Genomic DNA, 100,977 nt, shown 5'->3' on the forward strand with positions numbered 1-100,977 from the left:
ACTCGTTATTAGTGGGCTGAAACTAATTATAGGTCCAATTCCTCAGAGCTTTTCCAATTTCATCCACCTCACCTGACTCTCCCACCGAGGTTCCCCTTCCTGCAAACGGTGCCATGTTGATCTTGGGGTTTCATGGATGGAGGAATAGCACAAGCTTTTCTTGCTTAGATTGCAAAAAGCAGGAAAATGAGATTGGAGAGGGATCTCAAGAAACTTCGTGAAAACTCATCCCCATTCACCTTCACCACCGACCTCTGTTCCCGCACCAGCTCCGAGTACTTGTACTCTTACCCCTGCTGCTTCCCCAGCTACCTCACAGCCCTTGAGAATAATGAAGAAAGGGCTTTTCTGAAAAAAGCCATGAAAAAGCAACAAAAAAGATAAGTTTTCTTCGAAATTCATATCTTGTTACTGGAAACCACATCATCACATCATCACATGCATCATGTGATATTTTATTTTATGAGGTTTATTATGGGGGAGGCCATAGTCCACTACTATCAAGTCTGCCACACTGAATCATCCATTCACACTCATGGAAAACAACCACAAAGATAAGACTCTTATCTTTACAGCCCATACGCACTGTCATTGATGAATATTTTATTAAGTTGTCTTCTGCAAATTGGAGTAATTATTATATAGTTATACTGATGGGTAAAGCTGGGGTATGACACCAACATTTGGCACAGTGCTAATAATGATGACAGCTTATAGGACCTAGGGGGCTCACTCAAGTCAAAAATATGCGTTTGTGGTGGGGGACTACCTCCTCAAGGTTGGTCCTTGCTTCAGGAAATCGATTGATCGGCCACAAGAAATGGATTACTGGAATATCTTGGGAACCAGTCCACCTTAGCTCTCCGTGTCGACGCTTTGTTTCCTCCAACAACTGGACCGCTGAGGTTGATGTAAAGGGATAAATCTCGATGTTGCCAAGTCCTAGCAGCTTTTTTGAATGATGTGATTTACTTTTCTTATGTTTTGGAGACATATGTATAACCACACCAGAGGGTAATCATAAATAAAGAAAGAAGACAACATGCTAAAAAAATGGCAAAATGTCGGCAAGCCCAAAATAGTGGGCTGGAATGTTATGTGGAGGGCGAAGGCCCATAAGCCCAAAAGAGCCAGGCCCTATGACTTCAAACTCCAACCTCCATCCCTCCACTTAAGGTTCACCCTCTATTATCACCAACCAGGTGATCAAAAGTACGTCCAGTGCTCTAAAATTATTCGGCAGCCTGCCGCTATTATCACCAACTAGGTGATCAAAAGTACGTCCAGTACTCCAAAATTATTCGGCAGCCTGCCACCATTATCACGGACTAGGTGATCAAAAGTACGTCTAGTACTCCAAAATTATTCAGCAGCCTGTCGTTATTATCACCAACCAGGTGATCAAAAGTACAACCCGTCATCCAAAAAATCATACATGAGCATCACTCATGACAATCACCATTATACATGAGCATCATTCATGTCAATCATACATAAACATTCATGAGCATCACTCATGTCAATCATACATAAACATTCATGAGCATCACTCATGTCAACATCCATGAGCATCACTCATATCAGTCAACATAAACATTCATGAGCATCACTCATGTCAATCAGCTTCGAAAGCTTCATTTACAAAGCTCCAGCTTCGAAAGCTTTATTTACAGAGCTCCAGATTCGAAAGCTTCATTTACAGAGCTCCAACTTCGAAAGCTTTATTTACAGAGCTCCAACTTCGAAAGCTTCATTTACAAAGCTCCGACTTCAAAGCTTCATTTACAAAAGCTCCAGCTTCAAAGCTTCACTTTCAAAGCCTCACCTATAAAACTTCACTTTCAAAGCTTCACATACAAAGCTTCAATGCATGGTATACAAAGACCGCCTCCGAACAACCGCCACTTCGACCCATACATGGATTGAATTCCAAGTCTCCAGCCAACAGACTTTATTGATCGAAAACTTGGGGGACTACACTATGTACCATATATTGGGCTTCCGCAACTGGGCCTCATGAAAAATACTTAGGGGACTTAGCCCATTATTTATGTACTGAGGAGCAAACCCTTATTCTATAAAAGGGACTCCCTCACTTTCATTAAAGAGCACCCATTATTCATGTATTGAGGAGCGAACCCTTATTTTATAAAAGGGACCCCCTCACCTTCATTAGAAAGAGACTCTTAGCTCATCACTTATGTATTGAGGAGCGAACCCTTATTTTATAAAAGGGACTCCCTCACCTTCATTAGAGAGCATCGCCGCCTGCTGAGCAACCGCCTCGCCGCGAGCATCACTCCTGACTCATCACTTATGTATTAAGGAACGAGCCCTTATTCTATAAAAGGGACTCCCTCACCATCATTAGAGAGCATCGCCGCCTGCTGAGTAACCGCCTCACTGCGAGCATCACTCATAACCCATCACTTATATATTGAGGAGCGAACCTTTATTCTATAAAAGGGACTCCCTCACCATCATTAGATAGTATCGCCGCCTGCTGAGCAACCGTCTCACCGCGACTCTAGCCCATCATTTATGTATTGAGGAGCGAGCCCTTATTTTATAAAAGGGACTCCCTCACCTTCAACGCCACAAGCCGAGCCAACCAAGGCAACATAAGCCACAAACCGAGCAGCCTCACAACATGTGCTACTTCTAGTTGAACATCTTCTCACATTGAGCACCGTCTCATATCAAGTATCAGTTCTAGACGACATTTAGTTACTTTGGCCCACACATGGACTGAATTTCAAGTCTCCAGCCAAAAGACTCTTTTGACTGAAGACTTGGGGGACTACTGTTGGTACCATATTATATTGGGCCTCGTTACTTGGGCTTCCAGACATTAAGCCCATGATTTATGTAAAAGGGGAGAAGCCCTTAGTCCATAAAATGGACTCCTTACCCTCACAATCTTAAGGCCTTACATCCTCAAACAGAGGCTCTCATATTCAGAGCAACCCTCTCACAAACAGAGAAACTCTCTCAAACTTTCTCTTTCTCTGGGGGACTCCCCCTCACACTGGTAATTCATACATTCATACACAGAAATACAATCAACATCAGTGTGGACGTAGCCCAAACATTGGGGTGAACCACGATACATTTTGTGTTCTTTACTTTCTTGCAGATTCACAGTCGGATTTATGTTGTTCCAAGACCCCTCCGGTTTTGTGCATCAACAAAATTTATTATTTTTAAAGTGGCACAGACAATGGCAATCTCTAGCATTCGCCTCCCTAATTCTCCGAGTGACCTTCAGCCACCACCCCATGAGTAGTTAGTTTAAGATATTTTACATATATACATTTGTACAAATATTTATGTTCTAATATTAAATAATTCTTTTAGTATTGTGAATTCTTTTGAGTTTATATATTTAATTTATATAAATTACAAATTAAAAAAAATTAATAAGTTTGGCCGACGATTATGTTGGTCAGCATGAATTATGTATGTTTTATTTATATATTTTTTTCTTTAATTTCCTGTCTAATGGCTATTTGTTTGGCAATATATATTTTTATTTCCGAAAACTCAACGAAATACTGTTGTCAAGCAAGCTAGATTCGTTGGGCTAAGTTGGTCAATGCACTTTGTTCAACAAATATTTGCTAGAAAGATTTCTACAATTCAACAGACAAAAGTTTCGGCTACAACTTTTGCCCGATAAAATTATTTCGGACAAAACTTTTGGTGACAAAATCATTTTGTCTGAAAATGGTGTTCTTTTGTAGTGTTTCCATATTAAAAATCATGTTTGCTAGAGAAGGTAATAATGATGATTGCAATTTGTATCGTCAATTTTATGACACGAGATGTTCAATTCAAGTATAGATAATATTCTCATCCACCCTATGTGTGGTTGCACATATCCAACCTGTGTGGATGAGTAAGATATTTCCATACAAATTTTCATAATTACAATTATTTAATTTCTTAATCATCATTTAACAATAACTTGGTTTGTACAATAATAAATAATAATACATTATTGACAAGAGGTGAATATAAACATTAACGTTGGGCGCATTCATAACCTTGTAATAATTTATAGAATCCATCATAATGTATTTATTTTGGAGTGCATGGAATGTACTGGCCTATCAATCAACAGTATATAAGAGTGAGAGCTCCCGTAACTTCTCAACCATCTTCCCGGCCATGGCAAGGCCGATCATCTCACTCTTCTCCTTTCTCTTTATCCTTTCTCTCAACACAGTCTCAGCCCTCCCACTCTACACCTACTCGCGGTGGATCGCCGACGAGAATGGGACGCGTGTGAAGCTGGCCTGCGTGAACTGGCCGTCGCATCTGGACACCTCTTTCGCCGAAGGTCTCAGTAAGCAGCCGGTGGACGCAATCTCCAAGCTCATCACATCAATGGGATTCAACTGCGTCAGGCTGACGTGGCCCCTTTTCTTGGCCACCAATTGGATGCTGGCAGCTGTCACTGTTCGGCAGTCGTTTCAGAGCCTCGGACTGGACGATTACATTTCCGGTATCCAGGACAACAATCCTGGCCTCGTCAATCTCTCCCTTATAAGAGCTCTGCAGGTACGAGTCTAATTTTCACAGGAAACAAACAGAAAAAAAAATACATTATTTCTTTAGGGTTTTAACCAAACTCAATCCTTCAAGCAAGTTTAAGGTCAAACCGAATTTTGACTACCATGCATGCCATCGAGGATAACCTGGCATTAATAGAAATAAACGTTTTTCTTTGCATTCCCTATTTGTCCCTAAAGTTAAAAATGGTTAGAAACACAATAGAAACAAATGATATAAAATTTTCTACTAGAAAAGTAAGTTATAAAGTTTATCTTGTTATAGGTTTTTCTAAAAAATGATTTTAACTTGATTTTTATGAATTTTTAACCGTCAGGGTTCGGCTTCATAACATTGTGCATTTTTATTTTTATTAACATATTCACAGTCAATTCTCATGATGAAAATAGTAGGGTGGGATTGACCTTACAGTTTACAAAATAAAAATAAAAAATTCTTCGGCCATCACTTTCTGGATAATTTTAAAGGAAAACTAACGAAAAGTCTTCAAAAACTTTTGTTTTAATGCAAATGATAAAATAAAAGTGTAAGTGAATAGTAACATGAGTGACTTTTCAAGGTAAAAATATCATTTTCGTTAAAAGTGAACAGTACTGATAGTGTTTCTTTAAGATTCCCTAATTTTAATGGACCAAAAAAAAATTGTTCCCTTTTGAAACAATTGGATATATATGTACTACAACTACACAAATTCAAAATCAATTTTGGAGAAAAAACACATAATTATGAAGAAACATTGTATTCTTTCCATTATTACTAAAAGGGTAAACTTGACATAGAAAGTAATAAGAGAATTGTTATTAGTACTCCAAAATTCAAATTTGACACTCCAAACTTTCTAAGAAAAATACACTTATGATGAGTGTGGAATTAAATTTTTAAAGTGCTAATAATAGTTTCCAATAATAAATGCAAATGTCTAAATTGAAACCGCAAGGTACATTGATTTAATTAAAAGATTGTTGTGTTGATTGGGCTAAAATCTAAATTCCCTACAAAATTAATAAATTATTGTGCACCAACCTTTAACACTGCAACTTGGTATTACTAATCAACTTATTGTAACATTGATGAACCATATGTTATGGGAAATGTTATTGGTATTCCAAAAACTTCATTCTACATTCCTCACAAATATGTTTTGCTTTCCTAATATATAAAGTTTGGAGTGTAGAATGAAATTTTTAGAATGCTAATAACAATTCCCTATGTTATTAGAAATCAATATTACTAATCAATTTATTTTTATAGGTTTATTATTTTAAGCATCGTTAATAACTGATTATTATGTTCATATGTGTAGGCAGTGGTTTCTACCCTTGGGGAAAACAATGTGATGGTTATACTGGACAATCACTTAAGCAAGCCTGGATGGTGTTGCAGCGAAATTGACGGCAATGGTTTCTTTGGCGACGAGTATTTCGACCCTGAGTATTGGATCGTTGGCCTAACTAGAATGGCCACGTTGTTCCGTGGCGTGCGCAATGTGGTGGGCATGAGCTTGAGGAATGAGCTTCGAGGTCCCAGACAGAATGTTGAGGATTGGTACATGTAAGTGCGGCATTTCATTTCAAGCAAACTCACGTGTTATAATATAAGTGAATTTGTTATCCCAAGTGGCGATATCCAAGTACATCACAATGATTTCTCTGTTCTATGCATATACCATTGACTAAATGAATTAATGGTAATTAACTATAATCCTATGAACTATGCATGGTATAGGTACATGCAGAGGGGAGCTGAGGAAGTGCACAAGGCAAACCCAGATGTGCTTGTCATTCTCTCTGGCCTGAATTTTGACACAGACTTGTCTTTCCTTGCGGATCGACCAGTGAACCTCACATTTTATGGCAAAACGGTATATGAGATGCACTGGTATGGATTTACAGATGGGCATGCGTGGGAGATCGGCAACCTCAACCAAGTGTGTGGCCAAGTGTACAATAACGTGAAGGGAAGGTCAGGTTTTTTGCTTGACAGAGGACTTCCATTGTTTGTGAGCGAGTTTGGTGTGGACCTGAGGGGCACCAATGTAAATGACAACAGGTACTTAAACTGCTTCATGGCTGCTGCTTTTGAACTTGATGTGGATTTTGCTCTGTGGAGCCTGGCTGGGAGTTATTATATCAAGGAAGGGGTGAAGGATGTGGAAGAGTATTTTGGAATGTTGAACTCGGATTGGAGTAGTTTCAGGAACCCAAGCCTAACTGAAAGAATATCTATCCTCCAAACTTCTATCAAAGGTATAGTGTATGTTCGATTTCTTGGTTCGATTGTTCAAGGTCAGCCGCCCAGACATGAATATGCTAGTGATGTTTTACTCAAAAATCCCCATGCACGCACTCATTGGCGACTGACACAAGCTATAAGTTATTTTAAACTAAAATAAATTGTAGGGATGGAAATTCGAACTCGGGTTCATAGGGGGACCACATCCGGTCTAGCCACACCCATGTCTGTTCAAATTTGCAGACTTAAGATTAATGTACTTGTGCTGTTTGCAGGGTCAGGTTTATATATACCCACGTTGCATAAAATCATATTCCATCCAGCCACAGGCCAGTGCCTCCTAAATTCTGGAACCGTTGGCCCTCTGTCGTTAGGTCCATGCTCTGAGACTCAAGGCTGGATCTATTCATCCACGAAGGTCCTAATGCTGAGAGGAATTATTTTGTGCATACAAGCTGATCAACTTAATAAGCCAGCAGTATTGGGATCGTGCACAGAACCGAATTTGCAATGGGATACGATTTCGGATTCCCAGATGCACCTCCAATCTAAGACCACGGATGGTACTGAAGTTTGCCTGGATGTAGGCGACCAGAGTATCATTGTCACAAATGCCTGCAAATGCTTAAGCGGAGATAGTTCGTGCGACCCCTCAAGCCAGTGGTTCAAAATCGTGGACAGCTTGATAAATTCGAGCCCATCTAAGGAGTCTGGTAAGCGAAGGAAAGAAAACATTAGGCAACTAATGACTGAAGCTACCGAAGGAGGGTCTTGAAGCTACCCTGACGCAAATATACGTTTGTAAAATAAATATTCGGTCAGGGCAGTTTAAGAAATTAATTCCAAGCTAGGGTTTGATCATGTAAGGCTGCTTTATAACATTAAGCATGCAATTCCTTAGTTGATGTAAAATTGGTGATTGAAAAATAATCCAGGGTTCGCTTTGCATTTTAAAGAATTGGTTGCTAAAGAGTAGAATATTCCAACTGTAATTCATGTCTCTGAGTACGAGCAGTAATTAAGAATGAAAATCCTAATTAGCATGCTTTATTTTGTCTTCACATTTTTTCGAACAATCGTGCTCTGATATGTAAGAAATGTAGAATCAGAATTACATATAACCAGTATAATTTGTAATCACATATCGTTATCTCCTCGTTATCTGTCTATTATGCTCAAATAAAGTGGATCCAATATTGAGAGATCCTGATTTTTGTGAGTATGACTGGACAGGTGAGTCCACCCCCAAATCCAATAACTGCCAGTCTATCACATTATTCTAATTTCTAAATTCAGTGCTGCTAGGACAACAGATAAACCTTGTACTGCATGTGGTTTTACCATATCAAGTCTATTCCCTCAAACAGTTGCCCCATAAAGCATGTGCTTCGGCATGGGTTGTCTAGCACAAAATTTTTAGTAGGTCTTTAAGAATATTTAGTTGACCGGTGCTCATTAGTTTTGGAATTGGGAAAGCATGGTACAAATAGTACTCCCTCAAGTTCTTGAGTGAGAAAAGCTTTTCGGTTGGTAACTTGTAAAATACAAGTCACTAAGTAATCACTAAGCTTTTGAGTGCCTAATTGTAGAAGCATATAATGGGAGTCTCCAAAGTTTTCAATCGAGAAGGGTTGCCGAAGTGGATGTCATAATCTTCCTGAGTTGCTGAAGGATAATTCTTAAAGCTACAAGCTTTTTATTGACGCTTGTGGTTGAAGCTTTTTCATTTGCATATATACCTTGAGTGACCCAAAATGTAGGAGAAACCATATAAATAGGTTTTGTCCTGCATAGCCTGAGCCCCAATGCATCAGGCTTTATTGAGCTTAGTAATTGGCGAAGGTGTGCGAAGCTTTGAGACCCTCGTAATGTTTGAAGGTCCCAACCTTAATAAATGTGTGAAGTTTCAAGCCTTATAAGGCTATCTCCAACCGAAGGGTCTAGAGGTTCAGAGGGCCGAAAATAGCCCTAAAATCGTCTTCAACCGAGGGCTAGGCCAGAGGGCTAGAGAATCTGGGAGGGCCCTACAGAATTTCAAAGGGCCAAAGGGCCAAAGGGCTGGTTGGCTGGCTATTTTTTTTTTATAGTTTTGACCGACAGGAATAATGAAACGGCTACTAGCCGTTGCATTTGATTTGATTTTTTTTTACATTATTATTATTATTATTTTTATTATTTTTATTTACAAAAATTTTCATATAACTTCTATTTTTTCCTATAACTTCTATTTCACAAAATTTGGTTCATATTTTTTTTTTTAAATTCCATTTTTTTTCCTATAACTTCTATTTCACAAAATTTGTTTCATATTTTTTTTAAATTCCATTTTTCCCTATAACTTCTATTTCACAAAATTTGTTTCATATTTTTTGTTCCTATAACTTTTATTTCACAAAATTTATTTCATATTTTTTTTAAATTCCATTTTTTTTCCTATAACTTCTATTTGACAAAATTTATTTCATATTGTTTTTTAAATTCCATTTTTTTCCTATAACTTCTATTTCACAAAATTTGTTTCATATTTTTTTTAAATTCCATTTTTTTTCCGATAACTTCTATTTGACAAAATTTGTTTCATATTTTTTTTAAATTCTATTTTTTTCATATAACTTCCTAAGTCATTATACAACATTAAATTAAATTAAGTAACATGAAACAACATTAAACAATATGAAACAACATTAAATAACATTAACCAACATAAAAATTATACAACATGAAACTTAAACAACATTTTAGTTGTAGTTTTTAAATAATAAATTATGTTTGGCCCTATGGCCCTTTGGCCCTCGGTTGGAGACGGAGGCAAATATGGTCATGTACTGTTTATTAAAATATTAATATCTTGGAGAATCTTGGAGGGCCAGAGGGCTAAAACGAGCCATCTGGCCAGCCCTCGGTTAGAGATGGACTAAGTGTGTGAAGCTTCCATCCTTAATAAATAAAGAAAGCTAATGAAAATGACTTAAGAATTTTGAGTTTTAACGAAAATGACATAAAGGTGTTGTAAGTGAATAGTACCAAGATTGACTTTTTATAGTAAAAATATGGTTTTTCGTTAAAATAAATAATATTAGGAGTTTTTCGTTAAAGTTCCCTAATAAATTTATGGAAACCTTCAAGCTTTTATAGGTGTGTGTGTGAAGCTTCCTCTTCTAAGCCCAAGGAGAGATCCTCCTCACCAAGACACATGAACCGTTGAATTTTCATCCAATAACTATAATTATTATAAATTTAAAAGGATTTCCTGTTTGTAACCGTTAAATGAAAATTCAATAGTCCACGTGTCTTGGTTAGAAGGATCCTCTTCTTAAGCTCAAGAGAGATCCAAATCCCTTAATCTCATCCACTAAAAAAAACATAAAAAATTGAAACGTTATTATCCGCTCACTACTATTACTAAAACAACCATTAATCTACAGACCTTTAAAGCAAAGTAACTCCCATTTTATATAAAAAAAATTAAATTAAATTAAAAAAAAAAACACATGCAGTAGTTGGATCTCTTTTATGAGATTGTGCGGCTATCAGTTAACCATTTACTTTTTTATTTCTTTACCTCTCGAAGGAGGTGCTCACTGAACCAAACTCAAAGCTTCAATCGAACCTCAGTGTTGTCCTTGATTCATTAAAGGTCTTTTGTGAGCAATCTAGAAGTAGTTTCAATGATATGAGATTTTGCTCCTTTTAACTTTCTTGGTTTCCAGACAATTGGTTCAAGGATTCGGGAGTGTCTTTTTTTTTTTTTTTTTTTCCTTTTTCTCAAGTTCTATTTTCTGAAAGATGGATGAAGCGGTTTGGTGCTTCTCCTGCTTGATTCAGATTATAACTTCGCATCGATCAATTTCTTCCAACTCAGTTTCAAATGCAAACAAATAGCTTCTTGAAAAACCAAAAATCCCCAAATTATTCAACCCATATCTCCAGAAAACTAGAAAGTCTTTTTCTAGATGGGTAAGTACGTCGTTAAAATTCCAATAAAAGTGAATGGAAAATAATCTCCAACCCTTGGGCTAAAAGCCAAATTTTTTAGCCCGAAAAATTTGGTTTTTAGCCCAAAAATATATTTTCTGCTCCAACCCTTCTAGCCTAAAATTTTAGCCCGGAATTATTAAAAAATGAACTTAGGCAAATTTTTTTTCTGAAATCAAAATTTAAAAAAAAAAAAAATATGTAGATTATTGTAAATTAATTTTATGAACATTTTAATCTAAAAAAATTTAAATTCCGATAAATATTGAAAAATCATTAAATTTTTCACAAAGCAAGCTACTTTCACCAACCTTTAAACTTTCACCAACCGTTCAACTCCAAACTTTCAACTTTCACCAACCGTTTAACAGCAAACTTTCAACTTTCACTAACCGTTCAACACAAATTTTTCAACTTTCACCAACCGTTCATCAATCATCATCTATATAATCATAGGTCCAATATTAGTTGATCACACAATCTTTCAACCTTCAATCATTCTCTATATTCACCAATCTTTCAACTTTCAAAGAGTTTTTGTTTCCTAAAAATTCTCAATATCTCATCAATGGGTGATAGAAGCAGGTGTAGCAGGGCAATGGAGATGTCACAATACCAAGCAAGGCTTGACATTGAGGATTTAGAATTAATCAACGCCGAAGCTGAAATTGTAAACTCGTTTATGCAATATGAACGTGTTAAATAAATTTATTTAATTATTTTAGCCGTTGGATTTAAATTTGGGCCGTTAGATCTTTTTTTTACCGTTAGATTTGAGTATATTCAATCTCAACCGTTGGATTCAATGTATTTTAGAATAACATATTTTTAAAAAATAAAGTTTGAATCTGGACCGTTGGATCAACCAACGGTCCTTAAATGCTGCCCGTCTGATTTTGAAAAGAGTCGTTGGGCTCGGATGAGTGGCCGACAAGGCCTGAAACTGGGCCCCTTCCTGTCGGGCTTCGGTTGCAAGTTGGGGGCGTGGGGCACGTGCGCGAGTCCACGGGCCGAGAGTGGCCCAAAACTGGGCGAGTCCACGCGGCTGGGGGGGGGAATTTGGCCCAATTTTAGCATTCCCCTTTTAGCCCAATATTTTAGCTTGGGTTGGGGGGTGTTGTTGGAAATGTGCCCTAAAGCCAATCATATGATGATACTTTACGGACATTTCACATGTTAAACTAATCTAGTTTTACATATAAAGGGCAAAGATTATTGTTTGAGCCGTCTCATATAAATGTTATATGCTTAAACGATAAAGTCCAAGGAATATGTGATTGGGAGAATGTAATCTAATGAAGTTAGATTCATGAGACCATTCTTTCGTAGACACATCCTAAATGTTCCTGATCATAGGATTGTCAATTGGGCATTGACAGTCCGTAAAGATCGGTACGTACTATGTCTTCTCTCAGGGAGAGTGATTAGTCTCAAGTCATTGGTGTGTGTGACATCAAGACAAGTACGTAGGTGCTCAATAGAGAATGAGTACACTGAACGTGATCAACGAAGAGTTCTCATATTCCATGTCACATAAGAACTCATGGTTGGGATAATGCAAAGTAGTCCTTTGACCTGAGGCATCACAGTTGTCTTGTGGTTAAGTCCTTGATCTTTGATTATGTCAAAGTCACCCCCTCGGGGTGTCCACGGCATCGTTGGGGTTAAGCCACTTAGCTATGGAGACAAGTGAATGCGCAACAAGGGATCTCTAACCTTCAAACAGTTGAGGGAGAATACTCTATGATATGATTTGGAATCTCTGGCCAGAGTATGAATGAGATTAGGGAATGCGTTCCAAATCACATTCAAGGAAATCATATAAGCAAACGATTTACATTGGATAGTAGACATGAGTAAATAAACTATCATACCAAACAATGTGGTCAAGAGTATTAGATTAGAGAATGACCGTATTGCATTTGTAATCCCGAACTGAATAGGTTCTCCACCTCTTCTGATTAGCTTGGGTAACCATGATATGCTGCTAGGTGTCACTCATGGTTTGTGGAAGCCCTAAACGTGTGTAATCACTAAAGGGAGAATTGAAAATAGTTTCAATTCACAATCGATGTAAAATGGTTTTAATCGCCCACTACCTCGCTAAAAGGAACCTAATGGATCGCACACCGTAAAAGGTAGAGATTGGAGATTAAACGGAAATGAGTAAGAATGATTAAATGGTTTAATCATTTATTTATGGCAAGGATTAATTAATATGTTAATTAATCAAACGAATAAGTTCGTTAAAGACTTCGGGATAGTTTTGGACCTTAAGGCCCAATGGGCTTCGAACGTCAAGCCCATTAACTTAAGTTGTATGACAATTTAATGAATGAAGATTCATTAAAGCCCAAAAGCCCAAAATCCCCTAAATGGCCGGCCATGATGAAATGAATTAGGGTTTTGGTTGTTTAGGTCACTTAAAGAAGTGACTATATAAATGATTTTATAGCCAAATATTCATTAAGTGATTAAGGGTTTATTTTGGGGGAAAATTGGTGAGAATTGTCTCTCCATTTTCTCTCTAAAGAGGCCAACACCTTGGAGGGTACATCTAGCAATCCTACTACTCCAAGGTCACTCATTTCTTCTACAATCAAACCTTGGTGAAGAGACTTAGAGGTTCCCTATTTTGGGAACTTGGAGAAACCTAATTTTCCATCCAAATCCATGGATCTAAGAAGCAAGGAATGAATGCCCTATCTCTTTGGGTGATTAGCATTTGCTTATGCAAAGAGGAATCTACAAAGGTAATAATTTCAACTCACTTTGTTTTGAGTTGATTATTGGTTCACCAATCTACTAGGCTTTGAATTTCATGGTAATGTTTTGTTTTTGAGTACATGCAAGCATGATTCCGCCTTTAATTGTTAATTGCATGCCATATGATGTTGCTCAAATGAACATGTTTTTCAAAATAAATCCTTCAAGTGGTATCAGAGCCTAGGTCTAGTAGTTGGTGAATCCTTTTGGGTTTTGTAGTTCATAAGTTTATGATTTAAAAGTTGTAATTGTTACAAGCTTTATTCTTGCTTCTTTGAATGTAAATTTTGTTTGAAAATTTGCCATCTCAAATGTTGTAGATGTAGTTCATATGAGGATGAATATTGGAGCTAAAATTTGGTGCCATGATTTTAGGGATTTTCGGCCAAATCCAAAGGGTGATTTTTTGGGTTCATGTTTGTCTTGTTAAAAATGTTTTAAGGTGACTTTTGGAACCCCTAAGTACCCTAGGATGTTAGCCTCATTTTGAATGATAAAAATTTGAGTTTTATTGCATGAAAACATTCATGGAGCTCTTATGGGTTTTCATGGATGTTCTTCATATGTTCTTGATGTTCTTGCCAAGAACACAAAGGTTTGTGTTTTGATTCAAAGTTTTGATTTATTTCATAAAGTTTATGATATATGTTTTTCAAATGATTTATCATGTATTTAAAGTGTTAAATATTTGTATAAATGATGATGGAAACATCAATCATCAAAACATATATTATTTTTTATGAAAGTATTTAAAGTGTTAAATATTTGTATAAATGATGAAAGAAATATCAATCATCAAAACATATATTATTTTTATGAAAGGTGAAAGCACTACTTGATTGTTTTTTGACAAAACTAATAAATCAAAACACCCACCACTCCTTTTTATCCCTAAAAACCGGCCACCCTAATAAAATAGGGTATTTTTGGGGCTTTTATGCAGTTACATAAAGTTTTGATACTTTTGTGTATTTGTACTTTGACCCGAAAGTTTACGTTTTGACGTTAAGGCCTAAAAACGCTAAAGGACAAATTGTTTTGCTCCTTTAATGAAGTTTTGAATTTATTTAAATTTTGGGTTCTAGTTGTATTTACATGAAGTAGTGACTTTTGTGTTTTTACAAAGTGACCCCAAAAGTTTATGTTTTCGCAATATGGCCCAAAAAGTTGTGGTTATTGCATGATGGCCCAAATAGGATGAGAACAAAATTGTTTTGTCTCTTTAAATGAGAATTGGATTTTCATTTTGTTTAGCTCCACTTAAATCAATTTTATGGATACAAAAACCAAATGAAAATGTTGCATTCAATTAATTAGTTAAAGCGTTAATTAATTAAAGGAAGATTATGAACCTAAGCCTAATATAATTGAGCTATGTGAAAGGCGTTTCAAATTTGTTTGAACCATGGGAATGTGTAGATTAGATTTTGGTTGTAATTTGATTTGATCAAATGTTGTAAAAGGGCATAAGTCCTTCTTTACTTTAAGGTAATTTGTTTTATGCAAATGTTGTAATGAGCATAAGCTCATCCTTTACTTTGAAGTATTTCTTTCTTGCTTTATATGATATGCATGAAAATGAAGTAATTGGGTCCAACGCCCCTAAGACAACACGCCTTAATGTGATTAAACGCGTAACTAAAATCAATCTCCATCCCTAGACCGAGATTCAACACAAGGCTCGTGTTGAATCTAAACAAAGGTTCATAGTCATCCTAAGGCCCTAAGGCAACTATATAGTCCATCAAATGAATGCAAACCTTATGTTAGTAGTAACATATACTCTTGCTTTAAAAACCGTTTTAAAGGCATAATGGGAGTATTATGTACAACTAAAACAATCATATGGACCAATAGTTGTAATAGGACCAAAATTGTTTTAATAGAGATTAAAATGTATATTGATATGTGATGAGACCTAAAACCCTCAACCAAACCATTATTAAGTTGATAAGCGGAGAGTGCTTTGAACACTCTTTCGTGGCCTTCCACCGTGGTAGGCTTCAATCGTTTGTGACTCATACACCGTATTCGTCCAGTTCTGGGGTTGCAAAGTATGTGCTTACATTCAGGATAAGCCTATAAACATATGATGAAGTGAAAGGTAGGCAACGAGTGTGGCCAATATGGAGTTCTTCTGAGGCCATTCTTGAACCCCTACTTGAACTAGCATGGTGGGAATGACTTAACTAAGTGCAATGGTGCCAATATGGAGTTCTTCTGAGGCATCATTCTCTAGAGGCCAAACGAGATGGGTACTTGCATAGGTTGCAAATGAGTAAGCGTACTCTCTCATTATTATTGTTGCTAGCCAATATGGAGTTCTTCTGAGGTGGGCTTGGTAATAGTGAGCCTCCCATAACCTACTAAGAGTTTCATCCAAAACTCTCGAATTCCAATGAGGGATATGGAATTTGCCAAAAATAGTGGGTGGTGCTATTTGATTTAAAGACCCGAATCAAATGGCTTAAAATCAATCAATTTATATTCGTTATGTATTTGTTTACCAATATATTTGCAAACGCTATCCAACACTTGACAAAACCGAATGTTTTAGTTTCAGGACTTAGGTACCACAATCCCAAAGAATGTCTTAAAAGGATTGCATATGTATCTAAGTAGTCTCATCCTCACAATCTTACTATTGATAATGTATCATTAGAAGAATATGTTAGAAAAGGTCTATCATGAAGAGGACAACACAAACAACCAATGCTTAATCCTTTGTTAAATGAACAAAGGAACTTACGAAGATTAGCAAAATGACAAGGACACTTTTAGTGTTATTATTTTTTCACTTACAAATCGTTGTATGAAGAAATAATAGTTGCTTTGAACAACCCTTAGTCAATGCAAACACTAGTGCTTGTTTCTTTGTTAAATGAACAAAGAACTTGAGAAGAAAGCACAAAGGCATGAACACTTTATGTGCCATGTTTCTTCACTTACAATTTGTTGTGTGAAGAAATAAGAGTTGCCTTGTACAACTCTTTAAGGTTTGTAATTATGTTTAGAACATAATGGTTGGTTGACAAAAATAGTCCATTAACATGGACTTATGATGATTTTGAATCATAGAATGTTGAAGTGATAAACCACTTAACGAGACGGAAACTAGGCAAGGACTTCACCTTTGTGTCCCTATCCTAATGGTTCACTAAGTTTATTGTAAACTATGTAGTGAACAATAAACCACATGCTCTCCAAAATTGTTTGATGTGTATAACACAATTGAAAAAGGTTTCAAGAGAGATAGTGGGAGTTTAGGGACCATGACTAATGTAGTCAAAGGTGAAAGTCAAATAAAGAAGATAAATAACTCCAAGGGAACAAACTTTCTTTATGAAAGGATGGACATTGGAAGGGGTATTTGCAAGAAATGTCTTGCAAGTGTCAAGAACACACCTTTCGAAGGTGTTGAAAAATGTTCTTGAAAAGTTCAAAACAGTTGGTTCTTCTACTTGAATGCTTGATTCTGTATTAGTAACTATGTTTTACAATCGTTGTAAAAGAGTGACTAATAAGAAGTAGAAGATATATGAGTGAAGAAAAGGTGCTTCACATTCGGAAACGTGAATCAAATGTAGATCTCTGCGAAAGTAGATGGTACTTACTTCCTCATATGAACTACCAAAGAAATTGGAAAAACATAGATTGTCTTTATATTCCAATTTTAAGGAACTAAATTCCGTCACTATGTGAAATGGATAAATGTTTTGTTTGACAAAACAATGTTCTTTATTAATCAATGATTGGATTATGGTAATCTAATTAATTGTCTCTATAGTAGAGATAATATGGTAGTGTTAACTGTTTAGAAAATAATGATGCTTAAAACCCAAAAGGTTGCAAGGTAGTGACTAATCCCAACTAAAGTTGTGATACCTCTAAAAACATAAATTACGAGTTGGTCATAGATGGACGCTTTGGATCGTTAGATCCGGATCCTATACCCTCTTGTTAAAATTGTATGGAGGCGAAATGTTCGAATCTTTATTCTTTTGGAAAGAAGAAAGAATCACAAAGTTGTTGAGATTAATTCACTTAAATGTTAGTGGCACTTGTCCACAAACATAATATTACTCATGTTGAATAACATTCACCGAAGATCACTCTCGGTTGGACTATAGTTTATTTTGAATAAACACAAGTACGAATACTTTGTAAAATGTTTCAAAGAATTCAAGTAATGTAAGTTGATGAGTAAGACATCTAAAGTATTTACCTCCTTAGATTTGATCCAAGGAAAGGTAACACTTTAGATAAGTTTCCTTGAAAGATATCAAGGAAAATAGCATCATAAGATAATGTATTTCTCCATTAGGAGAAGAACGAACTTGAATAAGATTTAGTTCGTTAAATGTTATCTATTACCCATATATAGGATATATACTTCTAAAACAATATGATTGTCAATGAGAAGATCTTCCAATATTTTCATGACTCCATAAGATGTAGTTGGAAAAGAAAGACAAATCTTAAGCATGTTAAAGATTTGGGGTTGTGTGCTAATAAGCAATATTTGTTTGATAACAATCTTGTAGGATATCCTTAAAATAACTTTTGGATATCGCTTCTATAAACCAACTAACAAATGTTGTTTTGTTGGGTAGTTCATTGTAATTCTACAATGTGATTTGCCTAAAAGCAAATGAACGAGAGATAGAACTCAAAGAATGGGTTCTTTGAGAGACAAGATAGTAATCAACAAATATAACAACCTAGTTCCTATACCACAAGCTCCAAGGTAGTCGATAAGAATGAAAATCCTTATGACTACATTGAGTGCATATACGATATATACTCAAGGAAATGGTAAAGTACCATTTGACTCGAAATAATGAAACCTTCATAGCTAATTGGTAGCTTAAGGTAACTACAATCAAAGAGAATGGTTGACTTTGAAGAAACCATCTTTGAGATAGGCTTGGTTTCAATTAATTCGAAGATTGCTAGCTACAACTAAAATGGTGATTCAATGTTTTGACATAATATGGGTTTCCGAAACCATTATTAAGATAGTCTTGATAATATATGTCCAAAACTATAAATCACAAGACATGTAAGTTGTAGAGATCCATCCATCATGGATCTTAGCAAGTTAGTGGGAGCTATTTGCATTTTATGAGGAAAAAGGATCAAATCGTTTGATTTCTCATCAAGATGTAAATGAATCTTTTGTTTACGAGTTTTACAAAAGATTAGTGGGAGTTAATCATGTTCCTAAAATTTAAGTATATATGATATATTAATTTTGGAAATGAAAAGAATACTTCTTCGTTAAAGTTATGACTTTAATACATTATATGAAGATAGAATGTATATGGGAGATATAGTCTAAATACATGGGATGGAAATCTATAATGATATATTTCATGATATAATTGGATTATATCAATCCCTAATAATAGACAATGGATGCTAGGAAGTTTCTCATATGATGATAAACTTCAATAAGAAGGACGATTCTAGTGAGACTAGCAAGTTGCCCTTCTCAAAGGGAATGTACCCTTTGACTCCCAAAGAAATAATGTGTAAATTGAATCCTTTATGCATACGCAGAAAGGTGATTTATGTATTTCATATTGTATGAAAAACATTGATATGAGTTGTACCTAGAACGGTACAAGACGATATCAGTGCAAGCCCAGGATCAGAACCATGGCAACTGTCAAGTGAGTCCTTAAGAAATACTAAAGGATAAATTCCTCAAAGGTCGAGGAAGAATTAGAGTAACGTAATGGAAGCGTAAATGTATTAGATTATGAATCTAATCCATCATTAGATGTTTTTTCATTGTGAATGAAGAGATAAACAGATATCTCTTTATTATGACTAAAGAGATATTTGGATGGAAACATTAAAGTAATGACTTTAGTGTGTTCCATTATGAATGCAAGATATATTGCCATATAGAAGTTTACAACAATGTTGTTTGGATAGGAAAGTTCATTTATGAACTCTCTATTCGGTTCCAACCAGAAAGTGTATGACACTAATGGGGCGATAGCTCAAGCCTGGGAATCAAGGTCTCATCAAGGTCCAAACACAAATGAGAGACTGAACCACATGATTGAGAATCATGTATAATGGTGACGTCGTTATTCTCAAGGTTGCTTCTATGGATAACATATAGATATCCATTGTCTAGGCCTACTACTCAGCCATTTATGAAATGACTACATAAGAGGTATCATCACTGATGATCAAGCTGATTGGCTCTAGTGCAAGTGGGAGATTGTTGGAAATGTGCCCTAAAGCCAATCATATGATGATACTTTACGGACATTTCACATGTTAAACTAATCTAGTTTTACATATAAAGGGCAAAGATTATTGTTTGAGCCGTCTCATATAAATGTTATATGCTTAAACGATAAAGTCCAAGGAATATGTGATTGGGAGAATGTAATCTAATGAAGTTAGATTCATGAGACCATTCTTTCGTAGACACATCCTAAATGTTCCTGATCATAGGATTGTCAATTGGGCATTGACAGTCCGTAAAGATCGGTACGTACTATGTCTTCTCTCAGGGAGAGTGATTAGTCTCAAGTCATTGGTGTGTGTGACATCAAGACAAGTACGTAGGTGCTCAATAGAGAATGAGTACACTGAACGTGATCAACGAAGAGTTCTCATATTCCATGTCACATAAGAACTCATGGTTGGGATAATGCAAAGTAGTCCTTTGACCTGAGGCATCACAGTTGTCTTGTGGTTAAGTCCTTGATCTTTGATTATGTCAAAGTCACCCCCTCGGGGTGTCCACGGCATCGTTGGGGTTAAGCCACTTAGCTATGGAGACAAGTGAATGCGCAACAAGGGATCTCTAACCTTCAAACAGTTGAGGGAGAATACTCTATGATATGATTTGGAATCTCTGGCCAGAGTATGAATGAGATTAGGGAATGCGTTCCAAATCACATTCAAGGAAATCATATAAGCAAACGATTTACATTGGATAGTAGACATGAGTAAATAAACTATCATACCAAACAATGTGGTCAAGAGTATTAGATTAGAGAAGGACCGTATTGCATTTGTAATCCCGAACTGAATAGGTTCTCCACCTCTTCTGATTAGCTTGGGTAACCATGATATGCTGCTAGGTGTCACTCATGGTTTGTGGAAGCCCTAAACGTGTGTAATCACTAAAGGGAGAATTGAAAATAGTTTCAATTCACAATCGATGTAAAATGGTTTTAATCGCCCACTACCTCGCTAAAAGGAACCTAATGGATCGCACACCGTAAAAGGTAGAGATTGGAGATTAAACGGAAATGAGTAAGAATGATTAAATGGTTTAATCATTTATTTATGGCAAGGATTAATTAATATGTTAATTAATCAAACGAATAAGTTCGTTAAAGACTTCGGGATAGTTTTGGACCTTAAGGCCCAATGGGCTTCGAACGTCAAGCCCATTAACTTAAGTTGTATGACAATTTAATGAATGAAGATTCATTAAAGCCCAAAAGCCCAAAATCCCCTAAATGGCCGGCCATGATGAAATGAATTAGGGTTTTGGTTGTTTAGGTCACTTAAAGAAGTGACTATATAAATGATTTTATAGCCAAATATTCATTAAGTGATTAAGGGTTTATTTTGGGGGAAAATTGGTGAGAATTGTCTCTCCATTTTCTCTCTAAAGAGGCCAACACCTTGGAGGGTACATCTAGCAATCCTACTACTCCAAGGTCACTCATTTCTTCTACAATCAAACCTTGGTGAAGAGACTTAGAGGTTCCCTATTTTGGGAACTTGGAGAAACCTAATTTTCCATCCAAATCCATGGATCTAAGAAGCAAGGAATGAAGGCCCTATCTCTTTGGGTGATTAGCCTTTGCTTATGCAAAGAGGAATCTACAAAGGTAATAATTTCAACTCACTTTGTTTTGAGTTGATTATTGGTTCACCAATCTACTAGGCTTTGAATTTCATGGTAATGTTTTGTTTTGAGTACATGCAAGCATGATTCCGCCTTTAATTGTTAATTGCATGTCATATGATGTTGCTCAAATGAACATGTTTTTCAAAATAAATCATTCAGGTGTTTGGGGGCAATTTTGGGCTAAAATTTTAGCTTTTAGCCCAGGGTTGGAGTTAGTCTAAAACTCCATTTTGATTTTTGATATCACTTTGTTCACTGTAACTCAACATTCGTCTTATTTCCTGAAACTCAAAATTCGTCCACTTTGACATGTTGATTCTCTCTTTTCTCTAAAACTTGTAAGTTGCATCCGAAAACATATATGAGACCCAACGCCCAATAAGACTATGCCATAAATGCAATAGATTTGATTATAAAATATTTATTATGTGTTAACATTTAACAATCAGCGATTATTAAATTTATAAGAAATTGAAGAGAAGAAAAAAAAATTGATTAGTCTGGCACACCCAAATCAAATCACATAAGAAATTAATAGAGCTAAGGCAATGTGTGGTGAATTTTGAGTTTTAAAAGATGGATTTCAAGTTTCAGAGACCAAAATGGGATCAAAATCAGGAATTCAAATGACACCTCCCCTCACTAGTCCAATTCCTCTAAAATCAAGAATTCCTCGTGTGGACCCACTCATCCAATTATCAATAACCACATCATTTTGTTTAAAAATTTGCAAACTAAATGATGTGTTACTAATAACAAATAAGCATGTTAATCAACCGCAATAATCCAATTATCAATAACCGCATCATTTGATTTACAAAATTTAATTTCCCTAACATTACTCTTTTAGTAAACACGAATAACCCGTAATCGAAATCACACTTCGACTTTTTATTTTGTTTTCGAACACGGAAACACGTCATCAATGATAAAGGTGGGTAGAGTTAGGACCAGATTATATACCTATACTAAAAGTCGGTGGGAAAAACATTGTTCATTAACAGTGCCCTGCTGGTTATGCCCCTAATCTAACGCACAGTTTTTTGGCTTCTTCAAGATGCTACATGAATTGGCGATTTTACCCATGCCACATGCGTTTTGGGGTTTTCCGCACGTGCTCTCCCCGTGTGCGTCGTTTTTGGTGGGGAAGATGCTCGAAGGCTTTTCCATTTTCTTCCGTTGCTTTTCCTTTTTCTTCCTCTCTGTTTATGTAACAACCCGTACCGATTTTATCATAATGAAGGGGGCATTTTCGTGAAATTTCACCTTGGGCTAGATCTTTTTCTTTTAAAATTGGTTTTTAGGTCTTAATTGGTAAGCCTAAGGGCTGGTTTGGTATTACTGTGCTTTGAAAAAAAACTGATTCTGCTGTACTATGAGAATAAGCTCATTTTTTCTACTTCATATTTTCAGTTTTTTTTTTCCATCCAAAACTGTGAAAATAAGCTGTTTTTAAGCGTTTACCAAACACCTTTTTGAGCTCAGCTTTTTTTATACCCACTTTTTATAAAAGCACCTCAGTACCAAACCAGTACTAAAGGGCCCATCCCCTGATTTGTGTCCCTCGGTCTCTCTCTTTCTTCTCCATCACTCTCCCTTATCTCTCCCTCTTGACTCCCTGTAACTCTCTCCTTCCCTCTTCCCCGAAAACACACATACGCACACAACAACCATCACCATCACACCTGGACAGTGATCTTGAAAACCCAAAGCTAAGGGAATGCTCTACCGTGGCAGTCACGATGCTTAATCCCCCGACGAACTCCTATGACTTTCGAGGAGTTTTCGATGTAGGTAAGCTTCGAGACTCTTTTGATCTTCCTTCCTCATAGTCTACATTACTTGCTTAGTGATTAAAATGGCTTTGGTGAAGGTTTTAGCACGAAAAACAACTCGAGGGGCATTTTCCAAAAATCTAGAAATTCCAGGCCGTGGTCATTTGGGCATTTTTCAAGCCATTTTTTAGCCAACTTCAGCCACCCCTCAGTCTCCACTTGGTATGAATCTCTTCTCCACATTCCTAACTACATTTTTGCTTTTGAATCACTCAATTTGGTTAAGTAACGAAGAAGTTACGAAGTTTTGAAAATTCCCCAAACTTTCAGCCAAAAACCCCGTTTTCCAACAACCACCGCCCCCTTTCAAGGCGTTTTCCGGCCAAACCATGGTTAGTTAGCTGGCCTGCAGAGTATCAATCTCTTCACCTCGTCGAGTACTACAACTTTCATGTTTAGATCACTTGATTTGGATGAGTAACCAAGAAGTTATGAGCATTTAAAATGATACCCAGAAACCGACCAATTTATAAGCCTGAAAACGGGTCAACCTGACCCAAGTCCTTTGAAACTAGCCCAAAACCCACGGGTCTCCAGCCCAACTCGTGACCTTTTTAAGCCCAAACCCAACTATTTACCCTAGGCCATTTTATCAACCCAATTCCCTAACACATTAACCTAGAAACCCAAAACCCTTTAAGCCTTAACCTAGCCCAACCCTTTTAAAAACCTAACCCAAACCCTTTTAACCTAGGGCCTTAACCACTAAACTCTTTAATCTTTCAAACCCTAAACCTTAACCGGCTCAAACCCTTTTATGGGGAATATTCCGTTGGAGAATATTCCATTAAGGAATATTCTGTTAGGAAATATTCTCTAGAATATTCTTTCTGTTGACTTTTACGAAATTTACCGGGGACCTTTCTTAGGGTAATTCGACGTCTTGAATCTGTTTTTGACGTCTGTTTTCCCAAATGCAATTGTTATAATATAATTTTATTAATTAGACCCTTTATGTGCTTAAGGGCAATTATTTATGGTGATTCCGTGTTCACTAGTTTGCTTGGCTCTTTGGCGGCTAAATATCTGTGAGCGGACCCCTTCTAAAAATGCATGTTTTAACAGTAGAAATGCACACACGATTTAATGATTACGTTTTATGAGATAACATGCTTATTGAGGCTAGTTTGAATTATTACTATTTTTCTTATAACCCATGTTCTTTATAGGATATTTGATGGATGATGATATAATATTTAGAACATATTTCGAACACTTCTTTATAGTATAGATGATGGATGACTTTATACTATGAAGTTTCCTTTCAAATAAATGTATGTTCAATGGTTTTGTACTTACCTAGTGGTCCCTATTCTGCTACTGGGCGAGGGATAGATTCCGTCCCGGGCGACGGTTATGGTGTTGGCATAGGGCCTGAAGGGTTTTTCCTTTGTCAATTAGCCCCGGGACGGGGAGTTGACACGGAGCCTGGGGGTGATCTTCCCCTGACAATTTGGGAAATATCGAGATCGGGACGTGTCTGTTTTTCCCTTGATTTTTTATATTTTTTTTAGTGTTTGCTGTGCCACAAACCATGTGGCCTAATATAACTCCCATTTTTTAAATAATTTGTTTGTCCCGTCATTAATTTTTTAATTATTATTTTTTCCCTCTCTGTCCCAAATGTTGTTGCTTGGCCTTTGATTGTTTTAATTTTCGGTTATACTCTGCTTGTTGGACCTTTGTCTTCCACGTGTTGATCATCGTAGGGGGTTCTGTTTAGAGGCTGGTTGTTTTTTTTTGGTTTTGCTATGATTTTTCAGCTTCTGTTGATCATCGGGAACTATTTTATTCAGAGGCCTTAATGCTTTTTCTTTTGTTTTATCGCTTTCTCTCCTCAATTTTTCCTTTTGTTTTTCCGCTTCTTTCTTTCGCGCTTTTCTCTTTCGTTTTCAGTTTGTTGTGTTCGTCTTCTCACCTTTGCTCCTGCGCTTCGCACGCCGATTTCTTCACGTCTGAAGTCTTGCCGTTTTGAGGTTAATTCTGTGTTTTTTCGTGTACCAGTTTTTGCTGCATTTGTGTTTAGAATTAGGTCTTCTTTTTTTTAAATTTGGGTTTAACGATTTTGAGGGTTTAGAGTTTATTGTTTCCTCTGAATTTTGTAGGGGTGAGAGTTATAAAATACTGAGTTCTGTTTTTGTGTTGGGATTCTATCGAAGGGGATGAAAACACAATCTCCCAAGAAGGAACCTACTAGCCTCAGATTGGATGATAAACGTGAAGGAATCACGCTGACCAAACCGTGAGCATCAAAGATTGATTATTTTTTTTGTTCTTCAGTATGAAAAATAAAAATAAAAATAAAAAACTTTCAATATTTTAAATTTTTTCTAATTTTCTGTTCATGGGTTTTTTTTTTTCCAGGAATTCAACAATCCCAGAGGTTGATAACCACCGAGAAGAAAAGTTCTAGATAGATCTGATGGTGAGCTTCCTCAAATTCATTTTTTTTCCTTCATATTTTTCCCTTTTTAAAGGATAAATTAGTAATATTGGAATTTTTTGGCTGTTGATGCCTATATAAAGGAATTTTGATCTGCAGCTTGATTTGGAGAAGATTGATTTTATGAATTTTTACTGTTTGTTTTGTTAATTGCAGATTTATAGTGTTTGATTGATTTCGGTGAGGGTGAGTTGTTAAGTTTTCCTTTATTTGTGCATGATATTTTATGAATGATTGCATGCTCTATATCTAATTTCACTAACTCTTTGGGTGTATTTTTCATAGTGGTTGTTCATCTGTTTTTTCTGTTATCAGTGCTTACCACCTGTTTGAGAAAAGGTATTAAATTGGCCTTTTTTTAGATTATTGATATGTTTGAATGTTTTTTGGTTTGTCATGTGTGTAAGAATGTGAAATAAACTATCTAAGGTAGTCAATTTCAATATAGCAGTAGCAGCTACAGGAACTACAACAGTAGCAGCTGCAGGGATTCTAGATGGATGAAGAGGAGTGGGGTTATATTGAAGCCAGACCCGTAAGCAATTTACTCATATATACTGTATATATTGTATGGAATAAGAGATGTTAATTTTCATAGAATTTTTGTTCATTTTTTGTTTTGGTATTGTATTTACACAAAAGCGCATATGTTCTGCTGTTCAAGCCATATGGCCAACCACTCTCTAGCATCAAAGTGGACCAGTGAGTATTACCAAACTATATCAAATCAAATAATATGAACAACTCATCTTCTTTTCAACGTATTTTTTCGACATTTTTTTCATGTATCAATGATTATTGTTCCAAAATTTGCACCCAAGAAGCTAAATATGTTACAAAAACAGATCTTTTATGTGTTGTAAGTTCAGCAAATACTTCAAACTCAGTTTTCTCTTTTGGGGTTTTATTAATTTTTATGAATTTAAATTTCTTTTGATCTTTTATTTGCAGTCGCTCTCAAACTTTCAACCCTAAAAGCCATTAAATAAGGAAAGCTAAAACTAGGACTTAAGAGGTAATTAGAATTAAACTACCCAATTTTTAATCAATAACTAATTTTTCTAATGAAAAATACCATCATGCATATATTGGTTATAGAGGCTCTTTTCTATTTATTTTTTATTTCGTGGATTGTAAACACTAGAAAGCTAAGCCTCTGACAAAAGCTTCCCTGAGACACATTTTTGAGAAGGTAAAAAGAGAGGGATACTTTAAGTTCTGTTTCTTTTGTGAGTTCTTTTAAAATTTAAGGTTGTGTGAATTGCAAATGTCAATAATCATGCGGAATCATGAAGCAGTGCTCATCTAATTGTGGAATTTAGAATCTAATCTTGAGGTTGTAATTATGACAGTTAAAGTGAAACAAATGTGGTCCAACATTGATCCAAAACATGACTTGCTGGTTTACCACTTTTGTAATTTCGATACTCTTGCAAAGAATTTCTCTGAGATTTTTATAGTGCTTTCTTTGATTTGGTGGGTAAGATAAAGGAAGAGTATTTTCCTTGTTACCAACAGTTCAACATAGTAACTAATACTATGCATATATTCGCCAGCGAAAATACTTTCCATTTTTAACTTATCCTTGGGTAGGAAATTTTGATGAATTTATGTTCAGGCGATTGGAGCTGAATATGGAGAAGGTTTTAAGAGTTTTGGACATGCTGGACCTCTCAAGGTTGATGTGGTGTAATTTGTGGAGTTATATGTATGGTAGTGATTGTTTTATATGCTCTGTCGAAATTAATTTACTGATTATACTATGACTAACTACTGTTAATTTTTACTGTGAGTAGGATTTTTTGGAAGACAAACTGCAATAAGATTTTCTTAAACGAATACGATATGTCGTCAAACTGGATGAAGCTTATGGTCTTATATTCTCTTTTGACAATGTTGTGGTAAGTTTCTATACCACTCATTAGTTATGTGTTTCAGGTTCTCATGGCTAGAAATGAAAATGTAATGAACTGTGGAACATTGTATTTATGACATCTTACCGATCAAGAAAAAGATTTAAACGTGCAATTAGTAAAAGAGATCTAATTGCGTAACAGTTACTTTCTGGCAAGGGTTTTCTATTTTTCCGACGACTATTCTCATTTTTTTTTTAGAGTTGCATGTAATAATTTATGGTCAATGTGATCCCATATCTATTTAATTAATTATATTCTTAAATCATGTAGGAAGACTAGCAAGTAGCAATGATACTGCTTTCTAAATAGTTACTCTTCTTATCGCAAACTAAACCATTGAGATAATAACACTCCATGTAACATTCTTTCGAAGAAATCCATATGTCGATATTGGTAAGTATCGTTTTTCTATTTGTTCTTTATGATATATTTGTTCACATTGTGGTATTTTGACTAACATTTTGTTATTATAAAGGAATTAGGTTCATTTTTCAGAACTTGATATTTCCAATTTGGTGGATGTACTTTATTAAGACATTTGAACACAATTGACCATCTATGCATAGTTTTCAAATTATAGTTTCTGTTTTGGGATTTTTTTTATCAAACCTCTTGGGACTTCGTGGTAAAATTTAGTGTTCCTCTCTTTTGGCTGATAGAATTAGGCTCAAGCTTTATTGCCTTCAGATTATATGTAATCATGTTAGAAGTTAAATTGCAAAGACATATGATAAACTGTAATTAATATTGTGTTTGTTTTCTTTGGTTTAGATTTGAACTAAAAGAAACTAAGAAATGAATGATGCACATTCGCAGTGATATAGAACGCTTACATTGCAACTTCAGCTATACAACTTTTGCCATCCCAATTGATCGACGGGTATATAAGTTTCTGTTTACACCCTACCAAACAGTGTGTTCTCCTATTTTTCATCCAGCTTTTATTTAATATACATTTGAAATTGTTGAAAAAGGTAACCATACTATATTCTTATTTTCTTTATAGTATAATTCCATTGTCATATAAATTTATTTCTTGTGTTACAATTTTTTCTTTCCTTGCCTAGAGTGCTTTCTTATCAATCAACAGTATTGGAGAAAAACTTTGATGCTTTCTTATCAATCAACAGTATTGGAGAAAAACTTTGAGCCTTGCAGTAAACAACATTTGTCGTATTTTGTCATTCTAAATTAAGTAATAATACTTCTGCAATTTTTGGTGTCTGTTGCATAGATTTTCATATGTAAATGGTTTAAATCTTTCATGGCATAGACTTTACATCTTTGAAACATAAGCCTTCTTACCATTTTATTAATCCCGCAACAACGCACGGGTAGAACTTTCTAGTTGGTGTCTAAAATATGGTGCCGTGGATCTTTCCCACAGTAACGATACTAAATTTTCTATCTAACTCTACCATACTGCCATTTAAATTTGAATCTCCAAACTAATTTGTATTTCGCCAAAGAGCTACGATGCGTCATTTTGGCTGGTAATTTAAAGTTGTAACGACATCTAAAATTAGAATTGCCACATATTATTATGGTCTAATGATATTTTTCTCTTCTGGTAAGTAAGTGGTCTTATGTTCGATTTTTGCTAAATGTGAATTTGAACTATATTGCTAGTCTAGTGAGGTTTAACCCGCTTCATTTCCTTCTTGGTACAGATAATATCGTTTGTAAAAAAATAAAAAATAAAAAAATTCAGAATTTCGGCTGTAAATTAAGTATGCTTGGGCCACTTATTAGTGGGCAGATAACCCTATAATGTTTATTGGGCCCAATATCAAAGATATTTTTGTATGAAAATGTGTTACTAATCCAAATGTGTTGTGGTTGGCATTCAAGACTAAAATTTAACAATCACTTAGTACTATGGTCTAGTGTATTTCTCTTCATTTGTAAGTGAGGGGTTTTAAGTTCGATTCACGCCAAAGATGAATTTGAATCATTAGTGTTAATATCGTTTGTTCAACAAAAAAAAAATATTTAACAATAAGTCAGATTACTAAAGTTCAGTGGTAGACATGAATTCATTAATGTTAATATTCGTTTGTTCAACAAAAAAAATATTTATATATATATAACAAGAAGTCAGATTACTAAAGTTTAGTGGTAGACGTGAATAAATCGCTGTATACTCTCCCTTGTACTAAAAAAAACTGACGCTCCCTATGCTTGTTGACTAAAAGAAGAAAAAAGGGCGAGAATCTCTCATCTTTTGTAAGACGATACAAGTGAGCCATACCAAAGAGTTTTTATGTCAAAGACAGAACAAAGTCTCCTTATTAGATTTGTAATTTGTTTGTGATGGGTAAAACGGCCTCCAGCATTGAACATCAGGATATGGACGAGTTTCGGTCCCTGGTTTAAGATGAAAATCACTACTAATCTGCCAGAGTATATGATCGAAGCTCCGAGGTAATGAGAATCGGATTGTTGTATAATGTGGTTAACTTGATATGTGGTCGATTTTATTGACATTATTGATATTTTGATTTAATTATTGATATGATTGCCAATATCTCGTCAATAAAAAGTACAGTTGATTAACTGCACTAAAAAATGACGTAATAAAAGCACAGCCTTTTCACTGCAGAAATAATTGTTCAGAATTCGTAGTGTCAATATTGTTTGATTGACAAATCACAAATTTCAATAAGATGGGAGTTAAAATACACCGAACCTTTTCTAAGTGATCGGCACAATCCACCGCAGACTTGCGAGGCAGTTCGGCAGACAAGAGCCGGATATAATTCTGATTGTTCTGCTGAGTTATATCACAACTACCTTTTAGTTGTAAAGGTCCTTATTACCAAGCTCGAATGTTCCCTTGTTGAAAAAAAGAAAAGAAAAGACGAGAGAGATCTCTCATCTTTTGTAAGAAGATACAGATGAACCCCACCACATAGTTTTATCTAAAAGGCTAGAAAATCAAACAAAATCTCATCTTTGGATTTCTTAGTGATGGGGTTTGCTCGATTTTTAGGTCCCCAGTCCCAAAATTACAAGAAGTTTTCTTTTACGCTACGGTTAACTATATTTTTTTAAATATAGATATGTCGTTGATATTTTCGATATTTTTATTACTTTCTACCTTACCATTGCTGATACGCAGTCGATATTATTTTTGATACATCATCGATAATGTGGTTTTCTACTCCACAAGTAATTGATCAGAAGAGTCCATATTGTTACATTTACAAGTCACAAATTGCAACAAGGTGTTTCGTTTCTAAGAGCCTTAAGATTATTATTACATTTTTTGGTATCAGATGGTTCTGTTCTACTTTTCCCTTTGAGTGTGCTTGTTTCTCACTCCCTCAGTACCAAAAAACTAAAAGAGACGGATGGCTGAAGACCCTTTTAACTGTGCTTTCTAAGATGCTACTTCCATACAGCCAGTACTTTACTAATAGACACATTTCTTACTGTTCTGATGATCCACTTTGCGTCATATTCCATATTAATCGCCTCTTCGAGATTACTAATTAAGAACAAAGTGCAAAAGGAGAAGGCTTTGAATTTGATTCTGGTGTACTCAAAATATCGTAAACAGCAACCTTTTTAAAAAGCACTCTCTACAAACAAACAGTGTGAGAAACTGAATTGTTTTTGTCCTGCAAAATTAAGTTGGTGCATTCCCTGGTTTTATGTGTTTGCATAAATCAGATGAGCTCACAGTAGTTTACTCATGCACTGCTGGTCCGTTGGTTCACTACCACTTTCACCATGGACTCGCTCGGAAGTGACTCTGTGTCATCTTTGTCAGAAGAAGTCCTGATCAAGAAGCTACTTCTTAGCCATGATCCTGACGGTTGCCATTTTGATTCTGAGCTCTTGCTTTGTGCAGTGGAGAAAATCATGATTTGCACGGCTGCATCCGAAGTAATTGCTCATTTCTAACACATGTCACTTTAGCATATTTTTTTCCCTTTTTCAACGCAAAATATAAATGGTATAGGAAATGCTGCTTATCTACGTAAGATTGTTCTTATACATTTGAATTTGTTTTTGTGTTTCTTTGTAATTCTAAAACTTATGAACTCTCGAGCACTTGTGATTAACATCATGATCTTCTATTCCAAGCTTTTCATATCATCAAACACTTACTTTCAGGTTCTTGATGAAGACCTTGATGCCAATGAAAAAATTATTGTAAGCGACATAGAAGAACTCGAAACACTAGAAGCTCTCGGAATATTTAAATCAGAAACCTTTTGTAAGATTTCTCATGAGGTAATTCACCTTCTCTCTCTCTCTCTCTCTCTCTCTCTCTCATTGATCTTCGTGCAGATGCATTAATTCGATCAATTTGTTAAAATGGCAGATACTTTGCAAGTGCTCTGATGAAGAAAACCTACACAGAAGGACAATGATTTTGTTTGATTTGCTGGGAAAATATAGATGGGGTGAAAAAGTGGTATTAGTGCTCACATCTTTTGTAGCAAGTTATGGCGAATTCAGGCTCCTAATGCAGCTAAACTCTAGTATTCCCTTGGCAATATCAGTTGCAATGCTTAAGCAATTGCCGACTGACGTGAGCCCTTTGAAGCCTCAATTTAACGCCTTGAGTTTGTTAGTTGATGCAATGGTGGATGTAACCAAGTGTATCATCAAGTTTGAAAAACTTCCACTTTCGCGTGTGGAGTTGGACGATGAGACAAAGGCTGTTGCAAAGTCCCAAATCTATATCGCTGTTTACTGGATCATTCGAGGCATCTTGAAATGCTCTTCTCAAATCACAGATTCAACAGCCTTGAAATCTGACCAGGTTCATATTCCTTCCCTTTGATTAGCGTATTAAAATATGATGAACTTCTGTTGAGTATTGTTCATAAGAATTTTTGTTAAACTGCCTTAATTTGTGTTCCAAATTACCTTCAAGTAACCTGAAATACTGATTTGTAATTAAGCACCAATGAATTTTCCATAAATTGATTTAATGGTGAAGGAATTGTTTCTAATTGAAGATTTCAGATTCAACCATAATTGCAACATGGGAGCTCGTAAGTTTGGCGTATCAGCTGCGCAGCATTTACGATCACCTCAGACAGCAGGTTGAAGTGTGCCATCACCAAACAGGTTACAAGTCGACGTTTAGAGGATGAATTTGAAAACTTTTTATTTTGTTTATGATATGCATTGAGCATAATATTGAAGCAATTGGTATGTATTCTTGACACTTTCGGCATAACTTGCAGAGACAAAGCTGTATCATAAGCTGCTGAATATCTTCAAGGAGACCCAAGTGGACAACCAAGAGGTGCTTAGCTTGCTTTTTGCCTTTACAGATGACTTTCCACTCAAGCAATGCCCCTCACAAGCAAAGGCAGGTTTAAAATCCCATGCTGATCAGTGTCACAAAGTATCTTCTAAATACTCCAATTACAAAGATTCCATCACACATAAAAACATTAATATTGTGCTAATTTTACACTTAATCTTTGGTACTTATTTACTGTTAGCGCCTATTACCTGATCGCCTTCATTTCGACAAAACTGCAAACCTAGGGTGCCAGAGTGTAAACTAAATTTAAACTTTTTACAGAGATAAGTTGCTACTGTTTTACCAACTCACTAGGGTTTGTTCACAGCTTGGTGTCTCTGATCTGAAGAGCAAGGTAGTCATACTCTTGATCTCAAGGCCAGAGCTTCTTTCGATAGAGGAGTCACTCTTTCTGGTTCAGCAAACACATAATCATCCTCACAACAAAGATGCAGAGGCCAGTTATGCAATTGTATGGGTTCCCATTCCAGTTTCCAGTACTTGGACCAATGCCGAAAAGGAAAATTTTGAATACTTATCAAATTCTTTGCCTTGGTACTCTATAAGGCAACCCTGGCTTCTTAACTCAGCAGTGGTGACATTCATAAAAGAAGCATGGTGCTGCAAAAGTGAGCCGGTTTTGGTTGTGTTGAATTCGCAGGGAACAGTCACAAACCCTAATGCAATTGACATGCTGTTTATCTGGGGTGCTAGAGCGTATCCTTTTTCAGCATCAAGAGAGAAAGAACTTTGGCAAGAGCAGAATTGGACATTGCATTTTTTGATTGATGAAATTGACCCCCTGCTGACTAAGCGGGTATGAGTATTTACTTTGTAAAATGAATCCTCTCTTGTACTTCAGTAATCATTATTTTCTTTTCGGGTGCTTAAGGTCGTGAGTTTGCATTGTTTTCAGGTGGAAGAAGGCAGAAATATTTGCATCTATGGAAGTAACAGCATAGATTGGATTGTAGAATTCACTGCTAAGATGGAGATTATTAAAAGCGCAGGAGTGCAGCTTGAGATGGTGTATGTTGGCAAGAGGAACTCAACCCCGCTTGTGAAGGACATTTTAGCTAATGTAAGATATAAAAAATTGAGCAGCGCATTGCCTTCCATGAAAACGCATTTCTTCTGGCTTCGGTTGGAAAGTATAAGAAGATCAAAACTCCGGCTAGGCAAGCCGGAGAACTACACTGACAATGTTTTAGATGAGGTGTCAGCATTGCTAGATATCGATAACAATGACAAAAATTGGGCAGTCATAGGGAGAGGATCGAATTCGATTGATATAATAAGACTTGAAGGACCAAAGATCATGGAATGCTTAGACTTGTTTCCTAGTTGGGGAGGAAATTTGGCTGAGTTAGGATTTTTTGGTGCATTTAGACATGCCCTTGCACCACCTATTCTTCCTAGGCCTTGTGGTCATGATTTTACTCACCCTAGTAAAGAACAAGGTGAAGGAGTGATAGTTTGTGGCAAGTGTAAGCACCCCATGAAGAAGTTTGTTATGTATAAATGATGTGATTGCTCAAATTGAAATAGTACTATTTGCCTTTATCTGAAAAATCCTGGAGCTATTAAAAACTTCAAATGAAATTTGAAAAAGAAATGATTACGCAAACCCATTTTCTCATTTGCATACTCTCGTTATTTTATTTTCATCTCCTAATTTTTTTTATTTGTTCAATTCAAGTATGTGTAAAAATAGGGGAAAAAGGGGAGCATTTTTGCTCTTCACCATAAACTATGGTGTATGCTTACCACCCTATTTATCACAGTTATATGAGTTTGAATTTTGAGATTCATGTAGTGGATAGACACAAATCTCAAAATTCAAATACATCTAACGGTGATAAATAGGATGGTGAGTATTAACATCACTTGGGCAGGTTGAAAGGTTAATTCGATCTTAACCCAACCATCATAACTCGGATTTGGATTCGAGTTTGATTCCAAATCCGAGTTTGATTTCACTCAGGTTCATCGAATTTGAATTTAATTGGATTCGAGTTTATATGTGTTGAGTTCGAGTCGTCAAACTTTAGAATTGGAAAAATTGTGTGAAGAAATGAAAAGTATGATCACCAGACGCCATGGCATTGGCAGCACCAAGAAGCAACCGTGGCAATACCCTTATTCCATCATCCATTTTGACCATAAATATTGGAACCCTGAGCGGTTTCAATCCTCACAGGTTGTACTTATTCTTTAGCAACCATCTTATTTCTTGAATTTACAATATTGATTGTGGCTGAAATAACGATTATAATTAAAAATAAGAATAAAGTTAGTGACGCATAAGGCTTGAGACTACAAATTTGGACCGACTCATAAAAATCCTTAATTCATATATAGCTTAAATAATAATAGGAAGGCTGCTGGCTGTTGGTTGTTGGATATTGGACTTGGTGTAATATGTGCATAAGTTTGATTTGAGCTACAATCAGGTAGATTGATCAATTAGGTTGGGTTAGGTATGGGTAGATAAAAAGATCAACCCAACTCAACTCAATAAATGACCAGGTTGGGTTGGGACGGATTATATGACTAAGAAAAATTCACCCAATCATGTTTAAAGTCTGGTTGGATATACGCGAGTTCCGGGTTGGCCCAACTCAAGTTGCACCCATCACCACCACTATTGCCTACCATTGTTATTGCCGCCACCACAACCCATATTCATCATCGTTGCCACGGTCGCCATCACACACTGTCATCGCCACCACCGCTTACCATCATGATCACCTTCTCCACTGCAATCACCCATGATCATCACCTCCGCCACCATCATCAATGTCGTCATCACCACCATCACCACTGTTGCCATCACCATCTACCATCATTACCACCACCGCCACACCACCTATCATCACTATTGCCATCGTTGTCGACACTACCCCCAACCACCATCATCACCATTGCCGCCACTACAACCCACCACTGCCACCAACCACCATCATCTCTGTCATCGTCACCACCACCACATATTATCATCACCGCCACTACCATCACGACAACCACCACCACCCACCATCATCACCGCCACCACCAACCACCTCCACTAGTATATTTCCTAATTATTATCTTTCACATATATATTGTTGACTTTAAATACACATTAAATTTAGTATTTGAATTTTCTTTTTCTTTTAGGTTAGTCAACAAAAAAATTACAAATTTTCAAATATAAATTTCTTAAATTTTTTCATCCAACATAGTGTTAAAGCATTCAAGTTCTGGATATTCAATGTGTTTTCGATGAACCAAAAAAGTGAAGAAAGACGAGGCCTATGGCTTACTTTTCTTTCTGTACCGAAAAAAGGAAAATTCTATTGACTACTATCCCACAAAATTGATCTTCACAACCAGACCCACATTTAAAAAATGAAACTCACTCAAGGAATATAATAAAAAAAATTATCAAAACTTGAGTTTGAAGATCAATTTATCAATTTTGTAGGAGGACTTACATGATTTGAATACACTGTTATAGTGACGTTCTATGCTAATAAAATAAAGATATGTGTAAGTTTTTGCCCACATGTTTTGATTTTATTAACATGAGAAGCCACGTAGCAGTATACTCGTGCTATGTAAATTATTCTCGTTTTGTATATTACGAACCCAACAGCCAACTTAGTGAACCTTTGGTTTTTCTGGACGAAAGAATGTAGTCCACGCTCCACAGCTGGTAGATTTCTTGAACAGTAATATTAGTAATATGTCCTTTTATCTTGGATTTCTGGAGGCTTTTTTCTGTTCGTATCTTGTCATTCATATATAGCATAATATAAAGCAACGCTTTTCTTTTTTGTTTCGTACCGTATGTCAAGCAATCCCCTGGTCCCTCATGAGCATGATGAAAAAGTCGTGGAATCTTATACGTTAAAAAAAAATTAGAAAAATCAAGGAGAAAAAAAGAAGTTTGGGAAGCATCTCAAACGCAGGTGTTTTCGTTTTCTTTCCCTTCCAGAGTAGTATTTTTCAGTTGGCCACTAGCTCTAAATTTATATGCTTTTCTTGATTTGTAAAAGAACCAATAGCTTATTATACGTTTGAGTACAAAAGGCACCAAAACATATATTCAGACCAAAAGAAAAGGCACTAAACCATTTGAGTATAGAATATCAAATTACTGGTGGGATGAAGAAGGCAATGAACTTTCTAATTGCATTTTCTTCTTTCCGTACGCTAAACTGGTTCCTTGGTTCTTCCTCACTTCCGCTTCTGGGTAAAGCCAAAAGGCCAGTGATCCCAGCTGCTAGCTATCTATGCTACTAGCTACGACTGAATTAACAAAATTGATAAATGATAGTATTAGTACCTCGTATCATACCTAACAAATTGGAAAATTCTAGCCCTAGAATAGCAAGACCATCTTGCTTTTTTATGTTGATCCAGATGACTTAAAGTATCAGATGAATTAAAGTATGAGAGAAACTTACATACACACAAAATGCTAGGTGATAAAATTTCAAACCTACATGGACCCTGAAGTGTTTTAATTTTCTTACATGACATTGCATGATTGGTTAGAAATACTATAGTCTACAACATTGGTGTTAGAATTGTAAGTTTTTTTTTTTTTTGAACAAGTGATATTATTTACACTAAGGAAAGGGGGTGAGTTTAGCCTCATAATGGCGAGCAATAATGTAGTTCAAACTCGTATTTGGCGAGAATCGAACATAAGATCTCTCGCTTACAAGTGAAAAGGAATATCACTAGACCGTAGTACTAAGTGGCGTAAGTTATTCTCCTAAAAAAAACAATCATGTATGAGATTTTTTTACTTGCCAAATCATTACGATCCCTAGTTCTTTTGGACAATGAATTACAATTTGTAATGTCATACCCGTTTACATTTTGGTTCTGAGTCTAAACACAATGAGAGTCAACAATTAGAATAATTTTGATTATCATTTCAAGCAAACATGTTATATTTGTGTTGATGAATGCATGTAGTTATTCAGTAATAACAGTTCATCGAGTTACAACAAAACACTGTACAACATGCGTGAATCATGTGTCTCACGGCATAGGCAAACTATTTATGACAATAATATTCCTAGAGTAAGAATATCAGGATTGCCATGCATGTAACCTTTCGTGAAGGTGAAAAAAGATTTCGAATGCGACCAGACAAATTTATAGACAAGCCCTTGTCTCTAAAGAATGAAAATATCAAATATTAGTCTTTACTCTCTCTCAACCGGCACTTTTGGAGCAAACCCTTATGGAAGCAAGGTAGCAGCTACCACATATTGTTTTTGCCCTTCTTTTCTATCCATTTTAATTGCATGCATCAACTATATAAGCCCTAGCTAACTGGCTCGAACTGAAACCAATACACATCGCAATCATTTCTCTCCTGCCCATCCCCTCACAAGCAAGCTTACAGCCTCAACCTTTCGAAATGGCACTTGTTCCTCAGAATATTGCTAAGCCCCCTACACCTGCTCAGAGTTATAACAACCCCGCTATACCGGCTGCTCAGAGTTATAATAACCCCCCTGCACCTGCTCAGAGTTATAATAACCCTCCTGCACCTGCTCAGAGTTATAACAACCCCCATGTACCGGCTGCTCAGAGTTATAATAACCCCCCTGCACCGGCTGCCCAGAATTATAATCCTGCTCCTATTGCAGCTGTTCAGAATTACAACCCTGCCCCTATGCTGGCTGCTCAGAATTACAATCCTGCCCCTCTGCCGACTGCTCAGAATTACAATCCTGCCCCTATGCTGACAGCTCAGAATTACAATCCGGCCCTTGTGCCTGCTGCTCAGAGTTATAATGCACCCCAGGCACCAGGTGCTCAGAGTTATAATGCACCCCAGGCAACAGGTGCTCAGTATTACAATAAGCCCACCGCCGGAGGACGCAGAGGAGGAGACTACTATAACCGCCCTCTACCCGAAGATGGGCGTCGCTTTTCTTCAACTTTTGATGACAGTATGCTGACCAACCAAATTCTGGCTAGTGACAAGTCTCGTGCCCGTCCCTATGATGTCTCTCTCCTTTCTTTGAAACACATTCTTCAAACCGTCGACGTGATTCTGTCCCGCGTCACCCAACCTGACATCCACAGCACCGTCACGGTAAGTTTGGCTCTCACAATTGCCCAAGAAATCACTTCGTAGAAATGTTATCGTCAATAATTTAGTTTTATAAACGGTATGTTGTTGCTCATAGCGTGACATTGTTTGTGTCTAAATAGGGAGCACTAGTGACGGGTGCACATGCCGATGCTTTGGAGCATGAGAAGGCTTCCCATGCTATCATGAGTGGTCTCCCTGACAACTTCGATGTTCCAACCAGCCTGTTTAATGCAATTTCCTGCGAGGTTTATAACATACATACTATAGCGTACAACTAAATGTGAACTTGTATCACACGTTCAGACAACAATCAACTTGATTAATAATCTAGATTTTCAATCAATTAAAAAAAAAACATTTTTCTCGAGATAGATAATTAGCACCATTGCAAAACAATCGGCATTATGGATAATTTGGTCCTCTAGTTGAACTTAAAAAATAAGTGGCCTATTAATTGTCTTGTCACTTCATATATATGACAGATATTCTGCAAGTGGCTGTCTGGGGAAGATGCCAACAAGACAACCATGGACATATTAGACATTGTGCAACACTACGACTGGGATGAAAAGGTTGTGCTTGCCTTGGGAGCTTTTGCTGTGAAAGATGGTGAATACTGGCTTGTGGCTCACTTTTACACCACCAACCCTCTCGCCAAAGCGGTTGGGCAGCTTAAGCAAGTGCAAGAGATACTGGAACATGCCGGGACTAGCTTGAAGCCCAAGTTTGACGCCTACAACAATCTGGTTAGGGCCGTGCTCAATGTGACCAAGTGCATTGTTCAGCTACATGACCTCCACCACGACCCCATCATGACCACTGAAGCAGAGTCGGCGGCTACCACTGCTCTTATCCCCACAGCTGTTTACTGGACGATTCGGAGTATTGTAGTTGCTGCAACGCAGCTTTTGGGGATCACTGGCATGGGCCCCGAGTAAGTAGTCGTTCTTCTGAATGCATGTGTCTCGTTTATATCCGTAGTCTGACAACATTAACATTATTTGGCAAGCAAGAAAACGCGCTGTTAAAGTCATTATGTTTTCCGTTTATTTGGCTTCTATTAGGCATGTGACAGAGGCATGGGAACTATCTTCCTTGGCTCATAAGCTCGAAAACATACACGGCCACCTCAAGGAGAATCTCAACAGATTACTTGACATCATCAGTGAGTCTAGTTAACAAGTAGAGCTAGCTTAATTACCCTATATGTTTATGCAAATGCCTAGCTAGAGATTAATGGTCTGATGTGATGCAGAGACGAAGAAAGAAGAGCAAGAATTATGTGAAATTGCTTACATAGTGGAATCACCGCACATAGATAACACGAAGCCTTTGAGGGTCGTGTTTGACAATGATGATAAGCCTGCACTCTATGATTGCTACAGCAAGAAGAGGGTTCGCTCTGAAATCTCACTTCTCTTCTATCCCCCACAATATATGTAATCAAATAGAATTGATCAACCAAGATCATTTTCAATATCATCAGGTCAACTAACCTTGATTAAAAAAAGTAATAAGGAAATAGAAGTGCTGGATGACTGCATCAAGTACTTAATTTTTAATCAACTGAATTCTAACAAGCTCTAGTTGATGATGTTTAATTAAACCATTCATTTTACTTGCATTAAGCACATACTTGGAAGAAAGTTAATGTCAAAGTTATGATTTCAATGTTTAATTAACCAATTAACCCCCTCATACCCAATGTATACGTCAAACAGGTTGACATTGATGTGCTGAAGAGGAAGGTTGTGATACTGTTCCTTTCAGACATGGACGTTATCCACGAAAACGAGTACATGATTGTTCAACAAATGTACTTGGAAAAACGGCAGAATGCAACTAGGCCGGAGAGCCAGTATGAGGTTGTGTGGATTCCAATTGTGGACACGTGGACCGATGCCAAGTACCAGCAGTTCGAGGAACTTAGAAGGAGCATGGAATGGTACACAGTGTTCCATCCTTCGGTTGTCGCTAAGACTGTCATCAGGTACATGAGGAAGCAGGATAAATGGAACTATGACAAGAAGCCTCTGCTTGTGGTGATGGACCCTCAAGGCAAAATAGTGCACACCAATGCTGTTCACATGATGTGTGTTTGGGGAAGCATAGCCTTCCCTTTCACTAGCCAGAGAGAGAGATTGCTTTGGGAAGAAGAAACCTGGAGGATCGAGCTTTTGGCAGATGCCATCGATCAGAACCTAATTACCTGGGTACATCCATATATATTCACTTTATAATATTTAATATTCGCTTCAGAATATTTATAGTTTGATAGCATAATATATCACTTTATATTACGAGTACTAATTTTTGACACAACGTGTTTCAGATCACGGAAGGGAAATACATTTGCTTGTATGGTGGGGAAGATATAGATTGGATCAGAAATTTCACAAAGTCAGCCAAAAATGTGGCTCGGGAAGCTGGGATCCAGTTGGAATTGCTTTATGTGGGGAAGAGAAACCCTAAGGAGAAAGTGGTGAGGAACATCATGAACGTCATCCAAGCTGAGAAGCTAAGCCACACTCTTGAGTGGAATCTTATCTGGTTCTTCTGGATGCGTCTCGAGAGCATGTGGCAGTCCAAGGGACACCAGATGCAGTCTGAGGCTATTAGGTCTGGTCGCCTTAGGACCGACAACATGAAGAATGATCCAGTGATGCAGGGGATCATATCGATGCTGAGCTTCGGTTCAAGTGACCGTGGATGGGCTGTGATTGGCGCCGGTTCATCGGAGATGTCTAAGGCTAATGGGGAGCACATGCACAGAAGTTTAAGCGAGTATAGCTTGTGGAATAAAAGGGCGGCCGAGACAGGGTTTGTACGTGCACTGAATGAGCACTTGACTGGGGTTTATAAAGAAGCTCCACATCACTGCACCAGTCTCATATTGCCTGCCACTGGACTCATGCCTGAGACGGTGGCCTGCGCTGAATGCGGCCGCCTCATGGAGCGGTTCACCATGTTCCGCTGCTGCACTGATTGATCAGCTTCTGTTGCCCCGGATCACAAGTCTGCTTTTTATGATACGTTGAGTTTCCTTACCTGATTGCAAGCTACTATTGCTGCTTTTTACTAGTACTCGAAGTGCTATATTATGTATGACAATAAATGTGACACCTAAATTATGGCAGTGCATAGGTGCCACCTACAGTGTGCTTTCATATTATGATCCAGTATTATTGCTACCAACAAATTTCAATTATTCATTTTTCATTTGGGCCCATTCTAATACGTTATTAGAGGACTGTTAGCATATTGATCTCGTTTACCAAATAATGTGACAATATTTGATTGATTTAAACCTAGATCCATTATTAGTTATTAACAAATAAAATATTTACACATCCTGACATATTATTTGGTGAACAAATCAGTGAATAAGTTTAACATTATAATTGATGTTACTGTTGTCATTTTCACTCCTAATTTGTACTAGAGGTGGAAGCATTGCCTCTCACGGCATGCATGGCTGCATGCTAAGATTAACATATACGGATATGATGACAAGTGGAGGCTAAAAAGTAGTTAATGAACCAAAGTAATTCGTTCATTAAAGAATTATCAGAGAGATAATCTTAATAATTTAGTTTAGGGTTCTTTACTGGGTTCTATTTGACTTGAACAGTAGTTTAGCCGCCTAGATTTGTATAGTCTGCCCTTAAAGTTATAGATTAATTAGCCCTAAATGACAATAGTAAACAAATTAAGCAATTATCGGACAGAAGCTTATGTCTTGATCACTCCTGAATAAGAGCTTATAATTCTTCACACAAGCTTCATGAGTCCGGAGATCATTGTTTAATCATTGAAGAATGTACGAACTCTACATTGGAAATTTGACAATATAAAGTATAATGTATAATGATTGATTCTAACATTAATTTTTTGTAATAAAACCTAACACCTGATGTGCTATTTGATCAAATACAAGATAAAGATAGTATCAATGTAATTAGTGATAGATTGTTGATATGTATATTATTTCTTTTACATTGGTAGTAACTAAATCCTTCCTCGTCTGAGATTTTAATTGAGATTGTTTATCTGTTGGGTTTGGATTCTACGATCTATCAGCGTTTTCAAATAAATATTTGAAACTTGATGCAAACTCTGAGTGCAACAATAACATTTTGTAAAGGTGAAAGAAGATATAGAATGGTGACAGTGCATCATGACATCAGTAGATAAAAAGATATTCCTGGAGTAAGAATATTTGAACCTTAATGTTAACTCTTTTTAGTTTAAACCCTAATGCAAGCAAGGTAGCAGCTTTACACTGTTTTATTTTTTATTTTTCCATTTTATATACACCATGTAATTACTATATAAATCCTAGTTAGCTAATACCAACTGCAACCAACACAGTGAAGTCATTGCCGCTATTCTTCCATCCCCTCATAGCTTAGAAAGCCCGACCTTCGATAATGGCCCTGGTACCTTACAATAAGGCTGTCAACCCAACAAGCAGAGGAGCCGGTCATAATCGCCCTCCTCTGCTTAAACAAGGGCGTGACGGACATCGTCAATTTTCGACAACAGCAGATGACAGTGCATTGGTCAACCAAATTATGCTTACCGATAAGTCTCATGACCATCCCTACGAAGTGCCTCCTCTTGCAGTCACGCAAATTCTTCAAACCATTGAGGCCATTCTTTCGCGCGTCACCAAACCTGACATTCATGATGGCATTCTAGTCCCGGTCCGTCCATGCCTAATTTTGTCGCTTAATTATGTACATAGAATCTGTTGCTGCTGCTAATTTAGTTTCGTTACTATGTTGCTGATCGATTATGTTGTTTCGATGTTGTTTGTGTGTGAATTAGGGAGCATTAGTGCCGGCAGCTACACACGCGGAGCATGAGAAGGCCCTCCATGCTAACCTGAGTACCCTCCACGACAGCGTTGATGTTCCACACAGCGTGTTCAATGCAATTCACTCCGCGGTTTGCCTCTACATATATACTTATTTTCCAATTGCAACGCAACACTATTCATAAGTGCGATTTAAATTGACAGTCTAACAATACGAACATGCCAATTTTGTTGATTGATGGGAAACAGTTAATGTGCACATTTGCGCAAGGGGAAGATGCAAACAAGACAACAATGGACATACTAGACATTGTGCAACACTACGATTGGGATGAAAAGGCGGTGCTTGCCTTGGGAGCATTTGCGATCAAAGATGGCGAGTTTTGGCTCGTGTCTCAGCAATACACCACCAACCCACTCGCCAGAGCGGTTGGACAGCTTAAGCAACTGCAAGAGATCTTGGAACGTGCAGGGACTATTTTGAAACCGAAGTTCGATGCATACAACAATCTGGTTGGGGCCATTTTCAAAGTGACCAAGACCATTGTTCGCTTACAGGAGATTCACAACGATCCCCATTTGAGCCCCGAAATCAAAGCTACAGCTGCCACTGCTCAGATCCCCACAGCTGTTTACTGGACAATTCGGGCTATTGTAGTTGCCGCATCACAACTTGTGGGAATCACAAGCTCCGAGCCAGAGTAAGTTGTTTTGTGGTATGCTCTAATTTTTTCGAGAACAACACTATTTGTACCGTCTCAAATGACTATGTGTTGTATCAGGTACATGACAGAGGCGTGGGAACTATCATCACTGGCCCATAAGCTCGAAAACATATTCAAACACCTTGAAGAGATCCTCGACGGATTATATCAACTCATCCGTGCGTCTTAACCTAAAAAGGATATAGAGTACTAATACTTATTAGGCCTGTCCTGTTTAACTTGTTTATGTATAACTAAATAATTGATTATGTGATGCAGAGAAGAACAAAGAAGAGGAAGCTTTCAACGCAATTGCGCGCATCTTGGAAACACCGCACATGGATAACTCGAAGCCTCTGAGGGTTTTGTTTTACAAGGATGATCAGCCTGCACTATATGATGGCTACAACAAGAAGAGGGTTGGCTTTAAAAACCTCACATTCTTTTCTCTTCTCGGAGCGACTATGTTTTGAATGTCTGCGACTCTGTTCCCCAATTAATTCAAAACTTTCTGATACACAGGTTGACATTGATGTGCTAAAGAGGAAAGTAGTGATTCTGTTCATCACAGACCTAAACGTTGTCCACGAAAATGAGAACACAATTGTCCAACAAATGTACTTGGAAAAGGGACACAACCCTACAAGGCCGGAGAGCCAATACGAGGTTGTGTGGGTTCCAATTACGGATGAATGGACTGAAGCCAAGTACCAGCAATTCGAGAGTCTAAGAAATAGCATGCAATGGTACACCGTGTTCCACCCTTCTGTAGTGTCTCCGATTGTGGTCAGGTACATCAGGGACCCGAGGAAGTGGAATTTTGCCAAGAAGCCTCTGCTTGTTGTGATGGATCCTCAAGGCAAAATTGTGCACCAGAATGCTGTTCACATGATGTGCATTTGGGGGAGCATTGCCTTCCCCTTCACTAGCCAGAGAGAGAGATTGCTTTGGGAAGAAGAAACCTGGAGGATCGAGCTTTTGGCTGATGCCATCCATCCAAACTTAACTACTTGGGTACATACTATTCTATCGTATTTGCATCTTATGTTGCTAGACTGTGAACATGAATCATTGTTTAAAATGCTGCTTCTAGAAATGTGCAATCCGGATTCTTGAATATGTGATTTTTGCATGAATTTCAGATTACGGAGGGGAAGTACATTTGCTTGTATGGCGGAGAAGACATCGAGTGGATCCGAAAGTTCACAAAGGCTGCGAGAAACGTGGCTAGTGACGCCGGCATTCAGTTGGAAATGCTATATGTGGGGCGGAGCAAGGCTAAGGAGAACGTAATGAATAACATCATAAAAATCATCCAAGCTGAGAAGCTAAGCCACACCCTTGACTGGAACCTCATTTGGTTCTTCTGGATTCGTCTCGAGAGCATGTGGCAATCCAAAGGACAACTTCTAAGTGAGCAAGGCAAAACCCAATCCCGAACTGATCCTTTGAAAAGCGATCCTATGATGCAGGGGATCATATCGCTGCTGAGCTTTGGCTCGAGCGACCGCGGATGGGCAGTGATCAGCCTAGGCTCCGCAGCCATGTCCAAGGCAAATGGAGAGCACATGTTGAAAAGCTTGAGCGAGTTTAACGACTGGAAAAATAGGTCATCTGAAGTAGGGTTCACGCCGGCCCTGAATGAACACCTAGAAGGGGTGCACAAACAAGCTCCACACCACTGCACCAGTCTTATTTTGCCCGCAACCGGAATCATGCCCGAGACGGTGGCGTGCGCTGAGTGCGGCCGTGTCATGGAGAGGTTCTCCATGTTCCGCTGCTGCCTCGATTGAGCTTGAGCTCAAAAGGCACCAGTTTGATTTCTACATACATTCGTTTACATATTTATATGCTGCTGCTACCTTGGTACCGGTACCATCCATGGTTATCAGGGGGCCTTATTTGTGTGAATGTAGTGCGTGTTGCTGTACAATATTTGTATCTTCCACTTCCAACTTTTATCTTCGGTTATCACACTCCCGTTTTATTTTCGGTTAAATCAAATGAACAGAGCGATTACCAAAAAAATACAAACTTAGGGGCTTCAGTGTGTGTAACATTCAGATCATAAGGTCTCACCGAAATCCGCTAAGATATTAAAAAATTTCATCATAAGCCCAATTTGGAGGAAAAATCTTGAGTCCTGCATCACGTTTCTTGTCCAACCATTCCACATCAACAGATATATTAAAATCCGACCATTCCACATCAACAGATATATTAAAATCAAAAGCGCAAGTTGCTAACCTTTTTTTTTTTTGGTCAAACAAGTTGCTAACCTTAAAACAACAAAAATGAAGGATTGAAGTGAGCTCAGAGACATCCCTTAATAATCAGCTTCTGGTTCTACTAATTACCAGATCAGAACTACAGCCAAGGGTTTGATTCATCGTCATTGCTCAATTGTTTTCAAATTTCATAAAAAAATTATTTCAAAAAATTAACAAAATTATAAATAAATAAATAAATGTTCCAGGAGACAGGTAACACAGTGCAAAAGCAAGAAGCAGACACGGTGCTGTTTAATACTGGCAATTCGTAATTTTAATCTATGCTTCGGAAACTAGAACATCCCCAATCCAATCGAAATTTACAGGGCGTTCACCATATGAAGCAACAACAACCACCTCCCCCGACAAAATTAAGCTACAAAAAGCAAAAACACCGACGGTGATTTGTAAGACAATGTCTCGACTCCGGCCCAAAACCAGACAGCAGTCTACGACCATTTCGAAAAATGCGTAGCTGCTTTTTTTGATGAATTTGGGATGGAAATCGAAGCTGATTTACGCTTCCGTTGACACGTCCTTCTGGAATTATAAACCAGCTGATGAACGTAACGCCTATCAGAAGCGACCCACAAACCCTGAACCCTAATGCATAAAACCCCTAATCAATATAGACAAATCGAAATCAAAGCGCAAATGTAAACAGGAAGGAGCAGCGGCGTTAGGGTTGAGGAACGCTGGGGCGGGATTTTATAGAAGAACGCGGCGGATTGGACGTCCAACACAACCCCTTTGTTTTTGTGGTATATATCGAAAATGCCATTGGGGTCGTGGATGGAGGCTCTGTTGTGGGTCTGGGCTTAATTATGGGACTTGGCTGGGATGGGCTCGAGTTTGCGGGATTAGGCCATAAATTTTAAGGAAACGGACCCACAATTTGTTCACTACACGCATCCCTTTTTATACAACCATATATTTAGGGGCGGTCAAATAATTGCTATCAAACTCTACATATGTGAATTCGAACTTCAAATTTCTCATTTAAAAGTGCGAGAGAATATGCAAATTCCTTTAAAATGTATGGAGAAGTGAAAAACCATTGGAGGTTTGAATAGCCTACCCGACCTATGCCACCCAGGCGAGGAAGAAAATATCCAATAGGGTAGCCTGACCATCTCATCAAAATGAAAAAAAATTTCATTGTGACGGAAACACAAATGGTACACCACTTATTTTAATAAAAGTGGTAGGAAATTTTATTTTTTAAGTTATTAACTTTTAAGCACATATATCTTACTATTTGTATAATAACACGTAATGTATCACTTCGTATACCGATCACACTGAAAAATATTTTCATCAAAAGGTCAGGTCAGCTTCCACAAAGAAGTGGGAAAACTCCCCTATACTCATCCTGCACACAAAACCTCGCATTTGCGTGAGCTGCGCTTCAGTTGCGCGACTGAGTCGGGAACTCAAGCAAGACAGAAACAAATGAAAATAATAAAAAATGCCCCCATGCAGGATCGAACTACAGACCTTCAGTTTACAAGACTGACGCTCTACCACTGAGCTATAGGGGCCTGTTGTTGTCATTTCCGTACTTAATCTAATTACCTCGGTATCCTGCTGACACTTTTAGAAGGGAAAATTGGTGAGTGATATGCTAGTCAACAGATGCCCACTTAGGTCTAATTTGATATTGTTGTACTGTGAGAATAAACAACTGTAAAATAAAGCAGTTAAGTGTTTGGTAAATTTTTTTTTTATAAAAGTGCTTTTAAGTGTAAAGGTATTTGATAAACTTTTATATAAAGCTGATGTAACTATGTCAAATGACAAAAATGAGTATGATATTAAATGTAAATAAGAATAATTTTATTTATATTTGACAAAAAATAAAGAATAATAATTTTATTTATTAATACTCTCTCTAAAGTCTTCCCCCTTTATTTTCTCCATCTGCATTGGCTAGACTTTTCCAAAAACCAAACAAAATCTCTCTAGAAGTCTCCCCCACACTACCCCAATTTTCTTAGTTTTTTTTTTCTGCTCCATCTTCTTCTTTTTTATTTTCATCTCCATGGATTCCGAAGGCGCCAACGCAGTGACTATGCCGTCTTTGATGGGTTGTTCCTCAATCTCTCTCACCTGTCTCACTGCATTTTCTCCGTCTGGGCAATATGGGCTCTCCTAATTTGCAAAAATACGAAGATCAGTCTCTTGTAAGCGGTGCAATCTGAGAAATCTGGGCAAGTCCGCGATGCCAAAATAGAATATGAATCCGAGTCTGGTTATCGCCAAAAAAGATGGTAGTGTTTCTAGGCGCGATTTTGTCGGCGTGGGAGTGAAAGAGGACAAACAAGAGATGGGTGAAAGGACAAAGACAAAAACGATGTCGTAGGGTATGGAATCCAAGGTCAATAACAGTGATTGTTGAAGCTGGGAGTGAACAGCGTTGTGGCAGAGTCGACAAGGACGATCTCCCAATTGAAGTCGGCAACGTCTTCCAGTTGGTATTATGTGTACTTTATTTAATTGTTCAAGGCCATTTTGGGTATTTGAAAGTTTCATTAAAGGACTCAACGCCTCTTGTAAATTAGTGTTGCGCAGAAGCTGTGGAAGCAAAAAAAGCCAATTTTTAAAAGCTAGCTTTTGCTGCTTCTGTTTTTTGTTTTTTTTTCACCTAAAACTGTAAAGAAAAAAAAAACTGAAATTGAAAGTTTACTAAACACAAAACAGCTCTCAGCTTTTTTTTATACCCGTTTTTTTCAAAAGCATCTTAGTACCAAACCAGTATTTGATCGAGGCTTTAGCTTTTGTGTCTGCTGAATTATCAAACAACGGTGGGGAAAAGCACAAGCACTACTAGTACATATTAGATGTGAGAGAGGCTGGTTGAAAGTTGAAACTCGACAGAGACAGTGACCTTGTATGCCTGCATGCAACGTTCAGAAAAACTGGGACATAAAGAATAATAAGGCTACTACTTGAATTGTTAGTGGATAAGAGTTTTGAAAGGAAGGGATTTCCTGATCATCTGCAGTGACATAGTGGAGAACACTGCTCCCATCATGTTTCTGGAAACAGTAATGAAAAGGTTAATTGGATGACGTTTCTAGGTGAGAAAGTTGGCAATTTGAGCCTGTAAAGTAGCTACAAATTCAATGTCTCAAACCTAGAGGAATATTAATAATGGTGCACTGCACCCTCACTTAACTACAAAAAAAAAAAAAATTGTATATCCAATGATCTCTTACACATAAAGAGGAATTAATCCAAGCATTATGTTCAAGGATCGGAGGGGAATTTAACTAAGACCTCTTGTTTTAAGAGACATATCTATGGCTACTTAGCCAAACTCCAAACTACAAAATCCAACCAAGGCCTCAACATTATTAAGAAATGCTTGTGTCCCCTACGGGGGTCTTCCCCCCTCCAAAATCCCTTACGACCAACAAACATTTACTATCCAAACATCATAATTCAAACCGTTCACTCTCTTTATCATTATCAAAAGATCATACATGCAAAAATCATTCAATTTGAAGATTGTTTAGTCATCCATATGTGTTAAATCAATCAACTGTTTTGGTAACACGTAGCTCATGATGAACCGTCTATTATTTTATGCATATGAATGGTTAAAAGATCTCAAAGTTGAATATTTTTTTGCATATATGATATTTAAATGATGATAAAGAGAATGAATGTTTCCAAGATGTCCAAAAAGTTCATTAATTGTAAGTGATGGACAAATAAGTCCCTCATGGAGGAGCCACAAGCATTATCCTTCTTAATATTCCTTCGTTAGGATAATACTTCTCAATTTAGGTTCGATCCAAATTGAGTTTAAATATAAATTAATTGGTGTTGTTTAAATCGCCCTTCTTTTACAAAAAAGACAATGAAGAGACAACTTGCGATTAATTTATGAAGTTGTCTAGTAACATTGTACGTAAAGAAAACTAAGAGAATTAGACGAAACTGAGATTAATGAACTACTAAACCACCATCTAATTAAGCCTCGAATGATTTATTTATTTATTTTTTAGTTAAAACGAAAGCGCGGCTTTATTCATTTAAACATAAGTACAGTCAGAAATTAAGACATCAAAAATTAAATTTGGCTGTTCATCAAACCATCAAGAATATGAAAGCCTCAAATGACTATTAGATATGTGGATTGCGTGTAAAACCAAATTTATTCATTATTCTATAAAACAACCCAGAGTTTCAGAGGTACTTCACCAATTAACAATGAGTAATTTCGTGCAACTCTATTAACTTAATCTTTAATTAAGTGATATTAATTAAGCAATTGGAACAAATTAAGGCGCAATGCAAGGGGATACGCAAATGCGTGCCTTGTGATATGGAATGCACGCCGGTTGGTTTGTACATCTAATTTCCCAAACGATATATGCATGAACACAATCACTATGGTAATTGACTAATTGACAAAAAAAAAAATTGTAATTGACTAATTGTAGTTAAAGTTAATTAAAATAAAGTAATACTAGAGAGACCAAAATATTAGTAACAAGCTCTCTTAAACAATGATTGGTTGATTAATAGCGGTCTTGGGAGGGTGTTATCCAGTCAATCACATGGATTAACAAAGTGTTTTTTTGTCGTCATCTGGTGAGGCCTTGGAGTCTTCTTCCAGCTCCTCAATATATTATTCTTTCAAATCAATTGAGAATAATCTAAAGTTATGAGTTAAACTAGAGTTTTAGTTGTTTTAAGTTTTATGGTTTTGGCTACAAGTTATGCTTGGCTACAAGTTATGCTTAGATTTAGGGCTGGTTTGGTATTGATGTGCTTTGAAAAAAAAACTGTTGTGAGAATAAGCGGCTGTGAAATAAATCAGCAGAGTGTTTGGTAAACTTTTTTGTAAAAGTGCTTTTGGAAAAAAAAAAACAGTCTGATAATGGGTCTTTTCATTAAAGGAGCACTGTAGCTCCGTGTGCTTTGAAAAAAAGCCAGTTTTCCAAAGCTGCAAATAGCAGCTTCAGCTTTTTCCTTTTTCCTTTGATTTCAGCTTATTCTCACAACAGCTTCCAAAATAAGCCATTTTTTCCAGTTTACCAAACACCTAAAACCCTCACAGCTTTTTTTCATTGGTGTTTTTTTTTTAAGCACCTCACTCCCAAACCACCCATTAGTGACATGGGCTTTATAGTGTAGATATTGTCTGTTTTAGTTGCGCACTTTTGCTCTTTTTTTTTTTTTTTTTGTTTTGTTTTTACATTGTTATTAATTATAAGCAATATTTAACATTAATCAATGGTAAGAGGAGGGGGAAAGGGGTACATTTTGAACTCGGAGTACAGTAAGTTGAAATGGAAGATTAGAGTAAGCTTGGTCTTATGTTATTACATTTAGTGTTTGGTGATGATGCACGTTTAAAGTTTATCTAATAAGAATCATTTTTTTAATAAAATAATAACAAAAATTAAAACTAGGGCACTTCCATTATGAATTGAATGTTTAATTTAATTGGAATTACACGATTAAATAGTGTTTGATTTTGTAGATTTTCACTTCCTTGATTGAAACCTTATAAATGGTATATAATTTGGATCACATTTGAGGGATATCCACTATCTGGTCTTATAAATAAATAAAAATGATGACATCTTCATCAGATTGATCACTAATAAAGTCACATATATTACATAAAATCACAGAAGTCATCATCTGCTTCATGCAACAACATAGAAAAACCATTCTACATATAACAATGAACTAGTCCCTAGAAATAATACAATTCGTAAGAAAATAAACTAAAAAGGAGACTCCATTAATAAATAAATAAATAAAAGAGACTGGAGTTGAAGATGCTGCAATCACATTGCTAATCAATCTATTGTATTTAGAATAAATGATATGTATGTTGGATACTTACAGCACAGGTAATAAAAGTTCTTTTATAAATGTTGTGCCAATATTTGGCTGACATTTAGTTCTTTTTAATCCCTTTGCATGTTAAAGATTTTAATTGTTTCTTGATATACGCGATAAAAACAATAAGTAAGTAACTGAGATAAATATTAATATTATTGAGTATCACAAAGCAAACAAAGTATATACATATATGAACTTAGAACAATCGATAGAAATCTTATCGGATTGGTTAAAAATGCTTTCTGTAAAGGGTTACAACTTACAACCAAAGAGACTAATTGTCCTAAGATCGACACTGCAAAAGAGATGATAGCAAAGCAAATTCTAATTGGTATTAGAGTCTAAAAGAAGGTTTCCTAAAGTTCTAAGGTCTTGGTTTTGAAGTGGTTTTTTGGTAAGGTAAAATGAATGAAACAAATAAAACGCATAGAGCTTTTGGTTTGAAAGATCATAGTCTATTTTGTTGACTGATTTGAATGTAATTTGCTCCAAGTCTTTAACTCATTTATGTAGAATACCAACTGCTTTCCTTTATCACTAATATGAACTCCTTGAAAAAGACCTTGGGATTACTTCCCAGAAAGTGATGCAACGATAACATAATCTAAAATATCTAGGCATAGGCATAACCAAGACCCTGACTCCTGAGATTACCTTTCCACCACCATGCAAAGACTTTGAATTCAATGCTCCCATCGGTCGAGAGAGAGAGAGAGAAATGAGTCTGGCATCTTTGACAAGTCCAAAAGTATTTGTGGTTCCTCATTACTGATTCAAAACTCAGGTCCAACAATATTTCTGGGGTAAACAATAGTTGCTAATTACCAAAACACGTCTGAAAGACTTGACTTGAGCAAACCAAATGATTATGGTGTATTTACGTACCATGCAACAATTATCTAACAAATCACATCTCTATCCAAAATTTAAAAAACAAATCACATCCACAAAAAACCAGATTATGATCGCATTAAGTTTTACGTAAATTGTAATTAATCTAATTAATTACATTTGCAACTCAGACGGTAAGCCCGGCGAACTGTTCACGTTCGAAACCGAGACATGCCACACCTTCACTTCTCCATCCAAGCTCCCACTATAAACCGTAACGACGCCGCTTGACTCTTCGTCTTTAACCGCCACCAACGACTTCACCGGCTTCACGTGCCCCTCCAAAACCGCCAAACAACAAAAACTCCCGTCCTCGCCACGCTGCCACACCCTCACTGTCCGATCAGCCGATCCACTGAATAACAAATCCCCGACGTTGATCATACACAGAATAGCCTTCCGGTGACCTCTCAGAGCCCCCGTCACCGCCATGTGGTTCGCGCTGTCCTCCCTCTCCCACACCAGGATCGAACGGTCGCAAGCCCCTGAAAACAGCACCGATCCGTCGTCGTTTAGGGCCAAAGCGTTCACCGCTGACTTGTGCTTCTCCAGAGTCGCCACCAACACGTGGCGCTTCTCCCCGAACGGTTTGGCCCATACCCGGATCCGACAATCCGCCGATCCGGTGTATACCGTCCCGTCGTTCGATACCGCCACCGCGTTCACGGCGTCCTCGTGTGCCTTGACGGACTCGACGCAGCGGAGATCCGAGTCCCGCCAAATCTTCAGGCTCTTGTCCCAGGAGACGGAGTAAATCAGGCCATTGTTGACGGCGATGCCGGTGACGGCGTCGGCGTGCTGGATCCAGAGGCATTTCTTGTGGCGGCGGACGGTGACGTAGTTCTTGGGGAGTACGAAACGGCGCAAACGATCATTGACGGTGGGGAGGGAGTTTAATAGCTTGTGCCGTTTGCCCACCGTCAACTGCCAGACTCGTATTTTGGAGTCCTGGTGTGAAGTGAATATGTTGCTGTTGGAAAAATTAACGGACTTAACGGAGCCCGAGGAGGCATCGTCGGCGTTGAATGAATCGTGAAGCGCGTGGGTCGTCCGATCATAGACGTTGATCTCGTGGCCGGATGCAGCGTAGAGGAGGTTGTGGTGGATGGCGAGGCAGGTGATGGGGAGGGAGGGGCGGCGGGGCCTGAGAGTGGCGAAGCAGAGGTGGGAGACGGAGAGGTCGAGGGCGTCTAGAGGGGAGAGTTTCTGGAGAGAGACGACAGATGGCAGCGTCTGGAGGGAGAGGTTGCTTTGGAGGCTGCTACGGCTGGTGTCGCTAGCGCTAGTGCTAGTGCTGGGAACATCAGAGGTGCTGCTCGTATCGGAAGTTTCGAGTTTCGTCGGAGATGGTGACGTCTCAGGTTTGGAGAATGGGATGGTGGATTTGCTGTTGGCGGAGCAGATGGCTAGCCAGGATCGGACCCTCATGGCGTCGTCGGTGATAGAAAAGCTGAGTCGAACTATGTATATGGTTTATATATAGGCAAAGAAGATTTTGGACTTCGGTGTGTGGGGTGCCGCGTGGGGTCCATCTACAGGGCAATACGCGTCTGTGGACGACAAGGAAGAGGCTGGCTTTGGTTTGCTTTTTTTTGTTGGGGGGGCGGGGGAGGAAGATGCTAAAGCCAGAAACCTCGCTTTCTTGTACAACCAAGTTGGCTTAGGGCTATCCTATGCATGTCTGAGCAGCGACCATGATCATGCAATTGACTCGGAGAAGTTTCGGCAGAACTGTTTTATTAAGGTAGTTTTATGTCGAGTGAGATTATCGCGAGTCAGGTGTGACTAAAAGTTACATGTTTTAGTGAGTCTTTCTCTTTAATGAGAAAGAAGCAAATGTATTTTATGACACTTTGCATGTCTTACATTGTCACATGTTGTGAACATCTACTCATACATTTAGTTGTAAGTATATTAACTAATAACATTATAGGTCAGTGTGATGGTCGGACTTAATAGAGACAGTGTTTATTGGACCTCTATTGTCTCATAAAAATTCGAATCCTTAATTATAAAATTACCATTCGAACAACTTTATGTACGGTTTTTTCGGGACGTTAATGTTGTTTTCAGTCCGAGTGTAGGACATACATATCTATTCCAATTTCCAACCGAGCCGGATAATTTAAAATAAACTTAAAATATGCAGTAGTTTTCAGGGATGTTTGAAACATTGTGTTGAACGAAAGTCGCTATGCAAGAAAAAACAAAGTCATGACTATTTAGGGAATGCTGCTAAGTAAGCCAGGTAAGATTCAAGATGAGATTAGTTTCTTAATCACGTTTATTATCAGATGACTCATTCCTTGTAATTTGCAGAACAATTAAAATGCCACTTGCGCTGTAATTATCTATCGTTTTAGGAAGAATTATTCATTTGATTAGAGTCCAAAGTATAAGTCGCAAGAATTACAGTGACAACTGCCAAGATCCGTTCTCTATTTACACAAAAATCAGATCGAGGCATATTGTTGTTTTGGTTGCTGAAATTTAGTGGATATTCTCTTGGGAATATTGTCTCACGGTCGTCTTTTATATATATATAAGGAGAGAATGATAATCCTTATCCGGAAAATGATAAGACAATACTAAAACGAAAGACGAAACTTTGCACTTGATATATATATATATATATATATATATATATATATGTATGTATGTATATTGTTAAGGTATTCTCAGTCTGAAAGGATAAATATATGTACAATTATCTTTGCCTAAGATATTTGTAACGTTACTCAACTTTGTTACAACAATGACTTCCCCCTAGTTCTTTCGGGAAACCCTAGGAGTATGGTTGAATACTTCTTTTTGTTACCACTCTCTCTCAATGTCAACACTATGTCAAAAATATTCTTTTGATAAAATATGGACAGCTTCTTAGCCGGATTTCGCTCCAATATTCAGGAAGCAATTAGGCATGTACCATCATAGACACAAGATTTTAAAAGTGCTAGACACTAGTTGGACGGCGAGCAGAGATCTAACGCCTAGGCGTCTAAGGGGTCTAGGATGCTTTGTTAATTTTAATTAAATATATTATTTAATATATAAATAAATGTCTACTTAAACTTAAAAATTACATAATTGTATTGGGATATATACATTGCAAAATGACTATCCATCAACGTATCCAACAAGTCTCTTACAATTTATTGAAAAATAAAATGCATATATGAGAGTTGCGACCTAAGCGGGTCTAGGCGAGCCCCTAGGTAGGTTTAGGCACCATTTTGTTTAAACGCCTAAGAATTAATTGTGACGGTGCCCGGCCGCCAAGGCGGGACCTAGACGAGAAATAGGCGGGTACTTTTAGAATAACAACCAAGTATTGACCACATGTCTAAAGTTCAGTATTTGTGCCTTTTTTTGGGTCTATAGTGGAGTGCTATAGACAATATACGGTCACCATACAAGCAAGACGAAAGTATTATCGATCCAGCTTAAAGAATAGTTGAGCGGAATCCCTTTTAAGATGACGTTGTGTATGTATATATCCTGCAAACACGCAAGATTATGGAAATCGGTATGGTTGTTAACATATATTTTTTCTATAGTGATTTGGCAATAGGCAGACTGTAAAGTTGTGAACTAATATCTGTTCTAGCAAAGCGGATTATCATCTTAAGAATATTATCAGCAAGATTTCAAACCTCAATCTCTACTTAACATCACATTTTACTTCCTCTTCAGATGCATATATGTACAGTAATAACTTTAAATAAAGGATTTGGAATCAAAACTTGAATTGTCCCCCCTCAAAGTGGTAGTTCTTTATTGCAGAATTAAAGATTTATTTGTCTATCTAATTAATATAATTTATTACAGCTTAATTAAGAAAATTATCTGGCTTTTAGCCTATGCCAACTCATGGAATGATTGCTTACTATATGGGGATAAAAAGTGGCATTGGAAATTATGATGTGACCGGCATTACCAAGAAATCAGATGTCGACTGTTAACCATGAACACCGGTAAAAGTATCATGTCGACCGAAAATGGTATTTCCAAATTATTAATCGAATAAAGTTGTCATGTAGCACAATCCCAAAGTTAGTTGTGAACACCAACCTTTCAGAGTATTTTCGATTCTGAGGGTCACACTTTTACACAAGGCGCTAGTCAGATGATGGACGGTGACCTAAGCATAGGCGTTTAAGGGGTCTAGGCAGTTTTGTTAATTTTAATTGAATTTATTATTAAATATATAAATAAATGTCTACTTATACTTAAAAATTACATAATTGTATTGTGGTATATACATTGAAAAATGACTATTCATCCACGTATACAACAAGTCTCTTACAATTTATTGAAAAATAAAATGCATAAATGAGAATTGCGGCCTAAGCGGGTCTAGATGAGCGCCTAGGTAGGTTTATGCACCATTTTTTATTGTTTAAACGTCTAGGGTGTGACGGCGCCCAGCCGCATTGACAAGACCTAGATGAGAAATAGATGGGTACTTTTAGAATATCGACCAAGTATTGACCACATGTCTATAGTTCAATCTTTTTGCCTTTTTTTTTTTTTGCTCTATAGTATGAGAAGTGCTATGTAGGCAATATGCAGTCACCATACAAACAAGATGAAAGCATTATCGATCCAACTTAGAGAACAATGGAGTGGAATCCTTTTTGACACACCCAAACCTAGGAAGGTCGAAGCATGTTGGCCATCACCGTGAGGTGACGTAACCATAAGGGTAAGTAATGTGAAAAAGTGGATAAATTTAAAACTAATTAGAACTAATTATACTAAACATCAAAAGAGTGCGCAAACGTGGGAATAACCCACTACAATTATTAAGAGCATAATAGACAGTACGACTACCGAAAAGTAGTCCAAAGCAGCTAAAGTACACTTATTACACAACAATGGATAAATTCATACTTCTAAACTAAAGAGAATGTCACAACTGTCGAGATTCCTCTAAAGCCACAAAGAGTACAGTTATCTAGGTCCTGGAGGGGAGAAAAACAAAGTTGAATGGGTCAGCAAAACAATGCTTATATGAAAACCTTTATTTTCGAATATAGTAAGCCCTCGCCATAAAACAAGTATAGTTTCCTTAAAACATACTACGTAGGTACGTAAACAACAATAACAACAATATAACCAGAAAATATGCCAAGTCATGATGTATCAATGCCACAGTAATAAAAATCATGTGATAATCAAGTATATCTAAGTGTTCATCCATCTAAGCTGACACACGAGTTCGAACAGATAATTTCTGACACGAACAGGACTGAGTGTAATCAATACGCTCTAGTACTACGATTATGTGAAGGCTAGTGCAGAAGCACGATCACATACAAGTCAGATTGCCTAATGCAATCTGCCCGACAAGACTGCCACCAACTTGGATCCAAGGTGAGCGAATGATGCGATGTGAACATACACATGAAGGACAGGCCCTGGCCCTGGGGCGAGTACTAACACCAGTGCAGCAAGATGAGTATGTACAAATATGTATGAATGTCATGATAGTAATATCCCAACCATATAGCAGCATTTATCATAATTAATATCACAATAACGAATACTTGGCAATATAAGTGCAAAAGGGAAGTAACTACACATTTAGGGAAACTATAAATATGTATAGGTATAAAATAAACTGCTCACTCATAAGTACGTCGCAGGATCGTAGCCCCCGAGTCTAGCCTGGCCCCGTACGTCTTCGGAATACGTTTCCCCTATATGTGAAATAACTATAATAGAATTAATTAAAGCACATATATGGAAACTTAAATAAAACCCTCATAGTTTGCTCAAACCTAGGGTTTAAATACATGAAATCGATATACTCGACGTCACAAACCTACACAAATTTTTAGATAAATTTTTGGACCCCTCACACGCCGGCCAAGGCACGGCCAGACACGCCCCCACGCTCAGGCACGTGCCGTCAATGTGACTGACGCCGTTAGGAATATTCCGTTAAAACCTTAACAGAGATTAACGATGTTACCTGACGCCGTTAGAATATTCCATCAACTTTGACGGAATATTCCTTATCTTCTCTAGCGAGCTCCATCGTCCGCCGCCGGCGCTGCCGTCTGTAACTCGAATCTTGCCGATTTTTGGAAAAATTTGAACTTGTGTAATTTCTTCATTTCTCAACCATTTTCGACCTACTTTATATGGATTTGAAGCTTATGAAGAGTAGAATCATGTTATACCTTTGTGGAGTCCAAAAAGTGGACGGAGGTGGTTGGAAATCACCTCGAAAAATTCCGGCCAAAAGTGAACTCCTCGAAACTTGGTTTTTTGACGTTGTTTCTTCACCAAAACTTCACTAAGGACTTCGGGGAGTTGAATAGAGGCCTTCAAAGTTCCTAAAAACTTGTAACTCGATCATAACTCGTCGGACAAAAATCGAACCGAGCTGGACCTCACGAGTTCGACATACAAAACTCGTCCAAACTGAGTTTTAAAGGTATGGTTGTGCTCGTGAAGGTGAGATGAGCACAAGGAAGTGGTTTTTAGGTTCGATCTGCAAGCTTTGAGGTCCGTTTATAGTGGTTGTAGAGGGAGAGAGAGAAGGAATAAAGAGAAAGCTTTTTCTTTTGCTTTATCTGATTAGGTGCCGTGAGGAGGGAATGGATGGGATTGGTGAGAGATTTGAGGGAGTTGATTGGTGAGGGAGTGAAATAATGGGGAGTGCATGGGTTGGCTGGCTTTAAAGAAAACCAAGGATAGGGTTTAGATTTTGTACAGAAAAGAGAATCGAAAATCTATCCGAAATAGTGTTTTCACACTGATAAAAATTATTTACTCTCGCAACAACGTGTACAATTTAAATGCGATAGCGTGAAATAAAATAAAGGCGATATAAACACGTCCACGTCACTTGCCTACAAGGGCATAATAGACAATTCACATAGTCGGGAAGAAATTACATAAATAATCTAGGGACGGGTCGTCACACCTTTTAAGATGACGATGTGTGTGTATATATCCTCCAAACACTCAAACACGCAAGGTTATGGTAATCGGTATATGTGACAACTCGTTCCTAATTTTACGAATTTATTAAGTTTAAAAGAATGAAATGAAGAAAATGCCCTAGAGGCAAGGTTGTTGACTTTCGTTGACAGTCTTTTCGTGGCGCGTATGAGTCATTATTTTACCATATTCTTGGAGTACTTGATGGTATGAACACGTAGGCGCACTCTTTCATTTATGCACTTTTAAGTTTAAATTTACTCACATTTTCCACATCACTAAACTTTATGGCTTCATCACCATCCTGGTGTCGGCCAGTACAGCTCGATTCAGAGTCTAGGTGAACATTCCGGGTCGGGGTGTGTCAGTATTATTATTATAAATTTTTTTTTTTATGGTAACAGATATATATTTTTTAAATAATGATTTGGCAATGGGCAGACTGTAAAGTTGTGAACTAATATCTGTTCTAGCAAAGCGGGTTATCATCTTAAGAATATTATCAACAAGATTACAAACCTCAATCTCTACTTAACATCACATTTATTTCCTTTTCAGATTCATATATGTACAGCAATAACTTTAAATAAAGGATTTGGAATCCAACTTGAATTGTTCCCCCTCAAAGTGGTAGTTCTTTATTGCAGAATTAAAGATTAATTAGTCTATCTAATTAACATAATTTATCACAGCTTAATTAAGAAAACTATCTGGCTTTTAGCCTATGCCAACTAATGGAATGATAGCTTACGGGATAAAAAGTGGCATTGGAAATTATGATGTGGCCTGCATTACCAAGAAATCAGATGTCGACTGTTAACTATGAACACCGGTAAAAGTATCATGTCGACCGAAAATGGTAATTCCAAATTATTAATCGAATAAAATTGTCATGTAGCACAATCCCAAAGTTAGCTGTGAACACCAACGAGTAGATTTTATATTATATATTTTACCCTAATCTTAGTATATTTTGGTAAATATTTTGAAAGAATTTTGATACTTTGAATTGTATTTTCAATATAGTACTTTCGATTTCCTCTGGAGCAAAACAGGACCAAATGGATGAATTTTGGAGTAATTCCAGTTGGAGGACGTTCGTGAGTCACTTAGCTTGATCGTATCAAAATTTGGGATTTTTCCACCAAGCGGTTATTTTCTGGCAATGAAATAAAGAAGCAGTGCACAGTGCTGGAAAATGACGTTTTTGGAGCCCAAGATGACATCGGATGGGTTCGTGATCTTCTGGAAAAGTGTTAAAAAAATTAAAATAAAATCAAATAAACTGAGTAAATAAAATCAACCTGCAATTTTCCATTTAAAATTTTTCCTTTTTTTTTTGGTGTGTTTTTTTTTTATATTAAAGAGAAAATCAAACGAAAATTAAAATTAGGAAAAAGTTTAGAAAAATTGGGTTGCCTCCCAATTAGCGCTTTATTTTAAGTCTGTAGCTAGACGTTCGGAAGTCCGGTGGCTAGATCACTGGTTCCTTCAGAGTCAAAGACTCGTATGCAGTATCAAACGGTGACTCCACGTATGGTTTCAGCCTGTGACCATTCACCTTGAATGCGTTGCCTTGAGCCTCATTAGTTATTTCAACTGCCCCATGAGAATAGATTTTAGTAACCAAATATAGCCCAGTCCAGCGAGATTTCAATTTCCCTGGAAACAGCTTTAGCCGTGAACTGAATAGCAGAACCTTTTGCCCTGGTTGAAATTCTTTTCGTAAAATTTGACTATCATGAAACGCCTTAGTTCTTTCCTTGTAGATGCGAGAACTTTCATAAGCAGCCTGACGAATTTCCTCCAGCTCATTGAGCTGCAATTTACGTTGTTCCCCAGCTGAGTGATATGAAAAATTTAACTCTTTAATTGCCCAATAAGCCTTATGCTCAAACTCCATAAGTAAATGACATGCTTTCCCATAAACGAGTCAAAATGGTGACATCCCAATAGGAGTCTTATAAGTTGTCATGTAGGCCCACAATGCATCATTTAATTTTCAACTCCAATCTTTACATGTTGAACCAACTGTTTTCTCCAAAATGCGTTTTAATTCTCTGTTTGAAACTTCCACTTGACCAGATGTCTGTGGATGATAAGATGTAGCCACACGATGATTAATCCCATATTTTGCCAACAAATTAGCAAATGGTTTATTAATAAAGTGCTTCCCCCATCACTAAGAATAACTCGTGGAATTCCAAAACGCGGAAATATAACCCCTTGGAGGAAAAATCCCAAATTTTGATACGATCAAGCTAAGTGACTCACGAACGTCCTCCAACTGGAATTACTCCAAAATTCATCCATTTGGTACTGTTTTGCTCCAGAGGAAGTTGAAAGTCCTATATTGAAAATACAATTCAAAGTATCAAAATTCTTTCAAAATATTTACCAAAATATACTAAGATTAGGGTAAAATATATAATATAAAATCTACTCATCAAATACCCCCAAACTTAGCTTTTTGCTTGTCCTCAAGCAAAACAAAAATAAAAAAATAAAAACTTAACAAACTAGACAACTAGCTAAAATTAACTAACAAAAAATTTCACCTTCAAAGTTGCAATCCATAGAACATTTTAAAAACTAGAACATCTTTTCAAAAGTTCCAACCAATCCCACCACATAGTCTAAGCCATTTAGAATCAATTAGAAAAGAATTCACAAACTTCATTTGGTGTAAAGTGAACCAACATAGTTAAGGAAACTCGACTAAAACTCTTACCTCTCGTCATTCTTTATTTCACACATACTAACATTAAATATAACTATTTTTCTTTTTCAATTTTTTCTCTTTTTTTTTATTTTATTTATTTTGTTCCTTGTCATGTCGTTTTGGTCATTTCTTTGTCCTATTTTTGTACTTATTCATATAGCTTTAGTTGGTGTCTGTTTTAATATTTCATTTTCTTTGTAAAGTTATTAATTTATTTTCTTTTATTTTTCCACACCTTGAGGACAAAGTGTGATATAAGTTTGGGGGTGAGAAAGTAAAATTTTAGGTTTTTAAATTTTGATTTTTGTGTCAGTTAAGAATTTTCATTCTTTTTAAGTTAATATACATAGATTATTTTAAACGTTAGAACAAATGGACATGGTGAAGATTAATCCCACAGTAGAGTCTTTTCTATTTATCGTTGCTTAGACACTAATTCATGAATTACACTTTGAACTTTGCATATCACACCAACATGGTTTGTGGGGAGTGAGATTGAAACACTTACTTTTAGTCTAAGTTTATTTTTATTTTTTTGTTTTAAGTAAAGTCAGTGATTATTGTGTTATAAAGTAATAATTGTCTCACTCGAGGTTTTGCCTAGTAACCGGGCCAGTCCTGCCTAATCAGTAGTGATTCTCGCGTCAAACGGTAGAGTTTTGGCATGGGGCAGGGTGGTTAGTTGGTTTCGTAACCTTTTCAGCTCGGGTTAATAAGTCCTTAGGGGTGTTCTACACCTAGTGCCCTAAAACCCTAGTGGTTTGGGAGTCATTGACCTAAAGCTCGCTCCATGGGTTGGATCGAAAGCTTAAGTGAACCCACATTGCACGACCACTACTGTTACTGAAAAAAAAATTGTTATAAATGAGAAAGAAAAAAAAAAGAAAAATTTGAAAAAGAAAAAGAAAAAGAAAAATAGTTATATTTAATGTTAGTATGTGTGAAATAAAGAATGACGAGAGGTAAGGGTTTTAGTCGAGTTTCCTTAACTATGTTGGTTCACTTTACACCAAAGGAAGTTTGTGAATTCTTTTCTAATTGATTCTAAATGGCTTAGACTCTGTGGTGGGATTGGTTGGAACTTTTGAAAAGATGTTCTAGTTTTTAAAATGTTCTATGGATTGCAACTTTGAAGGTGAAAATTTTTGTTAGTTAATTTTAGCTAGTTGTCTAGTTTGTTAAGTTTTTATTTTTTTATTTTTGTTTTGCTTGAGGACAAGCAAAAAGCTAAGTTTGGGGGTATTTGATGAGTAGATTTTATATTATATATTTTACCCTAATCTTAGTATATTTTGGTAAATATTTTGAAAGAATTTTGATACTTTGAATTGTATTTTCAATATAGGACTTTCGACTTCCTCTGGAGCAAAACAGGACCAAATTGGCGAATTTTGGAGTAATTTCAGTTGGAGGACGTTCGTGAGTCACTTAGCTTGATCGTATCAAAATTTAGGATTTTTCCACCAAGCGGTTATTTTCTGGCAATGAAATAATCCCTACTAATGGAATGATAGCTTACGGGATAAAAAGTGGCATTGGAAATTATGATGTGACCTGCATTACCAAGAAATCAGATGTCGACTGTTAACTATGAACACCGGTAAAAGTATCATGTCGACCGAAAATGGTAATTCCAAATTATTAATCGAATAAAATTGTCATGTAGAACAATCCCAAAGTTAGCTGTGAACACCAACCTTTCAGAGTATTTTCGAATCTGAGAGTCATACTTTTGCGCAATGTTGCAAATTCATTTGTGTTATAACATGTGTAGTCAGTTACACTTCCGCATTTTAGCAATATTATGTGTCACTAAATCGTTCAAGTATATTATAACTCAACAGCGGAAGACTACTACACTTTAAAGTTTCTTCAACTTCTCCTATCGAAAGAAATATACATTTTGAATGGGTACAACTTAAAAAATAAAATTTCTCATCACTTTTATTGAAATACGTGATGTACTACTTATGTACCCATTATAATTAAAAATTTCTCCAAGATAAGGGAGAAAAGTGAGATCCCAGTGATGGGTTAAACATTGAAAGGCTCTGGGCCTGAGTTGGCACGAACACCAAATCGAGTTGGGGTAAAAATATTGGACTTGGCTTCTCTGCACTTCCAATTCTCGTACATTCTCATCTTCTCCTATTTGTGCAGTCACGGTTAAGTCATGCCAACATTTTATATCACTATTTCTTTTTGTCTTATAATCTCTATAAAAAAATTAATATAAAATGTTAGCGTGAGTTAACCGTGACTGCACAAAATAGAAGAAGATGAGAGTGTATGGGAAGTGGGAGGGCAGAGAAGCCGGGTCCAAAAATATTTCCTCCTTTGTTTTCTGCTAAAAGGAAGAAGTTGTTTCAGTTGTCCTAATAGTTAGCGTTTTCTACTCCAATTCACCGGATTTGGGAATCAAATTCTTCCCCCTCCTTTTTAGCATAAATTACGGTAGGATATCACTTACTTTTTAAAATCTAAATAAATATCGAGAATAATTGAAATGCATCTTAAAATATCAAATTCGTATATATATTAGAATAGCTTGAACTACTCTATGTTGTTCTGTGTTGAAATGAATAGGATTTAATGACCACACAGAGATAGTCTTCGTTCATCAATATTGTACTTGAACACTATCTGCATGTTCCAACAGTTCATGCAGATTAATATATATTTATGTCATTTTGTTTTCATATGTTATGTTGGTGTGGAGGGTGACTGCTTTGTAGTTTTATCAGAGAATGGTATGCACCTCCAATGGCAAGCAGCTCAGAGTGTGATCCTTTTTCTGCAACCTTCCCATTCACTATCACAGCTATGGAGTCTGCTTTCTGAATTGTGGACAACCTGTGAGCTACAACTACGCATGTTCTACCGACCATCATCTTCTCCAATGCTGCTTGGACTAAATTTTCCGACACACTGTCAAGAGCGCTGGTTGCTTCATCCAACAGAAGGATTGTTGGGTTCTTTAGGATTGCTCGAGCAAGTGCTATTCTCTGCTTCTGGCCTCCGGATAGTTGCACTCCTCTTTCGCCACAGTAAGTCTCGTACCCCTCTTCCATAGAACTGCACAATTTAGAAAGAAAGAAAAAATTAAATTTTTTTCTCTCTATCGAGACCAGCAAATGTATGCGTTGCAATGTGGAGAAGAAGTAGAAATGCGTAGATACCTTATAAATTCATGAGCATTGGCAAGTTTTGCAGCCTTCCTTACTTCAGAAACTGTTGTATTTTCTTTACCATACACAATGTTTTCGTGGATGGTTCCTCCGAAAAGAGTAGGCTCTTGGCTTACCAAAGCAATTTGTGACCTCAATTTTCTCAAATTATAGAGCTTGATCTCGCATCCATCTATCAATACTGATCCATTTAGCGGGTCATAAAACCTTTCGATCAAGCCAATGACAGTGGATTTTCCAGAACCACTCTGTCCCACTAGTGCTATTGTGTTTCCAGCTTCAATTTTCAGATTCAGCCCCTTGAAGATCATCTGGTCTGGCCTCACCGGGTAAGCGAATACTACATTTTTTAGTTCTATGTGACCCTTGAAAATCTTTTTTATCCCTTCAGACTCTTCAGGAGAAATTTCACTCTCTCTGTCTAGGATTGAAAATATCGACTTGATGGCTTTTCCCCCTCTGGCTAGATCAGTAGTCATGCTTCCCGCGTCTGCAATGTTCTTACCGGTGCTCATTAAGATGAAAAAGACTTGAAATAGGTGTTTCGCCGGCACTAGCTTCTGATTCATTAGCCTTCCTCCATACCAATAAGTCAAGGCTATTGCAGCTGTTGTCAAAAATTGGGAGCTGAACAGACCCAAACCTGAAATCCATGACTGTTTGATGTTCTCCTTCCGCGGCCCTCGCATTGCATCTCCAAATAGCTTTAGTATTCTATCCTGAGAAGAAAATGCAGTGATAGTCCTATGGTTGAAAGTAGCTTCACTAGCTAGTTGACTGCCCTCGGCTTGCGCTTTCTGTGCTTTTATAGACATACTCTTCATTAGAACACTCCTCGAATAAAAGCTTCCTATGAGCAAGGGCTGTATCGCAATCATTACAATGGCTATCCTCCATGTGATCATGAGTCCGATCACAAAAGCTATTGAGGCACTGAAAAAAACCTGAACCAACAATGATATACGATCTGCGGTTAGGGATCTAACCATGCTTGCTTCAGTGGTTAGCCGTGCACAGATGGCAGCACTTGTGTTATCATCTTTATCAAACCACCCTATCTCAAAGGTGAGAATTTTTTCGAGCATTTGTATCCGAACCCTTTTGGATAATCGCTCTCCCATAACTGCAAAGTTGTAATGTTGGAGGAGATTAGCAATGAAGCTGAGAACTGCTAGGCTTAAGAAGATGTAGCAGTAGAATCTGGTGTCTGATAGTATCTTGGATTTGTCTGTTTGGAAGTAAACCGATATGACTGTTCCTAAGCAATAGGCATGAACTGGCTGGATAGCTCCGAAGCCAGCAGCTCCTATACACCCTAGTATTGTTTGCTTCCATTCAGGTGCATTCATTTGCAATAAACGCCAGAGGGAGGAGGAACGATGAGAGATGTTTTCATCGTCAAAGTCATCGTAGTGTGCTTGGAAAGAGTTCTCGATGCTGATGGAAAATATTGGGGTGACTGGATAAGCCGGGCTGTTTTGCCAGCTTGGTGTCACACTCCTTGGTGTGTGCCAGTTTGTTTCCCCACTCCTTGGCGCAGGGCTATTTTTCCAGCTTGATCTCCCACTTTTTGGTGCCTGCGGATTTCGCGGATGTTTGGTTTTTTGGTCTATGATATCGTCTGGATAATAGGATATGTCAGGGACACCGTTCTGCATTGCCTGTTGCTGTAATTGCAGCATCTTACTGTAAGCTCCACCTTCTCCATTGTTCTTCTGGACTAAGTCCTCATGAGATCCCTTTTCCACCACTCTACCCGATTGAAGAACCACTATCAGATCAGCCTTGCGAATTGTGGTGAGGCGGTGAGCTATGACGATTGTTGTTCTTCCTTGTGAAGCTTGGTCCAAGGCTTCTTGTACAACTTTTTCGGATTGAGCATCCAAAGCACTTGTGGCTTCATCAAGCAAAAGAATTTTCGGGTCTCTGATGATTGCTCTCGCTATTGAAATCCTCTGCTTTTGTCCTCCAGACAATTGAACTCCGAATTGCCCAACCTAAAGAGAAAGGTACAGAATTTATAGTGGTATATAAAAACGAATGGGACGAACTTCTAGTGAGTAGAATACCGTGGCTTACTTGAGTATCATATCCTTGAGGTAGCTTAGAAATGAAGTCATGTGCATTTGCAGCCTTAGCTGCACTTATTACATTTTCCATTGAAGCTCCTTCCTTTCCGAACAAAATATTCTCTTTTATCGATGTTGCAAAGAGAATAGGCTCTTGATTGACCAGTCCCATCTGTGATCTCAACCACTGTAGCTGAAACTTCTTTAACTTGTATCCGTCGAGGAGAATCTCTCCTTTTACTGGATCATAAAATCTTTCGAGCAAAGCAATGATTGTTGACTTGCCCGAACCGCTGCCTCCAACAAGACCTATCATCTTACCAGCTTGGACTTTGAGATTTAGTCCTTGAAGAACCAGGGTATCAGGTCTTGAAGGATAGCAGAAATCAACCCTTCTAAATTCGATGTCTCCTTTCACAAATGTTAAAACTTTTCCCCTTTCATCTTCAGAATCAATAGCGGGAATTCGATCAATCATTTCAGATATTCGAGTAGCAGCAGCAGTAGCTGTGGTGATGGTAGCGAGAATTGGAAGCGCATTCATTATGGCCCTGGAAATACAACATTGAAGCTGTGAGTCGAGACTTGAATTGAGATATAAGTAAGGAGTAAAAGAGAAGAAGGAAAAATGGAACATAAAGAAAAGTAACTCACACTCCTCCGAGAATTACGCAGATTCCAGAAATGAAAACAAGGCCTCCTTTTTCTCCTCTCTCGGTAACAAGTTTGCTACCAACCCAAGCCTGAAAAGCCCAAGCAGCATAAATCATTCCCATGCTGCCTATCAGCAATCCCTTTGTGAAGCCTTGCTTTATGCCTAGCTCAGTGCATTTTTCGAGAGCAATGCCGAACTTTTTTAGTGTTTGATTCTCCCCAACGTACGAATAAACTGTACGGATTGATGAGATTGCTTGTTCCGCAATCCCTCCAGCAACCCCATAGGCACCAGCTATCTTACCTCCCAATTTCTTCATTACATTCCCAATTCCAATTCCTGGGATCATAAACATGATCGAGCATGGAAGAGCAGCCAGTGCCAGTCGCCAAGAAAGCACAAAGGCAACAGGAAAGCAGAAGATAAATGACGAGAGATGTGCCAAGCAATTCGGTATCTGAAGAAAAGAAACGTAAGTGTGATGAACACAAGATTACAGAGTTTAAAAAGGAAAAGAAGGCATGCGATAGGGAATCAATCACAAACCTTTTCCGCAATTGTGTCTTGGATTAAATGAGCATCGGAAGAGATAGTAGAAATGACTTGGAAGGTAATGGAAGAATTAGCCTGACTGTCAAAGAAGGCAACTTCTTGCCTGAGTACTGATTTCAAGTACTCAATTCTCATCCGAGATGCCTGCCTCTCAGCAGTTCTAGTCCAACAAACTCCTTCTGCAAATTACAAATGTTGATAGGTATATAATCACTGTTGGAGTAAAATCTGGTTCTCACAAGATTTTGTGGTCTCACAATCATTGTACGTTACTTGAGGATCAAGTTATAGGATTAGGGAATTAACTTGGACTTTACCGGTTGCAAAAGGTATGTAATATTAAGTTGTTATTCTTGCTAAAGGGGTTCCTAATCCTGATTGGTTAAGGAGATATAGACATATTCAGTTACCTATTAGGTCTCAATGATGGGCTAAGCCTATTAGGTTAATATGCCTATATAAGTGAAGGTCCATGCATTTGCTGATACACACAATATTCACAAACTCCCCATACGGTTTGATTGCTAAGGATCAGGACAACGTAGAAGACTCTTTGCACACCAAGGTTTCGAGCATTGCGTCTTCAGGTTAGTCACTTACATGTGTTTTAATCTATATAGGCTAATAAAGTTTTACACACACATCATTCTAAACGATAGTTCCTTTCGGATCATCTTCTCTCAGGTACACCTACAAGTATATATAGTCTGCAGATTTTTCCTTTTATTCTATCTGTCGAATTACTGTTTCTGATGAGTTGCACTTACACGGTTATACTTCCATACTCTAGCTAGCCTTATTGTTATGTAACGTCTCTGGCAGCCTACCTTGTTCTTAGAGACTAAAGAAACCGAAACACAATGATACAACATCCGAAAAAAGAAAGAAAATGAAGAAAACTCTTAAATTTTACATACCCATGAAAGCAGATATTCCAACCCCAATTGCAAGAATTAGCAGTCTGAGTCCGTACTAAACAAAAAAAATTAAATCTTGTACTTTGTTAGCCATACAAACCGAAATTATAACCGAAGTTCATTAAATAATGTAATCCTGCATACCTTGTCCACAACTTCATTGGAGACAGAAAGAGTAGCACCTCCATACTCATTGATCACACGGCTGAGAACGAACATAGTCAGCGGTGTCATCAACCCATCTCCGATGCTACCCAGAGTCCCGAACACCATCAGCAACTTATCAACACCATCTGCATACCTAAAGATTCCACCTTTCTTCCCCATCTTACAAGCTACACAATACAACTCACTTCCAAGTTCTTATTCTAATCACTTGCAGATATCAATAAAATTAAGTTAATTAACATTGTTTAAGAGATGTGACAGCTTTACTTAGCAACAAATAAGCATCTTTTAAGAGATAAGATAAGTTCCTAGAGGTGGCCTTCTATTGTATTTTGTGACAATTTCAACTTCCTCTGATGCCAAACGGATGGTTATGTACTCTACAACTTATAGCACGTTTTTGGAATAATTAAGTCGGCTTTTTGTTTGATTACTTAGGAACTAATCGAACTGTTGGTTTCTCTAATTCCAACTGTCTATGTTTCTGAGGTTTTTGCTCTTGCCTCTCTGCAGCATTAGGGAAAATAACCAAACAAATATTTCATGTCTTTTTCTTTTGTTTTTTAATACTTTAAACATGTCTGGGTGAAAAGTCAACAAGAAAATGCTTTGGACTTGATGATGATGATAAGGGTTTTGTATATATAGCCGGCCTGGGAAAATCTCCGGGGTGCTAATAATACGACACGTGTGAGTTCGGCGTGGCTGATATAATAGAGAAAAGATCATTTTCGGAGAAATTTCAAAAATCCGGATCACTTGATCTGGTGGCCTTGGTGGAAGAGATCCGGACCTCTTCTCGATATAATATATGTGCAACTGATCAATGTATTAAAATACAAGGTCAACTTCTGCAACAAAAACTGAATCGAATTTAGATTATGTCATGGCAGAATACAACTCGCTTTTGGCTTAAAAAGCGCATCTTAGATTTGCACAGAAATGGCATCTTAGAGTTTGCAAGAATTATTAGAGGCTTCCAAGAATGTGTCAACAAACTATGTCACGATTGTTCTCTTGTTAAAGGATTGAGACTCTCGTGTTTATGCGCAATATGTTTTTATTTTGTGTTTCAGCCCTTACTTTGTCTTCATTTTTCAAGGACTGCAGAAGTTGGGAAGCTTTGCGGGTGGAAACTGGGATTAGAAGATTATTAATTAGGAGTTGGGTGTCTTAGTTTGTTGTTTATTTTCTTTAATTATGTTGGCTGGAGTTTAGGTTCAGTCTTCTTTAATTTGGTATTCTGGTTTTTTTTGCTTTGAATCATTTTATTATTTATAGTTTTATTTGGTCTGTATGTCATAAAATAATTGCTGGTTATGGGTTTATCTGTATTTGATTTATAGTTCTTTTAGCTTTTCTGAGTTTCCTTTCTAATTTTCTTATTTTAGTTCTTTTGTAATTTATAGTTATTGGTACAGTTTTTTTAATTTTTTTTTATGCCTCGTGATGGTAATCAAGTTGCGTGTCTTTTTAATAAATGATGTTTTAGTCCGAGTTCATGATATTCACGTCCGGGTATAAATAGTTTTTTGCTATTCTATGTATTATTTATGTTGACAAATAAAACACCCAATTCAAAAAAAAAGGAAAAAAAGAAAAAAGAATTTGCAAGCATTTGTCTGGAACAAATATGACATCTCGAACAAGTTAGTTTGTATAGACACCTTCTAGCAGGTCGGAAAAGTGAGAGTGACTTATATGAAACGAATATTATCGTTTTGATATCTCAAATCTACAAGTGCAAAAGTTGCAATATACCTATTTCATGTAAGCTCCCTTCGAAAAAAAGTAAACATTTACCAAAATTCAGCTGTAAGATGAAATCTTTGCCCCAAATTTTAAAACAGCTAATTTTATAATAGATAAATTAGTAACAGATAGTCACGCCAAAATAATTCTTGTAATGTTAAAACTCCATCCCAAAACAAAATTTGCTAAACTGTAGCTCCTTTGCTGAACAATTAGATTATAACCCTTTAGAATTCACACTTTCTGATTCATTTCATCCGTAGAAACTTTTTGGGTAAATTACATAATACCTCCTCAAGTTTGGGTTCAATTACAACCTCATACAACATCTTTAAAACATTTCAATATCATACATTTACTATTATTTTTTTCAATTTCATACAACCGTCTCTTTTCGTGTTAGTCCTTCTGTTAACTGCCTATGTGGCTGAAGCAAGTCAGACATGTGGATTAAAAAATAATTTTTTGTTATGTTTAAAATTAATTAGAAATTCAACTAAAAAATTGAAAGATAATTGAAGATTTTTTATATTAACACCCCACAAAATGTTGAATGCACCCCACATTAAAATTTAATATTAATGACTAATTTACTCTACTATGTAATGATAATTTTGACCTTATTAGGTTTAAAAAATAATAAAAAATTTATAAATACACCCCAAATCACTTTTAATGTATTATTTATCTATTTCAACTATCAAAACCCCTCACATTCTCCATTGTTGAATAAAACCCTAAGCAATGAAACTACAAACATGTTGATTGAGAAAAATAATTTTTGACGAATGGAATACGAAGTCGATGTTTCGAAAGCTTTGAAATCATTATTATAGTTATTGAAAAACGTTCAAATGAACCTAAACATTTTTTGAAATCATTCAATTTGAAATCATTCGGCAAACTAACGTTCAGATAGTTTGAAATCATTCGGCAAAATAAAAAATGAGTTCTATAAGATTTGAGAAATGTGGGGTGTGTATAGAAAATATAAGGTGTATATTAAGAATGTGGGGTGTGAGGGTATTATGGGGAAGAAAGTGGGGTGTATTAAGATAATTTTTAATTGAAAAAGTAAATGTGGGTTATATTAAGTATGTGGGGTTTATTCAACAATTTGTGGGGTGCTAATATAATAAGCCTAATTGAATTATTAAAAAATAGATAAAAGTTTCAAACACCCGAACATTCATCTATTCATGTTCTTCCATCTCCACTTGGTCCACTCAAGGACCATAAGTCCCAGCAGAAGCTCAACCTCTTATTCGACGAAGCCGCAATGAGATCTAAGCCTCTGACGGAAGGTAGAGGTCGTCCAGAAGTCGTCGAAGGTGAGCTCGATGAAGCCGCACTGAACCTAAAGCCAAAATCCCCAAAACCTAGATTTCGTTGCCCTTCGATTTTGTTGCTGGTTGCGTCTCGTGGTTCTGATCGACGCCAATTTGAGGTTAGAGTGAGAGAATGAGGAAGAGAAAGAGATGGAGGAGGTCACCGGGATCAAGTGGGTGGGCAGCAATGGTGTTTGTAGGGGGAAATAGGTTCCATCTTTTTTTTATTTTTTTTATGAGTAATCTGTTTCAGATCTTATATATTTTTTTGGTTGATTCTTGTGTTGAAAACAAATATGGGTATTTTTTTTATGGGGGAGGGGTTGTTGTTTGATCAAGCTGCTGGTTGTTGTTTGGGTTGCAAATGGGGGGGGGAAGAAATGGGTAGCAGGTGAGGACACGACTTGGAAGAAGAAATCGAGGCAAGGGTTTGAGGTGGTGAGGAAGGTGGGGCAAAATTCATAGGGAGGCCTTGGGATTTTCTGGGTTGCTCCGGGCTTTGCAGATGAGGAAATTGATGGTGGTGGTTCTGGAGGAAGAAGCTTTGTTGGTACGGAAGTGATGGGGGTGGTTATGGTAGAAGGGTGGCTCGGGTGGGGAAAGAGGTGGTGGTGGTGGTGGTGGTGGTGGGAGAAGGGGTGGCTCAGGTGGGGAAGAAGAAGATGAAGATTTGTGTGTTTTTTTTTCTTTAATTAATTATTTTAATGTTTTAAATTTTTTATTAAGTGTTTAGCCACGTGGCACAAATGTGGCAGTCACGTCAACACAAATAGGAACCCTATATTTGCCACGTCATCACTTAACGGTTAAATTAACAGATTTTTTAACGGTTGTATAAAATTGAAAAGAAATAATAGTAAATGTATGAGATTGAAATATTTTAAAGATGTTGCATGAGGTTGTAATTGCACCCAAACCTGAGGGAGTATTATATAATTTACCCAAACTTTTTTAGACATATAATTGTGACAAAAGAGGACTCATTGATCGTCGATGAACCCGAAAACGAGTTGATGCAGTTCAATCCTTTTTCGGATTGATCATTAGGGTTAAAATTTATGAAAACTAATGAAAATAGCTTGAAAATTTTGAGTTTTAATCAAAATGACAAATATGTGTTATAAATGAATAGTACCAGGAATAATTTTTTAGAGTAAAAATATCATGTTTTGTTAAAATGAACAGTACCATAAGTGTTTCGTTAAAACTCCTTTACAATTTTAGAACTAGACCACGCCATTTCTCACTGTACAAGTAACTCATTGTGTGAACCTTTGTTATACAAACATTCCCTTCTTTATCACAGAAATGAAGTCTCCTTTTGTGGTGTGGAGTGTGGACAGACAACCGATGAGCTACCATCACACATGTTCTTCTGACCATCTCGTCGAGCGTTTGTTGGACTAGAGTCTCCAACACACCATCATCTTGTTTGGTTTTTTCAGAATCGCTCGATCAAGCGCTATCCTCTGCTTTTGGACCCCGAATAGCTTTACACTTTACTCCTCTTTCTCCACGGTAGGTTTGATATCCATCTTTCGAAGCACTGCGTTATAGAAACGTTGCCTTGTTGAAAATGTAACACATGTTATGTGTATCAGTTTCAATGAGAGGATAGGGAGATGTATAATGTTTTTGTACATTATAAATTAGGATTCTCCATAGTTCTCTTTAACTATGTTGCCGGATTGTTCCGAAAAGCGTTGGCTCCTGAGTCTCTACTCACTATTGCGATATGTGACATCAGCTGCCTCCGGTCGAAATCGCTTTACTGGTTCGTAAAATCTTTCAATAATCCGATGACAGTGGATTTACCCGAAAATCATCTGTTCTGGCCTTGCCGGGTAAGCGAAATACAGATTCGTCAGTTCTATATATGCAGTGATGTTTCTGCGGTTGAGTAGAGTAGCCTATTGCTGCATGTTAGAAACTTAACAGTAGCCAGTAACAATCTCTTCTGTCTCTTTGCTGTTCACAGAATCACAAAGGAAATGGTAAAAAAATTTACCAACCACACTAACATGGAAATTGGACAGGCGCAGGCTAAACCCACACCCTTTTAGTTTGATATTCTTCATTCTTCATAGGCGTAATCATCCAATCAAAGGTGGCTAATCAAATTATCCACAATCCAGTCCACCCTTGCTTTTAGTACAAAATTTTTAATTTTTAATGTAGGAAGAACAAAGTTACAATCATAACAGAGCGGTTGAAGTTTTATAGTAGAGACCTAATACTATGTTTGGACGAGGAATTTCGGCCAAGTTAGTTAGAAATGTCCCACAAAAGATTAGATAGAGCGAATTTGAAGAGTAAATATAATGAACTAAGAGGAATTTGAAAATGAACTATTTGATGAAAGTCATTTGTACGTAGATCCTTCATTCAAATCCTTGTCATGATCATGTACTGCGTTTTAAATTCTTCCATCTAATGTTTTGATGAATGATATCAGTTTAATAAACAAAAAGTATTACAAGTCTGATAACGTACGTTATCATATGTTTGTTTTATCCAAAAGTAATCTTCTTATCATGATAAAGATAACTATCAATAAAATGCAGAGATCCAAAATCACGCAAATTTCACTTCAAATTAGCAACCTTTTGGAAAAGTTTTCGGTTCATACAACAAGATAGGCAAGTCCTAAGCGCTGGACTGTACCCGTAGCTAGGCTTGCAAGAAATCGTGCCCTAAAGCTCTCGCAACATACATAAACCATTTGTCACCATCTACAAACAAGTTAAACTAGGTAACGTGTTTGGCATGCAGGCACAACATTGAACCAATAAAAAACAAATTCCACTCCAAAAATAGGAAGACTTTTTATAAGTAGCAAGAATAGGCCTCGAACGATAGTGCTACGTGTTATGTTTTATGTAGACGTCATGATTAATATGTCTCGCTTTTAAAATATATTAAAACATATATACAAGTTAGAATTTAAACATAATAATAATATCGTGTAATAGAATTCAGATACGCTTTCTGAAAGAAAAAAAACAACTGCTACCTTTTCCTCGTTTTTCTCTCTAAAGCTAATAAAGTTGATACGTACTTACTAGTCACAGTGCGAAAAATGTATATAAGATCGATGTGCTTCCATTGCTAGATCACATCAAACACCTCCGTCTCCCATAATTCTCAAAACCCTAATTTCATATTTTCTTGATTAATTTAAACTAGACTCATAGAGTGATGAACTTGGGGAAGTTTATTTTGGTTGCCCTAGCTCTAGCTCTGGTTCTTGGCCTGGCTAAGTGCTTTGAATACCAAGAGAAGGACTTGGCTTCTGAAGACAGTCTATGGGATTTGTACGAGAGGTGGAGGAGCCACCACAAAATCTCCCACGACCTCGGCGAGAAGCAAAAACGCTTCAATGTTTTTAAGGAGAACGTGAAGCATGTTCACAAGGTGAACCAGATGAGCAAACCCTACAAGCTCAAGCTGAACAAGTTTGCAGACATGACCAACCATGAGTTTGCAAGCTCCTATGCTGGCTCGAAGGTTAACCACTACAGATCACTGCAGGGCAGCAGAAGGGCTACAGCCCTCACACATGGGATGACCGACGATCTTCCGGCAAGTGTTGATTGGAGGAAGAGTGGAGCTGTCACTGGAATTAAAGACCAAGGCAAATGTGGTAAGTCTCTTATATATGAGCAAAATAAGGGGACGTTGGGAAACCCTCAATTAGAAAGTACTTTTGTCCATGAGTGCTTTTTTACAAGTGAGACGAAATTTTTGGTAAAATCCATGTTCTTCCTGGAAAATACTTCCAAGTGTTTTTTTTACGCATAACCACTTATTAATTTTATCTACCAAACTTTGTTAGAAACACTTTCAGTTATTTGAACGACAGTCCAACAATAAATAGTTTCAGATATGTCACCCTATTTTTTATACCTAAAAAAAGGTCTAAAAGTACACATATATACAACTTTCATGGTGTCAAATAACTGGTATCAGTGTTGATCGTGTAATTTTTGGTGGCAAATTGGCAGTTGAGCAGGGATAATTATCAATAAATTATGCGGTTGAAATCAAGAGCTGATTAAAATTCACTGCATGGTATTTTGATGTTGTAGGTAGCTGCTGGGCATTTTCAACTGTAGTTGGAGTGGAGGGCATCAATCAGATCAAAACAAAGCAGCTAGTATCTCTGTCTGAGCAAGAGCTGGTTGATTGCAACAGAGACCCGAACGAAGGGTGCGACGGTGGACTGATGGAAAAAGCATTTGAGTACATCAAGAAAAATGGTGGAATAACAACCGAGCAAAACTACCCTTACAGAGCCAGTGATGGTCCTTGTGACTCATCCAAGGTGAAAATTTAATTACCCAGGTCAATATTTACGTTGTTAGTATAAATAGTACACTATAATCTTCCTACTTAACTTTGTGTTAAATTTGCAGATAACGAATGCTCCTCTGGTGCAAATCGATGGTTATGAAAACGTACCTGAAAACGATGAGAATGCTTTGATGAAAGCTGTTGCAAACCAACCTGTATCAGTTGCACTAGACGCTGGTGGTAAAGACTTCCAATTCTACGCGGAGGTAAACTGGCTTCTAATTAACCAATTAAGCACTAATTAAGATAACATGATCAATAAGCATCAATAAAAAAGTAGAACTTTATATTTTATAAGTTGCTATCCACACTCCTAGAACCTTAATAATAGGACACAACCTTTTTTAGCCCCCATCAATAGTACATAGCAACTGGCGTAGTTAACAATCTGAAAATCATGGGGTACGGTTGCTCGTGTCACTTCACTCACAATTCAGATTCTCTTCCGGATCTCGTAGCCTGGAACTCACGAACTGAGAAATTCGAACCATTCAAGAGAAAGATCCAGCTTAATTTATATGAGCTGGGCCAATGAGATGGGTTAATACGAGCCATATGATTTAAAATAAGTTGTCCAAATATCTCAATCTATCAACTCCAAACTGTGAGTTCCGAAAAGCATATCAAATCACGTCATCCATTCACCCAATAATACACATAGAAAGGAGACCCCTATAAGTCCACTGAAGTGCACACATGGGGATCCTATATGCAATGCTAGTGGGGTCATCATTTTATGTTTGTTGGACAAACAAACAACTTGACATATGGAAAGCCGTACACAAGAATCTCTTCCTAATAAATTTTTTAAAAAATAATTAAACTACCTTATCAAGAGCATACAAATTCTTTCAAAAGCATATTCCTTGTTTTAATTTCCAGTTTTACCCATGCCGGTATAATAAATAAAGAGACATTTTAGTTGGTTATTCTTTACATTTCAAAATGCTCCTCGAATAAGTGCAAAATGACAAACTAGGAGTGTAAGTAGCATCTGTATATGTATACTTATGTGTTAAAAATTTACAGGGTGTGATGAATGGGGAGTGTGGAACAGAGCTGAATCATGGAGTGGCAGTTGTGGGATATGGAGCAACTCAAGAAGGAACCAAGTACTGGATTGTGAAGAATTCATGGGGAGTTGGATGGGGAGAGAAAGGTTACTTGAGGATTCAACGAGGGGTTGATAAAGGAGGGATGTGTGGAATTGCTATGGATGCCTCTTACCCTATGAAATCGTCACCAAACAACACCCAAAGCAGCTCCTTCAAGGAAGAACTTTGATGATGCCACTATATCTATATACACTTACAGTTTAGTTTTAAGCGATCAAGCTTTGTCATAAAAAATGAGGCATAAATCCTTATTAGATATGTCTATAGTGTGTGTATGTCTGTTTTACTGAATTTACCTTTCGTTTTAGATGAAAATAAATGTTTGTTGATGCTGAAAACTGAAATGAAATAAAGAGTTTAAATTAGTTTAATAACATATGGTTTGTCAATTCGATTCAAAGGCAAGTGACCGATATCTAGAGGTTACATGACATACTTTTTGAACTAACTGCTTCTCAAGTGTAAACCATCCCTCTTCATAGTAGTTTAACTTAAAAATATAATATCACTTGGAATAAAAAATAAAGAGTAAATTGTAGATATATCCCTTAATTTTAACTCAATTGAAGCAATGGTCCCTCAATTTTAATTCAACTGGAGAAATGGTCACTTAACTTTAACCCAATTGTAGCAATGGTCCTTCCAACATAACTCGTTTTGACAAAAAATTTGACGTAGTTGACGAAAATGATCATAATTACACACTTTGATGAGTTGAGGAACCCTAATTATATAAATGGTTATTCCAACATAACTTATTTTGACAAAATTGATGAAAATGACTATAGCTACACATTTGGATAAGTTGAGGGACCAATAGTAATGGATTTTTAGTTGAGGGACCAATAGTAATGGATATTTAGTTGAGGGACCATTACTCCAATTTGATTAAAATCGAGAGATCATTGTTACAATTTACTCAAAAATAAAATAAAGAGTTTCAATTCAAAGGCTTAATATATACAAAGGCTTACCTAAATCTTTGAGCCTAATTAAGCCCAGGCATTCTTTCTAGTTTATGCTTTTCTTTTTTGGAAGTGTTATTGGCACTCTAAAAATTTCATTTTACATTCCTCACAAATGTATTTTTATTTCTAAATATAGAAAATTTGGAGTATAGAATGAAAATTTTGGAATACCAATAATAATTCTCTTCTTTTTATTCAAATATTTTCCTTGTGTTAGTTTCGTGCTATTGGATATATATGTATTTCATAAGTACCAATTATATTTATTAAAAAATATGTCAGTTTTGTGTATGTGCATAAAAATTATTTGCCATCAAAACATCAATGGCACAAATCCGATTGAGTAAAGAAGAGAAAATATAAGGTTTAACTAGGGATTAAATGCAGTGCAAATCTTAATTTGATATTTCCTTTTATGGAAAGGATTCTCTCCTGAGCATATGCTCAGGATCCTGCTAAGCAGGATACGAGGACCGTTGAATGGAAATCTAACGGTTACAATTATTATAACTTTAAAGAGATCCGTATGATGAAAACAAAAGGACAGTCATCTTTCGTAGAACCAGACAAGCAAACCGTACAAGTGTTTTTCCAAAGTTCTGCATCGTATCAAGTGCGTAATTAAATCTTGTTATTGGGTTTCCAAATAAAATTGGATTAAATTAACAAGATTAGGTTTAAGTGGCCTTGATTAGCTCAAAAGGACTCACAGATACCCGCAAGCACGCCACCGCTTTCAAGATTTTTCAATGCATTTGGAACACGGCAATATGCTATACATTATTTATAAAGTAAATTGTTATTTGACTTCTTCAACTTTTACTCCATTTGAAACTGACCATCTGAACTATTTAATTAACCTCCTGAACAATTTGAAATATGCCAATTAACCTCTTGTTGTTAGATTCTGTCCATTATTCTACCAAATTCAAGAACAAATTAGTCTTTTTATCATCAATTCTTACATATCACTTATAACCATCAATACAATTATGACATGTGGACACATAATAATATGTAATGACAATGTGAAATGGTCCATTACTTAAAGATTTCATTTCTTTATGTTTCCTATTATGCTATAAGTTTTGAATTATTCTGTGTCCACATGTCATTATTTTATTAGTAGGTATAACTAACAAGTAAGAATTGATGATGAAAATACTATTTTGCCCTTGAATCTGATAGAATAGTGGACGGAATCTAACGGTAGGAGATTAATTGGCTGATTTTAAATAGTTCAGGAGGTTAATTTACCAAAAAAATAGTTTAGAGAGTCAATTTTAACTGGAGTAATAGTTTAGGGGGTCAAACTGCAATTTACCCTTATTTATAAGTTGAGTGAAGTTTTTTTTATCCCTCCACTAATATAATAACATGTCATTTATGTCGTATTCTAGAGACACTGAAAATTCTCTAATTTCATTGGACTATGCTCCACCCACCACATCTTCGGCCATCTATTGGTTTTTTCCGTGTTCCCGGTCAAAATAATTCCAACAATTAATCTTAGGCTTATTAATTGAAATGCCCTTAAAATTGTCATTTAGTCTCACTTTACCCCCTAAAATTGACATTTTTCAACTTTTTTTGTCTCACTTCAACATATTTGTTAAAGAAACATTAAATTCAAGGGTATTTTGGAAATTTCACTATTTACAAATCTCTTGAAATAAATTGTAATTAATTTATCACCAATAGGAACATGTGACTCAACAATGTGAAACTTTTGGTTGTAAACTGTGCACATTTGCTTTAGATGCTTTTTTTTGGTTTTGGGGCTTGCATAGGAAGTATTTTGGACATGATATCTTAATGGTTTTTTTTGGGGATTAATATTTGTGCAATTGAACTCGGTTCATATTCTTATTGGTGAAACTTCTTGTTAGGTCAATTTTGATTAGAAAGATATCTTGGAATAGGCTGATCATGTCTCCTTTATGTTGTAATGAGTATTTTTCATGTGCAAGTTTCCATTGAGCCAGTATATGGATGCCTAAATGAAATCTCTAGGAATAAAATTGTAACCTTTATTTTGGTTGATATAATGATTTTGTATCCAGAAAATTTTCTATTGATTGAATAATTTATTTTTAAAAATGCCTAAAACTCATGGGTTGAATTAGAGTTGTCAAAAATGGAGTCGAAATTGTTTTATTATGTAGGTTTGAGGTAAATAGATGTGCAAAAAGTGAATTGTCTAAAATACTCTTGAATTTAACATTTCTTCAAAGGAAAGGTAAAGTGAGACCAAAATAGTTAAAAATGCCAATTTCAGAAGGTAAAGTGAGAGAAAATCAATTTCAAAAGATATATTGAGACTAAATGACATTTCCGACGACATTTCAATTAATAAGCCTTAATCTTAACAATTACTATAAGGGTAAGTCGCCAAAATAGTCTCTGAGATTTGCATAATTCATCACTTTGGTCTCTGAGATTCCAAATCGATAAAAGTGGTCCCTGAGATTGTCCACCATCCATCATTTTGGTCCTTCCGTTAAAAACTCCGTTAAGTGTCCCAGAGCTCTTGGCCGGAAGTTTGGGCAATTTTCAAAACTTCGTAACTCAATCATTTTTAACCACATTTGACACATAATATATCAAAATGAAGATAGGAAAGTGTAGAATAAGATTATACCTATTTCGAAACCCAATGGCTGCCGAAGATTTCCAGAAAATAGCCTCAAAGTAGACTGGTCCGAGTGAAAACTTGAAAACTTGCCGGAATCTGGGTAAACTTTAAACGTTCATAACTTCTTCAATACTCAACGAAATCAAGTGATTCAAAAATGAAAATCATACTTCTCGATGAGACGAATATAATGGTACCTTTTTCGATGGCTAACTCGCCGTGATTTGGCCGGAAAACTGCTAAAAAGTGGCTATCTTGGTCTTGGGTTAGCCACTTTCGAGCCGTTTTTCGGCCAAACCACAGCTAGTTAGCCATCGAAAAAGGTACCATTATCTTTATGTCATCAAGAATTATGATTTTCATTTTTGAACCACTTGATTTCGTTGAGTATTGAAGAAGTTATGAACGTTTAAAGTTTACCTAGTTTTCGGCGAGTTTTTAAGTTTTCACAGGACCAGTCAACTCTGAGGCTATTTTCCAGCCATCTCCGGAAACCGTTGGGCTTTAAAATAAGTATAATCTTATTCTACACTTTCCTATCTTCATTTTGATATATTATGGGTCGAATTTGGTTAAGAAACGATTGAGTTACGAAGCTTTGAAAATTGCCCAAACGTTCGACCAAGAGCATCGGGACACTTAACGGAGTTTTTAACGAAATGACTAAAATGATGGATGGTGAACAATCTCATGGACCACTTTTATCAATTTGGATTCTCAAGGACCAAAGTGATGAGTTATGCAAATCTCAGAGATCATTTTAGCGATTTACCCTTACTATAAATAACAAAACCAAATTCCAAAATTAGCCCGATAAAGATATATGCTTATCAGTTTTGTATATACGCAATCATTTACTAGAATTGTGTTGTGCTATATGAGATAACCTAAAGAACTACCAATCCAAGGTGCATTTTAGCAGATGGTGCTGCTACGGTTGGCGGCGAAGTTGCTTTGGGAAAAAACGTATTAATAGCATATATGCCATGGTAAGGTTACAATTATGAAACTGCGATATTCATTAGTGAGCGTCTGGTATATGTAGATATTTATACTTCTTTTCATATATGGAAATATGAAATTCAAACTCATGTGACAAGCAATGACCATGAAGAATCACTAACGAAATACCGCATCTAGAAGCCCATTTACTCCGCAATTTAGACAAAAACGGAATTGTATGCGTTGATGTTGTTTATTATTTTTTTATTTAAAGAATCATCCCATCTCAATTAAAAATACAAATATCTTTTTAGGAAGAAATCAAACTCCGCTTTTGTATTGATCTTGTATTGCTTTTTATTTCTATGTTTTTTCATGTTCGATCCCGTATAATCTTCTTCAACATCTTTTTCTTGGTTTGAAAGAGTTGATTTAAGATCTGCTTGGCCTGTGAATTCTTTTTCTCCTTGATTTCGGTTTTCTGATTCAACAGAATTTTTTTCTTTCGACAATATTGATATAAAAAGATCTCTTTTTTTATTTCCAGTGACGCTTTTGTTTTTACTAGCATTTTTTTTATATTAGAATTAAAAAGTAATAATTTAATTGGTATAACCCACAGTTTCATAAAAATAAAAATAAAAAAACCTTAATTGCTCGGGACGACGTCTTTATGCCTATCGCACTTCTATATTCTCATGTTATGTAAGTTAATTCTCCTCGATTTGAGCTCCCCGTGAGAGACCTTCCTTCTGTTTGAGGGCAATTCTCGCCCTTTCGTGTGAGTGTTTCTCCATCGTGTTCCAGTTTGTTACCACCGATCCTGGCTGCGGCTGGGATCGATGGGTGCTCTTATGTTTTTGCTTTGGTCTACCTCTCTTCTCCCCTCCGATGCTTTTTTCCCCTACTTCCTAGTTTGATTTACCCTCTTCTCCTCCCACTGCTGTCTCTCCTCCTCCTTCCTCTAATTTCTGATCTTTGGTCAAGTTTCTCCGCGAGATGCGGCTTGTTGAGTCGGTGTGCTCTGATTTGGTGCATACACTGGGTTGTGTGTTCCAAACACCCCCACCTTCTCTTTGCTGACTACCTTGGTTGGCAGTGCTGCTCGTGGATTTCCAAGCGCTTCTTTATCTTTGCTGCAGGTTCGTAGTGATTTGTGGTTGTGTTTGGACTGAAGATTGGAATTGGTTGCTGGGTTTACTGAGGCGTGGCTCGGTTGGGAGATGGGCTTTAGGTGGATCGACTAGCACTGTTGTGGCAGCGTTGGTTGCGGCAGTGGTTGCAGTGGGGGTTGTAGCAGTGTTTTTAGTTTTCTGATTTCTTCGGTTCCAACTTTTGGTCGGGCTTGGTTTGGTGTGTGTTTAGTTGGGCCCCATTTTGCTTTGTGTATCTATTTTGGACCTTGGTTGTAAGTTTGTGTTGTTGCAATAAATGTTTCACCATGTTTTGGCATGATGTTTTTCCAAAAAAACAAAAAAAAACAATGATGGTAAAAGTATGCAAGGCACGATAGTGGTGCTACTGTTGTATAAATTTGTCTTGCGCGGTTGAGTGAGGGAATCGGTCAAAAGTGTCAGCATGTTGACGCAAACAATACGAGGTTGAGTTGGGCCCAAAGGCACAGAGAGATTTACACAATCCGCCACCACATATGCCCTCGAGTACCACTCTACTGTATATACAATCGGATTCATTGTTCAAACGGGGACGTGGGGAGCATCAGGGGCTCCACGTGTCAAATCCCCAGAGCATCATTTAAAGAAAAGAGCATGGCAGCCTTGGCAGGAGCCGGACAATTAACAAGTGGCCCACAATACAAGACGTGACGTTAAATGGGTCCTCTTAATTTCACGATTTTTATTAGTTCATCCATTAAAACTCAAACGGTTCAAAATTCTTTCTTTTAAAATTTTTGAGCTCAGAATATTAGTGCATGTTCAGTATTTTATTAGGAAAACTAATGAAAAAAGTTTGAAAAATTTGAGTTTTAATGATAAGGACAAAATAAAGGGTAAAGTGAATAATATCAGGATTGACTTTTTAGTGTAAAAATATGGTTTTTCGTTAAAGTGAACAGTACCGGGTGCTTTTCGTTAAAGTTCTCTATTTTATTTAATTTTTTTTATTATTTATCAATTTAAACTAGCTAAAGAAATCTAAAAAGAGAAGGCCGCATGAGAGGGAGAAAGAGGAGAGAGGAGGGAAGAACGTAATCGATCATTGAAAGAAAGACAAAAAAGAAAGATGATCGGACAAGATAAAAAGAAAGATAAGTGAGAATGAAGAAAGCATATTGGAGAATAGATAAAAAAAGGTTATAAAAAAAGAGAGATAAAGAAGAAAAGAGAGATAGATAGATTTGGAGTGAGAATGAGAGAGAAAAAAGAAATGAGTGAAGTTAAATTTAAAAACTTTAAAATTTTACTTTTTATGTTTTTAGAGAATAAACTATATTTTTAAGTTAATCTTGAGTTCAATTTTTTTAAATAGTCCTATCAAATAAGTATTCAAAACTTAAAACTTGAAAATTATTTTTAAATTTAAAAAATTGAATTCAAGTAGAATATCAAACACACCCTTAGTATTTACAGAGGATCTCGGTATCCATAGCCTACCCTGCAAGTGCAGAAAGAACTGTGGAAAGTTAAGACAGGGCAGGGGAGGAGAAATGTCTAATGGTCCGATGGGTGTGCTTCTAGAGAATGCATGTGGATTGGAGGGATGCTACTGTAATTCTAACTCAGACCTTCTCCTCGTAAATTTTCTATTCTTCTATTTATTCTGCAGTAGTGTATAATATTCAAAACGGCCTATTTTTCAGTTCGTCTTTTATAGATCAATTTTTCAAAAAAAATAACTAAATTTTAACTATTTAACTATTCAACTAACATTATCAGAGTTTCATTGTTTAACTTAATAATATGTTACTAAGTAATTTCATATTTAACTAATTTTTAATAGTTTTGTTTTCTTTTGCTTTTTTTGTTTAGTTGATAAAACATAGACAATACGAATGAAATTTTATTGATATTGAAAAAGAAGTTACATCTAGTTAGAGAGAATATAAACTTAACTCCTCATAATACAAGAAAAATGGATTAAAAAATGAAAAAAATAAAAGGGGGATATAAACTTTACCATTCTAGAAACACAAACAATTAAAATACAAGAAAAAGAGAGGGAGGACATGAAACCTAACTCCTCTAAAACCAACAGTCTAAACCTGCAAAACAAATTAAGCAACATCACAAGGTGAATATAAAAAAACAAGAAAGTGAGTCAAACTTGTATGCCGACATGCAAATTAATTTGTGAAGCGATAATCAGGAAAGTCAGCATAGTTTAAAAATAAAGCAGTACAAGACGCAAACGGAGGGAATCATTTCATCATAAAGTTGGTGAAGAGAAGCCCATATTAGCAAAAATATATGCGAGAGGCGTAGAATATTATCTTCTGAATACGGTCTAAATAAATAAATCATTGTGTATGAAGAGGAAAAAAAAGATCAAAATTAGTCCATTGAAACTAATTTTTATAGTTCATTGTGCAGGTTACTATTATGCAACTAGAGTACACTTGAAAATTTTCTTGAAAGGCTAGCTTTCGGTACGGCAATGACGTGGACGAGATAGAAATGATAAAGTGAAGGGCATTAGGGTTAGGAGGGGCTGGCACTCTGCAACCCTAACTGGTACGGATCATCGAGGGAAAAAGGCTCTACAGCCACTTAAATATATGGCTTTTTATCAAAAATGGTCTGAAATTTGCATAAGACATCAATTTGATCGTTGAGATTAAAAATCAATAGAAATTATCCATCAGATTGTCCACTATCTATTATTTTAGTCAATCCGTTAAGTGTCCCGGAGCTCTTGGCCGAAAGTTTGGATAATTTTCAAAGTTTCGTAACCCAAATCGTTTATTAACCAAATTCGACCCATAATATTTCAAAATGAAGATAGGAAAGTGTAGAATAAGATTATACCATTTAGAAGCCCAATGGTTACCGGAGATGGCTGGAAAATAGCCTGAAATGTGACTAGTCCGTGGGAAAATTGTAAAACTCTCTGGAAACTAGGTAAATTTTAAACGTTCATAACTTCTTCAATACTCAACGAATTCGAGTGATTCAAAAACGAAAATCATACTTCTCAACGGGACGAAGAGAATGGTGACTTTCTCAATGGCTAATTCGTCGTGGTTTGGCCGGAAAATGGCTCGAAAATAGCTAACTAAAAACCAAGACAGCCACTTTCGAGCCGTTTTCTGGCCACACCACAATGATTTAGCCATCAAGTAAGACCATTCTCTTTGTCTCGTCAAGAAATATGATTTTCATTTTTGAATCACTCGATTTCGTTAAGTATTGAAGAAGTTATGAACGTTTAAAGTTTACTCAGTTCCGACGAGTTTTCTAGTTTTTTCCCCGGACCAGTCACATTCCAAGCCATTTTCCATTTATCTCCGTCAACCATTGGGCTTCCAAATAGGTATAATCTTATTCTACACTTTCGTATCTTCATTTTGATATATTATAGGTCGAATTTGGTTAAGAAACGAATGAGTTACGAAGCTTTGAAAATTGCCCAAACTTTCGTCAAAGAGCTCCGGGACACTTAACAGAGTTTTTAACGGAATGATCAAAATAATAGATGGTGTACAATCTCAGGGACAATTTATGTTGATTTTCAATCTTAAGAACTCAGAACCATTTTGGCTAAAAAAACCTAAATATATTGCCATATCACCCAACTTTCCTATCATCTGATTCGAATTACTTGTCACCAACTTCACGCGCAAGCCCCTCTCTCTCCCTCTCCCTCTGTGCGCGGATAACCGAGCCAAACTCCACAGGCGATGGCAAAAGAGGGACTCAGCAGCGTACCTTTGTAAACTATATATGTAGCAAAAGTTAGTTGCTTTGTTCAAACACTTTAGGAGAAGAATTACATGATAATATTAAATATTTTTATATTATTAACACAAAACGTTACAATGTAATAATGTATGAAGTCGTTCTTTACACTTTAGGGTTGTGATACTGGTTGGATTCAGTGATTAATTATTTGCAGTAAGACATGTAATCTCTGCGTTTTCTCTATCTTTGCCCTTTAAACTTCCAGACATGCATGCATACTCCTGGGTTCCGCAGGACAGTCACAGACTCGATCGTCAATGTTATCAACCCCATCGTTTAACTTTTATCCCTGAAATTACTATTTCTTTCTTCTCAAATCTTCTTATTATGGAAACAACGAACGAACCAATAATAATAATAATAATAATACCTTCGCCCTAATCCTAAAGCAATAAAAATGAAGTTTTACAAAAAAATAAATGCCTACCTTTTACTTATAAATACATAATTATATGCAAAATAAAATGAAACATAGATTATAAAGTAATAAAACATCTTGAAAAAATGGTGAACAAACATATAATTAGTGTTCATCCAAGTATCTAACAAGTCTCTTATAATTTCTTGAAAAAATAAAATAAAAATATGTATTTATTTATTTTCTGTCTAAGTTATAGTAGTGAAATAAGTAGGTCTATACAAACTAAAATGGCGTCTAGGTCTGTCTAATCATCATTTATTAATTTTCAAATGCTTAAAGATTGACCAACAAGATAACTTGGCGTGAACTTTAAGAACAATGTCAAAACTGATGTATCGGATACACTGACGTTTAAACAGTTAGACTAAAATAAAAGAAAACTAATGAAAATAACTTGAAAACTTTGAGTTTTAATGATAAGAATAAAATAAAGGGTAAAGTAAATAATATCAAGTTTGACTTTTTAGTGTAAAAAAAAGATTTTTCGTTAAAGTTAACAGTACTGCAAACTTTTCGTTAAAACTCTCCTAAAATAAACTAGCTACTATATATATATATGTACATGTACATGTATATAACACACACATAACAAGAGCATGAAAAGTTACGGACAATTATAAATCTTCAAACCACTTGAATGTTTTTTTTTTTTTGAACAATTATAAATTCTGTAGCATAAGAAGAAAGAATATACATTAAATCTTCTAAATTAACAAAACAATAAAGAACAATACTTGACTATTCAATGATGAGTTGAAACTCTTACTTAAAATTCTTAATGTTTTAATCGCAGAGTTTTGTGTTTATGATTAAAACCGTTCATACTATAAATTACATTGTAAAGATCATCTTTGTAAAAATTAAATTAAAACTAAAATCGTTGAATCAATCTTTTAGCAAACGTATATACGGTTCATAATGCTTTTACTATTACCGTTCATTAGTTTTTAAATAGTTTAATGATTAAACGATTTTAATTTTAATTGATTTATTTTAAAAGCTATATATATATATAATAATTTATAATATAAATGGTTCTAATTATAAACACGAACTTTTATAAATTAACAAAAAAAATTTTGAAAATTTTTGAGTAAGTTCCTACTCATAATTGAGTAGTCAAATATTGTTCAACAATAAATGGAGAAGAAAGAAGAAATTACACTAAAATTACTACTGCATATAGAAAATTAAGAAATAAACATTAGGCCTTACATTTTTGGTGGTACAAACTTCACTGGTCAAACTTCAAAGAACCAAAAACAAAAAAACAAAAAACAAGAGAGAGAGTAATTACTATTTAATGGAAATGACGGGCACAGGTCAAGTCAGCTGCTAAACCTGATGAGAATGACAGGAAAAGGGAAGGGGGAGATGGAGAGAGAGGGAGAGAGAGAGAGAGAGAGATCGGCTATGACTTTATAAGTAGAGGTAGGGCGGGCAGGCTCGGAGCTCAACGATAACTCGCGGAGAGTGGTGGTCGGGAGCAGAAGCTAAGACCTAGAGGAGCAGCGGCGGGTAGCCATCACATCTATCAATGAGGTTCGATATATACTGCTGCAGACTGACGAGACTGATACAACACGGCGGTGGAGGTCGCTTGTGGTAAGCCGTTTGACTTCTTCCTTGTTGGGTAAGGAGATGGTAGTTGTCTAGCGGCATCGTTCGTCATCATCGTCCGCCATGATGCCGGCGTTCCGGTTGCTGTCCTCGTCCGTATCACACGCGGACAGAGGCGCGTCGTAATCAATATCGTGATGGTAAGGTGGCGGGAGCAGATGAGAAATGGAGGAGCTGCAGGAGGAGGAAGTGGTGGTGGAGGAGTGCGTTTTATTATTATTCTGGGCGCCAACGCCAACAATGGGAAGTGGTTCGGTCAGTTGCTTCCCGTCCCGAGGCGGGGAAAACACCACTGGCAGGTAGTGCTCCATCTCGCACGGGAACTTCGAGTTCTTGAAATGCTCCTTCAACGCCTCCAATCCCTTCATCCAATATTAATCCGTATTTCATTAAAATTATTAATCCTTTACTATATTTATTTAATTAACAAACAATGTTAAAATTAAGTCTTTCCAACTTCCGGAATAAATGAATAATCGTAATTTTCCACAAGTTACCCTTCTTTAAAAAATAAAAATAAAAAAATTAACAAACAATGATGATTAAATTAATTAGTAGGTACCTGAACTCGAGCGTATGTGACTTCGCATATTTTCCTGGAATTGAAGACCTCCCAATGTTGATGGTGAAATGCCTTGTACAGCCTCCATGTTGCCTCCGGGGATGTCATGTTCACGAATCCATATCCCACATTGCACTTGTTACTGTGTTTCCCACAAACAAATAACACCACTCACATAAGATCTCAACGCACGAATTCGATATATTAGAAATGTGTAAAAAAAGATAAGTAAATGGAGATACACGTATAAAGATTCGTGGTGTGAATATAACCGCGTGTTATTATCCAAACCTATTCAAGGCGTTCTACACGAAAATATTTACTACATATTACAAGCTAATAACACATAACACCCTAAGCACGTAACATATCAACCTTGTGTATTTCCGACATTGTATCGTGTGTGCATCTCGCTTTATAACCAATTGTATCGTGTGCATTTCGCTTTGTAACCAATTGTATCGTGTGTATTTCGCTTAGTATTTTTATACCTAACTTATTATACAATTAACTAATATAACCGGCAATTAACTTATAAAACTCAATGAATGAAATGATGAATATGAAATAACCACGGCTTGTCAATCGAAATCTATAGACAAACTTGTATATTGATCGTTTCAGAAATTAAAACTTACAAAATCGCTACTCTAACCACATTTGTACCATCGCTAATAGAGATAAACCCACCTAACGCATGTGGACTCTACTTCTGTTTGTAAGTGGTACAAACGTGGTAAATGTAGAATTACTTTATATTTTTTCATTTTATTGTAGCCAATCCCCTTTTTTATTATATATATATATATATAGAAATGCAAATAATAACAATAAATAGATTAAAAGAAAAGGATAGGAAAATGAAAATACTTGAAATCAATGGGAAGATAAACGAAATCGTAGGAGGAGAAGGGCTGCTTTTCATCATCACCACCACCATGATCGCCGTCGCTAATAATCTGCTCGTTGAAGTGAATACAGTGGTTGTCCAGCATGTTCAACAGCAGCTTCTGACTGCCACAATCCACCACCACCACCAAATCAACGATTCCAACATTGACACAACAAAAAAAATTATGAATTGCACTTCAAATTTTGATACGGTACCTGTACTTATTGGGTATGTTCTTGATCATGACGGTGGTTCTGGTTTCTCCGCTGGTGGATTCGGATATAGCTTCTTCTTTTATTAAAAATTTTGAATCGAACTTCTTCGCTTGTCTTCCCTTCTTCCCCCTACTGCTCCTCGGCTGCTTCGGCCTCGTTAGAATGGCCTGCAGGCTCTCCGAGTTCTCGCAACTCATCTTCTTCGAAGAAGAACACCTCTTCTCTTGAATTCCATCCAAATTTAAACCCGCCATTTTAGATTCAACATTGTTTCTGCTAATTACTATTCCCTTGCTGCTGCTAGAATTATTTGATCTATTATTATTCCTACTCGACGAAAACTGCACTTGTGATGAGGATGTACACAAACGAGGCGGCGGCGTCGCCAAGCTAAAACTGTTGGAGCGTCTAGAGAATTTTACAGCCAATTCCGCCGGCTGCGGTGGTCCAATGGCATTGCTAGGCGAGAGTAGAGTGGGGGCAGTGTGAGCCGCCGCATTCAAGTATTTCCTACTGTGACCGCCAGGCCGACTAAATTCAATGACAACTGATTTTCCGTTGATTTCTTTGCCGTTCATCTCCTCGAGAGCTCTCGCTGCGTCTCTGACGTCGAAGAACTCGATGAACTTTTGGTGCTTTTTCGAGGGCGTCTCTCTCAATTCCTTTACAGCACCTGATAAAATTACATAATTAAACCCAACAAAATTGAAATAAAATCCAGGTCCCATGTGCTCCCATTGGTCATGAAAAGCGTAGGACAAAGACCCATGAGACCTACCCCTTAATTATCCCAACAAATATCCGAAAAAATAAAGACGAGAAAATACAAATTAATGATGGGAATGTTACCAAAAGCTTGGAATATATCTTTCAAAGAGGAGGTGACGGCCGGGTCCAAATTGAAAATGATGATTGTGCCCTGGTTGTGGCCGTCCGGGACGGCTTTCAAGGCCGGAATGACGAACTGGGCCCACACGGCCTGCCCGGCGATGAGCCCGCGACCAGGAGGAAACGGAAGCGGGAAAATAGAAAGTGGCGGAGCTGATGTAGCCGTCGCGAACGACAAGGCGGCGTAGTGGTTGCGAATCCTGTCTTCCAGCTGCATGTGCTGCTGCCGAATCTCGCGCAACGCCCTCTCTGCATGCCTGAGATCGTAGAAGTGGACGGTCACGATCCCGTCGCACGCCCTGTCCATCTGCACCCACCTCACCTCCCCGAACCCCTCCATCTCCCTCCTCACAGTCCCCTCGCTGACGTCACTCGGCACTCCGCTCAAAAGCACTGCCCTCGTCGCCGCCGCTGTCGGAGGCGGCAACGGTGCGCATACAGTAGCCGCCGCGCTAACGTATGTGGCCGGTGCGGAGAACGGCGCGTACGGGACAACTTCGCTGATTGGCGGTGGTAGGTAGGGATAGTAAACCTGGTGGGGAGACGGAGAAAGTGGTAGGAGTTGTGGCAGCGGCGGAGGAGGCCCAAAAATGGGTATTTGGTTGGGGTGCCGATTTGGGTTACTGGGTCTGAACTCCTGGGCTCCGGGGTCCAGATTTCCCGGAAAACGTAGAGAGCCGGTATCTGCCATGCGGTGGATGGTGCCGGAAAACCACTAAGGAAGTAAGGAGAGGAGTGGTTTTCCGGTGAATAAAGACTGGGAGATATGAGTTGGGTATCTGTTCCTCTGGTCAAATTCCATGCTTATCTTCCCGAGTAATAGTAATAGTACATCTCTCTCTCTCTCTCTCTCCTCTTTCTCTCTGTCTCTCTCTGGAAAATGGTACTGAGATTTTAAGTCCGGGTAGCTATAGTAGAAAGAAAAGCAGGCAGAGGACAGATCACAGATGGCCTTGGGCTTGCCTTTTTTCCTTTTCCACTACTTTCCTTTTCATACCAAAGTGGCTAAAAATGTACTTTTATCCATCTACACACACCTTTCAATTACCATACTGCCCCGCCCTAAACAGATTTTAGTATTTTACCGTGGGACAGAGTTAATTCGTTGGGGGTGATGGGGTAATTGAGTCCCGGTAAAGGATTAGAATGAACGCGGGCCGTACACGTGGATGACAGGACGAATGGAGTGTGCGATGATGCGCCATCGAAGGGGATGGGAGCCTACGGTGGGAAAGGTACCGTACAAGTAAATAAGCTGTGACACAACAGAGGGATTTCCAGAAGACGTACTTGGACTCGGTCCAAAAAATTCAGCTGGTCAATTTCATTTAATTTTGGGTAATTTCTATTTTATTACCTCAAGTTTTACGAAAATCTTACATTTTTTTCATTTCACTTGCGTATTTAAAGTTTGATTTTTTTGCTATTTTGATACTTTCGTTAACTGATGACATGATAGATTATCGGCCCACTCATCTCACTTTACTACTCTTAAGTATCGTGAAATTCGCACTGTGCAACCTTTAAAATTTTTTTTTTTCGATACTTGAGAGTAGTAAAATAAGAATTAGTAGGCCAAGATTATGCCACATTATCAGTTAATAGAAAAATTAAGAGGTGGGCTAGTACTTAGTAGAGGTATCAAAGTGGTAAAAAAATCAAACTTTATGTATGAAAGTGAGACGAAAAAAATTAAATGTAGTAAAGTGCGATTTTGGCGAAACTTGAGGGTAGTTAGTGGACTAAGAACTCGTTTGGATGTGCTTTTGAAATGATTAAAAGCGCTTTTGGTGAAAATATTTTTAGAACCAATCATTAGTAAATATGTAAGTAAATCCTGAAAAAACATTTAAAGTGCTTCCTGGAAGAATCACATAATTGGTGCTTCTTGCAGAAAGTACTTAAAGTGTTTTTGAAGCCCAAAAATATTTTTTCTAAAAACGCTTTCATTCATTTTAAAAACATATCCAAACGAGCCCTAACACTACGCCTTATTTTTCTTCCATAATTGTACATTAAATCATTTATTGTTGAACAAAATAATTAAATTTCTGTCATATAGTATTGGGAATTTAGGGAGCATCTGAAAAGAAGAAGAATTAATAGTTAAATATGTGAGTCAAAGAAAGAAACAATGAGACAGAATTATAGATAGGATGATCCTGCAAGTGTATCCATGCAATATGGGAAACAGGGAAAGCTTTTTACTTGCTTGGTTCAAGAATATCCGCTGTTTGTTGCCTAATTATTATTTCCAATTCTTTTTATTTGTACCGGATATGTTTAATCATCGTTAAGAGAGAAGAAAAAGAGAGATTTTCTGAAATAAAACCCAGTCGGGGGAGGGGGAGGTGTCCGTGGGAACTGGGAAGGGGAACGGACTCGAAGGAGGAAAGGAGAGGAAATGAGGGAAAATGAGAGAATGCCGCTAACCCCTTAAGTCGGAAGCTAGCGGCGCTTGCAAAAGCTGCTAGGGTTTTTTTCAGAGAGTGTATCTAGAGAGAGTATTTCAAAAATGAATTAACTAAGGATTATGTTTTGTACCTGATATGTTTAATCATCGTTTTAGGAAAGGGATTATCTTCGGATTCCTTTTATCAAATCCACCTAATCACCTAATCCGGACCCTTGAAATTTGATCAAACGGTTAAAGTTATTATAACTTTTAAAGGGGCTCCCTATTTGTAACCGTTAGATTAAATTTCTAGGGCCCAGATTGACTGATTAGGTGGATATAATGGAAGAAATTCGGAGATGATCCATTTCCATCGTTTTATTCCTACATCTATACAGTTTGGTTGATGTCTGCAAGCAAGAGGGTGACTGCGGTGGTCAATTCCAGTTTTTCCAAGATTATCTTAGTTTTCTAGTGTTTGAGCTTGATTGTGGCGGTACATTGTGCTTAAATTTAGGGATTTGGATCCTCTCATAAGCAGAGGGTCTGAATCCTCCTGACCAAATAACAGGGGCCGTTGGATCAAAATTCAACGGCTACAAACATGAGACCTCTTTAAAAGTTATCTGTTCAGGAAGATTCAAACCCCTACTAAGGAGAGAATTCAAATCCTAAATTTAGTGACACGTGATATGTACGAGTGATATTAACTAATGATTTTTTATTAGTAGATGGAATCCTTTTATATGATTATACAATTTCAAAGTATATGGCTTAGGATCTCATGGTCCTTGAAAAATATCACTTTTAATTTGGATCCTTTTTTTATTTTATTTGTCAAATTAATTTGGATCTTCTTCATTAATCTCTTCATCATGCATTGAACTGTATTTTTTTTTATCACATTTTAAAGAGATTATTTCTATAAAAAATTATTCATCAAATAGACAACTATTATTTTTCAGTTAAATTATTAAAATAATCACAACATTAACTAAACTTTTTAAGGACACGATAAAATTTGAAAGCAATTGCAAGAAAATCACCTCTGACATTAATATTTATCATAAAATATAGGCTCAAATGAGCTCGTAAAGCTCAAATGTTATCAAAGTAACATTTTTCTCCATCCATATGCTTATTTTTAAGGGAGTTTTATGAAGCACTTTCGGTATTGTTCATTTTTAACGAAAAATCATATTTTTACTTTTTTATGATACTATTTTTTTATCACTTTTTTTCTGATATCATTCACTACACTTTCATTTGTCATTTTTCATTAAAACTAAAGTTTTTTTGAATTTTTCATTAGTTTTCCTTAATCGCAACAAGACAAACTCAAATTTCGAATTGCTTCCACGAATCCACCCAACTTAGGCCATATCCAATGAACACATCTAAATGACCAAAAGTTAAAAAATTGCTTGATTTAAAAATAAAAAAAATCATTTTCAACCGATGACTGTGGATGATCGTGTTATAATTATCTGGAGCTCACTAGACCATTATTGGCCAAAAGGGGCATCATGCTGGTCAAGTGTAGCCCCCTCTTAGTCCTTTTTTGGCGCTCAACTCCTCAATTGTAATAATTAATTCAAATTTATTGACAAGATTTGAAAACATTCAATGGTAGTTTAATTAAATTAACCAATAAGTTTAAAGTACAAACTTTAAAGCTAATCAATTATTGCGAGGTTATGTTTAACCTTTTCGATTGAAAATGATATATAAGTATGACATAATACTGTTTATTTTAAAAATAATTTCTTACATAATTATAATTCTGAACATGACTATATTTAATCTTTCCGGTTAAAGATGACCTTCCATCCTTACTATCGAGACACGAGTAAAATAAGATGAACACGAACAAAGATCGTGCAAATGCAGTGCTGGCATATAGTAGTCAAGAGCAGCACACGTGCGCCGGAGTTTCCACTTTTCAGTTATGGGGTCCAAACATGAGATGAGACTACCAATGCCAATGCCAATGCCCTCGATACTTTGCATGCTCTTGTCTCCCTCTCTCATATTTTCAAATAATAACTATGGTACTGTATGGTGACTTAGACACTAGTGGTTTGTTTTTTTAAATAAAAGACATGCATCGGAGATACGTGCAAACATTTCGATACGGTCTTTTTTTATTTACTATTTACCGCCTCTCCTCGTTATGGTCCATCTCCATTATTTACCTACTCAAATCTTTGAGCTTGGTAAAAGCTGTAGTTTATAAAATTGTACAACTATATCGTATATTGTCCTGCACAATTGACCACTAATGTCAGTATGGAAATTTTATCTAGAGAAATAGAACTCTTTCAAAAGTGAAATTGTCTAAATTCTCTCAAAAGTGGGATTTTCTAATAAATTTATGTCACCTGACAATTTAACGTCAATTCCCATGCTCACATTATAAAATATTGTGTCAAAAATATGAGGTGACAGAGAGTCTATAGTTTCCTTTTTTTATATCAAAAAATTTTCCTCGTACAGTCCAGGTTTTCCGAAGAAAAAAAAAACCCATAGAAAGTCTAACTTTTGAGATAATTCCCTTAACATATCTTTTTTGGTTATATGATTACTTTGTTATTTATGTGTCAAAAGTTGTCTTACAGCATCTCCAAAGTAATTGTCAAAACTGTCACATAGACATATAACAGTAAAAATACTGGCATATTATCTCTAACCGAGCCAACCGACCCTTCAATCGTCGAGTCAATTCAAGGCAAACATTATGCTGTCAATATTTAACGATTTTTTAATAGATATGATGCAAAATATAATCAATGTTGTTGCCCATAAAGAGATAAAAATAAAAAAAGTTATAGAATCACATTATTATTTAACATATTGGATGGAGCAAAAAAAAAGGTACAAAATGTCACATTGCGATACAAGGCATCAAATACCATTTTGATGTTTCAAATTTGACATCTTCTTTGAAGATGTTCTTAAGTACCAAAAACCGTATTACTTACCAGTTATTTTATCCTCCTATACGCTTGTGTTCATTATTTTCAATGATTCTTCTCATTTGATTGACAGAAAAAGAAGTGTGCGTGAGGCCAAAATTAATGTGTGCAAATCAATTGCTTTAGTTGAGTGACACTTAGTCTAAGCATGTTTCATATTCGATTCACTCGACACAATGACAATAGATATTTCTAGTAGGTTTAATATTAAGTTGTGACCCTTGGTAGATCTTTGTGAATGAATTAAGGGCATGTTGCAGAAATATATTTGCTAATATCGTATCATTTGACTAGAAAGAAAAAGACTAAAAAAACCTAGTAAAGTATTGACGGAGTGTTATGTTTTGTCAACACGAGATGTATTTCACCTGAACACGATTATTTTGAAAAAGTGTTGAGAGAATGTATCGGTTTTGTGTGTGTATATAAACAGTAGCTAAATGGTTATATTGCCGTGTTCCCCATTTGCTTCACATAATTCATGGGTTACCACTTTCTCTATCTCCTTTTGATGCTCACAGAAAGTAAGTGAAAGGGATGTTTCGCCATTTTTTTTTTTCTCCATCGACCCAATTTTGAGGACAATCCGAACCGTGAAAAAGTTGAAAGCAGGCAAAGTTGCAAACAACACCACACCACACACAAAGGAGACATTCCCTATGCTGCTGCTGCTATTGCTCTGTGACTCGATGATCAAAATACTGTAGCCCTTGTACCATTTTTGGTTTATTATTCCAATGCCTTCGACATAAAGTAGTTCCCACCAATGTATAAAGCTGCCCAAATAAAGAAAAGTCACCACTACTCATCGGTTCATTATGGATGTGCCCAAAACGAATAATGTATCTTGCGCTCCTCTTCCTCTTAGTATAAAAATATCGTTAAACTTAAAATAATAATAATAATAATAATGTACCTTTGAAAATAATAATGTACCCTTGAATTGTTGTGTAGTTGCTCGTGTGAGTTGATGACTTCTAGCTATTGATATATTTGAATTTGACAATGCATTAGTGGTTGAGAGCATTGTTTTAAAAAATTTCGTTTAGCACCGTCTAGGGGCTTGGCGGCTAACCAATGCCCTGATTAATCCCTAAGTGTTTGACAATTAAAAAAAGGCGCGTAACTCGCTCAAACCCGCCTAGGTTGTGATGCTCATTTAAATATAAAATATATAACTTTTATTTTGAATGATTAGATGACACACATTATATGTTTGTTCCTCATGTTTTCATTATGTTATAATACTTTATGATCTATATATCATTCTATTTTACAACTTATGTAATCAATGAAATTATGTACTTTATAAGTGTAGTCAGACATGTATTTATATGATAAATTTAGTTAAATCTGTGTGGTCCATTTAGGCCCCCGCGTAGGTCGCGCTAGTCGCCTAAGTGCTACATCTCAGCCTGCCACCCAACTAACGCATATTGTCTTTTAGAACCTTGGTTGAGAGTAGTTCGCACACTAGTTACCAATTTTCCATTCACTAGTTCTTTTTGGATAAAGACCAAGTGTAAAAATGTCATAGAGAAATGTTACGAACAATCGCATGCGCGAGTTGACAATTTATAGACGTTAATACATTTCAATTTTACAATGCATCACCTGAAAGTCGTCCGCACTCTAGTGCACCACTCATCATTTCATTATGAATCAATGACAAATGTATTAATGCCTCAAAGAAATTTCACAAACAGATGTCTACTTGACTTCTTAGTTGTTAATACATATAAGTGTCATAATACATCAACCGTTAACAGTCATTCTATGATTTGCCTAAGTTAGAGTTACACATAGAAGTGGCTAGCTACTTGTGAATGGTAATGGTAAAGATTCTTGGGCGAGACAAGGGATCCAGAAGACCATCAAGGTTTGCTTCCCCTTTGTACCAGGAATGTTGCCTGCTACTCTTGTTTTCTTCACGGCTTTTGTTTGCCACCGGTGCCCACAACAAAACACACACACACACACAATGCGCATGGAATATAGAATTACAGAGAGAGCAAATAGAATCTTGGAATCTGTGAGCGCATTGCGGACCATGTCGTGTCCTCTAACTGTGGCGAATCGTTTTGCAACTGCCACATACACACATACATATACATTTACATATATATGTTTATATACACAGACATATATATATATACATATATATATAGACACACACGTACATGGGACAAGGGTTCCTTTACTAAGT

General features: G+C 36.8%; 8 protein-coding genes, 3 long non-coding RNA genes, 3 other non-coding genes and 1 pseudogene across 20 annotated transcripts; 6 read left to right on the forward strand and 9 right to left on the reverse strand.

Annotated features, from left to right (window-relative positions):
* Positions 1-4,170: 4,170 nt before the first annotated feature.
* On the forward strand, positions 4,171-7,553 carry LOC126606358 (glycosyl hydrolase 5 family protein-like; annotated as a pseudogene).
* Positions 7,554-24,987: 17,434 nt separating this feature from the next.
* On the forward strand, positions 24,988-28,745 carry LOC126607530 (uncharacterized). 4 transcript variants are annotated; one of them, XR_007617652.1, is made up of 10 exons: positions 24,988-25,253; positions 25,437-25,519; positions 25,642-25,702; positions 25,877-25,906; positions 26,006-26,059; positions 26,172-26,255; positions 27,339-27,398; positions 27,517-27,621; positions 28,408-28,610; positions 28,704-28,745. It is a non-coding gene; the product is annotated as an uncharacterized LOC126607530 (long non-coding RNA). The 4 variants fall into 4 exon arrangements; XR_007617651.1 differs by lacking the exon at positions 27,339-27,398 and having other exon boundaries at positions 24,992-25,253; positions 26,169-26,255; XR_007617650.1 differs by lacking the exon at positions 27,339-27,398 and having other exon boundaries at positions 24,993-25,253.
* A 2,400-nt stretch (positions 28,746-31,145) lies between these two features.
* On the forward strand, positions 31,146-34,547 carry LOC126607528 (protein SIEVE ELEMENT OCCLUSION C). Of its 2 annotated transcripts, none has more exons than XM_050275153.1 (7): positions 31,146-31,527; positions 31,759-31,878; positions 31,970-32,413; positions 32,613-32,724; positions 32,844-32,905; positions 33,237-33,725; positions 33,825-34,547. In XM_050275153.1, exons 1-7 carry the CDS (start codon positions 31,372-31,374, stop codon positions 34,431-34,433), a joined length of 1,992 nt encoding a protein of 663 aa, XP_050131110.1. In that variant the 5' UTR covers positions 31,146-31,371; the 3' UTR covers positions 34,434-34,547. The 2 variants fall into 2 exon arrangements, with proteins under 2 accessions (XP_050131110.1, XP_050131109.1); XM_050275152.1 differs by having other exon boundaries at positions 31,148-31,527; positions 32,844-32,971; positions 33,825-34,480.
* Positions 34,548-38,241: 3,694 nt separating this feature from the next.
* On the forward strand, positions 38,242-42,233 carry LOC126607526 (protein SIEVE ELEMENT OCCLUSION B-like). 2 transcript variants are annotated; one of them, XM_050275149.1, is made up of 8 exons: positions 38,242-38,433; positions 38,464-39,014; positions 39,134-39,259; positions 39,497-39,948; positions 40,079-40,179; positions 40,270-40,409; positions 40,736-41,227; positions 41,347-42,233. In XM_050275149.1, the coding sequence occupies exons 1-8, from the start codon at positions 38,331-38,333 to the stop codon at positions 42,001-42,003; spliced, it is 2,622 nt and encodes an 873-aa protein (XP_050131106.1). In that variant the 5' UTR covers positions 38,242-38,330; the 3' UTR covers positions 42,004-42,233. The 2 variants fall into 2 exon arrangements, with proteins under 2 accessions (XP_050131106.1, XP_050131105.1); XM_050275148.1 differs by having other exon boundaries at positions 38,242-39,014.
* Positions 42,234-43,364: 1,131 nt separating this feature from the next.
* On the forward strand, positions 43,365-46,513 carry LOC126607527 (protein SIEVE ELEMENT OCCLUSION A-like). The gene is made up of 7 exons (XM_050275151.1): positions 43,365-43,720; positions 43,845-43,964; positions 44,083-44,534; positions 44,616-44,716; positions 44,817-44,956; positions 45,060-45,551; positions 45,680-46,513. Exons 1-7 carry the CDS (start codon positions 43,445-43,447, stop codon positions 46,328-46,330), a joined length of 2,232 nt encoding a protein of 743 aa, XP_050131108.1. The 5' UTR covers positions 43,365-43,444; the 3' UTR covers positions 46,331-46,513.
* Positions 46,473-47,541, reverse strand: LOC126607531 (uncharacterized). The gene is made up of 2 exons (XR_007617654.1): positions 46,817-47,541; positions 46,473-46,784 (listed from the first exon to the last, which is right to left on the reverse strand). It is a non-coding gene; the product is annotated as an uncharacterized LOC126607531 (long non-coding RNA).
* Positions 46,577-46,656, reverse strand: LOC126609460 (small nucleolar RNA R11/Z151). The gene has a single exon (XR_007618174.1). It is a non-coding gene; the product is annotated as a small nucleolar RNA R11/Z151 (small nucleolar RNA).
* On the reverse strand, positions 47,003-47,155 carry LOC126609477 (small nucleolar RNA snoR137). The gene has a single exon (XR_007618191.1). It is a non-coding gene; the product is annotated as a small nucleolar RNA snoR137 (small nucleolar RNA).
* Positions 47,542-48,276: 735 nt separating the features above from the next.
* Positions 48,277-48,348, reverse strand: TRNAT-UGU (transfer RNA threonine (anticodon UGU)). Its single transcript has one exon. It is a non-coding gene; the product is annotated as a tRNA-Thr (tRNA).
* Positions 48,349-53,524: 5,176 nt separating this feature from the next.
* LOC126607529 (protein JINGUBANG-like) lies at positions 53,525-55,039 on the reverse strand. The gene has a single exon (XM_050275154.1). It carries the CDS (start codon positions 54,992-54,994, stop codon positions 53,681-53,683), a length of 1,314 nt encoding a protein of 437 aa, XP_050131111.1. The 5' UTR covers positions 54,995-55,039; the 3' UTR covers positions 53,525-53,680.
* Positions 55,040-58,346: 3,307 nt separating this feature from the next.
* Positions 58,347-60,204, reverse strand: LOC126607532 (uncharacterized). Of its 2 annotated transcripts, none has more exons than XR_007617656.1 (3): positions 59,544-60,204; positions 59,198-59,268; positions 58,347-58,530 (listed from the first exon to the last, which is right to left on the reverse strand). It is a non-coding gene; the product is annotated as an uncharacterized LOC126607532 (long non-coding RNA). The 2 variants fall into 2 exon arrangements; XR_007617655.1 differs by having other exon boundaries at positions 59,198-59,283.
* A 1,790-nt stretch (positions 60,205-61,994) lies between these two features.
* Positions 61,995-62,423, reverse strand: LOC126607866 (uncharacterized). Its single transcript, XM_050275570.1, has one exon. The coding sequence runs from the start codon at positions 62,421-62,423 to the stop codon at positions 61,995-61,997; it is 429 nt and encodes a 142-aa protein (XP_050131527.1).
* Positions 62,424-65,938: 3,515 nt separating this feature from the next.
* On the reverse strand, positions 65,939-70,957 carry LOC126607867 (putative multidrug resistance protein). The gene is made up of 7 exons (XM_050275571.1): positions 70,768-70,957; positions 70,624-70,678; positions 69,701-69,885; positions 69,154-69,611; positions 68,510-69,050; positions 66,422-68,427; positions 65,939-66,317 (listed from the first exon to the last, which is right to left on the reverse strand). Exons 1-7 carry the CDS (start codon positions 70,948-70,950, stop codon positions 65,939-65,941), a joined length of 3,807 nt encoding a protein of 1,268 aa, XP_050131528.1. The 5' UTR covers positions 70,951-70,957.
* A 6,043-nt stretch (positions 70,958-77,000) lies between these two features.
* On the forward strand, positions 77,001-79,687 carry LOC126608535 (vignain-like). Its single transcript, XM_050276477.1, has 4 exons — positions 77,001-77,514; positions 77,960-78,195; positions 78,287-78,430; positions 79,254-79,687. The coding sequence occupies exons 1-4, from the start codon at positions 77,070-77,072 to the stop codon at positions 79,506-79,508; spliced, it is 1,080 nt and encodes a 359-aa protein (XP_050132434.1). The 5' UTR covers positions 77,001-77,069; the 3' UTR covers positions 79,509-79,687.
* A 10,696-nt stretch (positions 79,688-90,383) lies between these two features.
* On the reverse strand, positions 90,384-94,386 carry LOC126606421 (protein terminal ear1 homolog). Its single transcript, XM_050273805.1, has 5 exons — positions 93,363-94,386; positions 92,514-93,186; positions 92,277-92,420; positions 91,407-91,548; positions 90,384-91,206 (listed from the first exon to the last, which is right to left on the reverse strand). Exons 1-5 carry the CDS (start codon positions 94,090-94,092, stop codon positions 90,877-90,879), a joined length of 2,019 nt encoding a protein of 672 aa, XP_050129762.1. The 5' UTR covers positions 94,093-94,386; the 3' UTR covers positions 90,384-90,876.
* Positions 94,387-100,977: the final 6,591 nt, after the last annotated feature.

Source organism: Malus sylvestris, chromosome 16 (assembly GCF_916048215.2).
Source record: "Malus sylvestris chromosome 16, drMalSylv7.2, whole genome shotgun sequence".
NCBI classification, from domain to species: Eukaryota; Viridiplantae; Streptophyta; class Magnoliopsida; order Rosales; family Rosaceae; genus Malus; species Malus sylvestris.

What these genes read in the sequence shown, in the direction of transcription:
- LOC126607528 (XM_050275152.1), top strand. Translation starts at nt 31,372, where the DNA reads ATGGACTCGCTCGGAAGTGACTCTGTGTCATCTTTGTCAGAAGAAGTC. An exon ending in AGTGTGCCATCACCAAACAG is followed by an intron (nt 32,725 to 32,843) that starts GTTACAAGTCGA and finishes CATAACTTGCAG; the next exon opens with AGACAAAGCTGTATCATAAG. An exon ending in ACCCCCTGCTGACTAAGCGG is followed by an intron (nt 33,726 to 33,824) that starts GTATGAGTATTT and finishes CATTGTTTTCAG; the next exon opens with GTGGAAGAAGGCAGAAATAT.
- LOC126607526 (XM_050275148.1), top strand. Translation starts at nt 38,331, where the DNA reads ATGGCACTTGTTCCTCAGAATATTGCTAAGCCCCCTACACCTGCTCAG. An exon ending in TTAATGCAATTTCCTGCGAG is followed by an intron (nt 39,260 to 39,496) that starts GTTTATAACATA and finishes TATATATGACAG; the next exon opens with ATATTCTGCAAGTGGCTGTC. An exon ending in ATCACTGGCATGGGCCCCGA is followed by an intron (nt 39,949 to 40,078) that starts GTAAGTAGTCGT and finishes GGCTTCTATTAG; the next exon opens with GCATGTGACAGAGGCATGGG.
- LOC126607527 (XM_050275151.1), top strand. Translation starts at nt 43,445, where the DNA reads ATGGCCCTGGTACCTTACAATAAGGCTGTCAACCCAACAAGCAGAGGA. An exon ending in ATGGCTACAACAAGAAGAGG is followed by an intron (nt 44,957 to 45,059) that starts GTTGGCTTTAAA and finishes TCTGATACACAG; the next exon opens with GTTGACATTGATGTGCTAAA. An exon ending in ATCCAAACTTAACTACTTGG is followed by an intron (nt 45,552 to 45,679) that starts GTACATACTATT and finishes CATGAATTTCAG; the next exon opens with ATTACGGAGGGGAAGTACAT.
- LOC126607529 (XM_050275154.1), bottom strand. Translation starts at nt 54,994, where the DNA reads ATGAGGGTCCGATCCTGGCTAGCCATCTGCTCCGCCAACAGCAAATCC.
- LOC126607866 (XM_050275570.1), bottom strand. Translation starts at nt 62,423, where the DNA reads ATGGAGTTTGAGCATAAGGCTTATTGGGCAATTAAAGAGTTAAATTTT.
- LOC126607867 (XM_050275571.1), bottom strand. Translation starts at nt 70,950, where the DNA reads ATGGGGAAGAAAGGTGGAATCTTTAGGTATGCAGATGGTGTTGATAAG. An exon ending in TGGAATATCTGCTTTCATGG is followed by an intron (nt 69,886 to 70,623) that starts GTATGTAAAATT and finishes TGTAATTTGCAG; the next exon opens with AAGGAGTTTGTTGGACTAGA. An exon ending in AAGACACAATTGCGGAAAAG is followed by an intron (nt 69,612 to 69,700) that starts GTTTGTGATTGA and finishes TCTTTTCTTCAG; the next exon opens with ATACCGAATTGCTTGGCACA.
- LOC126608535 (XM_050276477.1), top strand. Translation starts at nt 77,070, where the DNA reads ATGAACTTGGGGAAGTTTATTTTGGTTGCCCTAGCTCTAGCTCTGGTT. An exon ending in TAAAGACCAAGGCAAATGTG is followed by an intron (nt 77,515 to 77,959) that starts GTAAGTCTCTTA and finishes TTGATGTTGTAG; the next exon opens with GTAGCTGCTGGGCATTTTCA. An exon ending in GTCCTTGTGACTCATCCAAG is followed by an intron (nt 78,196 to 78,286) that starts GTGAAAATTTAA and finishes TTAAATTTGCAG; the next exon opens with ATAACGAATGCTCCTCTGGT.
- LOC126606421 (XM_050273805.1), bottom strand. Translation starts at nt 94,092, where the DNA reads ATGGCAGATACCGGCTCTCTACGTTTTCCGGGAAATCTGGACCCCGGA. An exon ending in AGATATATTCCAAGCTTTTG is followed by an intron (nt 93,187 to 93,362) that starts GTAACATTCCCA and finishes TAATTTTATCAG; the next exon opens with GTGCTGTAAAGGAATTGAGA. An exon ending in TCACATACGCTCGAGTTCAG is followed by an intron (nt 91,207 to 91,406) that starts GTACCTACTAAT and finishes TATTGGATGAAG; the next exon opens with GGATTGGAGGCGTTGAAGGA.